Below are 144179 nucleotides of genomic sequence, written 5' to 3'. Positions count from 1 at the left end.
GCTCCACACATCCACCAGACAGTCAGTGACTCACTGGAGAATATAACTAATCCACTACAGGAGCTTTTAGCAGCTAAAAACACAAATATTTCCCACGGGACTTGGAGGAAAGCAAAACAGAACTGAAAGGAGAGTGAATTTGGACTTGCATTTGTGTAAAGTTCAGTGTGAAACTGAACTTTGCTCCAGAATAGACAGACCACATTGTCTTCATCTTCCATCCATCATCATTTTTTCCCCCCTGTTTATAGTGGAGTTGTTGCACTCAGTAATGCGGCCTTTCTCTCTTTTTGTCAATATTGTTGAGGATGAGGTTGTCTTGTTTGAATAAACTTGACTGGAGTTTCTACTGAACAAAACTGACAGGAGGCTCTGTGCTCATGTTTGATGTGAGCACCCACATCCGTACGGTGTGAGTGTAAAAGACACAGGTTCTGGCTGCATAGAAAAGGCTGATGAAAATGTGTAGTGCATAAGTTAACACAACGTAGAAGATTATTAAAAAATCATGGATAATGTTTTTGATTACCAAGCAAGGAAGATAATTTATTAGTACTGTTAAATAATTTCCTTTTGAATAAACACACAATCATATTTCAATAAAGGGTCATTAAAGGTTTGACCGTTTTGCATCAGTATGTTCTCAAATGTTTTCTGATGGAGACTGAAAAATGAAATCTCCAGACCACATTATTTATTCCAAACATGCACAGTACAATCTACATCTGCAGCTGAAATGAATAAAATCGAATGTCTTGGCGAATTCTGGGAAAAGTAGGTAGCCAGTAACTGCAGAGGACAAGACAGATTAAAGAGAAGCAGGTAGAGCATAAATGTTAAATTACACCACTTGTTCACAAAATAACACCTGGAATACATCGAGCATCACGTACCGAGGACATATAATAGTGTAAGACGAACCGAGCCTGGGACTTTCCTCTAGCAGTGATAAAATGTTAAAAGGTTAAAACTTCTGCCAAGCACATCAAAGGCAAAAACGGATACATTAAGCACAACTGAACACGCGGCTCAGGTCAGGTACAGGGCTAAATTATAGGAGCGGTTTTCAATTATACTACAATGACGTGAAAAATAAGGATGACCTTTGGATGGTTCTCATAGTAACCTGGCTTAGTTTTCTTCTCATCTGACATGAACTTTGGAAGTTCAGTCCTACTGCAGATAAACATGAATATCTACTGCCTGTTAAATATGTGGGTCAAAAACTGGGACTGCTTTATAGGCAGAGAGAAACTGTATGTGAGCGGACGGGGTCAATCATCTGATAATCTATACATGTGGCTACATAGGATGATTTGAATTTGGCCCAGTGTTTTTCCGTGAATTCAATTTCACTCTGTAGTGTGTGAAACTATTTGGCAGATTATCATGAAACCCAGTGCCAGTAGACAGAAACAAATGGGAGCGCTACCAAGCTACAGAGAAGAGTCAAAGCACTTGCTGATGCAAAGCAGGTTAAAACCCACACCGCAACAATCCACAACAGCCAGATACACACCCGCGTATTTACGCCACATGGGTCAAAGGCTTATGGAAACAAAGAGAAAGTTTACTATGTGGAAAGATTCAACAGGATAGAATTACAAAACATTCCTTGTATGATGTAAGGTTTTGAATGAAAGTTTGACAGAGCTCATTAATAGTAGAAATTTTAACCCGAGTTCAAGAAGATGTTGATTATATTCTGCTCTAGTTCATATTCATGTAAACAGCAGAAATGGGAAGAGGGAAAGAACCTATCTACACAAACATGACAAATGAAAGGGATGATTGATTTTTTATGAGGAAGGGGAAATACAATACTCAATGAACTCTCATCACTCTCCTGTAGAGTTACAAGATTTCAACATTCTCAGCTCTCTCGTTAAAGGACAAGCTTATTTCTCTGTTCCATAGACCTCCGCTGTTGTCCCAAAACCATCAGGAACACATAATTGAACCACATTGTTGCAGTGGATGACATGTTGCTTCATTATGATGAACACGGTCACTGTTTAGTTTGAGTCAACCCCACATACATCACCCTGGAGTGTTAATACTCACTATAATACAAAACGTGTATTCATCCTCAGCTGAAAACAGCCTTACCTTTTTGAAAATTAAAATACAAAAATAAATTTGTGACCTGCTTTATGATTTATTAAGGATTTATGTCCTCAGAAGGAACTATTATAGGGCCACAAACAAGAAAGTTGGAAAGTATTGAGGAACTACTGTACTGTTGGTTTAGTCCTATCCTAAAATAACAATGGCAGGAGTATTTGGATAAAACATTTTAATGCTGATCGCTTGCCCTCCAAAAGCCTGAATGAAACAGCATGCAGGAATAGCAAATGTCCAAAAAATAAAATAATAAAAGTAAAATCTATTTATCAAAGTCAAGGCAGAATGTTTTACTGCACTTTTTGGTTGGACCACAACAGCGGGGCCAGCCCTATAATCACAAATGTCCGTGACTGACTGACTGAGTGATTATAATTCCACCATTGCTCAGTCGAATACCACATGACTGAGTTGGAGTTTTCCATTGGCTGTTGCTCTTTCAAAAAGAGCGCAGAAAAGCGCAGCAGCAGTTTGTTACCTATTTGTGTTTGTGTGAGAGACAAAATGAGGACGATATTCTGTTGCATGTAACTTTCTCTCGGAGTGATCATTTTACAAGTAAATATAGCCAAAATCACAGCACAGACTTTATCTTTAATTTATGTGTTTGGTGATTTTGTCAGACAACATTGTGGTTACAAAATCTGAATTTTAGCAGTGCAGAGCGGTAGCTTAGAAATGGCTTGGAAGTTAACACAGTTCAGTATTTCAAACATGTTCCACTGTCTGACAACAGAGACAGAAAAACATGTAAATGAGCAGCTTTATTGGAAATTTGGCTGTATTAAAATACTGTATACGTGAGCGCAGAGAGTGGGAGAGAAGCATACATAAACTGCTGAAACTGGCTGGAACTAGGCACAATGTGACTGCTAGATGTCCCCAGTGTTTCCTGTGTTTGTTTTCCCTGTGTGTCATTACCTGTGCCTTGTCCTCATTGTGTGAGTGTATGCATGTGCACACCTGTTACTCATCACTCATCAAGCTATGTATAAGAACCTCAGCTCTTCACTCACTCATTGCCAGATTGTTCTGTTCTCAATGTGGTAACTCTCCAGGCCACCTGTGCTCGAGTGAAAGGAATCTTATTTGATTGCTTGTCATTGTTTTTTGGGAAAATACTCACCAGTGTCTCTCCTCACTTCTGTTACTGCCAGAATCAGCGCAGTGCCTGCTCCTGCTGAAGATCCGCCGCCATTACCTGCCACTATACTCGCCTGCCGTCTCCACGCCGAATACTCACCCTCACTCGCCGGCTTTCCACCTCCACCAGGATCCCTTTCCCCCCTGCACTCCCCACTAAGACTCTCCCTTGCATTTTCTGAGTTTGGCTTATGTCAATAAAGAACTTTTAGTACATCCATCCTGTCGTGTCTGTATCTGAATCTGCCCTGGGGTCCAAACAGAATTTAATTCCAAATTGTAACACAATGCATATAGGAAGCAATGTTGTCAGTAAATACATCAATAGATAAAAACAGAATAGAATAAGCTCAACATACCTAGTAAAATATAAATACAGCTATGTCCTAAATTGTGCACATTGACCATACACAGCCCAGCAATATACAAGGTTTTGACTTAGTCTTGTTTTTTGTGGTATGAGGATGGATTAAGAGTCAGCGACCATGCAAGTGGTGCTGTGAGGCTGAACTGCAGTGAATGCTAACATTAGCATCCTACCATACTCAAATCAACATTTTCTACTTAGGACCAAACACAAAGTACAGCCGAATGTCATTCATTTTGTAGGTATTTGGTCATTAACCAGAGTACTGGACAGATTTTGACCTAATGATGGCGCAAGATGGAAAGTTAAGGAATCACCAAGGGCACCACAATTCATTTTGAGGGGTGTATGGAAATCCATCTAATAGATGTCTAGACATACCACTTAAAACCACAAATTCCAACCTGGTGCTAGAGGTAAAGTTAGGGGATCAGTAAGGGTTAAAGGGTCAACCATAAAAAAAAGTTATTGACTTAATGAATGCAATATCAAAAAGCCCCATAATTTAACTGAGTTGAAATGCACCAGGGTCAAATATGTGAGTAGACATGATTGTTTCAGAGATTTAAAATATGGGAAACCTGTAGTTTTGAATTTCTGAAAACATCTCGCAGGTACCACAGGATAAATGAAGCTGTTTTCCCTGTCATGGTACAATCAAACTACAGGGACCATGACCTCTCAGTATTTGCTCCATAAAACTTGGTTTGTTTGCACTGAACCTGAAGAACCAAGCCGTAAATTCTCACAAGGGATGCCACCTGCTGCACCAGGTTCAAGCCTCACAAAAAAAAAAAGGGGGGTGCGACGCAAAACATCTGAGGGCACCTTGTTTGGACCGAAACAGGAAGACCAAGAGTGAGTATCCAGCCTCAAGTCACCACTTAGCTTTTATTTTTAATCACTTTGACTGATCAAATAAATACAAAAATATATGTTGTGATTACTCCAGCCTTGACCCAAAACAACAAGTGGTTTCTGGCCCAGTTTTTGGGAAATATTCAATAAAGTATGAGACACTGTGACCAGTCCCATCAACTGCACTTGGGAGAACTTGGGAAAACCTAGAAACTGCGCAACAGGGATGACGAAGACAAGAGGCCAAAAGAGGGGACTCCCAGCAACCCACAGAGACTTTGCTTCATGTTAACTCAAAATCCATCAATTTCATGGAACACAGATCACAAGAGAGCTCGGGCTTTTCTGATAAGACGGATCCAACACAAACACTGATGTCATCATAAACACGGCCTGAGCAAGAGTCTGCTAATGACTGATTGCTGATTATTCATTCGACGTCATGGACCGAAACTCAAACGAGATAAATACGCAAGCTTGTTTGACACGCAACACTTTAACCTTCTTTTATGATATCATATTATTCACAAATCAAATGGGAGAAGATGAGAGACTGTTTGAATTCCAGCACTGAAGCTCTTTTAGTACACAGCCATCTGAAATCTCCCTAGACTGTGTGGCTTGATTTCCAGATTTCTGTCATCCTCAAGGCCAAAATCAAGAGAGCAAACAACAACTGTGGGAGAATGGTAGAAACAGAGAGAATCAAAATAAAACTTTTAGCTTTTACTCAGTTTCAGGTCTAATTGTTTGTGGGCCTCATCTTCTTCTGAACTAATACAAAAGATTAGCACAAAGCGCCACACCCAGCAATACTGTATACTGGAAGAAACGTATTTATGTCCATCGCTCTGCACAACATTTTCAAACATGTTGGAGCTGGAAAATGTCCCAGCTAGCTTTGGCATGTGCAATCAACTTACAACATACTCAACAAAATAAAATTTAAGCTTTAGGAACATCTTGCTGAATCTATTCTGCCAAGTCTATAGCGCAGAACTCCACTTTTAAATCTAACCACTGTAACATGAAAGTTTCTCTAACAATGGTGTCTACTTAGATCATGAAAGGAACAACCGAGAGTGTAACAATGGTATTGCCTGTGTTATTGTACTTTGTTGCATGGTTTTCTGGCAGGTAGCTGCTTGAACGGGCCCTAATAGGATCAAGGAAGAAAAGCTGACATAAAAAATAATCCAACATAACAATTTGCATATTCTTTAACGATGAATGGTACAGTTCACCAGATGTCACCGCTGCACTCTGGACACGAATTCTGCAAGTTACAGCGCTCGGCTGTGCTCGGCTGTGCTTCCCAGCCACACAAAAGCTCTTACCAGGTGCCAAGTAAGCAAGGATCAAGCCTTTAGCCACCCACATAGGGAACAGGACTTAAGCTTTTTCTCCACTTTGTGATAATGAACACTTCTTCATGGGTAGTGGTGAAAAATTCAGTCAAATCATAAATCCTGAGTAACGTTATGATTATAGGAAAAACAGATTTTTGCAGCTCATGACTTCAGGATGAAAAGGTATAGGCTTGAAAGTGGACTTCAGCTAGCTAGACAAGAGCTAGTTTATGATGTTTTCATTTTTCTCCACATCAGTTTGAATCATGAAGGATAGTCCAGTGCATGTATTATTTCTGTCCGGCAAATGAGTCCCAGAGGTCTTGCCCTGCCCAAGAGAGTCCCAGCCACAGGGCCTGTGTGCCAGGGCCCAGCTCATTGCTCATCTGCTGTCTAGACCGCCTCCAGGCCTATCTAGCCACAGCCTGAACCAGCCAGCCGGACAGCACGCATGCATCTAACATCTTTTTTGCTCCCAACTGGCCACAGCACGTCACAAGAAATCTGCTTTCATCAGAAGAATCTACTTCCAATTACTTCCAGAAAACAGATTTTACTAGTTTCCATGAATGCTAAACTTGTTCCTGCACTTTACAAGAGCTGACTGCAGGACAAATTGCAGGAATATCTTTATATTTTGGATAATGCACTTTCTTGCTCTCTCGCAAAAGAGTTACACATTATTCTCGTGCGTGTGTGTGTGTGTGTGTCTCTGTGTGTGTTTTCATGTGACCCCGTCCATGCCCCACAGTGACTACATCCTTGCTCCCCTGGCTAGCTTTATATTACACTAATATACGGATATCAGTGATATCAACTCTCTCTGAACTCAATCTTCAATAGTCAGATAGTGTTGGAACCCCCCCCCCCACACACACACACACACACACCTTTCTGTCGTCGCACAGGGGGTGTCTGCTTCGACCATTTTCTGTAACTTTCCAAAAGTGACGAGCCGACGTTCACACCCACTTCAAGTCGTGAGCGGCCAACTGTTTGATTGAACTTGTCTCTCTCAGGTTTTTTCATTTGTTACACAACTATTTGTGGCACTTTTAATGCGAACAAGTGAGCACAACACTATGAATGCCTTCTGGGAGAGACTGTCTGAAGATATGCACCGTTAACCCCTGTTCTTAAACAATACTGAGCCTCCCACCTCTCTATTATGACCCGCTTTTCACTCCGCTATCCAGTGTGGCCTTTCGGAAAGACTATAAACACATTTGATTTGCGATGTGGTCGGACACGACGTCTTAAGAACTAGTTCTTAGAGACCATAAATGGGCCCTCTCGGCAAGAAATCAAATTAGCATATTTCCAAAAAAGGCAAACTATTCTGTTCAGTATTCACGCGTAATGTCAAACTGTAAAATATGTTATTAAAAAAACATAAAAGCATCATGGTAGGAGAGGTTGTGTGACTCAGGTCCAATCTGTTGATGGCACCAGATCATATTCTTCAGTAATAGTGATCTATAATGTTGTCACCTGATTGTCATTACTGTAAATCTACTTTATTGGTCTAATCTGTACACATCATATCTATTGCATGTCTGTCCATCCTGGAAGAGGGCTCCCTCCTCTGTTGCTCTTCATGTGATTTTCCATTTTTTCCCATTAAATGTTTTTTTTTTTGGGTAGTTTTTCCTTGTCCAATTTCAGGGTCTAAAGACAGAGGGTGTCATAATGTACAGAATGTTAAGCCCCTTGAGGTGAATTTATGATTTATGATATTGGGCCACATTAATAAAAAATTAGCTTGATTCTTAACGGAGCAAAAATTGGGCTGCTTGGTTTAAAAATGCTGCATTTGATATCTGCACTAAAAAAATGAGACATTATTTCCTGGCATAAAACAGCATAGCTTTTCAGAAATCTTTATATAGGTTGTTTTGGTTTTGGCAGCTCACTCCTGAGTCCCAGGTGATAGTTTTTGTTACCTGCTGTCATGAAGATACATCATAAAACGTCTCAGCTCTAAGTTTAGGTCCTGCTGGATTTTTCATGTTTGCATGTCTCTCTCAGCTGACATCTGAACCTCTTGAGAAATGTCTGTGTGTGACCACAGCCCGTCTCTGTCCAGTCTTACAAGGCCTGAGCATCAAAGATGGTTGTAAATGTCTTATAGATGGGTGAGAATATCTGGGGGCAAAGGAATGTAACATGTCAAAAATAGATACACAAGCTGAGTGACTTATTCCTGAAGAAAAAATCCCCCTCTAGTAATCTCTCAGGTTTTTCCCACACTCTAAACAGTGTTACGGGAAAAGGGGGGTTTAATTGTGTATGTTCTACCGACATAATGTTTGTTAAGATTGTTTGAAGCACTTTACAGGCCCTTGCATAAAGCTAATGGTGCAGCAACTGGCTAGTTTTTCTATTGTCAATATCGCTAACCTTTTGTCATCTACTTCTAGGAATTATCCACAACATCTGCAACAAAATTGTTCTTCGAATTCTGCTGCATCTGAACCTCAATGGCTCTCACTGTCATTTAGTGTTTACTCTTTATATTGCCTTAATGATTTTTATGGTCTTTTTACTTCCTGTGACCGAGGTTGAGGACAAAGTCACCTTAGACTCCTCTGAGCTGCCAAACAACAGCCAGACTTGTATCTAGACAACAACAGCGGAAAACATCCAGTCTGGAGTAGATTCTCTACAGTCATGTTTGTAGAGGTCGCTATTCAGTAAATACAAGGCTATGTGGCTTTGGGTTATATTGGGTGATCTTTCGGCAATAAGTACTGTAGTTACAGTACCAGCTGGCATTGTAGCCAGCCTCAGCTGGATCCTATGAAAAAAAGGTAACTTTATCAGTGATGTTATATTAGCACCTTGGTATATGTACAGTCTAAACACAGCAGGAATTTAATTTTGAATTAAATTGAAGCTCAGCGAGAGCACTCTTTGATCAGAAGACTGATATTTATTGACTTAATTACTGTGCTTGTTACTCTTTGCAGAAAGGAGGAGTCTCAATCCACTCCTGAACTTCTGACGGGGACACAGGGCTGAAGCTTTCTCACCCACAGGTTTTTTCAGTGTCAACAAGTCTTCACCCTGTTGTAAGCTAGCAGAGTGTGTGAAACATACAGTATTTGCTATGTAACTGTATATTCCACCGATACAATGTTGCTGCTGCGTGCGGAAGAAAGCAGCTTGGACAGCTTGTAGTTAGAGACTGGGCTTCTTACCAATGTAAACCACTCTTGAAATGTCACTATTTCTTTTTGCCCCCTGGCCAACATAAACCAACTCATGACATCACAACTTCCCAGCCCCAAATCTGCCCCAATGAAACTGCCTTTAAGGAAAAAAAACAAAAAACAATATATATTGTAGTATAAAACATATTTTTGTAGGAATAAGTACTCTCTTTTATCAAACTCCTAACTTGCACATTATTTACACTTGCCATGGCAGATTTAAGGAATAGTTTGACAGTTTGTGAAATTAGATTTGCATTCTTGCCAACAGTTAGAAGGTAGATATCATTCTCAGATCCGTACAGTAAATATGAAACTATCACCAGCAGTCGGTCAGTTTAGTTTAGCATGATGAATGGAAATGTCGAAACAGCCAGCAAAACACTGTCCAAATGTATGAAAATCTGCCCAGCAGTTCACTAATCAACATTTTATATGTCATTTGTTTTTTCTGTACAAAAACTCAAGCGTGAAAATGAACATTTTGTGGTTTTCCGGGGGTTAGTGTTAGTTTTTCCCAGAGCTGTATCGTCACTGTGACTCCAGGAAATGACTGTACCTGGCCAAGAAATAGTATGGCACATAACCAAACCAGAAAATCTGGCTACATAGTTTCCCCATGTTTATGGTAAGCTAAGGTAAGCTTAGCTAAGCTTAGCTAAGCTAACCAGCTACTGGCAGTCTAGATTCATATTTACTATACCAAACTCTCATATTTGTACACAAAATATGAAGCTACAGCCAGGAGTTATTTAGCTTAGCTTATCATTAAGACTGGGAGACTGGAGGAAACAGCAAGCTTTGCTCAAAAAGCTTGTAGGCAGATTTTATTTTATTATTTTTATTTTTTTTATTTAATTCTTTTCTGGCTAGCTGTTTCCTCCTCTGCTAAGCTAACTGTCTCCTACAGTAGCTCTAGCTTCTTATCATACAGACATGATAGTGGCATCAATCTTCTCATCTAACTCTTAGCAAGAAATTGAAGTTGTAGTAGGCTATATTTCGCAAAATCTTGAGCTGTTCCTTTAAATCAAATTTATAGAATTACAAAATAAACACTTATCCAAATACGACTCATCACAGAGGCTCTGTGAGCAACTTGATCCATAGCTTACTATCTCATTTTTCATACCGCTCCTAAAAGTTATGCTTTTTGTAGTCACATTAGACTTCTTTTTCATCCATCCATTCACATGCTGCCGATCTCTTAGTGACTTTCCCATGCACAGTGAAGTCTGCCAGCGCAGTAACAATAGCCTTGGGTGGAGTGCACAGCTGAGTTGGAGTCTACAGCATGTGCTTTGATTGCTGGAATAGCAGACAGAGCGAGGAGCCATCCTTAGGAGCTTTTGTTACTTATTGAATTGTCCAAGTCAGTGCTCCAGACCTGGGTCAAAAACTGTCCAATAACATATTTTTTTTAGCTGAAACTTGCATGAAAAACAGAAAAGTGGTTGTTTTGAACATTTATTGCATAACTGTACATGATACTCCATACCTGTCAAAACCATGTAAATTGTATTTACTCAAAATCCTTCTGCTTTGAGTTTTCAATTTGTCTGGCATCTAGAAACATAACCAATGCAACACTTGTTGAGTCTTTCTATGGTCTGTAGGCTATTGCTCTTTCTTACTTTCCCTTTTACTCACTACTGCACCTCATTCTCTCTGCTGCACTGGCATCAACACTGGGCTTTGAGAGGCCTCCGGAGAGGGGGGAAGCATGGGGGAAACTTGGAACAATATATTGTAGGTAAATAAATGCTCTGTCTGAAAAAGAATGCCTTTCCAAAACAGACCCAAGGCCCCTCAGAGCAGCATGTGCCCCAAATAATGCCCTAATTACTCCACTGATAATATGATAATAATGCTTCGACCTCTTTCGAAGTCACTGGGTTCACTGCGCAAACAAGGACCAGCACTCTGAGACTGAGGGAATATCATCTGGGGCCTTGAGGAGACTGCACGTGAAGAAACTGTGTGTGTGTTTGTGTGTGTGGGAGAGAGAGGGGGAGGGGGAGAGAGACATGCTGTAGAAGTACAGTATTCTATTCAATTCCAGCTTTTCCACAATGAAACTCAACTTTTGATTACTCTGTTTGGTTTTGGATCAGGAGCCTGCTGTCAAATAAACACGAAGACGGTGTGAAATGCTGTGAAGCAGGTGTATGTTAATATAATCCGATGATATGGATTATAATATGGGTATAAACCTGGGGAAAGGATCCCAGCACCGTGTCGATCAGAATCTTTGGCTGGCGGGCTGAGCTGGCTTTAGAGTGGCCTGACTATTGATACCAGATGAGAGGATGAGTCAAAATATTGAGCAGATGTGATGGTGTATAGTCATAACAGGAAAAAAGGAAACAAATCACATCATATATTTATATTTATTTAACCCATTCAAATATATTGAAAGGGTTAAATGAATATTTCAGTTGGTGGGTATAATTCTGAGGATATGACTTATAAATATTTGCATAAAAAGGCAAATTTTGGTAAAATGCATGTCCAAATCTCCCTCTGTTTGACTCTTTCACTGTACTTGAGCTTACATGTTGTCCTAGTATGCTATTTCTGCAAAAATCAAATACTGCAAAGCCAACACATGTCCAACCTCCTGTGGAAGTTTTTCCTGGTAAATTCAAGAATCTACAGGAAAAAGACATTTCTGCTTAAAGTCCTGGCCTTAGCAAAGTATTGGATCAGGTCTAGGAAGTAGAAATATTCAACTAATCTGTCATGATTTATCCACTAACTGACAACTTTCCATCCCAGTGAAAACCTTCAGTATACTAAGGCAGGACAGCAGCGGAGAGTGTAGGAGCTGAAAATGCATGGACGGAGTGAACCGGAGGAGAAAATCTTTGCTGTGCACCACTCTTGAGTGATATATCCCTTCCACCAATTCCAGCACCTGAAAAGTCCATCACTTCCAAGAAGATTTTTGGGAAAGCACCAGTTGTCGGCAACAGGAGAGGAGGAGAGAAAAGAGAGCGAAAGAGAAGAAAAAGGGGGAGGAAAATTGTTCCTGCGTCACGTTGCTTTAATTTGTTCACCAGCTGCCAATGAAAATTATGACCTGTAGAAGGTTTTTTTTTTCTCTCTCTCTCTTCTTTGGCTCTGCATCTGCCCCGGCAAACCACACAGCTGGAGCCACACACTGAACAAGTGTAATATTTACAGTATAATGAATACGACAAAGAAGACTGATAGGACACATGGACCCAGCTCTCACATTGATTGTGACTCATAACAGGCTGGCTGGCTTCATGTGGATGTCCTGACCAGTGACCAGAGGAGTATGTGGGAGGTGTACATTTAATCACCTGCACATGCAGCTGATCAGACAGATTGATTGGCTCTATTAAACATTCAACAATCAATTTAATTCAATAAATCATTTTAGGATAGTTTCAAATGAGAAAATGTCAAATATTATCATAAATCACATCCATATTAGAATCAATCTACATCACAGCAACAAAATAGCCTGCATGATAAAGAGCTGTATCATTATCATCTTTTGCTTTTGAGATCCCATAATAGTCATTTAATATGCTCCATCCTCCTTATTAATCAAATGTTGTCCTCTCACGTCCTGCAGCTGCACAAACCTAAAAGCACATGTCTTGGTGAGAGAGAAACCAAACACAACGTTTCCCAATGATGCTGTGTTTCAGGTGGCAAGGAGGGGCTGTGCGTCTACCTCCGAGGCAGGCGCACTTCCTGCATCGTCGCGCTGCAATATATAAACCCGCAAAGACCGGACTTCTCCTGAAGCCCTCACAAAGTTCGCAAAGCGCAAAAACTCCTCACTCGCAGCCAGGCAGCCCTCCCTCTCCCTCCAGTCCACTACCGAAGCTTTAGCGGTGATACAGCCTTGGCCAACCCAGGCACAAGGTACCGCTGCGCAAGAAAAGGTAGGAGCAGATTGTGTGAGGGAATGTCACTGGTATTTCTGTTCCTGTGTTGTAAAGCACGAGATGTTTGAAGCTTGGTTTCACTATGTCTGAACTTACTTCAAGTCCGTCTTGGTTTCTTTTCAGAGTAATCCAGGACGCGGGAAATTCTGTCTGCAGTCTCCTGAAGCCAAAAAAAAAAAAAAAAAAAAAAAAAAAAAAAAATGAAACTTCAGTTATTTGTCATAGATCTAATATTTCTGTGCATATCTTGCGGAGCAAGTGCATTGGCAACGAGTATTCCTTCTGTGTCCACGTCCCTGCCAGCCGCCAATTTCACCGGTCTTGGTGCAGCGCACAGCTATGGAACAGACACCACGACTATTTCTAAAAGCAGGAGGAAGCGTTACATTAGTCAGAATGACATGCTTGCCATTCTTGATTACCATAACAAAGTGAGAGGGAAAGTGTTTCCCCCAGCATCCAATATGGAATACATGGTAAGTGAAAGCTTTCATTCATTTTTATTGAAGTATGTTTTTCCAATCAATGCATGGTTTTACTGCAGCCATATATTGTATGTCCTCTGTTTGCATTGTCATGAATAACCACCATCAAGTAAAAGATAGATCAATGATTTTTCATAGAAACCGATAGAGAATACTCATCTGATTTGTAGTTTTATAAGAAATTAAAGTGACAAATCTCTTTAAATGTTACTTGGCACCTTCAGCTGTTATGTAGATTGCACTGTGGTAGACCACCAAAGTAGCCTGGTCACTTCCAGAGGCAGAGGGGTCATGTATGGTACTAGTAGCCTGCTGGCATTGTAGTATGGAGAGAACAGTAATGATCAGTTGAAGACCCGGTAGACATAATGGGAAATATTTTTATATAGAGTTGCAAGTCCCAAAGCTGCTAAATCAGACTTTTAATTTCACATACAACATGTATTTTATTATTATTTTACATATGCAGCAGTATAATTCTCTTAAGCACTTAGCAATTTCAGCTGACAACATAATAACAACATTTATGTTTAAAATTGGCATCATTTCCACTCTCTGTTGATGTATTAACAGTAAAATACATTAGGGGGAGTCTCATCCCCTGATGAAACATCTGTAGAGTGAAGTCATCAGAGGACTGCATCGGGCTCCAGGCACAACCATGTGTCTGTGCAGCTATTCAACCCGCTTTCATCACAGAAAAGATATATTCGGAGAAAGAGTTACAGTACATGGGACACTAGGCAGCTAACTTTCTTCCTCTTATATAACCGATTTGATGGATGACTTGTGCACGTTGCCATGGTAACACCTGTAACAGTGCTCTGAACTCATAAAGCGCTGACTCTTATCTCGCATCTCGCTGCTGAAAAAGATCTAGCGTTGATCTTTTCTGTCGGTTATGTAACGGCTGTCCGTGTTCATAGCATGTCTCTCTATGTGTGTTTAGGTGTGGGATGACACTCTGGCTAAGACAGCCGAGGACTGGGCTCATGCCTGCCTGTGGGAGCATGGGCCACCTCACCTCCTCAGGTTCCTGGGTCAAAACCTCTCCGTCAGGACAGGACGGTGAGTGACCTTTGACTCCCCTCCCCCTCCCCGACATCTGCTGCTTCTCTCAGGGATGACTCTCTCTCAGCAGTCATGGTCGCTGCCTTAGCAGCCCCCTTCTTCTTTCTCCTTAAAGTTTTTGCACTGTGACCCGGTGACTGCTTGAGGAATGCTCCTGTGACCCTTCAAATAAACAAAAGCTGTGTTTTCAGCCATGACCCATGAGGACAAAGACGCATCCCTTCAGTAGGTCTTGACTTTCCATTTGGAAACACAGAGCACCTTCATGTGTTCCTACACTTTTAGATTTTATTGAGGAACAACATGAGACTCAAGGGAGTACAGCTTATTCTGACTGGTCGTTGTGTCTCTCTGAGATTTCCTTAAAAAACCCCACTAGACCTACGTAGTGAAACCAAAAGGTTTTATTAAATCTAGGAGGGGCCGGAGCCAGCTCTGTCAGACAAACGTCAATCTCAACAAGAAAATGGATAATAATCTGCAAGTCAGCATTCTGCAGTACAGAGCATGCTGGGATAGCTTACAAAAAAATAACTAAACATAGTGCTGGAGAATTTTCAACTGTTAAAATTGCTGTTTGGCAACAAACTCTGACTCTCTGGAGCATCTTCAGAATTACCCTGTTGACATTTGAAAATGCAGCCATGTTTCTATCAGTCTCATGTGCTTGTGACGCTGCGCACAGTTTACATTCTAATGCTGAACTACAGGCTGTTTTTTGTTACTGTGGTGAAACCCATCCATTCCAGCGCAGTCTACACTGTGACAAGATTTTGGAAAAGTTTTAGCATCCTCTCCTCACCTGAGCTGCACGTCCAACAAACGACCTCGAAGAAATAAGAAAGGAAACTTCAATAATTCGATTGAGATCCATAAATAATATGAAAAAAATGATGGGAAGGAAACTGAAGTACCTAGAGGGAATGCACGCACATCTGGAAAAAAAAAAAAAAAAAACTTCACGACCATTGGAAAAAACAGAGGAACAGAGGCCAGATACAAATTCAGGAGTTTCTATTTAATCACTGTTTTCATTTTGCTGTTGCCAAAATTGCTGATGTCAGTCAGTGTCTTCAAGGTTTTGTTCCATCAATCCTGAATACACCTGCACACAACCTTAAACTGTCATCTCAGTACACAGAACAGTAGTACTTTGACCATGAGTCTAGTGACAAGGTCAGTCTGAATTGGTGAGAATTATGTCGCTCACTATCGGTGATATATATACAGCATCAGTTATTGATTATGTCTGTCTTTTGTTCACAGTTATCGATCAATTCTTCAGCTGGTGAAGCCATGGTACGATGAGGTCAAAGACTATTCTTTTCCATATCCCCGTGACTGCAACCCTCGATGCCCTCTCAGATGCTATGGGCCCATGTGTACCCATTATACACAGGTACGCAGACAGCACTCAGTATTAAATGTGATACTGTTAGCTGTTAGCTAATACTGTTGACTGACTGCTGATGTGTGTTTTGCAGATGGTGTGGGCAACGTCCAATAAAGTCGGCTGCGCGGTTCACACGTGCCACAATATGAATGTATGGGGTTCAGTGTGGAAGCGGGCAACATATTTAGTTTGCAACTATTCGCCTAAGTAAGTATACTTCAGTCAGTCTGATATAATGTTGGTTACATGCGGTAAGGAGGCCTGTTAATTCTGGTGAACCTGTTCACCTGATGACGATAGGCCGACGACAAGCTTAATACCAACACAGTCCACTCTGTTCTGTGCCGAGTTGTGAAATGCCACCCATGTTGCTGAGAGATTCAGATAACCCCCCAATACAAGCCTGTGAGCCGGTACTGCATTACCAAAGCTCTGGAGACCCACAAAGCAGAAGACAAATTCTCTCTCTCAAAAAAAAAAATTCCAGGAATCAAAGCCCGTTTGTACTTGTGACTGACTTGTGACCTAGGCTCTTTAATCCCACTGGTTTAAGACATATGTAAGAGTAGCAGGCTCAGGACACTGATGACCTATTTTAGCTTGCTAATGGGAAATGTGGCCTCCCTTCTTTGAGAAACACAGTTGTGGGTTTGGGCACAATAATACTTTCTGACCTGCAGAGGTCACCGTTGTCATCATCTGCAGGTTTTACTCTTGACAAATCAATTCTTACTGCCAGGTTCACTGACTCTACGTGTGTCTTGTCTTTCAGGGGTAACTGGATCGGAGAAGCTCCCTACAAAGTAGGCGTGCCCTGCTCCGCCTGCCCCCCCAGCTACGGGGGCTCCTGCAGCAACAACATGTGCTTCCCTGCTCTCAAGACAAACTACCTGCACTGGTTCAAATAAATACAGGTCTCCTCCTGACATAAGCTGACAACCTACAGTACCACAGAGACATTATTTTAATCCCGTAAGGATTTGCACAACAGTCGTTGACCACACTATTTTGTATATATGGGCTTATTTAAAGACACAAACATACATTTGAAGGCAGCAGACAATTTAGTGTTGATGACTTGTAAATAAACTGTAAATTAATTTGTTACTATTTTAATTGATGAAATATAATTTATATGGAAAATGGGTCCTTAAACACAGTATATACCTTATGTGGTGCTGCATACAGTTTTGTTTCTACTATATTTGTTTACCATTGACAATGTGGTAATTAAGGACATAACACCATCATAGCTGCTCATACCTGCTCACTTTGGTGCTACGGGCATCACACCTTCATGTTGTGTGCTCTGCCTTCACAGGAATGTTGCGATGTAAAGATCAAAGCTTTTGACCTGAGAGGGAAAACCTACGCTGGCGGTGTCAGCTCAGTAGCCGCTGTCGACCCTGCAGTAGGTTACAAACTTCACACTCGTGTCTATTTGCGATTTCCATTTCTATCTTGCAACAAATTGGCAAAAGGTTTGTTGGAAAAAAAGTGCACTTACTGTAACCCAAAAGCATATCACGGCTGTATACAAAAGGAATATACAACAATGACACAGGGATGTCTTTTTTTTTTTTTACCTCCCTCTGTTGTCAAAAGTTTGTTTCTTCAATTTCACGGTGCATTTTAATCTGCACTGATTAGGTTGTGTTTCATTACAGGCATCATCTTCATCTTTTGGGGCATTTCACAGGTTTCATTTATATTTCACATACCATAAGTCTGACCCACATATCTGTTTTATAATCATATTTGGTATAGAGTATATTGGTATACTGTATACCAATGTATATAAATGTCTTGGAATATTGGACAAATGCAGTGTTTGTATGTTGTAATGATCTTTTCACTGATGTTGTAGCTATGGTTTTGGAGTTAGGCACTCAAGTGCACCTTAATTGTTTGTATATTTTCCAAAGTACCAGGAAATTATTATTTTTTGTACATGTAGATAATCATTACACCTTGACTATCCTTAAACTTCAAGTATTCTATAAGTTATTCATTTTTATATGGGAAAATATTTAATTGTTATCGACTTTTTTTATTGTTTTGTAAAAGGATTGTACATATATCTATACAATTTAAAGGTACTGAATATGGTTCATTTGCATGTCAACTTTTATAATGGTGAAGAAAATTTACCCTAATGTAAATCAAGGTGGTAGATTTATACGAATTAAGCACTAGCGCAATATTGGCAAGTAAACGCTTCAACCCTTCAACTTTGGCGAATGGCTCGGAATTCCCCAAATCGGGGACAGTTTCTCAGTACGATCCAACACTGAGAGGGACTTAAGCACATATCTCCAGTGTAATAAAAACATAGTCAAGAAGACATGAAAATGTTGACTTTGATTTAAAAAAAAAAGAAAAACTTTAGTGGGATATAATGCATTACAAAACAGGAAATGAACATTTTCCGCACTGACTGTATTTAAATCAACGTCAACAACAAGCTATTTATGCAGTGAACTGTGTTTTTCTTGTTGTGCTTTGTATTTGTAATAAAACAAGAACACATACAAACAGACTTGTATATGTTTTATTTATTTAAAAACTTGGCTAACAACAGTGTGGTGCTCATTCAGTGCCAGAATTCACTGTTTGGAGTACAGGGGGCAGCAGAGATCAGGAATTAAAAACAACACTGACATAGTATGACAGCACTAAGTTGACACGTGAGCATGAGAGCAAATGAAGAAAGGGGAAAATGTCTTTTGCTTTTAATTGAACAATGTTCCAGCTTTCCATTCAATTAAATTACAATGACTTTTTTTAGACGTGCAAAGGCTGAACCGTGCATCCAAACAGGACTTGAGGCTGCAGGTAGGCGAAACCTACCTGTGGGCCCTGTGTGGCTGTGGGCTGCTCGGTGGGTGAGTGAGTCTTTCAAATCAAATCCGCTATGAAACGTAGGTAAATATTCAGATGATGCCGTTTGAGCCACTGCATCCATACTTCAATTCACTTGATTCATGATATTCAGCGTTCAATTCCGCGACGACTGAATACTACCAGTGCAGTGCCCGTTCAAAATGTTGCCTGTCAGAAGCTTCTTTGTTTGGTACAACTCAACCCATGTTTGCCTCGGGCCAAAACAGTATCATTGTCCATTGTCTGCGCTGTGTTGTCTGAGATGTCCGAGCTCTTCCTCGTGTCTGATATTGATTTGAGGTTTTCATTTTCAATTAAACAGTGCCATTGCAAAGTCCCGCATCCTGCATATTTAAAAGCTGAGAGGGGGAAGAGAAAACATGTCAGGGCTACAACTGAATCCTAATAAGTGAAGGTTGACTTTGGCCCCGTCCATCCATGTCTACACAAATGAACAGACAACTGATAGGGTTTCAGAGGACCCTCTTGTTTGACTTTGGCCAATGAAACCATTGACCTCAATGAGAGGGAGAGATAGGGAGCAGAGTGGAATGCTGGAAGCAGAAAGAAGGGAGAATGTGTCACTTCGAAAGCCCCTGAGAAAGACGTACATTTTCCTGCAATACAGCTCTAACATTAAGTATAGATGACGATGGAGAAAGTACCAGAGGGTTAATAAGAAGTAGAGACAGACAGCGAGGTGGAACTTGGGGATGCAAAGCCATAAATGCTGGGCAGATTCTGCAGTTTTGCAGCATATAGGTCTGGGCCAGCCATCAACAGATTATGAAGCAAACAAATTAACAAACCAAGAAGATTATAACATGTTTTATTTGTTAGATAAACATCTGTGTTCAAGTGCAAACTGGGCTACAGAAAACATCTTTCCCCACTGAAATGCACTTTGGCAGGCTGGAGTTCAATGGCTCACATTTCATGCTAAACATTGCATAGCGTGAGGGTTTCAAACCACTTCCTGCTCTTTATTAAGTAGCTTCATATATGCAGCCAGAACCTAACAGGCCAGAGCAGTCCCTGGAACCAACAAGCAGAGAGTTTTCGAGGAACACATTAGTATGCATGGGAAAAATCCTTTTGTCTGAGCAATTGCCAGAATCAGAGCCAAACGGGTGATTGGTGGATGTTTAAAAGGCACATCAGCGGGATGAGAAGCAGGATGCAATGATGAGTTAGACAACCTGTTGTCGACATTTACCTGGCTTATCCATCAGTGGTAGAGGCAAAGCAAAGGTTAAAGATATGCATTTGGGTTAGGATGAAAGCAGCCTCTGATGGTTCAAGGATAAGGACAGAACACACCTGCAATTGGAGTGTAATTGCAAAGGAATAACATTACACATTACACCATCAGCGATGCACACTCAATATTCTTGTGTTCAGCCGCCTTTGGACTGGTGTCATTTTTTCACCTTTTTTTCCATTGTAATGAATGAACATAATGTTCAATGTTTAAACATTCTGTCCATCTTTGGGACTTTTCAACTTATCTTAAACCTCTTATATACTTTGACCCAGAAAAGTGAAACCAGTCATCACTCTTTGGACATTAGTTTACATATTTTCATACCTGTAGTTGTTCTGTAATTGCAGGTTAGGTTTTATGCTCTTTTCAGAGCTTCTAAGACGTTAAAATTAGTGTGTGTTGTGCATAATGTTCAAATCTGGAGTGGATGACATTGTCACATTCACTGTGGGATTTAGCTCTTCAGCTTCACAGAAGATTCAACTTTCTCAACAACTTAAACTTTAAATAGACAGTTTTCATCTCTCAAACTTTCAATTACCGTCACCCATTAGCCTGTCTGCCAGATGACACTTGAATTTATCTTTATTACAATATGCAAGTTCTGTAAATCAAGCTAGCGCTAGCATGAACTTTGCAAGCAAATCACTTAATGTGGAGCAGCTCTCCACATAAAGATATGTTTTGGGGCGATGTGTCTACACTGACTTTCAGTTGTCCTCTGTGTCTGACAGAACATGCTCTTATTATAATCAACCCAGCTGACTATACAGGCAGTGTAATAGTTAAAGTTTTACTCATGTTACACACCTGTAAACATGTGATGAAGCTTATAATCCACTTTGTCCCAGCTTCTGTGTTGGGTTGAAAATCAACTGACACTTCAACTGCTTTCTCTTCCTTTTCAATCTACAGTTCTGTCATGTCCCGCCCTGATTTAGGTTATGTTTTCTGTTTCTTGTCATTTTTGGTTTTCACTTCCTGTTTTTTATTTTGGTGTGTCTATTAACCCCTCGTTCCAGATTTCCATTTCCTGCCATGATGTGTTTCCCCGCTCCTGTGATTGTCGACCCCGCCCCTAATGTGTTGCACCTGTGTCTCATTGTCTTCCCCTCCCAGCGTATTCAATCTGCGTGCTCCCTGTGTCCTGTGCAAGTTCATCTTCATTTTTGGTATCAAACGTTGCAGCATCCTCTCCGTGTTCAACCTAGTGTGTTTTTGGCCAGTTTAGTTTTTGTGTGAGTCTGGGTGTGAGTTTAGACGTAGCCCATTGGATTTCTCTGCCTGTTCTAATTGATCACCCGTGTACCGAACTTGCCTGAATTAAAGTTCTGTCAAGTTTAACTGCTTTTAACTGTTTTCACCACTTACATGTCAACAGACATTTTGACGACTGCATTCACCTCTGTCTTCAACTGACCTTTCAAGTCCTTTCAATACTTAGACTAACACTTCATTGTGTCTCAGGCATTCATCTTTGACCAACAGAAAACTTGTTCAGTTCATCTAACTCAAACAACTTCAACTCCTTTCACTGCACATACTTCAACCTTCTACAACACTTCCACCTCAACTGACTTGGTTTCAACAACTACTGTGACTCGTATGTGAACTGGTAATTAACTTCCTCTATCTTTTACTGTTCAAATAACATTTCAGCTGTTTCAGTCTCTACAAGTCAGCTGACATTTTGACGGCGTTCACCTCTGTCCTCAACTGACTTTCACATAGACAGCCGCTTCAACCCTTTTCAGGTTTCAACAACCACAAACTTCAGGTCCCCTAATTCATACAACTTCCATTCATATCTATTCATTGTGGGGATTGTTGCTTGACAAGAGCTCAGTTTACAAGACAAGAGGTTATAATACTGTATGACCTCTGACTAGTGCTAATTCTTCAGGGCAGATTGGAGGCCACTTTAAGTGCTGTTTCAGCTTTTTATAATATTTATATTTTGACTGCAACTTCAGCTTTCAAAGATTTCAAATGTTTTAACTGCAACATTCCTGTAGTTTACATGTTACATTTTCCCATTTGTCATAATTTTACTTGGTCTGACAGTAGTTTATGGTTTTATTTGAAGTCTTTACCCAATCCAGAGTACTTAAGAAGAATAAAAGCTTACTTGAAGACCAAGAGGAGCAAGAGAAACACGATCAGAAAGATGGAGAGAAGAAACAGACAGATTTTCAGTTTCCAGTTGCTGCAGCAATAAATCCATTTTAACTGGTTCTTGCTATCAGCCTGCGCCAACACCTACTGAGGCCACGATGACGCATCTGTAAGCTCATCTGAAGGTGCACTGCTTTTCCTAATAACACATGTGAAATACTGGCCTGTCAGATAAACTGTTATTGCTAAAACAGTTTCGTCTCCATGAACTGTGAAGGCGGTGAAACATTCATTTGGACAGGAGATGGAGGCTTCATAGGGACCACAGCAGGGTGATAGATTATTAACAGGGAGTGGTTGAGATTGGGGGAGTCTGTTTCAAAATGGGCAAGCAGCCTTCCAACTTCAATAATGGTGAGAAGTATGAGAGAGAGTTTGAGTTTGAGTTAGTACAATACTGAAAGAAGGGGATAAATCTTTTGTGGAGGGAACTTGGTAATGGCTTAAAGGTTAGAGGTTTGTTGCTGTATGTTGTACAGCTACAGCTTTCCTCTCCTGTCCTTCCTTTATCATCTCTGTACTCTACAACCCCTCTGCCCTCTCTGACTTCAAGCACCAAGCGGTTGAAAACTTGGCTCCTCTGTGACTTGAGGAGGCTTCTTTCTAATTCATTGTATTATTTCTTTTTCTTCTGACTCTCTCGGAAACACAACAACGTTGTTTATTTTGCTCCCCTCTGAGCTCTACCATCGGAAATGCAGCCTGTGCCCGATCCAAACCTCACGGTGTCCTCAAAGCTTTTCCAAAATCCACCACTGACACAGCAACATGAGGACATCAGAATGGAGCTGGAGTTGAAACTCAACTGAGAAAAATAAATATTTGGACACCATCCTTATTGACCTTATTTTCAAGCATTAAGAGATTGGCTGAAAATGAATATTGAAGGACACATGCGGAGGAAGATATGTAGATGAATGTCCATTACTGTACGCAACTCGAGGTCACCTCTGTTACTTGTTCTGGATCAAACTGAGGTAGCCACGGTCAGACTTCTCATTAGTCTGACAAATTTGAGGACTTCATATCCATGTTGGTGTCAAAGTTAAGATTGAGACTTAATTTTTGACATCCGAAACAGCAGTTGACAAAACAACTTCAACTCAAGGTCCTTTTTGGACTGTATCATGTGGTACCACATGGATGAGAACTCGCTCACTTGCCGATGAAGGTGATACAGTTGAAGGCCATGGCACAGTTGAGTTGAGATCTTTTGTCAGCTGATGTTTCCAAGGTCAAGACCGAACTGTCAAGCTCAACGAATATAAGATTTGTCTGAAAGGGGACACTTGTATATCCCATATTTATATATGTATTAGCAGGACATTAAATTGAAGACACTTGTAGGGAATCGACAGGCATACGTGTTACCTGCACTATAATCACCCTCTGAAACATTTTCAAGGCCGCCACAGGTATTTGGAATATAACTAAATCTGGAGGAAACTGGCTGTATTCGTATTTGACTTGTCGTGTATAGGTCAGGTGGGAGCCTCTTGACATATGTGTTTCCCAGAGACTGATGTCAGCTACTTGAAGCATGTTTTGGGATCTCCTAAAATGTTGACATGTACATGTTACAGCCCCCTTGCTACCATAAATCTCTCAGGGCAGCAGAGTTAACTGCAGGGCACGTTTTGCAGTCTTTCTTCTTTTGAGTTGGAGTTGCCCTTACTTCAAACAAGGAGTAAAAAATAAAGCGTTTCAGGTACACAAATCATTTGTGGTGTCTCAGGTGCCTATTTTAGTCCTTCATGCTGTTTATTTAGGGCCGTGTCGCCATAACATGTGGGGGAAGGTTTCATTCCTCCCAGGTTTTCATGGTTGACTTGTACATGTACTCCCTATGCTAGCAACACTCAAGCAAGTGCTGATATTTAAAGCAATCAGCCAGAATGAAACAAGACACCGTTTCACTTGAAGCTCAGTGGCTTATGTTATGGTCACTTTTCTCGTCTAGTGACTTTTCCCTGGCAAAGTAAGCTCCTCACATGGTCTAGTCGAATATAAATAAAGCATATCTGGCATACCTCAGCGTAGATATTCCATTTTATGTCAAAGGACAGAAGCTGGTGTTATGTCATGTAACTGTATAGTCTATATTCACCTCATATGTGACATTAAAAGTAATCACATGTTCTCAACCCAATATGTCAGACCCTGGCACTGTTAAACTCCACCTCGGTGGCTATAAGAATAGCTCTGCAGTATGTCCAACCCTGAGCCAGACTAGGCCTGACCCTTCTGGTTCAGTCTAGGAACACAAACTGGTGCAAAGGTGGCCCGTGTTCTGTGTTTGCCCTCCATATCCTACTGCAGTCTTTGTCTTGGACGGCGCCACATTAGCCTCCTCGCGGGGCCTAGCAGGGACTTCAGACGAGCGACATCCTGCAGCAGAAAGACGTGGGCCAAAATCAATGTCCTCTCAGAAGCACAGTGCTGGGAAAGTGCCGCATAATCAGATGGGCTTCCCTCCTTCGCTCTCAGCTCTCTTTTATACCTGTAGTCAACAAGCTCACTGAGGCTTTGATGCTGATACTGGCTTAAAGTGCACCGACCTCTTTGCTCTCATGCTGTATCGTAGCATTATATAATTCCTCCAAATAGGACATTCTGTTCAAACACAAGAAATTCACAAAAAAAAAACAAAAAAAAAAACAAGCGTTCTTTTATTACCTCAGCTCATAAAAACAACTGTAGGTCAAAGAGACAGTGTTTTGACATCCAAATGTGGCGAACCAGCCCACATTTCAAATCCAACAAAATGCATGATTATTGCATTCTATCTAGAAGATGATATTAGTTGACATAAGACCAGACTGTAATTTGGCATGATTGTGAAATTTCTTGGTTTCTGTTGGTTTGCACCACAAGCAGCAGTCCATAGAAAACTTCAACACAAAGGAGAAAACACACAATTTGACATAAAACAAGGGGGGGTTGGGGTACCCACAATTCCCCCAGCTCCCAGTGCCTCTACATGATCAGTTTACCAAAACTTAGGCCCTTTTGTTTGCTCAAGATCGGACTGAAATATACTGAGGGAATCAATAAAGTGCCTCAGACTTGCAAAAAATTTGCCCACGTTTCCCTTTGCGGTTGAAAAGTGGGGGAGCGGAAACATTTTAGTTCGTCATCATGAGCTAATTTTTGCTTTTTAAAAAAAAATTTTTTAAACTTAATTCCACATAGAGATGCACCTATGTCTGCAAGTCATATCATGCTGTTTGTATGCTGAAGGACACTGACACCTGGTGGTTATGTGAAGAGCTTGCTGTTTCCCTGCATTTCCTTATACCATGTCCACGCATTTCCTGACAAAATTCCTTGAAAGCCTTATGTTACAATAATATCTATCAAAGGTAAAGTCACCATTGCTCAGGAGTAAAAACACAAGAGGAATTCAACTGACTGCTGTGTGTCACATGAGGACATTGTTGTACTCAGTGTGATCATGTTATTAAAACATCAAATGTATACCTTGTTTTAGACGTTTCCACTGCTGCAATGGGAAATAACTGCTATTTCGTACATAGCAGTCCTATGTTTCACTTGGAACCAGCCATTGAAAAACTCATTACAACTCTAAATGCCTGCAGCAGCACCTGTGAATCAAATTACAGTACAAGATTGTGTTCTCTGCTCACACGTGCATTGACATCTATGTACCACCAGGGGGTAGAGGCAGACAAACTAAACCCAGACTGACCTGAAGTGAATATCTGAGGCCGCCTCCTGCTGAACACTGCTGATAATGTCACAAAAAGCAATGATGTAGAACGTCTGCCAAATGACCTTGATGCTCTTTACTCCCGTTCTCACCCCGACACCGTTCCAACGCTCTGACCTCAATTCAGCTCAACCAGAACCATTAGGGAGCAATGTGCCAGATAACGTGGGCCAACAAAAAGTGTTCTTCGAGAGTGTTTGTGCGGTTTGCTGTGACGTCCAGAGGCTGCTGTTGTGTGGATGCGGGGGTCTGGCACAGCTCATGCATTCTGCAAGGTTCATGGGGTTTCTCGCAAGACCATGCGCTGAATGGAGGTAACGCATAGAACATGTGGATGAGCAGTGAATGTGTGGGTGAGATAGTAAGATGAGAAGGGGGCAACAGAGAGAGAAGGAGAGAGAGAGAGAGAGAGAGAGAGGAAGACAAGCAGAGGAATGGAAAGTTAATGTTTGTGTGACAGAGACACAAATAGGGAAAGTGTGTGTGTGTGTGTGTGTGTGTAGACAGAAACAGACAGAGAGTGGGTCAAGTAACAGAAAAGAAAAATATGAAATACGACGATGGACAGAAAACAACAGATGCAATAAAAAAAAGAAGGGATGATAGAGAGAAATCTCATGAAAGGCTGCTAATACCAGAAGCCCAAGCATGAAATCATTTATATTGCTCCTCTGCAGGCACAAATAGTGTATATTTACTGGCAGGCATTGTAATAAACATTAATCAGAGAATGTCTGGTCTGTTACAGATGGCCTGACCTAAATTACCACACTGTAAATCATAGAAATCCCTGAGCAGTTGGTAAATATTTCTTTTATCCACACAATTTCATTTTCCTATTCACGGTCAGAGACATGCTTTAACAGTCAGTCTTTGTATATTTCAGCTGTAACCTTAATGTAATATAAGTCATTTCATATCCAAAGGCCATAAAACTTATTTTGAGTGTTTAAAATAATTACATGTTTTATGTATTGACTCATTTATTTATGTTATGAAGGCATGTGTACCAACACACACACACTCAGTGCTCACTCCTGTCAAACACACAGACATGCACCCTGTCGCTCCTTTGCTGCCTCAACTCTCACTCTCTTACTGTCACACACACACACACAGACACACACACAGACACACACATCTAAATGTAGAGCAGCATTAATTCTGTAGCAGATGAATGAGTGTTTTCGGCGGCGCTTCCCTCCTGGGAGCTGGGAGCAAAGCGAGAGCGTTGCTATTTCAGCTGCGGTGGAAGAGAAGGGGGGAAGCCTGCCGGGTCTGACCGCAGGGAGAGGGCCGCTGCTGGGGCTGTGGCCGAGGCCCCTGCTACTGACCCAGGGAGCAGACAGTAAACCCTGGGTTTATGGAAGTTCAGAATGCGGTGGGTCCCTCATGTGAGAGCCCTTGTATCACATTTGCAGAAGTAGGTTAGACAGCAGAGGTGCCAAAAAAAGAGAGGATTTTATACATGTCTGTAATGTCCAGCACACACTGCATTAGTGCATCTTCAAGGGGCAGTGGTGGAATGTAACTAAGTACATTTACTCAGGTATTGTACTCTTGAGGTACTCATATTTCCATTTAATGCTACTTTATAACATTTCAGGCAGATTTAAAGAACTTTTGTTCTTTCCCTTCTTTAATTTCTCAAATTGTATAATTTAAATAACTATTTAAGGCCCAAAGAGATAAACTCATCCATTATTTCGCAAAAAAGCAAAGATTAGACAGAAGCCCACAGTGTGAATACAAATTTGTGGCATAAAATTTATCTTTTTACTTCTGTCTGTTCCACTTTAATCATCTCACATCCTTTTCTGATTTATCTTGCCACCCTTTGGAGGGGGCCCGACCCTACACTTGACTGGCTTAAACTAACTTTATATAAAGTAGTTAAACCAACTCCACCTCAACCAGCTACAATGGTGACATGCTACCGATGCATCAGTGTTAACAATCCAATGACGATACACAGAAGATAGAGAGGATACATATTCTTGTATGACTGTGTTGTAGACTGTGTTGTTTAGTATTACCTGTATTAGTGTGTTCTATCCTCTCATCCCCACTATCCAATACATATTGTGTTGATTGATGAATCTTACAAATCTTACTGAGAGAGAGAGAGAGAGAGAGAGAGAGAGAGAGAGAGACAGAGAGAGACAGAGAGACAGAGAGACAGAGAGACAGAGAAAGAGAGAGCTGTCTATTTAATACAAGACTCACCTGATGCATAAGGGCTGAGGGCCAAAATAGAAAAAAAAACATCAGGGAGTCATGGAAACAAGGGGATTTACTGAAAAGACATAGAGCAAAATCAATGCCGGCTTGGCCAACGTTTGGTTTATTATGTTTGTCAGGTAAAATACAAGAAAATTGTGTCTCCCCCCCAGTGGAAAGTAAGTCTGTACAGGGGGCCGAGGCCTGGTGATTAGCTACTGTTTCCACATGTGCCACAGCTACCACTGAGAATGACCAGATGACAAAAGACAAAACTTGCCTGTTTCCATTATGGAATTTACACTGTGTTGCAGCCGGGGAGGGGGAAACAGTGACGACAAGTTCAGGGCTTGAAATTAACAGAGAGTTGGTTTGTGTTTTAATCCCCCCAAGGAGTCACCTGTGAACAGTTAGGCTCGGGAGAATGGGGCCACTTTTGCTGCAAGGCCCCACAGACGAGGCAGGTCTGGTTTAAGTTAATATACATATATTGTTGACCAACAGTCACTAACCAGGTAAGAGGAACAGTGAAACAACAACTTTTCTAAGAAAGAGTCATTATGAAATGAATAATGGTAATCCTTGATAAGATAAATATCAAGTATTAGCCAATAATACTTAAGATTTTAAGCAATCAAGAGGGATATTTTTTAAGATTATAGAGGTATATTGACGATCTAGTCTCATAAACAATAACTTAGTAGTAAGGTCAATATAAATTTACTATTGAGAACAGTAAACAATAGAAGTATCTGCAGGAATATTATTAGATTGTCTGTTTTTCTGGGTAATAGAGACGTTACGTGCATTTGTGTGTGAGAAAGGCTCAGGTTTAACTTGCTGAGCACCATGCTGAAGAGAGAGAGAGAGAGAGAGAGAGAAAATGGATTCTGCTTATATTAAACTGTATAGACTACACGCACGAACCCGGACGCGCACTAAAGTCTTGGCATGAACGAAAAGTGGGCCGTTTCCCTCTTTGGAGAGGCGTGGTCAAGGGCGGCACTCTCGAAGCGCAGCCAAGTTGAGGATAAAATGTGGATAAGTGATGCTTTAGCAGCTTTGGTGCAAGAATCCCGAAAGAAGAAAGAGCAACTTTCTCTTTCAAACTGATGAAAAACGGAGTGAAGCGACCACATCACAGCTTTGATTTATATCATATGGCAGCCAGCGACAGTCATCACCGCTCCACCTGAGCTCTGCAACTTTAAAGGCGGATTTTTTTTTCTTCCTTTCTTCTTCTTCTTGCTGCAGAAGTTTTCTCACAGCCAGATCTCTGTCAGGATCAGAAGAAACGGGCTGTATTCCAATTCATTAAAGGTAAATTATTTCCAAAGTCTACATTAGATCACACCACTCCATTTCTATTTCAATATGCATTACTTTTTACATTTTTCCATTAGGTATTGGCTCGTTATATCAGCCTTCGTCAGCATTGCAGCATGCATACCGAAAGCATAAAGTATACATACATAGGCTACAATATTGTGGATACATTAGCTACATAATGAATCACTCTGTGCACTCAACTACATTTGTTACAGCTGTACTCCTTGCTGTGATTTGAAATGCAGCATTTCTTTTTTTTTTTTTAACAGCTCCCAAGCTTTCCCCGCTGCTTCTTGATTTAGGAAAAAAGTTGTAAAATATTCAAGGAAGTTCAACACCAGTAGGGATTTCTTTCATCCACACTTGGACTAGTCATCCGCAGCCTGCCAGCTTACCCTCAGTGAACCCCATGAGCTTACCCGTGGCTCTCCACCAGACCAAGTGTCTGCAAGCCAATGCACTGTCCTCACCAAGTTCAATATTGACCCAAGTTATTCAGCAAATTTGATACAGAACACCAATTCCAGTCCATCCAATAATCCTGTTTTGCTCCCTCCTCTCAGCTCCTTTGCCAGCTGCTGGCACACAACTTTAACCAACCCGTCCCACTTGAATTTGAGAGGATCACCACCGTCGCTATCACCCGCATTTCCAAGGATGAGGCACGCAACACTATGCTGGCTGAAGGGCGTGTCCCTGCTCCTGCTTCTCCAGACAGCCACTTCCATGGTGATGCTTCCTAACTCCACGGGCTGGCAGCAGATTCTGGACAAGTATTTGGATGAAGATGGGGACTGGTGGGAGGCCAAGCAGAGGGGGAAGAGGGCTATCACCGACAGTGACGCACAGCTCATCCTGGACCTTCACAACAAGCTCAGAGGCCAGGTCTACCCTCCTGCTTCCAACATGGAGTATATGGTAGGTGGATAGAGAATGCCGAGAAGTCATCTGTGCATCTTAAAATCAATTCCCATGAAGTACTACATTTATACTTTATGGGGTTTATATGTGTTTAAATGCTTTGACCCCATTCTGAACTCCCCAAGAGTATTGCGCACTTGTGGGCCATATAGCTCAGTGAACTGACCCAGTCACCAGACCACTCTGGCACTTGTCCCACTTGGCTCACTCACAAGCAGCATGCCAGCATCTAAGCACCTTCACACATGAACCCAAACACACACCCATGTGACTTTGGTTGTTTTGCCAGAAGAGAAGAATTCCACCAACTTGCCAATGATCACATTACTACTAGGTTTTTTTAACTCATACTCAACAGATTTGTTTGACTTTATCCTTTGGCCATCACGTGTGTGTACAGCGCCAGATCACTTTTCACAGTGCAATTAGAATCAGAGCACGGCACCAGGGCTTGTTTTACCAGCTGTCTCACCCCCCACTAAACACACACATACTCACACAAGCACACCACACCTTCTAAAAGTTAGTGCTCTACAGATCTGGAAGTTTTCCAAATACACTACATGTGTAGGTGCTGCTTGACCGCAACAGCGCATTGCCACCAACAGCACTTAGGAGGTTAAAAATCAATACAGTGTGCAGAGGATAATGAGGTTTTATCATCCTTTCATCTACACTTAAAGAGCTGCAGAACAAAAGGCAGTATTATTCTATGGTAAAGGCAAATAAACAGTTCGTGCTGGGGGCAATTGCTGGACTGTGTAATTGTATAATTGAGAGGTTGGACTTGGGGACCCTTTATGTGTGTGTGTGTGTGTGTGTGTGTGTGTGTGTGTGTGTGTGTGTGTGTGTGTGTGTGTGTGTGTGTGAAGCTCTGCCTGGCAGGCTTCTGGTTGAGGCACACTCTAGTGGAGAAATGCTGAGCCGGCAGTGTACAGCTCCTTTCTACTGTCTCCTGTTACAGTTGGCCGGTTTTTTTAGCTGCAGGGGCACCCAGGGGTGAAATATGGAGAGGCATGCAACAAGAGGACGTGAGGTGAGAGAAAGAGAGGGAAAGTTAGCAAGGAATACAATAGGTAAATAAAGATAGAGTAGAGGTGTGAAAGAGATTTGCAAATAGAATGGAGAGGCAATGAAAAACAGATGGAGGGAGAGAGAAGAGCAAAACAGGTGTCAAAATAATTGAAAAGAAGATGAGGAGGTTTACTAAAAGTGAGGCAAGAGGAAATACGAAAAGAAAGATTCATTTTGAAGGGATGCACAGTAAGAAGAAACAATGACATGTAGGAATAAGTGCCGAAATCTTATTTGCAGGTCGATGTCAGTATCTTTCAGGTACCACACTGCTCAGGTCAAATTGTAAAGTGAATTTTCTGTGATTTTCTGTGCTTTATTTTGAAAGGGGCTCCATATTTCTCCGATTTTCCCTCTCTCTGTTGAACTGCTGTCACCTTTCAGAAACCTCACAGCTTCACTGTACTGGAAGACTTCATAGACATGCTCCTCTGCTCTCCCTACACACTCATGCATGCAGATGCACACACACACACACACACCCACACACCCACACAAAACCTAGTTCAGATACATTGCCATTTGCCCATCAGCTCTGTTATTGTCTGCCATTGTATGAAACCATAACCCGAGTGACCCTCTGTGGCAATCATCACAGAGACTCAGAGATAACATCAATTCAAATCCCCCTCTTTCCTCCCCCTTCATCTGTTTCCTTTTCTTGCCCTCTCTCTCTCTGCCTCCCTCTCTCTTATCCCTGTGGCTCCGTTCCCATTCTGTCATTATCCAACACAGAGGCCCTAAAAATTCCCCGGATAAGTATTCACACTCTGTAGCGATCCACAAAGCTTCAATGCAGCTTCAGTTGGGGGGGGGGGACAGCAGTTCTGCCTCTCACTCAAATGTTGACCCACAGGTATAAACACAGAAGTGTCAGTGTTTGAAGTGCTGTAAGACAAACAGACGGCATCTTGGGAGAAAGGGCCTCACCTGCCTTGATGTTTAACTTGGCCTTGCTGGGCTGCACTTGGTGGTGGTGATATTTGTGGTCCAGGATAAAGCTGTATTGACATATTTCTGCTCAGGATGATTCAGAGTTGTGCTGCAAACATCTGTCTATCATTGTTGGATAATGTGGTTGTTGTGATTCACAACCTGTCAAGCCCAATGAGACAATAATTAAGGTCTGGACTAATACATTTGTCTTCAATTAACATTATCTAAGACATTTAATTATGTTTTTTAATTATGTTGTAATTAAGTCATGTGGACAAACATCTGAGACAGTATTTAGGCAGCTTCATTGCTGGAAAAAACTGGTTTAGATTATTGAAAGTGCCAAATACATAAATTTACAAAGTCATTATCAGACTCCAGTGGTAAAACAGAGCAGAGCAGTCCAAACATCTTTTGTTCCAGCAACTTTGTACAGCTTCTCCTGCAGGATCCCTTGGTGCTCACAGGCCGGGTGGAGGATGGGTTCTCTCCAGTGTGTTTTGGGTCTACCCTAGGGTCTCCTCTCAGCTGGTTATATCCAGAGAACCTCCAAAGGGAGGCGCCCAGGGAGATCCGAAACAGGTGCTCAAAACACATCCACAGACTTCTCTCGATGTAAAGAGCAGCAGCTGAATACTATGGTATGTGTATCTTCTAAGACTGCTCTATTCCACACCCAAGCTCATGCTCCAGTGAAAAACCAAAAAGACATTATCCCAAATAGCAAAGAGGCCACTTTAATGTCACCAAACTGGACATCTGCGTTGTACCCACGAATATTACAGACAGGGGAACGAGGTGTATCCCAGTGGGAGTCCAAAGCTGACGCTGAACATGCTTAATGTAATGCCAAGAATGTAAACATAGCCCTTGTGCCAAATGCACTTAGAGTGAAAGTCTCTCAGTAGCACCTTCCCTAAATACTTCAGGGAACATGGTCATAAAAGTTTGCAGGGGCACAAAACACATGTAGATCAAATTAGCAAATTCCAGTGATCCCTCAGATACTTGAGCTTAGAGGCTTCGTGCCCATGAAGACTAAACTTATATCCCTTAACTTAAGGCTAAAAACTTTTCCTAATGTCTTCTTTACTTGTCCTTGGCATATCTTCACTCCTGGAAAACACCTCCTGGTTCCCGTTTTTGAAAACGGGGACCAGTACCCCTTTGGCCATAGATCAAATCAGAAACTCAGTTCTGCATCCTGTCCAGATGGCAATGTCTTTTGCATTTAGGAGCTCCTCAAAGTCTTGCCCTCCACTCCTGACTCAACAACTTTCTGTAAAACCTCTGTGGGAGCGCTGATTCTGGAGTTGCATGTGTCAGCAGAGCTGAGAAAGGCCCTCTTCTTCTTCAGCTTCTCACTGCTAGTGTCCAGCACCAGGTTCTTGGATTGTAGCAACAAGCGCCAACCACCATTATTGATTAATGAAATGTGAAAAGGAAAAGTGGAAAACAGACTGCTTTTGTGCAGCTGAACTCTGGAGGTACTTATGTTTTTGTAGCTGATAGGCTTTTTTTTATTGTTATTATTATTTTTATTTCTGAGATATAATAAAGCCAAATATCAGACCAAACCAAAATAGCAGGCTAAACCAACCATTTACTTGTCTGACTCACTTATGGTGCCATTAAGTGAGACAGCTTCCTGTTCACGTTCAGCATACAATAACTGGCTATGCTGTTCTCTGATGTGAGTTGATGTGGGCTGGATTGCACTGCACAAAAATGGCACAGCAAACACATGCAGCACCATACAGTATATACTCTATATCACTGGTGGAAATGATAGTCATAGTTTGGGCAGGCAAAGGACATACAAACTTTTTTTTTTTTAATGTCATGTATAGTATTTCTTACTATTACTTTTCGTACCTCTAAGCTTATTAAATCACCCCTTTACCTCCTTGTCTTCTCCCTCACACCATATCGCCTGTTCTCCTCTATTCTGTCAGACTTTTTTTCTCAGCTTCACTTTCTCCAATTCCCATATCTTTCCCCTTCTTTTCAGTACTTCTCTGCATGCACCATTGATTATGAACAGGAAACCCAAACTTGCAAAGGAACTACCCCTCTGCACCTTTTGGAATGCAACCAGATGACCAAGGAAGAGGAAAAAAGAGAAACGGCCACAAATGAGGTGTTAAGCGAAATAAACAATGCAGCGTGCACAGTGCTGAAAGACTTTAGCAAGGGAGGTGTTTTTCTTTACGGGGCCCCAGCAGAAGTGCGGTTGGGGTAAGTGGGTGGGTGGGGGTGGGGGGTGGGGGGTCTTGGTTGCGAGGCCTCCCCTGCTGGGCTAACTGTACAAACAGCAGCTTGACAAGCCGGCTGCGCTCTGTACCAGGTTCAACAGCCGAAACATGTGTAACGCGGTCGACACTCTCTGAGCCTGCTCTCTCTGCAAGTTGGAAGACGACGGAATGAATTCCTCAGCTGGAAAGGTGCTATTTGTATTTTCATAATTTAAGATATACTTCACGGACATCGCAAATCATGTCTTTGTGATAGAACCCATAATCAGTAACATTCCCAAACAACACGCTGTAGCCAGAATTTGGGTGATTTTTGACTGGAAACCTACCTTAGTTGTGGTCATAGATAAATGTTTTCAGACCCATAACCATTCATTAATGGTCAAAATCATTATTGTGTTGACCCTGCTCCTGTACAGAATGTCCTATGTGCTGTGGTTTACAGATCATTTGGCAGATACCACAGCTCAATACATTGTGTTCCACTCTGCTTATCAGTGTAAACATTGATTATTTTATAGGGCAAGGAGGTCACTTGTTGAGAAAATCGAAAATGATGTGGATAGAAATCAAGGTTCTCTCAGCTACTACTGATGATAGCCAAGCTTAAATCTTTTCAATGTTTGTGTTTCAGCATCATTAGCTTTTTGTAGTAGTTAAAAAAAAGGGATGACTACAAAATAGATATGACGATGCTGACATACTGACACTGATTTGCAGCTCACTGCCAACAGAGGTAATTTCTGAGCAGGGATACAGTTTCAGGTAAACAAATTCTCATTCCTCTTTTAGCCCTGGCCCTGTCAGTCATCATTTATCATTATTGTGCCAGACGGACCACAGGCAGCTACATATGAGGTGGCTATAACACTGATACACTCCCTCTTCGCAGGTGTAGCGATGAATGAAAAATATACTCCACACCTCCAGCTGTTTATTTGTTCTATGTGCCAGTTATGTAACAAGTCTGTAAGGCTTTGTCCTGAAATCTGACATACCTCACTGTGTATGACTCAACCAATATTGCCGGTGTTGTTGATTTAAATAAATACATCCACTCAACAAAGAGTAAAAGAAACTGCTCAGAGGTAAGAGTTAATTTGCAGCACTGCCAGACATCCTGTTGTTAGGTGTGTGTGTGTGTGTGTGTGTGTGTGTGTGTGTGTGCGCGCGTGCGTGCGCGCGTGTGTGTGTGTGTGTGTTTCGGGCATAATGCAGAGACCAGCAGTTGTTTCTGGTGGGACTGTAAGTGGGTGATGGACGATGGAGGAGGAGGCGGAGGTGGTGGTGGTGGTGGTGGTAGCGAGGGAGTTATTTTAGTGTCTGTTATTGGATGAGATTTCAGAGAGGGTAGGCTATGGCTTCCAGGCCCAATGTGTGAAATATGAAAACTTCTGACACCTGCATCGGTATACCAGCGCATGTGCGCACACATTTATACACACACATGCAAACTAATTAACTTCCTCATAGAAAACCTGTTGCAATAGAAATCCCACTCCAAAGGTGAAAGTGAAGGTGTGCAATTAAAGGAACATACAGTGTCCTTCAGAGGAATTACAGCTGGTGTTATTCTAACATTTTTTTTATGGTAGAATTTAGGTCAGCAGAGAGGAAGGACACTCTTTGCATTCCCAGAAAACCCCAGAATGGGAATATGATCCCTTAGTATCCAACCAGAGCCAAACTTGACTGAGAGGGCAATTCAGAGAGAGGTAAAGTGAAACAAAAGCTTGCACCCAGACATCTCACTAGAGACATATGGAAGGTATTACTTAAGGAAAAACAGCTTTTGCATTTTTTGAATAACACCCAATCTTACGGAAAAACCCATCCAGGGAAGTAAGAAAGTCGGAAAGCTCTTTATACAGCAGCATCAAGAGGTTGACATATTGTAGTTCTGCATTTAGTCTAGAAATCAGTGCAGTTACATAGCCACAGCAGCTCCTAGGCTTAACTTAAATGGCAGTGAAGAAGTGAAGAACAGTGAAGCTCTCCAGTTAACCACTAGACTTTCCTGTATCTTATGGCCAATAAGTAGAAATCCAAGTGGCATTGTATTGCACTGTTTATTTCAGTTTATTTCCTCCACTCTCCGCATATAATCCAATAATTACCTCATTTTGTTGTGCTGTCTCATCGTCTGTGCAGGTGTGGGACACAGAGTTGGAGCGTACAGCAGAGGAGTGGGCCGAGACCTGTTTGTGGGAGCATGGTCCTGCTGGTTTACTGCCACAGATTGGACAGAACCTGGGAGCGCACTGGGGAAGGTAAACAATAGTTCAAAATATATAGATTATAGAAAAATATATAGACTTTCATTTAGTAAAAGGTTGAGGGTCTTTAAAGTCAACACCTGTGTGTGACTTGATGACAGACAGTCATACATTTGGCTCAGACCCAGCACATACAGGCATATCTCTCATGACCTGGCAATGTTACACAACAGGAAATGCACTAGCATGAAAATATTTACCTGACTAGGAGCACAAGAAATACACTGGTAAGTCATACAGTAAGCTATCTTCATTGTCTTATTTTAAATAGTTTAAAGCTGACACTGCCCATAAAACCACAACTTGTCATTTTGCATTTCTATTTGTGTATTGATTAAAAAAAACAAGACAATTTAGCCATAGCTAACACGCCAGTGAGTTTTAGTTTAGCACAACTGCTAGCTAGCTTGCGTGCAGCACTGTTTTACTTTTCATGACCAATCTGACCATTGACCACTGTAAAATGCATTAAATCCACTTCTTACGTTTTGTATTAGAATTGCAATAACTGAAAACACCAACAAATGTATACAGAAGGCTAGCTATAGAGCTAACCTACCTTGAGTGTGTCTCTCATGACGACCTGGCAAAGTTAGACTGGTTTTATCGTCCGTAGAATCACACACATTAGAGATACTGTTACATGTTTTCATTTGTTCATTTGTTCATTTGTTCACTCAGCCCCCCCCCAAAAAAAAAAACCCACACACCTCAACCCACCCCTACCCCCCACAGAGCATCTACACACAGCACTGCTTCACACAAGAGACCCTTGTTCCACATCTAATCATATCACTCCACAGTTAAGATGTCCACTTGATCCTAATTAGATTAACTCGCAACACCTGGTGCCAAATCAGTGTCAGTCCTTGCTGCAGTTTATTTAAAGAGCACAAATGCTTGACTTCCAGCTTAATAGTAGTCTTATCTGATATGTTTACATTACTTTGTTGTTACCTTTTATACACATTCTGCATCAAATAAGCACGCCATATTTTGAAGCTAGCTAGCCATGTTTCTCTTTAGCTACCGTCTATATCTCTATACACTTTTATAAACTTTGCAGTTTTGGAAGGGATATGTGTGAATGTTCATTTGCCATTTATATTTGCAAGGGTTGTTTTGTTTTGCACTGGCAGTTATTTAAATATAAGCCCACACATAAAGGTCAGATACTCTGTGGATATCATATATATGCATATAGGTTGTTGAAAGAGGACTTGCAGTAACCAGGAAACAGCTTTGATGTATAATACAAACTCCCACACCAACAGAGATGTAAGACGATAGAAATTTTTGCTCTGAACATTGTTATCATTTGTTACTCATTTCTCCAGATATCGTCCACCCACGTTCCATGTGCAGGCCTGGTATGATGAAGTGAAAGACTTCTCTTTCCCTTACCCTCAGGAGTGTAATCCCTATTGCCCCTTCAGATGCTCTGGCCCAGTTTGTACTCATTACACACAGGTAGCCACCATAGGTCTGGATTATACCATACCATTTTGTATATTTTGAACAAATTCAAGAGATTTATGGTTGTACAATCAGTACTGTAATTTGTGTTTCACTGTCTATCTTGTCGTTCTTTTATAGCTGGTCTGGGCCACCAGCAGTCGCATTGGCTGTGCCATCAACTTGTGTTACAACATGAATGTGTGGGGACAGATTTGGGCCAAAGCTGTCTATCTTGTCTGCAACTACTCACCCAAGTAAGCACATTTGTTTTGATGTACTTTCACAGATACATGACTGAGATACAGGCTGCAAGAGAGCAAGTTGTCCTTGTGTCCTTTTGATGCAGCAGTATCATTTGGTTTGCAAAGCAGTATGGAATAGCAAAGCAGTTTTGTTTAAGTTGTATGTATTCTGTTTAATAAGCCTTGCTTATTATGTGACCTGAACAGGGGAAACTGGTGGGGGCATGCGCCTTACAAACATGGCACCCCATGCTCTGCCTGCCCCCCCAGCTATGGAGGTGGCTGCAGGGACAACGTCTGCTACAAAGGTACGTGTGAGGAAAAGTAGAGAAAGACAGAGTAAGAAAGCCTGTGGAATTTTTTTGTTTGCTTACTATACCTTTTTGTGACTTTACTTGAAGATGACAGTTCCTATCCTCCACAAGAGGAAACAGAAGAAAACAACTTCATCGAGCAGGAGGCCCCCCGTACTCCGCAGAAGCCCTGGTCCCGGCCCTCCAAATCAGAGCCTCCCAGTCTCCCCGCCCCAGCTCCCACCAAGCCCCCCACAGAGGACCTGCAGAAGAATGAAGTGGTCAACACACAGCAGATGTGTAAGCTGCCATTCAACTGTTTATTCTGGATCTAGTTACATCTCAAAATGCGGGGGGGTGTAGGATCTGGTTTTAGGGATGGGAGGCGCAGAGTGGTAAGAATTATAGGACAATATATAGTGTAAAAAAAATAAAAGAAAAAGAAGGGAAAACTGCTTTTCAAAACTGGGTCAAAATCAAAGATTTTATGAATAACTGCCAGCTCAGCGTTGAACAAGCAATAATGGATAACAAGTGCAAAAAAAATCGGTCTTGACCGGAAATATTTTTCTTGCAATTTATCTTAAATTGCCTTGATTTTCTGTACTCTTTATCTGTCATCTCCCTGATTAACCTTGACAGTTTCTGAAGTGTACTTAATATTGCAAGTCACTCTTTGGAGCAGGGAGGGGAGGTCTATTTTAGCTTGATCCCCTGAGTGTGTGTTTGCTTTTGGCTTGGCTGAGAGGGGTTGAGGGGTGAGAGGGGCTCGCTGTGGTTTTTAAATGGCTTCCTCTCCGCAGAGCAAGGGGCCTGCGCTTGAAAGCTGAGACACTTCCTTCACTATGGCTGACCACCCTGAACCTTGCGGCAGGAATTCTTCTCTTTGGTTCCTGAAGCATCACAACAATAGCCCTCGCTGAGTTTCACTCAACTCAGGCTTTTAGATGTTAGTCGTCTATATCGGAGCTGCCAGTTCATGCGTGTTGTTTCCTGTACAAGCGCTGAAAAGGCCTTAATGTTTGTGTTTTTCAGCTCAGCTTGTGACCTGTGACACTAAACTTCGGGATCAGTGTAAAGGAACGCCATGCAATAGGTACAATTAAGATGAACTCTGATAAAATCAACAGCACAAAGTGGCGTATACGGTACATTTCACCTTATTATTCTGTGTTAATGGACAGATATGAGTGTCCTGCTGGGTGCCTAGATGCGACGGGAAAAGTAGTTGGGACGGTATACTATGAAATGGTGAGTACACAAGTTGGTGCAAGTTCAAAAGTTGGTGGTGTCTGATTGGGTGGGTTCAGTTTTATGCCAATTAACAGCTGTCAGCTGTGTTGTGTCAACAGTGTCTTTGCATAAGACATCACATGTCAAATGTCATTAATGTTCTTTATTTTTTTGCAGCAATCCAGTGTGTGCAGAGCTGGTCTACATGCCGGTGTTATAGATAATGATGGAGGGTGGATGGATGTAACACGACAAGGCAGAAAGGATTTTTTCATCAAATCCAACAAGAATGGGGTCCAGTCTTTAGGGTGAGACAATAATATCATCATGGACTATATAAATATAATTCAAACTGATGATATTTGACAGCAAGATTGGTAAAATATACCGACATTAAGTGAAAATAATGTCATTTCATGTCAACGTTGTGTGTTTTCTCTTGACAGAAAATATCAAAGTGCTAATTCCTTCACAGTTTCCAGAGTCGCAGGTTAGTCTGACAATGATGTGACACTGTAATTACAGATATGTTACATTTCATATTAAATCGCTCATTAAAAGCTGTGCTGCAGCTGTGTTTGTTGGCACTGACCATATTTCTTTCCTACAGTCAAAGCCATCACATGTGAGACCACAGTTGCACAGCTGTGTCCATACCAAAAGCCCGCAAAACACTGTCCAAGGTATGAAACTGACTGTGTGTCTGCCTGCATGTCACTGTCTTTCATAAGGTTCCCACATTTATGTAAATTCTAGTCATTACCCATGTGCAATTGTTCTCATTGTAGGGTATACTGCCCGAGAAGCTGTTTAGAAGAGAATCCACACATATCCAGAGTAATTGGCACCGGAATATACTCTGATGTAAGTCCCTCTTTTTGAAGCTGAAATGGTAAAAAACCTCTTCATGTTTTTTTTTTTAATGAATTTACAGACATAAATGAAGCGACAATTCCCGTGTTACCTTTCCTTTGTAGAAGTCCAGTATATGCCGGGCAGCAGTCCACGGCGGAGTCGTCAGGAACGATGTGGGTGGATACATTGATGTGATGCCAGTGGACAAACGAAAACACTACATTGCTTCATACCAAAATGGCATTGTCTCAGAGAGGTATGCGATGACTCACTGCTAATCCGCAATTATTGTTTGGTCTGTGTCGGGCTGGAATGTAGCACATGCTGAGTTCCAGTGCCATTTACAGCTTTGGGTTAACCAGAAGTATTTTTTAAAATCTCAATTTTCATATATAATTCACATTTAAAACCCACCATGCCACTTTATAACAGCACTGAAGATACTGAGTAACACTTTATATTGGGTAACCATTATAAATTCAATATGGTGTAAAAAAAACAACAACATTGAACATCAGAGGGTGTGTGGTATACCACTGTAGGATTAACTGTTTAAAGAGATTAATAGTCCTATGTCAGCATTCTTTCTCAGATCTCGGGAGAAGAGTGAAGGGGTTAATTTGCTGGGGCCCAGAGAGGAGGAATGAGAAATCAATGGCTCTCAGGTAGAAAGAAATTTATCCACTCTGCCCTCCCTTGTGGACTTAATCTTTTCAAGATGCAGGCAGTTCATTACATCTCTTATGCAGTGCACATGGGAGGGTGATTAGCATGCTTCTCGTTTGAGATAATTAATTGCTTGGCAATTAGAGTGGAGAAGATGAGTGCATCTCCATGTTGTTCTGAGAGGTGTTTGGTTTTTGGTAAAAAGCCAAAAAGGGCAAGGACTGGACAAAGGTCTAAAGCTTAATATAGTGGCTCAGATAAGGACAAAAACAAAGAAGCCAAAACATATGCACTGAGAATACAGGATCTCATAAGGGATCAATATCATAATAAATTTTAGACAGGGTTTGTTTGGTCCCAATGACATGGTGGATGAATTTAAACCAGATAAGGTTACGAAAAAGGAATGGATTCTGTGTCACAGAAAACACATATCTCAAATCGGTCTCCAAATGCAGTCTCGCCAGACAGAAGAACATGGCAGTGAAAATCCGAAATCATGCCGAATAGAAACTTATTTTGCATAGACATTAGTCCTAGTGTCTAGAATTTTGTCTGGTTTTACTTAAAATGACTTTGAGTGAATTGTGTGAATGTTATACTACAAATGTTTTATTCTCCAAGACAAAAACTTTTTTTTGATATATCTGAAAGATCGTTTTAGAAATGTGTGATCATTGGAAGCAGGAATACTTTTACAGGCTATTGAGATTGGGACTATCTGATAATTAAGTCCGGAAACAGCCACTTGAAAACTAAATCAAAGTATTAAACACATACCACAAGTAACTTTTAGATGGTATCATATTGGACTTTTTGTCTCACCAAACTCTTGAACTTTGTTAAACTGTATTATCAAATGAAAAGATGGAAAATAGGGAAGGATTTGACACAGGATGACCGCAGACTTTTCCATAGTTGTGTGATGTCTTGTTATTTCATTATTTCCTCACCCATGCACACGTGCAGGGGGCCGGATCACTGAGGCCATAGTGAAGATGTAGGGCACGTGTTATCTACATGCGGCTTAGGAGGTAGAGCGGGTCGTCTGCTAATTAGAAGGTCGATGGTTCGATCCCCGGCTCCTCCAGGCCGCATGGCGAAGTATACTTGGGCGAGATGCTAAACCCCACATTGCCCCTGATGGCTGTTCCATTAGTGTATGAGTGTGATGTATGAATGTGAGTGACTGATTGTAAATTGCTTCTGTAGATTGTTTGATTGTAGATTGCTTTGAGTGGTCAGTAAGACTAGAAAAGCGCTATATAAGTGCAAGTCCATTTACCATTTACATAGTGTGTGAAAAACCTCCATGAAGCACTGAAACATATTCATAGGATCAAACACACCTCACTAGAAAATAACAGGTTTGCAAATAGAGCGCTGCATTGTCGGCATAGAGGTATGTTTTGCTTATATCACCCCACCATTTTTTTTTCACATCAACTCCGAAGAGGAGGGGTGAGAGTAGACAACCTTGTTTGGTGCCATGTGCTAACACAGACTAGGAAACAAGAGACGTAATTGGTTTGTAAAGTGGCTATTGGAATGTTAAGAGGCTTAACCCAAGCAATAAAGTACTCGCCCAATTCAAATCTATGCAGAGTGTAAGTGGTAGTTGTATAGCTCTTTTGCATAAAGAATGAGTGTGTAGCTCTGACTTCTTGAATCAGGAGATGAATTAATAAAGAGGAAGGTATTGTTATTCATTAAACGTTTGTCCAGTTAGGATTTCGTGAAAAGACTCTGCTGATGCTAACGAAGCGAGAGCATGTGTTGAACCCGTGCTGTACCAGTTTACAGCATTAAGGTTACAGGTCCGTACCAGCCTCTGTTCAAAGCATAAAGTGACCCACATACTATATAGTGTGTTCCTTTTTTTTTTTTTTTTCTCACAGATGTTAAATTGCACCAACTTTGGATTGTTCTGTGGTCTGCAGAATGACTATTCTTAACATGACCTACATGACCTGCATAGAGGACAGACACGCACACAAACACACACACACACACACACACACACACACACACACACACACACACACACACACACACACAGTTTTGCTTATTCTATGGCCTCCCCCCTCTCTCTTTCCTCTCCCTCTTTTTCCCTTGTCTCTCTCCACCACATTTATCTTTGTCGCTCTGGTGAGGTGCCTAGCGTCTGTTATTATCTGCCCATCATTTATCTGTCTGCTTTAACTCCACTACATGTCTGTCTTTGTTGGATTAACACGTGAAGCCCCCTGTGTTTGTGTAAAAATGGTTGCTTTATCTGTTTTCTCAGGGAGCTTCAGCCTCTATCTGTTTGTGTCCAATCTGTCATCAGAGTGTCAGACAACACACTGACGCAGGACGTTTCTCAGTAAAAACCTGAAGTCTATCTGTTTGTGTGTGTCTGTCATCTACGTCTCTCTGCAAAAGGCTGGGACGTGTTCTGTATCTGACACATGCCGCACCCAGGCTGACTCTCCCCTCTTGTTTCTCTCTTCCCTGCAGCCTTCAAAACCCTCCTGGAGGGAAGGCGTTCCGGGTGTTCGCTGTGATTTGAGTGGCCCCAGAGGGCGGCTTCGCCAAACAGAAAGTGCACTTGTGCTGTTGAATAGGCGGTAATCAAGCCCTGTTGTCAAACTCAATGAGTGAAATGTTTCTGGCTTTGCTACACACCAGGGGTTAGGGGTCGTCTCCATGACAGTGTAAACCCAGCAACAAAAACTTGACACATACACAATAAGAACCTGTTTCTTCTCCCTTGCATGGAGTTTTAATTTTGTCATCCTTGGCGGTGAAATTTTATAAACTGTAAATATCTCTGAATGGATTGCTACAGTAATATTATGTTGTACATATTTGTTAATAATATTACACATGTTTTGTCTTTGTGCCATTGCCTTTTTAACAAATAGCTCTGTATGAATACTGACTATAGAAATCCTATGATATAACATTATAATGGCACTTAAGGATGAATATCATTTTTATTGTCTGGCACATTTTTACTGGTGCTCTGGAGAGGTGTCTCGTCATGTTTTGTACTTTTTTAATGATTGGAGAACAGATTGTTATACATATATTTTTATATGATTATGCTTTACATCGATATGATTTATAAAGGATGCTGCTATATGTTGTTTTTTTTTTGTATTGTTATTGTAATTACCAGTGTGATGGGGGTTTGTTTGTTTTTTTTTTGTTTTTTTTTTTGCAGATAATGTGGTTTAGTTAAAACTCCCTGCAGGTCGGGAAGTACGCTCATCCTTCAGAGTTGTCATTCTCTAAACAAAACCTATGTGCCTGACTTCACCATGCATTGCGTTTTACCGGACGCCGCTACACCAAAGTTGTTTTCAGGTCATATCTATTCATCTCCCTTTGACATTGATAAACAGAAACAATACTACACGACAGTTTTATTTCATGCGGTATGTTGGGGAATGGTGATTGTAAATCAACAAATATACCTGCTCATATTTTTACCAGCTCTCAGCTTTCTTTCAAGCTGCAATCTTTATAATGGGCAATTCATTGTATTGTTGTCTCTGTTTCTTTGTGCATTATATATATATATATATTTTCCTACCTCAGGTTGTTAGGAAAAGTTCCTTTTGCAATAAAATACTACAATCTCCATCTCTCACACGTTTGCTTGTGGCAGTGAGATATTCCTCAGGTTAAAATGTTTGTGCATTGTACATTTAGTATATATAAGTGATTATATTAGGTTTTTATCATCATAATCAATATGATGGGTTTCAAACATGAATCATCCAGGTACAACGAATAGCATCTGCTTCAAGTATCTGACAAATGTATCTTTCAGACTAATGTTAGTATTGGATTTCCTGCTGTAATTCTGTGGTGGCTGTGGAGGTGGTGCTGCATATTTATTCCTATTCTTGAAGAGTTCTTTTTAACTAACATGAACATAACTCAAAAGCATGTTTACTTGTACTGATTTATCCCAGCCTCGTGCACCACACCACTCAGATTATTTTTCTAAGCGAAGTCTCGAAAACGTAAAGACGTAAATAATATTTTCTAGCTGCAGACTTAGACAGGAAATCTTCTCTTCATGTGTCCACAAATGGAACAGCTACGCACGACGAATTTTAAACATAAGGCCGTTGAGCAGCTCAATACGGGTCATAATACCTTCATGTTATAACCGACAACAATGCACTAAAACCTCAACGGCAATGAATCATTTCACATTTGCTCTCACCCGGCGGATATGCAGGCAGAGCCAAAACACCAAAGATCAAAGTACCTCAGGGAGCCACTGAAGTGGTAGGTTTTGTGGGTTGGATGAAGACTGAACCCAATCCCCCAGACTTCCAGGTCCATAGTGCCATTTGAGAGAAGGAGAAGCCTGCACTACTGATGTGAAAGTCTCTCAGGACAGGATGTGACCCCCACCCCCCCCCCCCACCCCCCGTTTCCTCAATATACCATACCAGCTATTCCGACAAACCATGGAGAGCGGAAGCTTTTGATTTTAAATGTCCCAGCTTTCCTCTTAGGATCCTCACCAGGGAGCGGAGTCGTCACTCCTCATTTGCTTCTGAGCGGCAGTGGAGTGAAATGACCAATCCATAATGGGTTCCACCATATCGATGTCCGACAGTGTTATGATGTCTGGAGGGCTGCGATGGGTTGTGACTCAGGCTGCCAGTCTTTGTTATTCCCCAGACAAGTACTACTTAATCTTGTATATACAGGCACTGGCCCACTGACACCATGTGACACAATATGAATACAGTCTTGTTAAATAAATGTTCTGTGTGTTTTACAGGTGCAGGGATAATAATTACATATCTATTTGCATTAGCAAATGTCATCCCACACGTGGTAAAGTACATGCTACATTCATGCTGATATATGGAACAGCAACTTATTGGTCATGAAGCATCGGAAAAGGGAGATATTCTGTGTGTGCGTGTGTGTGTGTGTGTGCATGCGTGTGTGTCTGTATGAGGCTGACATCTTTTATTACTTCAGTGTGACCATACACTTGCCCAAAAACACAAACACTCTGCATGAAAAAACAACATCATGTTCAAACACATGTGCGTGTGCTTGCTCAGTCACGCACGCACTCATTTTACGCTCTGACACATCATGTTTAGATTAAAAGCGGTCACTTGTGATTGGCTGAGCTCTGCCGGGAGAAGGGGCTGCTGGAGTGATTGATAGGCCATCCATGTGCGTCCAGGTCCTGTGAGAGGAAAGAGAGGCATACATCAGACAGGTGTCAAAACTCACAGCAGGGTGCGGTGATAGGTGGCGTTCAGAGGCTCTGAGGAATGAAAGGCAAGAGGACGAGGAGGAGAGTGAAAAGGAAGAAAATGCAGGAGAGAGAGGTAAAGGGCAGAGAGATAACCTGGAGGCTTGAGAAAAGAGCGTGACGTTTTGATTCTGACACCTTCATGAGCATGACATTGGATTGGAATATCATCTTTTAATATTAGAGTTTATGAAAACAACCCCAAAATCAAGTTTCACAACATAAAGTTTTGTAATGGGGCAGTTTTGGAACATTGTTGGATGATATTAAGTTTAAAAAATGCAGCTGACTTCAAATAATTAAGGCAGAGGTCCAACATATCAGTTAGGAGTAAACTCACAGAGCGACAGCCACGGGCCCATTAGGACCAAGGAGAGTGCCGTGAAGACAGATGGGATGAAAGACAAGCTTGCAGCTAGCGGGGTCTGCATGGTGCCACCGGTGTTTTCACACTGTCGTTTAAAATAAGGAAGGCCATTAATAACCTCCTCACTGTGCTCTGCTCTGCTGCAGTCTGGCGCTCCTCGCAGAGCTAAATGTGGCGCTGCATGGCAGCAGACTGGCAGACTGTGTCAAAGAAACCATATATACCTGAGGAGAAGGAAAGAAAGACAGGAGGCAGACAGAGTTTGTGTGTGTTTCTGCATCTGTTTGTTCTGTATATATACGTGTGTGTGCGTATGTGTGTGTGTGCATGTGCATGTGCCGTATATTTGGGTTTAATTGTATTTTTTCACTTACTCACCTGTTTGTTTATGTGCTGTGCCTGTGCCGCCTGTCCTACCATGGTTGGATGGGAATCAGATAGCAGTGATGCAGTCAGGGAAGCCGTCAGCACCGAGGTGAAAAGTTATGGTTGCCAGTGGTAATGACTGTGTTCCTTCTTGTCAAACCTTTACTTTGGCAGATGAACAAAACATAAAATTTGACAGGGAGTGGGTTTTTTCCCCTCATGATCCAAAAATATTACATGTACATAGCCACACTGTGAATGTGTTTTTGCAAAGATGGAGTGGGTACTTTGGTGGAGAAAAAAATAAGTTTTTCCTGAGTGGCAAGGTGACTCATATAATTATTGAGTTATTTTAGGCCTCTGTGCTTTTAAAACAAACCTTAGACAAATCTTAGACATTTGATTTATAATAACCATTCATTTCCAACTGGCTTCCCTGTGACTATAACCCACCCAACTACAGGAGTGAAATTGAAAATCTTTAAGCATACATTCAAATTGCGGCGTCACTCCATTCAGTGAGTGAATTCTACCAGAATAGCAGATATTCAGGTTGATACCTTAAATGTGTCAATCAGGGGGCAAAAATAGGGACGGTAGAAGATGTATGGAATGTATTTGTTCTTGCCTGTGCTCATGTGAAGCGTGGCTCTTCCTTGAGAAGATGATTACTCCACCTTCAAAGAGCCCACTGAAAAAAAAAAAGAAAAGCTCATCTTCCGACTTGTGTCCAGTATTTCTATCCAAAAAGGCAAAGAGATATGTGACATGGTTTCCTGATTGGAATATTTTACCGAGGTGTGAGCAGGGTGGCCTAAAACTGTCAAACCAACGGTTACCTTCATGTGAGTGGTTATGATATTTTGGTTTTTATCTGTAACGTGAGCATAAGTGGTGCACATTGAATCCTAGTTCAAAATAGCGCTATTTAAGTGTGTTGAAGTCACAGAAGCTACACAATGTCAGCAACTCAGGCTTGGCCAATGTGTTGTAACAGGTTAATTGCAAGTGGCAGGAGGATCAAACAGTCCGTCTGTTCTTCAGTCCAATGCAAATAAAGGAGACTTTCCAAGAGAAAATGTTCCCTTGTTTGACAGAAACTTAAGACACGTGCAAGATGATTTTGTCCATGCATACTCAAGTGAGTAATCCCAATTAGGAACATCTGGCAGAGCTACTCTTTACAGATTATGCTAAACGTGTACATCTGCATATTTACATTGTTGTGCTGTCTCTCACTGTCTCCCTCCCTTCCTTGCACACAGGTATCTTCGTATGCACACAATGTTGAACATACATTCACCTCACTGCCGTCATGACAGAACGCCTCATTACCGAGGAAAGATCAGTCAATTTATTGTCAACAATTTGCACACAAAAGACACTAAGACTGACATTTGTTCCTGTATAAATAGGTGTCAGTGAAGCAGTTTCATGCTCTGGATGCAGATGTGAGCCACATGTAAAAGCCTTTTCCTAAAACAAGCACTGCGGAATAGGGAAAGTTGTGCTTACAGTACCTCTCCAGGAGGGGCTGGCTGCCTCCCAGACTGCTCTGCTGTTAGATCTGCCCCTCAGAATAAATAATGACAAGTCTGAATCAAATCTGGGCATTTAAAGAAACAAATTCAGATATTTCCTTTGGAGGAGTTTAAGGCCGGTTTTCAAGCCTCTCAGTTGTCTCCAGATATTTCAGAGGATCAGAGTTTTAGAGCGGGCGTACTTTTAAAGAGGGACATTTCTATAAGTCAGCTGTCTAACTTAGCAAAGATTTCCCGCTTATCCTCCTGGTGTGGGTCAGCTGAGCTAACATTAACGATAACAATAATAACAAAATTCCAAGGCACAATCAGACGACCTGCGTGTAAAACAAACACTTGTTTGCAAAGGAAAGGAAAATAAATGTTGAGAAAGAACTGGAACAGAGAACGAGATGCCTGGCAAGACAACAAGGAACGGTCTGAAAAGCTACATACAGTACAGCTGAGGGTCATGGACAAACAATAAGGCCATGCATGGCAGCCAGGCACACACACTCCTTTGCAGTCAGTCATAATACAAAGAAAGAGGAAGTGGGAGAGTCTTGGGCCAAGGCCTCGAGGGCCCAGGGGTAGTTGAAGAAGAGCACAGCATGAAAAATGAAAGAAGTCATGAAAAACTACAGTTCATAGTACACTACCTCAAAAGGAATCCCGAAATAAGTTTGTTTTCAAGTTTTTGCGCAAGTCAGCAAGAATGATTCCTTCTGTAGCTGCCTGCAACACGTGGTGCAGCAGATAGACTTATGAGCAGTGGGTGATATACCAAACACACCTCTGTGACAGAAGTGTGTGACTGCATTTATATTGGGATCATGGTCAGGGTGCACAGAGTGCAAAATATAAAGAGGTGCAACGAATCAGGCGCCGATGATGGGCCGCAAAATCACGGAGGAGGCCGTCCCCGGACTCCGACGTCATCACTGACCTTTCGTGTATTTACAGAGGAGGTTTGATTTCCACTCTTTTTCCATGCTCACACATGAGCCGTTGTGAAGTGGGCCCAGGAGGTAAAATAGTAGCTTTGTCCCGACCTGGACGGTTAGCACTGGAGTCATGTGCTTCTGCCAATCCCGATGAAGGGCCCACAAGCCATGACCATTGAGGAAAGCACAAGCATCAGCTGTTTTATATTAAATCAGTCAGATTAAATAAGGAAACCAATAACCTGCAGCTCTCGAGGTGCAGTTTTAGCCAAATGCGACCCTCTGGTACTCTGATCATGCTTGTTAAAACGGTTTTCAAACCGACGCTCAGGACGGATACCCTTTGCAAAGAAATTTATTGAATCTGCACCTGACCATTTGATGCACTGCCATATTAAATGAGATGCACGGTGATAAAGACGCCCTCCTCAGTATTTCAGGACCTAGCAACAACAAACAGCAGAGCATCTTCGTTTTATGCAGCAATATAAACCGTCTGATACACGGCTTATATGGTGCCCATTCATCACCTTATGCAGCGTTTGAACAAGTATCTCATTATCATACAGTTGAAACATGAAGACATTTAAACAGCCCCTTCAAAGTACTCCTCCTTACGCTGCAGACAATATTGCCCTCTACAGGGCATACATATTAGTCACGCTTGTCTGTCGCCCCCCTTTTTTTTTTCTTTTTTTTTTTTCTTTTTCTGGAGGAGAGGCTGTGATGAGTTAAAGAGACACAGCACCACATGCGCTGATGAATGTATAATTACACATTGTTTGGAGAGATGGCGGATCAGGATCTGCAGAGAGGCGGGAGCGTGAGGAGGGAGAGTGTCTTGCGACCTTAAAGACCCCGGTTTACACCCTCTAGACTCCAGCTTCCATCATGCTGGGGTGTCCTTTAGCCTTAATCCCTGCTTTAGTTTAACATGTGGTGCTCTGTAGTTCACCTCACTCTGGAGGGTGCAAGAGAAGAGATGAATAAAAACAGCGAGGAAATTAACAAATTCGCAATAGTTTAAACAAACAAAAAAACAAGGGCATCTATAACAAAAATGATGTGAGTCTAATAATGTTTTAATGATGTGAATTTTGATAAAAAAAAAAAAAAACATTAAGAAGACTGATCAGAATAATACCTCCCTAAAACCTGATATGAATTAATCCTAGCAACATGGGCACTAATTTATCAAATGTCTCCGAGTATGAAGGATGATTAAAATGAATGACATGGTCGCATGAAGGACCTGGTCATTGATCCAAGGCCAGCCACTCCTTCACTTAGAAAGTTGATGAATTCAGCCTCTGGTTTCCAAATTAGCTGTTTTGCACGAAAAAGAAAAAGAAAAAAAAAAAAAGAAGACAAAACAGGCCTCTCATCACTCCTGTGGGAGTGTAGCGAGGCAGCTATTTTGCACCTCTATCTTCCACGAGGAGCCGAGTGTGATGAACGGTGGATTCAGCCTCCCCTCCGGTCATTTTCTATGAGAAATGCCACAGCGGCAGAACAGCTAAGTCTCCAGAGATACACCCAAGGGTCCGGCCTCACTGTGACACAAGACGGACCCCAATTTAGGACACAAAGACTGGGTCAAAACAGCAGGAGGTGTAGCCTCTCCCTGATAGTCATCCATGCCTTTTCTGTTTATCGTGTCCATGTTCTTGCCTCTGTCTCTTCTCCCTTTTTTGTGTTTTCCCCTCTGCTTCACCCTCATCTTTCTGCATCTTCCTCACTCACTTTCCTTACCATCCTCCTCCAATTAGCCTAATGATAATTTGTTTACCTACATAGTTTACCAGAAGTTCATTGTCTGACTCATGCACTCATTTACAATTTTAAATCTTCTCTGAATGCAAATGTTACCTCATTTTAGATGGCTAGAATTTAAAAACGGACAACCATGAAAAAGGTGTATCTCCCAGATTACCTTGCAAATTCATTTTGCACAAGCAGACACGCTGCTGGAAATTAAATCTTATCCTCAGCTCATCTGATAACATTTTTTGGTTAATTTGGTAATGCATGGACCCCTTGTAATAGGCTTATACTCTCCACTCATACACTCGTCTGTGAGTGAAGCAAAGGACCCTCTCAAATCGCCCACTCTCGTGACTCACCTTCTGCAGAAGGACAGAGAGGCCCTCCAACCACTTCTGCTTCTAACTGTTATGGAGTAAATCACAAACATGTCATGGCCAGTTCCTTTGGGACAACACACAACCTTAGCTGTCCTGCAATGTGTGACTAACCAAATGTCCTCCTTGCATGGCCAAGGACCCACTGAGCCCAAATCAGCCCACATCTCTTATTCTGAGAAATGGAGTTTTGTTTTTTTCTTTTTCTGTCCACGCTCTCTTGTTTCCTCCAGGCATTGACATTTAATCAAACCCAAATCCCATTGTGCCTATTAACATATCAGGCTGATACGGGGTTGCTGTAAAAAAAAAAAAAAAGGAACCTGCAGCAGAGCATTACCATAACTCTGCCTGTGAGATCTCTATTTTCTCTCTTCCGCCCATATGTAAAAATGCTTACCTGGCAAACAACTAAGCGTGGAGAGGCATTTCTCTCCTCCTTCCACTCATTCACCCCGTTTATCTTTTTAGAATGTGTTAATTATTTAGCTGTTTGTGCTTGCGAATGTTTGCCAAATAGCACTGAGACAAGCTAAGCATCTAATGCAAAGGCAATTTGAATATTTCACCAGACCATCAAAACAATTTAAAGTTTGCTTTTTTCCTTGGCTGTGACTGAATAAACAGTGTGGGGTGTTTTTTTAGGGAATGTTTAGGGCTTTAATGGATGGCATAGTTTCTCTGTGTGCTGCTCAGTCTTTCCATTATTAATCATCATAGACATGAAGGGACGTGGACACAAGGCTACATCGAAGAAAAATGGTGATGATTATGAGGTCAGTACCTGATAAACTGTTATATTGGACGAGAGCTGTTTCCTCCAGCTCAGCAGATTCTGGCTGCTTTGCTCGTGACCTTGATGAAGGTCTCCCTGCTCTTGAATGACTCTCAACACATCTGACCCTGTTGCAAGCCGTTCAAGTATGTCAGGGCCATATGTTGGTTTGTGTGGCATCCTGCACGCTGAGCATGCAGCCTCTCTACCTGAGACCAGCCGAGGCCAGACTGGTTGTTGGTCTTGCATCACAGCAGGCAATTACTTCTCCGAAAGTAGGACAGTTCTTGGTAATGACAGTCACCAGAGCACAATATTTAGTGCAATGAAAAGGCATTGTTGCTGTCAGCATTGTTTTCTTGGAGAGAGGATGACAAGGCAGTGGGAATGGAACAGGGCCATGTTGTACAAAGAGGATTATGAAGACAAAACAACTTTGACAAGTCGGAAATTTGAGGACACTTCCGGGGAGATATGAAGACTATCAAAGTCAAGCTGTTTGTCGGAGGGGTGGCAGCTTGCTGGTTTGTGTGCCCTTGTGAATGTGACGAACGCGACGGAAAACACAGACGTCGAGTTTTACCTCTGGACTCAAAAGCTGATACTTGACTGAATAGCTCTTCTCAAAGTGGCAGCCATCTCTCTGCCACACTGAACAAAGGCCAACCTCTTTCTCAGCAGAGGATGTTTTCTTTCAGTGCGGCACAACAAATAAATAAATTAGTATGAGCAATAGGATAATTGTGCAGAGCTAGGGTGCGCTGTAATGTTCGTGTCCTCATTTATAAAAGGAAATCTGTTTTCTGATGCTGCAAGATTAATCTACGGTGCTTTGTTTCTGTTATATAGAAATGTTTAAAATAAAGTAATCTGTGAAGATGTACTCTGGAAGTAAGAGACTCTGATCTTCACTAAATCATATAGTTGTTTGCATAACTCACTTACATAAGCCATCTCTCTTCCCCACATTTTAATCAACAAAAGTAATAGCAGCCCCTCATATCAATATACCTGAGCCATCTGCTGTCTAATACCAAGGATCTCACTGTGTACGATTACACAACCCGAGCTACACTTCTCAACTGCGTCCCGATCAGGATTATAGCTTTGGCAGGGATCAAAATTTGTTTCTGTGCCTTTATTTCTGGTGCTTTTTTTATTGCCAATCTGCAGCACTGTATCTATAATATACAAGCTGCAGGCGGTGGTTGAGAGCTTTGTACAGTCTGTTTCACTTACAGTTTATTTGATCCTTTAATTGGGCAGTGGACTATCTTGTTTTATTATTCAACAAATCAACAACATCAATTCAGGGCCACCTAATAATGACAAAACATGGTGCTCACACACTGGCAATCTCAAATTGTATTTCCTTATTAGCGGGCTGTCTGGTGAAAAATATGGAAATTATATTCATACTCAGACAGGTAATAACCAAAAGGCAAGGTACAAAGTGGGTTGCAAATTAGTCTAAATACCAAGCCTCTGTTATATTTGCATATTTTCTTTGAACATATTGTTGGGGGAAAAAAGAGGAGGCCAGAATTTGAATGGTTACTTCACATTTCAAAAGTTACATCAAAATTCACTAAACAAGTAGGCTTATTAATGATCAAGGCAAGCACCTTGATCTTGACATTGAGCATTTGCTCATCATTTTTTAGTGATCAAAAGGATGAATGACATGTGCCCAAACTCAGTATAGTCCAGGCCCCTGTGCCATAGGATATAACATATGATCAAACTTTGCTTTTACACGTTGACTCCAAGTAGGCCTGTTGTGATCTCTCAATCCTACACTACTGTGCAAAATAAAGTTATTGTCCATTCATTGTTGAAATTCACAGTCACAATCCATGGTGTCTAAAAATACTATGGCTGCAATTTACAACTGCGACTAACAATTATTTTCAATCGATCAATTATTCTTCTTATTATATTTTCTCAAGTAATATATTTTCTATTTCCCTAAAGCCAAAGGTGAAGTTTTCAAATTGGTTGTTTTTTTCCAAGCAACTCTCCAAAACCCCAAAATATACAATTTATTATCACATAAGACAAGACAAGCAACAACTCCTCCCATTTTAGATGCTGGAACCAATCAATATTTGGCATTATTGCTTAAAGCTATTAATCAATTATTACCAAAATGGTTTCCTATTAATTTGTTGCTTGATTGTGTCACCAATTCTCTTCTACACCAATCTCCACACAGTAGTCTATTTAGTTATATTATTCTATAGCCTCCAATCCAAAACTAATAGTCCAACCAAATTCTTCAATGACTAATCATAACACTACCTACAGCTATTAGTCCCAAACAGAAAAATGTATGTATATATATTTTTGTATTGAAGCTGTATTAACGTCAAACACACTTAAAATTTAAAGCGAGCCTATGACTCCTGTTAAACAGCAGGCAGCGTGGCCATAAGTGACCATTAAAGGATAATGCTAAACTATTAAGTGTCACAGTAGCACAGGTGGAGAGGATTCATAAAGTCAGCAAACTAACTCATGTAACTGGTTGTTACACAAACTCAATAAAAAAACTGATTCAATTCATGTAGCTAATAACGATTAATAGTGCAATATCCATCTAAAGATAGCTAATGTTTGTAAGCTAACATGAGCCACCATAAGCTAGTGGTCATACTACACCAAGTAAGGCTGTAAAATACAACTTTAAGCTAGAAGGCCTTTTCATTTGCAAGAGGAAGAGTGTGTCATTTCTTCACTAAAAGGTTATACAAGTCATTTTTAAGATCAAAGTATATTTTTAATAGGCTATTATTTCATTCCAGAGATGCGACTATGAAATTATGACTGAGCTCATTTTTCACATAAATGGTGGCCTCCTCCCTTGATTTAAAGATACCCCACTCCCGCCCTCCTCGGCACATATCCCCACCCCTTCACTGTTTCGGGGATGGTGTGGTCCAGGAAGCGCGCCTCTCCTCTGCTCTCCTCTCCGGCTGAAGTGAATCAGCTGACGAATGGTATCTCCCTCCTCTCCCGGATGAATCGCGCCGCTGAAGCCGGGCAGCCTGAGCGCTGACACAGGAGCAGGTTGCCCACAGGCTCGCTCTCCTCCTGCTGGATGTCGGACCGACCGAGCCTCAAGTAAAAAGATTCCGCCACCCAAAATAGAGGTTACTTTATTTCATCTTTCGCCTCGGGCAGGAAGCTACCCGCTTCCCCTCACCATGGCTTCCAACTTCAACGACATAGTCAAACAGGGATACGTGAGGATACGGAGTAAGAAACTGGGGGTGAGTACTGTTGCACTTGCTGTCTTGCGCGGCGGAGGGGAAATTGGAGGAGGGGAATGAGGTGGCGAAGGATGAAGAGGGAGAGGAGTTCCAGTTGTTTGCGGTCTTTTAGCATCAGGGGCGGCTGGATTAAGAAAGAGGCTTTAATTGCTCCATAGGCGGCCGTCCTGCTGGGAGCTCTTCAAGAGGAAAAACAGATTAGAGCAGCACGAGCAGCGGCCAAGTTTCACTCAGTGCTTTGTGCATAAAATACAACTGCTCATACTGAGATGTTGGTAAAGTGTAGATGATTGACAGCTCGTGTCATGTGCGTGTTGGTGGAAACCATATCCCCCTTTTGTTTCCAGTTCTCTGGCTTGTAACTTTATTTTCTTTGAGAAAGTTAGGCTTTATCTAGTGTTCTGACTGTGTTTGGCTGCAACATTTTTAGACGGATAACACTTTTTTCAACCAGAGTAGTAGACTATGAATCTCACTTTTGACTGAGGTATTCAGTAAAACTATGACAGATATTAACCACACCATAACATATTAGAGTCTAATACAGTCACTTGCAATTGAGCGCCACAGGCTATACATCCCTTTATTATAGTGTCAGGAACAAATTAACACTATGTCATATGAGTTCCAGCAACATAATAGGAAAACTGGGAATGCCGCTTATCACCACTCAAATGATCACTGCTCATTCTGTTATCAGTCAGCCCAGCCTTACTATACTTTAACTTTTCTTTCAGCCTGGATGAATTATGCCCAGTAATGAAAAGTGTCATTGAACTCCAGCTGATTCGGCGTGATTGCAGCTCCTCAATGCCATGATAATGGATTTCCATTGAGATACAGCAAGGAGAAAAAGAAAAAAAAAAAGGCTTATCTGCTTATATTGAAATGAATGATATATATTCAATTATGTGTGCCTTATTGTCTGACTCATAAAGCCATCTGCTTTTGTTCATACTTCCAGCTCATTACGCTAACAGAGCGGGCACACTCCCTCTCCTCTGATGAAGTGTGATGATGGAGGCTAATGATGTCTGCCTCCTCACATCATCACCTGGCCTCATCAACACTATTCTACTATTGTTTGCTGCTATTGAAGCTATCTTTGATTACTCTTTGAGAGTAATCGTTGTTGAGTAAGAGAAACCTTTACTGGCTCTAAAGGACTTGCACAACATAATCCTGATAAAGGATAAAGCATGAGACACTTGTAGTTGTTAACATGCAAATTAACTCGCTCCCATACAGTTGGCTCGGTTTATTTATTTCTTGCATAGGCTATTAGCTCGATGCATTCAGAAAAAGAACCCGAGTGCGTTTGGAGAGCCTCTGACTTTGCAAAGCTGGTGAGCATGCACGCTGTGTTGGCTGTGTTCGAGGTATGGATGCCATATCTCTGCCAGTTCCACATCTCATCCTGCTGTTTGTGGAGAAAAACAGTTTGTGTCCTGATCGCCCACTCCCTCAGCCCTCCACCGCTCACTGCTGTTTCATCATAGAAAAGCCATGCTGCGATGGCCTCAGAGGACCCTGGTGGGGGTAGACAGAAAATATTTATCTGTCTCTTAGTTATTCCAGGCCAATTCTCATTCTGAATCAGATACAAAAACAACAAAACGGAACAGGAATAGGTATTTGTACGCCTCATTCAACAGGCGTTGATACATCCCTGTGATTACTCCTCTTGTTTGATTAGTGTTTCTGTGGGGAAAAATTGCTTGTTGGTGCTAAATGGCATAATTTCAACTATTTTTGTGTTGTGTTTTTGAGAGAGATGAAAATCCAAATGTGTGACAGATACACACATGCGTGGGCGGACTGGAGAGATACACATCTGTATAAGAGGGGAATTATATTCAGAGTTGGCTAAAATCCAGAAAGTGTTGTTTTGTAGCCCATTTGCAACATGAACCCAAACGTCATATTTACTTTGTTTTATTTTTGTCTAATTTTTCACATTTATCAACGACTCGACAGCTCAATAATGTTTGTTGGCTAAGGAGAGAGACATGAAGCATCATTATCCTGATATACTGTACAGAGCGTCTGAGCGGAGGGAGAACTGGATACATGCAGACCCAGACTCAGGTTTAGTAACATGGAAACGAATATGCCCTCTTTGCCCTTTCATAATAATACTGCCAAAAGTGCAACACAGATGGTCCATCCTCTCACTAGGGCTTGGTATCATGGTTTCTGTACTGATACCAAAACAATACTTTAAAAAAAAAAAAAAAAAAAGAATTCTTTCAACAAATTTCCATTTTTCATTTGACATAATTATACAAAAAGGTCCGCAACTAACAATTATTTTCATCATGGATTAATCCATCAATTATTTTCTCAAACAATGGACTAATTGTTTTGGTAATTGAAAGAGCTCAAGGTGACGTCTTCACATTGTTTGTTTTATCCCAACAAATGGTTCAGAACTCAAAGATATTCAATTACCATAATAAAAGACAAAGAAAATTCAAAGGACAAATGGAAACCAGGAAATTATCAGTATTTTTGCTTGAAAAAAAGTTGCCGGTAAATGTGCTGTCAATTCACCAATTATTAGTCGAGTAATTGTTTCACCTTTAAAAGCAAAATCTGAAACGTTTAACTTATAAATACAAACAGCCGCTTAAGAATGTTGACTAATTAAAAAGCCTGATTTGGATTTAAACAAGGATCTATCTGTAGAGCTACATCAAAAAGTCATTTTCATTACTAATTAATCCGCAGTTTATTTTCATGATAAATTGATTTATTGTTCCTTTGTAAAATGTCTGAAAATAGTGAGAAATCACTGTTTTGTTTTTGTTTTCTTTTTGTTTTTTTTTCAGTTTCGTCTATCAAATCACTTATTTTCTCTATCAAGAATCTAAAACCCCAAAATATCCTGTTTAATATGACATGAGATAAAGAAAAGCAGCAGATTCTCAGTGTGGAGAACCTGGAATCAAATGTTCGTAATTTTTGCTTGAAAACGATTGATTGATAAGCAAAGTGGTTGCATTCATTTCTTTGACTAACGGCTAATTGTTTCATCTTGAGATTTGACTTTGAGGTTTTTGACAGTTTTTGATGGTCAGTGCTACGGACACATTTCTGTTGGTACCAGTAAAGTACTAAGGTTTGACACCCAGCCCTACCTGTCAGAGCAACTAGATTTATCTTCTCAAATGGAGTATTAGGCCAGAAAGGTCCTGGCTTTTTTACTCCTCATGGGATGGTTATTTAATATTTTTTATAAAGCGTTTAAAGGTCTCTCAAATATCACATATCAAGACTTTGCATCACAGTTGACCTTCTAATGCTCCCATCTTGCTCTCTATTGTAATGCTGTGTCATTTTAAAATGTATTATACATTATTTTTTATTAGAAAGTGGTACAGTCGAATGGTTCTCTTTACGTGATAAGTATTAAAGTGGCCATGCCAACACCAGCAGCTTTGGCTGAATTCATCAGCATCCGTCAATATGATTGGCTCATTTCCAAACCCCATCATGTGTGAAGGTTGAGGCCATGAGGTCAGGTCTGTGTTCTGCAGAGTGATCAAAATTACCGAGCGGGGCACTTTCTCTCCTTTCGCTTTCTCTTTGTTTGTCTTCTGTCTTTCTCCTGGGACATGTGTTTTCTTTTTCCACGGAAATGAATAGGAACGATTTCCTACATTAGCCAACTTCTTTGTCTCTTTGTTGGCTGAGGAGACAACGGTGCAGTGTTCTTGAATGCACAAGTAGTCTCTCTCTCTCTCCTCTCCTTTCTCACATTCCCCTTCTCTTCCTCACCTTACCACCCATTCTCTCACCTCCTGGCCCACAGCATCTCACCTGTACTCCCCACACTTCACAGTGTCTCTCTCATCTCCTCTCCGCTATATTATCTCCCGTCCCTTTCTCTCCTTTTTTTCTTCCCCTTTATCTGGCTATCTCCCTCACCCCATTCCCCTTTCTCTCTCACCTTTCTCTCCTTCACTGGTTTGCAGACAGTTGAGAGACTGAGCACAAAAGCATCCTATTCATCACCCCACACTGCACCCTCCATAACCCCAACAGGCTATTCCCCAGGACACCATGCAAAGGCCCATACACATACACACGCACACGCACACACACACACACACACACACACACACACACACACACACACACACACACACACACACACACACACACACACACACACACATATATACAGCCAATTGGCTTGGTTCAGCATTGAAGAATTGGCACACACATGCACCCGACAAAACAAGTAAACAATCTGCTGCCAGAGAACAGTGTGTGGATTCTCAATTAATTTTAATCCTGTGGCTTTGTACCATACAGTATTTTTTTCACTACATGAAGACAAACTAAATGCTCACAAGAGCAAAAAACAAGTGAAGTGTCTCCGCAAAGAGGCAACCATAAAGTCTGTCAGTGTGTGAGAAACAGCAGCGGTGGTGTTGCCATCATCCGCGTGCTTCTTTCGTTTCGCCTTTCAGTGAAAAACGGCTGATGCTATCTGTGGGATGGACTCCTCTTGCAATGCTGAATAACATGACCTTTGAGCAAGTTGTGTCTCAGTCTCAGTCCAGGTGCATGTTTCCCAGGTTTAGGATCACTGTGGTAAACATAAAAGGTCAGCTGTTTAATATTTTCCCCCCGTCGGTCCAACTTTTCTCAGAGCCTTAACAAAAATGGTCATTTTAAGTTTGCTGCAGGTGAGTCTGTCTGCCATTCAGTTTCTCCATTCACAAACATGTTTTGACACTTCAAAGGAGCTGGAGATCCGATGCTGGCTCAGAGGCAGATATGTAATATTTTAAGAAAACCCAGAGCACTTCGCATGTAGACTACACACACAGATGGGTTCTTGTTGAAATTTTATTTCACACTACAGTAACACCACAGTATTTCCACCAAAATAAATAGCACACACAACAAACTCAACATTGACTTCTTTTGAATACAAACAAATGTGCAGTAGAACCAGAAGAGTATAATTTTACTACTATAGCTTTAGCTGCTATCATTAATATTTGTGCATTAACAGTGAACCAACTGAATATGTGTAATGTGAAGGATGTCGCTTATAATGATGAACCCACAGAGAATGTTGATGTTGATGTGTTGATTTTTCAAAACATCATCAGTGAGCTGGAATACATTTGTGAGATTCTGAGGTGTCATTGGCCATGTTAAAATTCATCATGTTGGATTGAACAGTTGCCTAATCTCCTTTAAATTCTATCTGGAATAGAATTAAAACCAACAAACAAAGATCTTAACAAAATACATTTGTTCTTCATATAATATGCTGCTAATGCAGTTTGTGATAGCAAGAATAAATTTTGAAAGGGCCAAAGTTGTACTTTCCTGCTGTCTTAAGTGCAGCTGTGAGAGCGCGTTGGTCAAACCAGAACATTAAATGTCAAAACAGAAAACACATTAAAAATGCATTACGTCTGGCTAAGAATGAGTAGGAGTGAAAATACAATCAGCCAAAAGTGTGGATGTAAACAAATAATGCATGCTGAAAATTTAAGTTATTCATCATCCTAATACAAGGATATAATTTGCAAAAAGATGGTTCACAGTCCTGTTTATCGATTTACTGAAGTGATTTGGGATCTTAAAATTGCTTTTTTATGAGAGAACCATTTCACAATCTTGGGTGTGCATACAGTTTGTTTTGGGGCAAATAACCGAACTGTAATTTATAGACTGTGTGACAGCTATACTGCAGCACAGGAGTTATTAGAATCCTTGCACCTTTGGCCTTTTAGGAAGGTTTTAGGGAAGTTTAATGCGTGACAGAAGGGGTACTTTTGTTACAGTCTCCCATGCCACGATACAGCAGAATTTGACAGCAAGGAATACATTGTTGTGACTATTTGAAAACATCAAATTTCATGGTGTAATACTCCTACCAGCTATACTGGCTCATGGTATAAACTGATTATGAATGTTTAGTCATGAGGTAAATGTAAATCTATGTAGCTTTGCATCTTTGCTCTATTGGAAAAGAACTGAAGTCTGTAAATACTACAGTCAAAGAACAATCCACTTAGAGCTTAAAGCTGCTATATGTAAGTTTTTCAGTCTAAAACATTCAAAAATGAACTGAAATCATCATCAGAACGTAAAGAAGTAACAGTTTTGATGTTATGTCAAACACGCCTATGTATTTTTTTGAGAAGATATCTACTGAAGTTGGCATGCTAACCAGCTAGTCCAGTCCCCTGTTGCAATACCACTTACCTCAAGAGGTGATAGTAAGTCACTCTATTGTCCAGTCTGCCCACAGTCCAACATGAGACAGAATCACTGTCAGCGACAAAGAAAATAAATGATAGAAATAGAGGAAAAACAAGAGTTAGCTTTGCTTTACTCTGGTAAGTAAATAGCTACTAATGCTAATGTTGGCTATGTAGCGATAGCAAATACTTACATATAACACCTTTAAATGACTAGCTGTTAATCCACAGGAAATCTGCAACTATTGTCATAAATTGTGTAATTTTATTTGAAGCAAATATGCTAAAAGCATCCTCTGGCCCCAGCTTCTCAGAGGTGAAAATGAGCTGATTTTCTGTTTTATATTATCATAAATTGAGTATCTTTGAGTTATGGACAGTTGGTTGGACAAAACAACCACCTTGGGCTCAAAGAAATTGTGATGAGCATTTTCTCACTTTGCTTTGATATTTCATAGACTAAGCAATTTATTGATTTATTGAGAAAATAATTGGCAGATTAGTCAATAAAGAAAACTAATATTAGTTGGAGCTCTACTCTCATTTTAGTTTCAGTTTTTTACTTTTTAAATAGTAGTAGGCTATATTATGTTATATTTCAATATAATTTAATATAATGTTTTAAACAAATACTGCTGTACCTTTAAAACTTGTCCACTTGAAATCAATTTCAAGCAACACAATAAACAACTTCTAAGTCATCCACAGCAATTTAGTCATTAAAGGTAATGCACTGCTGAACAAAAGCCAACTTTTTAGCTTCAATTCCCTTTTCAGTGAGGAAGCCTCAGCTTGGACTCCTACATTTTAGAATCTTATGGGATAAAACACCATACTGTATAGTGACAAGAACAAAAACTATTGTTTCATACATGCTTTTTCCAAAATTGTCATTGAAGAGCAACTAAAAATTGTGAAATGTTAGGTTTTGTAGAGCTTAAAGACCTGATGCTAAGGCTGCCAAAAAAAAAATCATCACAGTGCTTACTGATAGAAGACATTAACAGTCAAATAACGAACTTTTGTACTTTAAGTCATTAGCTATGTGAACAAAAGTACTTTTCTTGACCCACTGGTGCTTTCCTCTCCTCTCTGTCTGCAATAACTCCCTCCATTATCAGTTATTATATCTCTTTTGTCTCTCATTTCTTTTTGACTTACAAGTGGGTATTTGTATTCAGCGCCCAGTGGCCTTTATGTGGACAGTGTGTATTGTATTGGTGTGTGGGTATGTTCCCCCTTGTTGGTGCAAAAGCATCCACCAAAGCAGAGGCAAAAAAAAATGGAGAACAATGTGTCTATTGTCCAAGATGGCACAGCCATTTAAGATAGGATCTTGCCACTTTCATGCACTCACTATTAACAATGACAGGCCGTCTAGAATGGTGGATGTCAGGAGATTTTTCACCCCAGGAATTGTGCTTGTCAGTGGAGTGTAGAAAAGACACAGTCAGCTGTGTTAGACTTGTGGAAGCAATTGAGACTTCCAGACAACATGGATAAATGTGACTTGGGTTGTGCAAAGAAATCAAATTATATCAATTAGGAAATCATTAGATTCTTACATCCAGTGGCCACAATTAGCAGTGTTCTCCACTCCATTCTGATTGCCAAATAGAAATTGAAATGGTTGTAAATGGAGGATTTGTAACATGCCTAGTTTTGTTTATGATTTTATTTGTGCCTTGTGGGTGCATGTAGCCCACTTTCACTTCTTCTTTTACTGATAAATGTTTTCGAACTCAGTGCATTAATTCACAGATATGCAGGGCTATACATTCTGTGGTCATTTCCTTTGGTTTCCATCAGCTTTCTCCATCAGACAAAGACCTGAAGACAAATTACCAGCTCTTATTGGCCCTGATGAATTGCATCTCTAGCAGGATATGGGAACAACAGCCCAATACTCGTTATTCATTGTGAAAAATGTGCCTCTATTATATAGTTGCTTTCATAAATAAATCTCTGCCCGAACCTCTCTTGAACATTTCACATCATTGATTCCCGTTGTTCCTAATTATCAAAAAAGCTTTTTGTCGTGAACAGGGACAAATGTTGTTATTAGTAGTTATATGTCTGAAACCCAGCTGATTAAGGAATACACCATAAAAAGACCAGTGGTTAATAATGCCCTATTGTATCAACACTCTTTTCCTGTCTTCACTCAGTGTTATGCTCTCAAAATACCAGTGAGAAATTTTGTTTCAGTCCCAACCACTTCTCCTCTTTTTCTCTCTCCTGCCGTCTCAGTCTTGCTTTCTGTCCCTTTGCCTGAAATCCGTTCACAGATACGTTACACCAAGCCAGTACCGTCCATAACAGCTTTGTGTTGCCAATGTTTTCTGATGAGCTGCTTTGTAAAGTCCAAAGTTCTATAATCCCATCGGGGGAGAAGTCACAGCTCACTAGAAGAGGTCTCTCTTCATGGCTATTTAATCTTTCCAATCCCAGCGCACCCTGCATCCTGACAACACACAAAACACTTGATTCAACACCATAAATTTGAGCAAAATGGAAGGAACCGCCAATGTCAGTCTGTTGTTGGTCAATTCACCTCTTTGGTCCAGACTGTAATATCTCACAACTGGATAGGCAAATTCTGTAGAGACATTCATGGTCCCCCGAGGATAAAAGCTACTTTGGTGGTCATCTGACTTTTCCTCTAGTGCCACTATTATGTTCATGTTTGTGGTTTTGGGTGAAATATCTCAGATGGGTTGCCATGAACTTTGGTACAGACATTCATGTGTCCCTTGGTATGGATTCTGATTCCCCTGACTTTTCATGTTTGACCATCATCAGGACAAAATTTTTGATTTGTCCAATACTTTGGTTTATGACAAAATACCCATAAAACTAATGGCATTCCCATCAGCCTCAGTTATACTTGGTGTTTAGTGCTAAATAGCAAATGTTAGCATGCTATCATGTTTAACTAAGATGGTGGACATGGTAAATATTGCACTTGCTAAGTCGGTAAAATGAGCCCACTCCTGGACCATGCATACCGCATGATCTCATATGCACCCTGAATGACAGGCACAAAGAGAGTGAATATCAATAGGCAATAAAAATCCATCTAACTTAATATTAGCTAAATCTATCTTTCTCTCTCTCCCTTTGACTGGGTGTTGCCATGTATCTCCACTTTTTCAGTCATTTCACATTAAAAGCTCTCTGCAGAGTTGTGTAGTCACAACTTAATGGCATGCAGCAGTGACAATAGTTTTTATATGGGAAACTCTGGTGAGCCACGTAATGAACAAATATTACAGCCCTTGATTGAACCTGCTTTTTTCTCCACAGATAAAGTTTCTATTTTTGCCCAAATTGCATTTATGCTGTTTTATCACTTTCTTTCAAGTCAGTGAAATGAAAATTCAAAACTATTTCAAAACTATTTCAGAACTATTTCAGTACTATCTGTGAGGTGTCATGTGCTCCACTTGCTTGTGACAATGAACTGAAGACAGACTGTTGGCCAAGAATATGTACTTAAGCTGTTAAATACAAAAAAGTTACATTTCGGCATTGTGCTAACAGACATTGACTGTTCCTGCTTAGTCACTCAGAATGCTCTCACTGTTGTTGGTTAGCCAAGGATGTGTCTCAGTAGTGTTGTACAAGAGAGTCTTTTGTCTTTCCTCTGAAAGATGTTTTCAATAAAGTTAGTAAATGAGTTATATTTTGGAGTTGATTCTCTATCTTGTGGTTGAAAAAAGACTTATAGTATTGCAATGATGTCTATTCACAGTTAAATTAATTCCCTTAATAATGTTAGCTGTGTGATTTTGAAAGGTGAATGTATTTTGCTCCATATTCAAGTCTTTCTGATCCACATATTTCACCTCCCACGCAGGGCTTGAGCTTCACAGTTCTCTGTGGTACTGTATTGCTACATTGTGCAGATACACTGGAGACTCACCTATAAAACACCAGGCCTAGAGGAATCTATCATAGCTCCATTAACACTTCTGCTTCATCCTCTTCTCCTCGCCTTCCGCCCCTCATTAATCAACAGACCAGCCCTCGGGGCTCTACTCTGCAGCTAAGCTCACTTCACTTTGTGTGTCTGTGTGTGTGTGTGTGTGTGTGTGTGCATACAGTATATGGGCACCGTGTTTTTGTGTACTTTCATATGTGTATATGCATAGGTATTTTCATGTGTCTGTGTATGTAGATTTATGATGATGTCCAGTTTCCAGAAGGATTTTCTTTCTGTATGAATCTTTGCCTTTAAATGTAGGACAAAAAACTATCATAGATTACCTCAGATGTTGTCAGTATGTATAGTCTTATGATAACAGTCAGTCATCCCTCTCAAACTGCTTCCGAAGTCAATTTAGTCAGTATGTGATCTGGAGAAATTTGATCAAATCAGATTTTCAGAGATGAGTTGTCAGAGCTGACACGCACGGTTGTACATACAGTATCAAAATTGGACCAAATGAAATTATTCTAAGAACAAGAAAAAGTTCCACCTACCGTTTTATATTTGAATCACGGTCTATAATGAGTTCTGCTCCTGCTGTTACCTTTCATCAGCCTGCTTGCCAAGCACATTCAGTACAGTGTGCAGCCAAAGATAGCCTCAGCTGTGTGTCTATGTGTGTTAAGGGGCTTGTCTTTGTGCCTGTGTTCTTAATTTACTCAGTGTGGTGCATAGGTAAACATTATTATGGTCTTGCTAAAAAAAAAAAAAAAAAAATTTTTAAATATTACACCTGATCTGCTTGAAATGCAAGCAAACAGCCTTGTTGAATAATGTAAATTGCACAAGCTGTAGACTAAACAAGGCTTTTTTTTATGTGCTACTAATTGTTAAGCGCTGTATTATTAATGTGCTGTTGAAAAAACCTCGACCTTGGAGTACTGTGTAAGTGGTGGGGAAAAAAAACAGTCAGTTCATGTCACCGGCCTGTGTGGGAACGATGTTTGTTTCTGTTTGTTTGGAGATGAGTTTGTACTCTCCACTCTCCTTCCCTCCCTCTTTCTTTCTCGTGGGAGTTCTTTTAATAGTAAGGAGGTGACAGTTTACCTCTCGCTGAGCACCGGGGTGACAGTTTGGTACCTGCCCAGTGCGGCATGAAGCGTTACAGCTGACTCACGTTGCATGCAAAAGCGGCCTCCTTTTTAAATTTGCACTCCATTCTAATGAGCCGAATTGACCTCAAGTGCAGGCCAAGGCAATCTGATCCCCTTTCTATTAGACAGCTTTTAATATTTCCACAAGAATTATTGTTCAGGGAATGAATTTTGGATAAGTTCTGCCAAGGGAAATGGAGCACACAATAGTAGCCTTGGCAGTGGCACTTTGAGCGGATCATTTAAAGGTCATAATGGGGGAAAAAAATGGCTCTTTAGAGTCATAAAACAATTGAAAACATGAGGTTACAGGACAAAGTTTTGAAGTGAAATATATGATAGAAGAAAGAGGAGTGAATAAGGCAAACTTTTGACCCATCATGAATCGTAGTGGGGGCCTAATATGCCAACAGATTAGGATTTAACTAATTTAACAAAAGGAAGTTTGAAGTGAGAGCAGACATTGGGGTCAACATTAACTGGTGTTACCCCACTCTCTCTCCACTCACACACACACCTCCCTCCCTCTCGCTCCCCTCTTATGTTCCCAGTTGTTCGTTCTCATTTCAGAGAAATGTCTGTTGGACGAAGTGATAATTGCATTCCTCAATGATTTCATGCTGAGACACACAGTGACACGGAATCACAGCCCACTTAATCCAAGGGAGTGTGTTCTTTGGAAGGAAATGAGACAAAAACAATATGACAAACTCCATCGGACCCGGTTCTTTGACATAAAAGTGCACTTCCACATTTCCCTCCCTTGCACACATGCGTGTTTACACCCCCGGTGTCCTCTTTGATTTGCAGACCAAACGTGGCCGAGCCAAGTTAGTTCCAGCGAGCACAAATCTCTGCTTTCTGGTTGTGAGGGAATAGTTGTTGCAGACACAGAGCCTGCTGCTTTCCCAGCTAACCGTATCAGAGGAGCAGCCCAGACATCAGTGAGCGAGTACCTCTTTAGAATTAATCCTTGGAGGGGAGGGGGGGTAGGGGGTGGGGGTTGACTGTACCAATGTATGAGGATTACTGCTTTTAGGGCTTCTGATGAAATTCAAATAACAAACGCTTGCACAAAGTGTCCTGGAAAACACTCAGCGTTTCGTAATATCCTGCTAAACGTGCATATATTTGCTGGAACACCGCACAGTGCTCTTTGCCTCATTCGATTTCACACTCTTTATTGATATGATAATCAAGTGGTCAGCTAATGGTAATTAAGCTAGTCAACTGGGGGGAGATGCATCATGGCTGTGGGCAAGAGCTCCTTTCATCCACTTACTTTATATTCTCTTCCCACACAGGTTAGTCGGTCACTTCTGAGGCACTGTATTTAGTTTCCGTGTAGCAGCCCCTCACCTGTTGGCCTAGATGCTAATTTTGCTCGTCTAGAAGCCGCTGGCGACGCAAGCACCAAAATACTAAAGTGAAAAATAAGGCTCTGCTTATATTACAGCTGGACCTAGATGGAGGTTTTGGAGTTTTGCGCATTCAGACCGTTTTTTTTTTTTCCTTCTTTTATGGATTTAGTTGAGTTTAACATTCATCCTGGCTAGAACATCCAGAGTGGTGGACAACTCATTCCAGACTCATAAAGAAAATAACACTGGCCTGTATTACTGCTCTCTGTCTACGGTGGTCTCAGTGTGCTTGTTGGCGTGGGTATTCTGCCATAGTCAAATCCCTCTTTGTCTGCGTGTTATTGTCTGTGAACGCTTCAGCCTTGTACATGGATTAAATGGAAATTGCTCTGCGTGTGTGTGTGTGTGTGTGTGTGCAGAGGATTGCTGACTAAAGCTGTAATACATAAAGAGGTTTGGATGAGGGATGGTTTAAAGAGCAGGCAATTGTCATAATGATGACTTAAAGCAAAGTTGTACCACCGTAAAAAATGTTTTACACATGCATGCGAATCCACCGCAGCCTCGTATACTGTAGCAAACAGCGCCTGCCAGCCTCAGTGTCACTAGAATCAATAGTGGCTAAAATATACGATGGAATAACTTCACCACACTGGAGTAAGCAACATTAGAAAAATGCATTGGTAGATTATGGGATTATGATTGCGGTGTAATCCTTTGTCCTCTCCTTTCCTGTAAAAATACTGTTTCCTCTCCTAGACTTTGACTCTGTTCATGCCCAATACTCCCAAAGGGTGGATGTATCTAAGTTGTGACATGAGCAATATGCCACCTTGTTTACGCCATAAAACTCCCCCCTCTCTCTCTTCTTACTCCTCTGCTCCCTCACACCTGAGAGAGAAACTTCAATATTGACCTACATCTCCTTCAGAATAATTTGGCTGCTATTTTTGTGCTGCGCTTAAAAAATTCTCTGCTACAGTAGCTGTGATGGCTGGATCCGCACAGTGTGCTACATTTTTAACTAATGTTTTCCTGCTCAAGGTTGTGCCGCCCAGCATGGGTTAAACATCTCCCTTGTCTCCCCCACAGTAATAAGAAACAACTGTAGAAATACTTCCCCTCTGCTCACCGTTGTTATTTGCATGACAATTGCAAGGAGTTTTGTGAGATTGCTCGAGAAAAGCTCGGTTTGCGGATTTTCCAAACATTTTATTTGATGTTACATTTGAAATTTGGATTAAGAAGATGGATTTCTTTAAAATATACGGCAATGGTAGTCATCGTGATCTATCTTCAATGCTCTGACCACAAGTCCTATTTAAAAGTGTAATTTATCATGAATCTTAATGGAGGGCTGCAGCCAGTTGCCTCCGTGGCTCTGGCCTGTTCAGACACTCTACTTTTTCAGCAGCTGCTCTCACCACCTCATGATCATTTTCACTCCTTGAAACTTTGTCTTAAGTGAACTGCCTTTCCTCCTGCTCTCCACTGGCCTCTTCTCTCTGTCTCTTTCTTTCAAGCTCGCTTTAAATTTTTCTTCTTTGCATTCTCTCAATCCCTCCATTGACCTCTTTTTTATTTCTCTCCGTTACGTAATCATTTTAATACCACCTGCCATCGTGTTCTTTGTCATATTGGATTCGACGGGTCCATTGCTTTCGGCGTGGAATCAGCTGGAACCTGTTGTCCGTCATATTTCATGCCACATTGTGACCAGGATCTAGTTTTCAGCTATTCATACTTTGTGTGTAAAGCCACCCAGTCACAGCCAAGGCCTTAACAAATGAAATAAGGGTTACTAATACTATGATATTACATTTCTGGACCAGTTTGGCTCATGAATGTTTGATGAGAATGTCCAATCATGCATAGACACAAGAAAGAGATGAGGAATGGGAGAAGAGAAATTTAGAAGAGAGAGAAGGGCAAGAGGAGAGACAGAGACAAATCAGGCTTGGAGAGAAAGTGAGGAGGGGGAGTGCGTGTGTGCGCGAGCAAGTGTGTGTGTATGGGATGGAGTTTTTTTTGGGGGGCGCATTGAGAGGGCGAGTTGTTGACGGGCAGTGATTACTTGCTGCTGAGGTAGCACTGCATTACACATGAGGATTTGGAATGGCCCAGATAAAGTAATCTATGATTAACTGGGGCGCGGCTGGCTCACCACCCTGCCAACAGCTGTAGTCAGGGGCGAATTACAAAATTATGGGATGTCCAAACATTTTAGATGCAGCAGGAAATATATTTCGGTGGAAGCAGGGGGGAGAAGGTTGGGTGGGATGAGAGTTATGTACGAAGTCAAAGGTGACAGCCGGCGGCTAGGGAGGAGAGTGACAGAGGGAGCAGAGGTGCAATTAAGACAAACTTTTGTGGCTGTCACATTTGGCAGAGAATTGGGAAAATGGTGGAACAGTCCTTGGAGGATTTGGGGAGGGGAGCCGGAGGCTGGGGTCGTGGTTGGCGGAGTGATCGCTGCAATGATAGCTGTAACAACTGTCCGACGGGATAACAAATCAAATTATAAAGATGGACACAGCAGCACAGACCCCGCCACTGTCTGAAATTGATTGCCAGCACCGGGAGCTGATATTGCCGGGCCTGGTCTGTCATAGTCCATCAGGCGTCATTATCACCAGGGGAACACTAAAGCTTATGCAGAGCTGAATGAGGTGTAAGACTTGATGAGCAGTACTGCAAGGAGTTTAACACAAAAAAGTAACTGAAACATTCTAAATAGGTGTGCATGCTGTATCCGTCTCAGTCGTGTTTTCTTTGTGGTCAGGTTTAAGAGTCTAGAGCCAAGCTAGAGGGTCCGAGAGGCTGCACTCGATGCGATGCTTTAAGCTAATGGCTAACATCAGCTTGCTAACAGGCTCACAATGGTGACAATAATCCCATGTTGAGGTTTAGCAGGTTTAATGTTTACCACGTCCACCATCTTAGTTAGCAAGCTAACATTTGCCAATTAGTAGTGATGGTATGTGTGTCTATGTATATGACGTAACTGATGCGTGAAGCCTCACTTCCCGTCTGTACTGTGTGACTGCTTTTGGTGGCAGTTTGGTGGCAGAAAGAGAAATGTTAGTTTTAGATAGTTTTTGGTTTTTAACACCAATTTTGACATTTTGCGTACGAGTGGCTTGGTTGTATTTGCGATTGATCCACCAAGGAAAAGAAAGACTTCTCCAGTTTGCCAACACCTTGATCTTATTTCTCCCAATAATTGGATGACTAGAGGATCCTCTGTAATAAGGGAAAAGGCAGGTATTAATTTATCCACATCTTTACAAGCTGGCAGTGGGGTTTTGGTGTACACTAGCCTCATCTGTGCCCTGTGAAAGATTGTATTTAAAGGCAGGGGAGATCATTTCAAAGAAATAAAATCATCTTAGTCCCAACACAGCTTAGAAGTTATTTCTCAATAAAAAGGAATAAAGTTTTTCCACAATCATGTTCCATTATACATGCCCACAATGCATATTGACTGCTCAATTTTCACACTTCATGCGTAGAAAATATGTTGATTGCATTTACAGTAATTTCTAAGGTATGCTTAGAATGAAAAATACAATCATGGTTTCCATTATACTCATATTTAATTTGTAACATACAAACAGTTATATATATATATGTATATTTGCCTATTTTACATTCTGGCCAGTAGATGTGTTACTGTACACATGAAGCATCAACAAATGAACCTTTGCTGGAATGGTTCAGTGCTTCATGAAGCCTCATTCCACCATCACGACTAATTAGCGGCAGCCTGCTATAAGAAACAAGAAGTGTTTATAATTTTTTGGGCTATGAGGAAAATGCTAAAGAGTTGGGGCATTATTGGTTCACATGCGTGTCGCTTTTGTTTCATGGAATCCGAACCAACGGTTCACTTGTTTTTGTTCTGTAATGTTGTTTGTGCCTTTTGGAGGGAGCTTCAAAAGATTTGTTCAAATATCAAGAAGAGCTTCCAGCCAAACTTTGTCTCCGTTGTATTAGGTTTTATTATTAATTTCATTATTTTGTCAGGGAAAAGTTTTTATGTTGAAAGCTGAAGGGGTGGATTCCTTTAATATCAATAAAGACTATTTTCCTAAGCGTTTGTTGAAGTTCATTGCAGCAGAGAACTGGTAAGAAGTGTGTATCTGTTATTAATACATTTGTTTCTATTTTATCTATTTTATCCATTGGTGTTAGGCTTGGTAGTAAATGGATGGCATTTATGTCTGAATTGAAGCTAAATCTGCTCTGTTACCATCATGCCTGAGTGTTGTAGGACTACCTTGATTGAAGTGCTCTCATATCCTCTATTGCCAAGTAAGTGCAGCGGCAATCATCTTTAAATCGGAGTTTGCAGGACACATGACTCATCGAGAGGTTACAAACCCTTCCCACATTTGTCCCTCTTTTGTTCTATTTTTTTTTTCATCAAATATCTGAGGAATAATAAATGCATTTGCACCTCTGAGGTATTGCGATAGTGTTTCAAGATTCACTAATGCTCCAGAGAATCTACCAGACGGCTATTTTTATTCTACTGTGTGATTAGTCATTTACCTGAAACAGGCTGTCATTGGAAATCATTTTCATATCTTTAGACAGTTCCTCAGTTCATCCAAATGATGAGTGATTTTGCCTGTGGGGGGAATAGGGCTCATATTTTATTGAGAGGCGAGACAGTTCCTCAATAATGCCCAAAGTTTGATAATGCTCCGTGAAGTGAATGGACTTTGTGTTTGACTGAGACTTCAGAGCTGACTCATTACTGGGGTCCACGAGGTGTCTGACTTCCTAAATTCTCCACCAGACCTCTCAGTCATGACTCCACATTTTTTTTTTTTTTATATATGATATATTCTGACAAAACTGCCTGTCAGTAACCCAAGTTGAACTTAAAAGACATTTATTGTTTAATTTAATGTCACTGCCCCACAAAGCAAGGTTATTTTATATGTAGACAGATGTGTTCTCAGCTTCCTTTTGAACCTTTTGTAACAGCACCATCAAACAGTCTGCTTCCATCTGTCTGTCTGTGATCATACTTTGGCTCTAATCCCTCTTCCGGTCCCCTCGTATGACTGTCTCAGTGTGGTTGTTGTAGTGGGGCTGGTGTTGATGAACTAGCTGCACCTTGCCAAGTGCCTCCTGAAGTGTTTTCCTCACCACAGACAGACCTCCCTAAAAGTGAAGCGATTGCCCTTGAAATGTTCTCTCCAGTTCGTTGCTTTTGCTGCTGCCTATTTTTCACACTGCCTTTCTATGTGTGGTGATGTTCTCATTTTCTTTTTTGATAGCATAGAATCATAGAGATGCACTTCAGAACTGAAGGAAGAGTATCTTATTCAAATCTAGTACAAAGTGCATGTATTCAACCTATTGATTATGACATTTTTTCCTGTTGTAGGTTGAATATAAAGTGGATTTCTTACATTTTGGTAACAATTTACAAAAACTACAATATGATGACAAAATGAAAACATGCTTTTGGAAGTTTTGGTACCTTCTTTCCCCATTCAAATTTACACAATTGCTCAAGGTCGGAGAAACTGAATAGGTAGTGGTAGTGAAAACCAATTTTGGAGCAATTGTATTATACACATTTTCAGTGGAATTCAAATCTTGGCTTATCGTGGGCCACTCCACAGACATTTCAGTGTTGATTTCAGAGGTTGCTGAAAGTCATCCCAGTCAAACATCCTGAACACTCTGAAGCAGGTTCTCATCAACACTTTGTATGATATGACTCCATTCATTCTTTCCTGTATTTTTACAAGAGGTAGGATTTAACTGAGACCTTACATGGGTTAGGAGCTAATGCCTTGCCTTTTGTAGGTGCTTCACCAATTTTATTAAGAAAATTCAAATAGGTCAAGGTCATTATTTTCTGGTTGCTCAGTTTGGTTGCGACAATAGCATTAGGAAAAGACTATTGTTTTATTGTACTATTGTGAACTTGCAACAGTTCCATCTTTAAGCTGATATATATTTGGATACTATCTTTAGATAGTATAGTTCTATTGTAAAACAGAAAAAGATGTATATTGTATAGTATAAGGTGGTTGGCGAAGCTCTCCATAATCTGGTATTGAAAAATGTAGATCTTCGTGTCCTGTCCTGGTTGGCGAAGCTAATACAACTAGTTTTCCTCTGAATTATGTCTGATCAGTTGAACAAATCACAAGTGCAATCACAGAGATCACACAAAGACATTATAAAGTTTCTGGATATGCCTTCACTCTCACCACTGCTAAGAATGATCACTATTATTTGACTACTTCTTGGGTAAATGTTAATGTGTAGCTGTTCGGTATACACCGGCTGGCCAGAATAAGGTGATACATGTATCATAATAATATTTACATTGTATAGCTGCATTGATTCACATACAAACACACATAGACACAAAGATACAGGCAATTTTAACTAAAAAGAAAAGGCCATGGATTGTTGTTTGTTTTCCTCTCATTGATTTCTGGTTTTGGTCTGTTTACTTATTAATGAAGAGGACAGAGACACGCACACGTGCACACAGTCGTCTTGCACAGTCATGGATAACTTATGTTGAAAAAATTATTTTCTTTAATAAATCATTCTAAGATTGTGTTAATGAAGTGTTAAATTTTAATGACCCAATCTCGTTTGGATACCAGCGGCCCTGTGGGCTCATCCCACCTCTCAGAATTTAAATGAATACACAATAAAATGACTGCTTTAAATCTTCATGTAAGGTCTTTTTTTTTTGATAGCAACCTGCTGAATTTTGCTCTCCACAGCAAGTACCATTTCGACCAGTGGATCACATGAATAATTTTGTCTTCAAGGGACTTAAATATTGCAGCTATATTTGACCCGTCACTGAGGAAAAGTGCTGAGATGGTGGTAACTGTGTGTGTGTGTGTGTGTGTGTGTGTGTGTGTGTGTGTGTGTTCCTACACAGGTAAGTGTTGAGTGAGGGGTGTGTGTGTGCAGAAGAGAAACTCCTCTCTAACAGACTTTCAATAACATGCCTGTCTCTCATTAATTGGATGTTAAGACTGGACCTGCCAATCAGGCCTATGGGAAAGGTTCAGACTTAAGTGTTCATATGTAGCCTTTAAGAGGACTCGTGCTGAGAAGCTGCTTAAATTAGATAGACAAGGCATGTGTTGATCAGACCTGCTGCTTACTTTATTACCTATTGTAATCTGTATTGAATAAATCCATTCAGAATTTAGCGTACACTATACTAGTGTAGTATAGTATTCTCAGACTCCTCTGAGGAAATACCTGCAAAATGACTGTCACTCCAGGGTTGTTTAATTTGGTTCATGCCACATTGAGGAGCTTACACCATTCCGCTGCTGCTTTGCTCTTTAAAATAATGTAGATTTCCTCCTATGCACAGGGTTTCTATACGGTGTTCCTCAGGAATCTATTTTGGTACCTGTACTTTTGGAATTTATAGTCTTAACCCCTGATGGAGTTAGTAGGAAATATGGCAAATCTTTTCATATGCTGATGACACACTGCATTATGTGGCTGTGTCACCTGAGGAAACCGGACCAATCAATGCTCTTTTAAGACATATTTTAGTGTCTGGATGTAATATAACATTTACAGCTCAACTACATTTACAGGATAAACTGAGCAATTTGTTATAGGCTCCAAGGATTAAAGAGAAGAACTGGGGAGATACTTTAGTGTTATCGTCGACAAGGAACTAAACTTAAGACTCATGGCGAATGTCAAATTTTTTTTTGAAAATTCTTATTTCTTTGCCATTGTACTTGCCTGGTCTGCCCAAGAAATATTGTCGCTTTACTCTTTTACCACCTCACCACCATCACTGTCTGCAGTTCCCCAGGGGATTCTCCATAGGGCTACTGGTCATACCCCTAAAAGTCAATGTGAACACTAAAGTCTTTTTATTCATCTGCACTATTTTTCACTTGTGGTGTTTCATTGAAATAAAGCTGGATTGATTGATTGTGAGTCATGGTGTGAGAGGACCTGACTTCTAAATAAGAGACAAACAAACAAGATTGTAACTTGATGGAAGTTAAATAAAAGATTCAATGCTCAAAGGACCGGACATTAAAAAATGCATCCAATCACATGATGTTGTTGATGAGTTACAGGGGCCTTTACAATCACACAGCCTGTGGAAACAAAGTTGGGTGGCTGGTGTCTGCTCACTGCAGCAATCAAAGCCAGAGGCATTGTTGCATTTTGGCCACAAGCCTGCCATTTCGCTCATGTAAACATTCCAAATTCAATTTTGTTTGTAGTTTTCTTTATGCATGGAATATTATTTTGTCAAACTTTGTCCAGTGACAGCTTTTCCATACCTAGTTTGTGTAATTGACCACAGGGATACCACAGGTGGGTGGGTGGCGGTGGAACTGCTTTTCACACAGAAGTAATAGAAACAAAAAAGCTCAAAGAAAAAACTAAGATGATTTCATTTCCACCAGAGCTGTCCTGTGTTTTTTCCTGGAACTGGTGAATTTGTTGTGCCAAGCAGTGTATTCGACACTGTTCTGCCATTAAATGAGTCACACCAAACCAGCAGAGAGTCTCATTCATGTCTGTGTAATTACAATCAGTGTAAGAGTGTCTCTGAATAAGACCCAACAGCAGCCCAAGAATAGGACTGCCTTGACAAAACATTGACAACTATGGAACTGGCAAAATTAAGCCCTCTCCATTCATACCCCCTAGTTCTTATTATGCACAAGCTATCTCACTGAGCTTGCTTTTGTGCTGGTATAATTACTTAATCTGAGCACTCCTAGGGTGAATTACTTTGTGTGCGGCAAGCAGGCAGCATTGCTTTGACTCAGGCTCCCAAAGGGGAATTGAGGCTAGCTTTAATTTTAGTGTTTTAAAGACACAAATGTGGTAATGGCCATTGTCAAAGGGGATTCATATCTATTCCTGTGTTTCTGTCAAAACTGCAGTCTTGTTGCATTTTTATAAAGAATATTACAGAAATAAATACACTATGTTCAATCTGGAGAAAGACTTTATCGCCCCCTTGTTTCCTTACTTCTTTAAAGCGTTTTATGGACAGTGTAGAGGATCATCCACAGTGCATTAGTGAGTGTGTAGTGCACTATTCTGTGTTGTTTGCTGTTTATAATGTTCCTGGGCAACACTTAACTAGAATGGGGGCCCATCAAGGCAGACCGATAAGGACCTAGGGATCCACTCTAGTCAATTACTGCAAAGTGCCAAGTTCAACTCAGTGGGCCTTTTATGAAGCACACCAGCTGAGTAAACAAATTAATCGTACATCCATGGTTCCCCAACACAACCATGCGGCCCAGGGCAATCATACATCAGGCAGAGTGATAGCAGCTGTCTCCACCAGGAAATAGAAGGGTCCTACTATTAAAGATAGGCACCCACATAGGACTCATACACTATTGGCCATCACACTTATTCTCCATCTCAATAGCACTGTTCTATCTGTATTGGGTTTTTACACCTTGACACCGGCTGTTTAAAGGGGGAGGGTGCGTTTTGGATTCCTGTCATTTCTAAATACGTCCCAAGTATAAGCCTATAAATAATTGGCACAATGGAGCAAAGAGCCAACAGCTTGTCCAGACATGGAGTAACAATAATAGACTCTGTACAATCGAACAAAAGAAAATTTTAGAGGGAAGGCTTGATTTCTTTTTTTTCTTCTTTTTTTGTGTGTTTATATTATTGTGGGAGTGTGTTTGTATGAGTGCACTTGTGTGTTCCTTTTCTTGATATGACCTTGAAGTAGTCCGATATACAACACCCTGTATTTGTGTCTTTTTCCACTGGCGGATGGGCCAGACTGTGGTCCAGTAATCAATACAATGTACAGTAATTTGCTGCACCAGAGCAAGAGCGAGAGAGGAAGAGAGAGAGTGCGCATATCTGTGTGTCTGCACATTGTGTGGCAAGAGAAACTGAAAGTGTGTGTGCTCCAAAGCCTTTAGTAAATGGAAGCACATTACTCCAGGTTGAATACAAGTCTTGAAGTTGTTAAGCTCATGTACAATTGTTCAAAGCTCTCAGCAACAAGACCTTGGGTGAATTGGTTTTGCTCTAATTTCAATTCTTGAACAGTATTTGCTTGTGTATGCACACATATAATGCTGCTTATTGTTTGCCATTTCAGGCCACATTTCCTTTATTGATAATAGATTAATAAACTAGTCAATGCACAAAGCAGCTGGGAAATAAATGAATAAATAAACAGTTAATAGTTAGAGTTAATAATATACCCAGAATTTGGGATATTAATTAATAAGAACAAAAACTGTAAATAAAATATTTTTATTTTTACTAACGTACATTTTTTCCCTGCAAAATATTTTTACAAATTGAACATCTAATTCCCTTATGTAGTTGATGGTGCTTTGGTGGGCATGGCTTTAAAATGTAAGATTCACAGCTAATTCTAAATAACACAAGAAAAAGCAAATCACTGGTGAGAGGCTTCTTTCTGTTTTGTTTGGATTCGAGCTGGCTTCCCTCTTGCTCTTGTTGCATATTTAAAGTGTATCTCTGTATAATCTTCTGTTCTGTTTAATTTATTTCATTTATTCCAGTGAGCCCATAATACTCCCGCATTACAAATTCCATGCATGCAATCAAAGAGAGGAGTTACTGTTGCCACTGTCCACAATGAAAGCATTTACTCCACGTACTGAAACTCTGGTTGTCACAGTCGTCTCAGTATATTATCTAAATTCACAATCAATGAGATTAAAACATTTGAATTAAATATATTAGAAGTTTTTGATTCATGAGGCACAATAGTTTAATTTCCTGTCTAAAGTTTTCTGTTTGTTGCTTTTATTCTCCCAGAAAATGACATTCTCTAGGAATCATCTTGCTTAAGTACATAACCAGGATAAGAATCAATGTTATCTATTTTATGTCAGTGCTTTCCAATCGTAAACGACAGGAATGAACCCAAAGGCCGATCTATATTTTGAAAAGCGTACACAGCTGCTCTAATGTGGTCACTTGCTTTGATGTTTGGAAATTTTGCTGAGGTGGATTTTAGTGGTTAATAACAAGCTTGAATTTTATATGGTAGCTGGCACTGATTTCCCTCTCTGCTTTGGTGTAGCAGGAGTAGATTTTTCTGTCTTTGTTAATCTGATTTCATCTTGACCTCTCTTGGTCTAGTTTTTTATTTTTATTTTTTATGGTTACGATGAGCAGACTTCTCTGGACAGTGAGTTTGTCTTTCGCTGTAGTTTGTATCTCCAGTTACCATAGTGTATTTCTTTGCTTCAGGGCAGTTGTGTTTCTGTAACGGGGCTGCCATCGTTCTCTGTTGTCAGATCTTCCGGAGGTGTTGGCTGGTGTTCAAGAAAGCCTCCAGTAAAGGACCCCGCCGGTTAGAGAAGTACCCAGATGAGAAGGCAGCCTACTTCAGGAGCTTCCACAAGGTAAACACACGAGACTGAAACACATCCTAAATTTCATTCGGATCACTCATTGTCATTCAGTATGTCTAAATCTATTGTCTTATCTTGTCTGTTTTATGTCAATGTCAATGTCAGAGAATGCCCAACAGGTGGGGTTTTTTTTTAGCATCCCATAAATTACTTCGACAGTTAATTAATAATAAAAATTACCACATTAATTCATCCATAATTGATTAATCAATTAATTAACAAGTATTTCAATTTCTAAATAAATTTTCAAGCCAAAATGCTGTATATTCCCTTGTTTTTCCATTGTGTCAATTGTGGGAAGTTGCTGCTTTTCTTTATTTTCTGTGATCACAAACTAAATATATTTCAAAAAATGTATTTCTTAAAAGGTGCCCTTGGGCTTTAGGAAATTATGATGGGTATTTCTCACTATTTTCTGACATTTTAAATTAATTAAATAATTAATCAAGAAACTAATGCAAGCAGCAAATTAGTTGAGAAATAAATAGTTGGTTTCAGCTCTAAATAATAAAAAGCTGTTCTCTAAAATCAAAGTTTACACAGTGCTTCACAAGAAAAGCAAATACCGTGAAAACACAAAGCACTAAGAGGATGTTGTGTCTGGAGCTTTGTGCATCTTTATGATTTTTTTTATTTTTGTGTGGTATAGAAGTCATGTTTCACTAGGCAAAGGGTTTGAATTTACATTTTTATTGTTCATGGTGAGGCCAAAGGACACTGATCAGTCAATCCCTTCAACGATTAAGGTCATGCAACATGTAGTGACCAGAGTGCCATGAAATTAGGAATCAGTATTCATAATATCCAGAGTATGATTCCCAATGATTTGGTGACACCCTGACCTTTTCTCTAATGCATTTTAAAACCCACGTATACCACTAAAGCTCCAGTGGATCTCCTCATGTTAATTAAAACAACAGAAAACATGTTCCAGTAATGTTGTCATATGACGTGATCAAAGTCATGGGATTCATATAAAATGCAGTACTCATTCTGAGATTAAGTCACTAAAGTTGGGTGCTTTTTACACTGCATTAAACCTATGGAATAAATGCTGTGACTGAGCTCTACACTGTATTACACAGACCTATCAAGCACCTTGTCCATTTTCATATAAAAAGTTATGTCTGTTGGCTACAGATGATGGAGTTAAGGACCTATTAAGATACATTTTGCAACTTCATCTAGTCCTGTGGGGCCTTTTCCCTCCATTTTGAAAGTAATAATCCAGAATAATATCTCTCTCCCTGCCTCTTAAGCCCTTTGAAATACTCTAATTATGGCTCATTATCATGGTGAGGGGAGATGATGTTAAAGGAGCAGCACTGTGAACCGTGTGTTACAGTAATGAAGGGAGATAACGGCAGATGATAGCGGACTTTGACACCAGGTTTCTTATGTGGATGTAGTTTGACAGTTGATTTTGTACTCTGTAACAGTCTTCTACTACTCTGTGATTATGAAGTTTACATTTTCTGTAAACACCTCAATTTCCCAGAATGCAATTGTGCACAGGCTCTTACCTGAGAGATGATATAGGAAGGTGTTTTAATCCACTTTGTTAGAGTCCCTCGCTACTACAGCATCAGCCATGTATCGTGAATGAAGTATCTCCCTGCCTACTAAATCATGCTGTCACACGGGACATCCTGTGTGGCTGTAACCCTCCCCACCAGAGGCATCTCACACTCCCAGCGCTGGACTGAGCGATGAGTGCACACATGCACCAGTGCATCTGGTAATGCATCGCCACAAAGATCAAGAAAGGTCCCGTCTGAGGGCTTCATTCAAAGCTGCAGTGCTTTGGGAGGAAATAGGCTGCACTGGTGGCTGATTTACAGAATCAACACAAAGGGGATTGGTTTTTCTTCCCACTTTTTTTTCTGCCCCCCCCCCCCTGTGCAGCTTTCTCTGTCTGAGGAACGCTGGTCCTTGAATATTTTTAGCAATATTTTTAGCCCTTTGAAAAAGTTGTTTTTCTGTGTGCTACATTTTTCTAGCTCTCCTGAGCCTCTGACAGAAACAGTTAAAGTGGAAAGATGGAGTCTTATTTAAATGTCTAAATACAGACGTGCATATGGAAGTGGAAATAACTAGTAAAGACTGTTTTTAGCTGTTAGTGACGTCAGTTGGTTGATCCACCACTTTGGTCTATATTATAATATCTCAGCAACTATTGCACAGATTAAGTTGAAATTTTGTACAGACATTTGTGGCCCCAAGAGAGAGACAGAGACACGTTTGGCTTTTAGTCTAATTTCTCAACAACTGATGGATGGATTTCCATGAAAATTGATACACACAATAATGTCCCACTAAGGATCAATTGCACTAGTACTTTCATTTATGACTAAGTGCCTGCAAAACTACGGTCATGACATTCTCATCAGCCTTATCTGTAGCTAATGTTAGCATGCTAGCAGGTGCTTAACTAAGACGGGGAACATGGTAAACGTTACACCTGCTAAACATCAGCACTTTAATGTGCTGACATTAGCGTACAACTCTTAGCGCTCCTGTCCCTTGTGGTGCATTCACGTAATATCGGCAGAATGGGAAAAACGAGAATAATGGCAGCTTTTCTGACGTGGGAGTGTTCACGTATTTTTTCAAGGTGGTTAGCCCTCTTGCTAACCGTGTAGTCACACCAGATAAATAACCCAAATTGGCTGCTTTTGTTGTGTTATGAATTAATAGCAGTTTGTTACCAATTGAAACCAGATACAAACATTGTGTATATGTCCTGTAAGATTGTATTAGCATGATATTATAGTCAATATTAGACTTTATGTTGATGTAACTGCCAGTGGTGATGCATTTGGAGCCATTCTGCCAACAGTTTGACATGTTCGCAGTTCTTCTCACAAAGTGGGACATATTACTGTCATAAATTTCTAATATCTCTGACGGTTCCCGCATGGTTGCTTGTAATATGGTTTAAACGATATGATGTGAGCGCGGCGTAAGTACAGCCTGAAAAAGTCGCCAGCCTGGCTGTCGACTGTTGGTCCTCTTAATATGAGATTTATGTTACACCTTTGAATAAAGAAGAAGATGGAGAGGAAAGAAGAGGAAAGGAGATTCACTTTGCTCAGACTCTAGCGCCTTAGGCTGGGAATGCACCCAAATCTCTCCCAGCGCAGCTACACACACACACACACACACACACACACACACACACACACACACACACACACAAACACACACACACACATAAAGGGAGGATAAAAAATGCACAGTTACGCACTAAACACAAACAGAGAAAGAGATGAGAAGCTGGTGGAATTCACGGCTCAGAAAGTCCCACTGTTGATGCTTACTTTGTGTCAGTTATATGTATGAATAGCCTGCCTGAGGACAAATAAATACTGTATCTTCACAGAAAAAAATCACCTCATCTCATATGAAATATTTAAATACTGTCTTTGAAGGGGATACGAAATAACAAATGAAAAATATCTCCAATCATTCAGTATAAATAGCCTCCTCTCCCCTTTCTCGTCATTTTGTGTTTCCTCGCTTTGTTGTTGAAAATACTACACTGAATCTCTGAGCAGGGGATATCTGACAATAGAGGGGAAATTTATTATACATGATGTTATCAAGCAAAGAAATCTGTAGTCCACATATGTTATTAGGTTTGCTCTTTTAACCTCAAACAGTCAAGCTTTACTATACGGGCAGGGAGCCCAGCTAATTCATTCCCAACAGTCTGGCAAAGGGCCCACAGTTAGCACACAATGGACTACAATAATGTAATGGGCCTTATCTCCCAGGCGTAGTGAACACAGAGAAGACTGTTGAACAAAATGGCCTGTAAATGCGGGTTATATTCAATTAAATGTAATCTTCTCTTTTTTTTCATTCGCGATCAATCTCCTGGTAAAGTGATTTAGATGCTTTTGATCGCAGTCCTCCCTATTGTGTGCAAAAGCAGCTTCAAGGAGAGTCTCTTGAACAGTGGGTGCATAGTGTATGTAGTATGAGCCTCAGGTCACATTTACTCATAAAGCGCTTTTAAAATAGATAGCAGTACATTACATATTACATGCTACATTGCAGCAGGCATCCAGCTAACGTCATGTGTGATTTCTTACTTTTTGAAAAGAGCTTTTTGTAATCAGCAGAATAACTACTATTATTTATGAGTCCCTTAAGATCTCCTACATTTCTGTTTTACTTTGCCATCCTTCATATGCTAAGCCTTCAACTACTATTGCACTTTCAGCAAAGCAGTGCAAGATGGCAATTCAGCCTTGCTGCTGCTGGCTGTGTTCATTCATGTAATGTGCTGCTGCCACTCTCCCCTTCCTCCTTAGATCACCGAGCTCCATAACATCAAGAACATTACCCGGATGCCACGGGAGACAAAAAAGCATGCAGTGGCGATTATCTTCTGTGATGACACGTCCAAGACGTTTGCCTGTGAATCAGGTAAGTTCCTTTTCCTCCATTTAAATTTTTTTTGTCTTTTTCAGGAAGGGAGGAAAGAATCCACTATCAGGATTTTTTTTTTTTTTGGCATTCTAAGACCTGTGTTGGATTAGGACTGGAGGGCTGGTTTGTTAAAAGTCTGGCAAGAAGTTGATGAAGAAGCAGAAGCAAAAGGCAAAAAGAGAAAGAAAGAGCTGAAAGAAGCAGGGGAAAATTGGAGTTTGGCCAAGTGATACTCATTTGCCGCTATATTAAGAAGTGGGAGGATCTGTTCCGAAATATTGATCTTGATATTGCAGGTATGAAAAACGATATTGGCCATCGTTTGCGGTGTGTTTCAACCCCATTATGGACTGTAACAACAGAGATTGCTTCTAATACGTGGACAGGAAGCCGGATGATGGGCGCAAGGTTGGCTGAGATGCAGTAGTCCATTCTTAAGGTGCAAATGCTGGATGTGAAGAGGCTAGATGAGGTGGATGTACGTTAATGTGCGACCACTAAACAGACGAGCATGAACATCTCAATCTTCACTCCAGCCTTGTGAGTGTGTGTGCACATGTGTGATGATGAAATACTTTGCCGATGGAGAGATGCATCAATAAACCTCGGGGGGAAGATTATTGAACTTAGAGTGGTGAAGTCTCTTTTACTCTATTACACGTGATTGCTCACTCTTTCTCTTTCTCTCTCTCTCTTGGCTCATTTCCATGTCCAGAGCTTTCCCTCTCACACCACCATATGGATGTCTTTATCAACCCATGTCGACTGACCTCCCATAGTCCTTCACTTCCTACGCCCTCCTTACATTTCACCCCTCACTCCCCGGCATATATATATATATATAAATTTTCTTATTTGAATCAGTTTCTAAATTATGTAAATACATCACAGGAAAATGTAGTAGATTTTATTAGCTCATATTGCCAGGTCCAGCTGGGTCAGGTTACATGAGAGCTTACCTACAGTGGATGCTAATTTGGCATATAGCCTTTCTACTGCAGCGCAATGTCAATGAGAGTTTGGATCTGAAAACTGAACCTGGCAATTGGAAAGCAAACTGCAAGCCTGTTTGAATATCTTTATACAGATATGCCAAAAAAACATCATAAGTGTTGACTGTTTTCTAAAAGAAAAAACAAGGTAATTAGGCCTCATGAAGATCTCTTGATATTTTATTTTTAAAAATAACTTTTTGACGCCTCCACCTGAGCAGTGTCATGATGTTTAGCATGCTGTCAATGAAACAAGGCGCTGAACAAAAGACAATAACGGATCTTACACTTTTTGACAGTTGTGTGCTTTGGATGCATCTGTCAAGTATGAGCCATAAAGAGATACAAGGGTGTGACCTGCAGATCTGAAAGAGATTAGATATGAATAGTACCGAATGAGTCTAAACTTAAATTCCACAGCTGAATCAGATCCGAGAAATTATTAAGACAACTGCATATGTATATCCCATTTGTCTGTCAAACCACAGCCTCTTGTAGAAAGCAGGAAAAATAAGATATCCTGACTCTCATTATTCGATCCTCACATACTCTCTTATTCCAACCTCATTTTCTTTTCTTTTCTCATACGCTCTTCGCTAACATTAAATGCCTCTCTGTCCTCTTCTATCACACACCTACACCTCCTCACAGACAGAGAGACATCCTCCTACCATATTTCGTCATGCGTGGCACATAGACTAGCAAGGCTGCCTCAGTGCTGATGAAGTGTTTGTTTAGCCGATTTTCCACTCAGTGGCCTTAAAAATGTGGGAGTTTAGAGGCACTTAAAGGCCATAGTAACTGACTGAGAGGAGCTGAATCTGGGCAGGCATGAGCAGGAAGCTAAAGTGCAGAGCTGCTGTAGCTGTCTGTGTGTCTGTGTGTGTCTGTGTGTCTGTGTGTGTGGGTGAGTGGGTGGGTGCATCTGTGTTTCTGCATTCTGTTGTGTGTGAATGAAGTGCTTCAGGCTGCAGCAGACCTTTCCTTCACCCTGCAATGTTGTGTAGATCTGTCCCATTGGACACTAGAGTTGATCTGACAAACAGGCTGTCTCTCTACGCCAGCGATTACACAAGCTAGTTTGAAATGAATGAAGTGAGAATACGTCTCCTCACACATAAGCATATGATGATTTTTGATTAATAGACACAGAAACATTCCCACACTCGCCGGCGTGGCATTCCCATACTTCCATGTGTCTCTGTACACATCACTGGCCACATATCCCAGAATTCCACAGGGCCCAGAGTTAAGGAGCTTCACAAAGATAAACAACTCCAGCGTTTGCCTCATTTCATACCTCAGTAACTCTCACCAAAAGCTCACATAAGACAATTGGAAATCTTCTCCATTGTAAACACAATTTTTTTCTGACTTAACAGGAAGGAAAATTGGTATTCACACAGACTTCCAGATTTGATTCATGAAATTTGTCCCTACTTACCGTCCAATTAAAAAAATTCCGTCTCTCAGTAAAAGCCCTCTCTCCTTTTAGTGCCAGCTGTCACGTGTGGTAGATATAACTTTCCACACAAATCCCAGTCTTCAAACCCAGAAGGCTTCTTTAAAAAGTGCCAGTAATCATAATTGTCATGATTTAGTCTAAAATATTACAAAATTACTATTCCTATGAACCCCCAAAGGAACATTTTTAAAAAATGCTTTATTTGCTCTCTTGCCAAGAGTTTAAAGATTGAAATCTCATGCCTCTATGCTAAATTCGTAGCTACTGCCAACAGCCAGTCATCTTAGCTAACCCCCCTGTAAAATGCCAACGTTCTCTGCTTCAGCTTTAGTATTTATTAAACAAACAAGAAATTACATGTCAGTTAGTGAGCTGGTATTTGTTGCTCCTGGAAAGCTCCTAACTGTTTCATCGTTTCCAGTCTTTGTGCTAAGCTAACAGGCTGCTGCTGCTGCTAGCTTCAATAACATGATAGTGGTTATATATTTACCCATCTAACTTTTGACAAGTAAGCAAATAAGCGTACTTATTCCTTTAACCATCTCATTATATTGAAATTTTATTTATCTTGTTTCATATGTACATTTTCTTTTTAAAAGGATAATGCTAAAACCCTTGTTCAAATTGTAACATAGGTTTTTGACTGAACAGATGATCACTAGTTTAAGTTGTGACTTTAGCCATATTGTTACTTATAATTTACAGCCTTGGAACTGAGTATTGGCAAAGGAGGGAGGAGAAACCTAGCGTTCATCTGTCATTGGCTGTTGCTGAACCCAGTGCCTCTTTTAATCTACAGCAAATCGATCAGATTGATTTTTTTCCCCAGTGGTTTCTGTTAGCTGTACTTATGTCCTGTGCATCTATTCTTTTATTTTGAAATTTCTTGGGTGATTTATGTGTATATGTGCACGTGTATGCGCACAACACACTGCAGGCAGCACAGACGTAGCAGTATAATCTGGACAACATGTTTTATTATGTCCACAGTGTTGGATATGGAGTAGGTGTGTGTTTTTGATGGTGGACATGCCTTAACGCTGTGCTGCTGTGTGGCTGTGTGCAGAGCTGGATGCAGAGGAATGGTGTAAGCTGCTGTGCATGGAGTGCCTGGGCAGCCGTCTCAACGACATCAGCCTGGGAGAGCCAGACCTGTTAGCAGCGGGGGTGCAGCGGGAGCAGAACGGTGAGTGCCCAATTAGTCCCTGCTAACACAGACAGCCATTCAGGGTCAATCTCTCTCACTCAGCCCGCCACCATGCAGTTAGTGCTTGCAGTCCGGGCCCGTATGTGTTAATGCAACTGAGCCCTCAGAGGGTTAGGGGAGCAGAACAGACACTGTCCAATTAGGCCTAGCTAATAGGGGCCATTTTTTGTCAATATCTGATCCGAAGTCCCCTGTAACTGTCTTTGGTAACATTAGGACGTTTGTTCAACTTCAGAAGTACATTTGGATGAGTGTGTGTTGAAGGAAACCTGTGTGTGTGTGAGTTAGAGCACAGGTCACAGGCTGTGGTTGGGGCTCTGTTCCAGGCCTAATGAGAAGTGCTGTGCATCACTGGCTTCCCTCATAATGAAGCTTGTCACAGAGATGGATGAGATTATGGCTCCTAAAGCCATGTGAAATAAATGTGCTTCCCCACATATTCCACTCACAGGAAATGGAAATGGAAAAGAGAGGACACAACAGGGCGCAGCTATCACAGTGGAGCTCATTCTCTGTAATTTGTAAACTCGCGGAGGAAATCGAAAAGGCAACAGGCAAAGAAGAGCAGTTTAAAGTTGTAAAAGGGCGAGTAATTGAAAAGAATGTGCCGTCATTTCAACCCATTTCATTTCACTGCAGCAGTAAAGTGAAATTGTATTCTTCAACATAACTTGGCCTCATTTTCTTAAGATATCAATACACACGTTTTTGACTGTGTTGTGGTGAACCAGCTGAACTGTAACAACACAATTTCTCTGTCTCTTCTTGTGGCTGAAGCCCTGCTGTTTGGTGCTCATAGAAAAGTTTCAGCGGTGTGTTATGGAGACAAACTGAGCCAGCAGCTCTCTGCTGCCTGTAATGAATGGAACAAGAGGCTTGGGCCTGCAACCACGTTTCAATTAGTAGCCCTCCCCAAACAGCAGGGGCTGATAATTAGATCAGAGTTCATTTTCACTGTCCCTAAAAATATGCCACACTATGACATTGCCATTTTCTATCCACAGCAGACACATGGCTTATTTTGAATCATTAAGCGTAATTAGTGAGAACTAATTTAGATTATGGAGAACTCTCTTCCTCTCTATCTCTTCCTCTCTCTTTGTCTGCCACAGAGAGTTAGTTTAAAGTGAACGGGGAGATCTGGTTCCTTGATCCCAAGCTCCAGCTCACTGGATGGCTGGTTAGACCCACTGTAGGGGAAGTCAAGTAAAGTACTATTTAAAATACTTTTATTAAAGGAGCCATATGAAGGTTTTGCTATTGCTACATAGCCAATGTTAGCATAAACAGTTGTTTATTTACAAATCTTGCCAAGAGCTTCAGCAATCGTTAGAATACAAGATACGTCTGAGCAGCGCTACTTCATCAGGATTGACTGGACGCTACAGTGACTCGGTATCGGAAAGTGACGAGATGGGCTGACCGGGCAAATTGGCGTGCTAGCTTTAGTAGAAGAAGTAATAGAAATAGAAGCAAAACAAGAGGGTTGTTTTCCACTAATGAAGACAGCTCTTGGTGAGTGAAGGAATGTAGTTCGTTGTTGAACTCACAACATTTCTTCTAGACTGGTGAGTAAACAGCTGTCAGTGCTAATGTTGACTATGTAGCAGCAGCAAAACTTACAAATAGCTCCTTTAAAGGTTGTTTTACTCTGTTATTGTCACATGACATGTAAAAACACAAAGTAAAAAGTAGGTCATGGTAGAAGTCAATTTACTGTGTTGTTAATATGTATTAGTATGCTATGGGCTATAGAATGGGCAGTTACATACAAAACACTTGACTCTATCCAAATTGGTGAGGCAAACCCCAATTGTTTGTTTCTGTATGCACAACGCTGATATCATATGGAAACTAAATATTGTCGCAGTCTTGTAGTAGTCACATCTTTTATTCTACCAGCCTCAGAAACTAAAAAAATCTAACCTTCCCATCCCTCTAATACTCCATATCTTAGATCCACACAGCAGAGAGTGAAGAGTAATCCATCACTTGATAAGAGCTGATCCCTTATCTTAATCTGGCTCTCATGCAACCCTATTTAAGATTTAAACAAAGCTACATCCCAAACTGTTCAATTTAGGCAACTTGATTTGAACTTTCATCCATCTGTGTCCTTACAAATGCAACTTTTTTTCTTTTTCGTTTTTTAACACCAGATGTTTTGCATACTTCTGGTAACCTCTGTGGTTTCAGTGTATAGCATCTGACAAATTGCAGGAAGACTGACTTATATCTTTAAGGGAGGTATATTAATGAATCTAAGGAAGAGTAACCTGTGTTTTCTGTTGCAAACAATAAATACTAAGTAAAGTAAATTCTTCTTCTTTTTCTTCTTCTTCTTCAAATTCCTTCCTGTACTTTGACTTTTTTTATGCATTACTATACTATGACTTTATGACTTACTATACTATGACTTTATGCCTTACTATACTATGACTTTATGCCTTACTATACTATGACTTTATGACTTACTATACTATGACTTTTTATGCCATACTATTCTATGATGTTTTTATGCCTCACTATACTATGACATTTTTATTTATTTATATACTATGACGTTTTTTATGCCTTACTATGGTATGACATTTAATTCCATACTATACTATGATGTTTTTATGGCTTACTACACAATGACTTTTTATTACTTGTTATACTATGATGTTCTTATATCTTACTATACTATGACTTTTCTATCTACCTTTTTTTCTACCTCCATAGTATGCAAATCTTGAAGGCGGCAGCTAGCTTAGCTTAGCTCTGTACAAACATCTAGAAGGAAGAAACAGCTAGCCTCAATACAAAGGTAATAAATAATTACAGGTACCTCCAGAGCTCCATTATAAAAATGAGATGTACTGTAAGTGTTAGAAAGAGAGAGAGAATAAGCTTAGCTCCTAAAATTTCTTTCCTTTCTCACAAATTAATGCAAATAACAAAAATATTTTAGACTCACATGGTCACTTTATAGAAGATAATACCCCTGAGTTTTTTACATGTAATTTTCTAATGCTGCCAGCACCACAAATGAAATAAAAACATTAAAAAAAAAAAACACAAAACAAAAATTCATTCACCTCCATTTTACTGGGATAAAGAGAGAAAGCAAGAGAAAGAAGATTATCTTCAGTTCTCAGTTTTCTTCACTGTTGAACAATTGAGAATCCCACTTACCTTTTTAATAAGTGCAGTGTCAATCTTTCCAGAACGTTTCAATGTGTACCTAATGCCCACCCCTAACCTGGACATCTATGGAGAGTGCACCATGCAGATCACCCATGAAAACATATACCTGTGGGACATTCACAACGCTCGCCTGAAACTCGTCATGTGGCCTCTCAGCTCCCTGCGCAGATACGGTCGAGACTCCACCTGGTTTACTTTTGAGTCTGGAAGGTGTGTACGCATGCAGATTTGTGCTTGTTTTTCTTGTGTTTGTGTCTGTGTGATTGAAATGTTGTCGGTGGGAGGGGGAAAAAATGTAGTTTTGAAAATGTCATAAAAACTTTAACAAAGCAACTTTGGATATCCAGAACATCCCAGGATATCAACATTTGCCGCAGAGCCCTTCAGGCGGTGATTTGACAGGTGCCTCTGTGCGTTTCTTTGTTTGTATACTGTATCTACTCGCTCGTGTGTGTGTGTGTGTGTATGTGTGTGCGTGCTTGACTTCAGAGTGCTATTTAATCTATGTGTCTCTCTGTAACATTCAACCATGCATATTTGTAAATCAGCAATCCAAGAGTGAGCGCGATCAAAGTGTGTGTACTTCTCTCTGTCTCTGTGTGTGTGTTCCTGGCGCAGGATGTGTGACACAGGAGAGGGTTTGTTCACGTTCCAGACGCGGGAGGGGGAGATGATCTACCAGCGGGTCCACTCGGCCACGCTGGCCATTGCCCAGCAGCATGAGAGGATGATGGAAGAGATGGAGAAGAGCTCCCAGGTACATTTTTACATATTCGGTTATTTATCAGATACCCACAGCAGCTCACAATGAGGCCAAAAGTGCTGCCAATATTAGCAACAGCTGACAATGAGTGCAAGTGTCAACATACCACAGCTCTAGGAACAATTATATAATGCGTAGATGTTGTGCGTCACCTTCATACAGCTGCTAAAATATCCTGTTGCACCTGATTCTAGAAGAAAGACTGCAAGATGCATTTGTTCAAGGATGGCATCTGTACACACGCACACACATGCACACACATGCACACACATGCACACGCATGCACACACATGCACATGCATGCACACACATACACACATCGTTTTCATTTTAAAAACTGCCTTGCATCTCTAGTATTTCAATGATTTCTTCACCGTCTTTTGATTTAAGCAGATCAAACAAGCATTTCATTGAGGCTGTTCAAAGAATTATTTTTAGAAACCAATGAACACAAAAGCAATAAATCATGATTTTCACACATGTTCAGACACAAACTCAACAATACGCAATTCTCTGTAGGTATTGATGCCTGGTTTCTCCCCCAAAAGCGCTGCCTTGGTCCAGGAGCCCTCTGACACCCCGTGGTCTTGGCGTCCGCTCCCTCCTTCCATCACAACATCCCCCCCCCCATCCCTTCCTTCCTCCCTCCTTCCTTCCTTCCTTCCTCCCCTGCTCCCCGCTATCATCTTTATTCTTTATTTATGTAGGCCTGCCTAGTGTTTGATGAGCCTTGACCATATGGCCTTGCTCTTGGACCCCACCATTTGGGAACATTTCCAAATGCAGCATTTACCCTCAGCTCTATAAATCACACGGGTAGCTACACAAAACTCACCAGTCGGGGTTGCAGAATGGGTGAAATAACATGTTTACTGCTGAGTAAGTGCAGATTTTTTTTTTCAGTAAAATATTGACATATTTCATATATTTCAAGTTGTTTTTTGACTTTAAGATGAAGCCTCTACTTTCACACTGCAAATGAAAAAAAAAAAAAATCTAAAACACACCATGCAGTGGCACAACATCATCATGATTCCAAATGAATCCTCATCTCACTCGCCAAACAGTCATTCACAGTGGAAACATGCCATTCAGCCAGCAATATACCGTACTATGCGCGGAGCAATTTCCCCTGCTGTGAATGAGTGACTGAGAGTGACAGAAAGTGAGAGTCACTGCAAGCTTCCTCTGTCTGTTTCAGATCCACTCCAGAGAGACACTAACCAAGTCCATCTCCCTGCCACGCAGCGCCTACTGGCAGCACATCACGCGTCAGAACAGCGTGGGAGATCTCTACAGTTACCAAGGTAGAGGCGTGAAGTTACTAATTATCATACGCACAGTGTTGCTATTTCTTTATCTGCTTGTGTCAGTGGTAAAGTGTGGAGCACACTGGATGAGGTAAAGGAAAGACAGGTGGAGAAGCAGGAAGACGCAGAGTGGAAATGTCATATGTTGCATCTGAGGGATTTCAAATTCAAGTTGTCACTTAATACAACCATGTCACCACATTTCTTAACCTCTGCAGTATCTTTGGTTGTGATGGGTGATAGGAATTATGAAAAAAATGAAATTATTTTGTCTTATATCCGTGTTCACTATCATCTAACTAGCTCGCTTCCTCAACCAAAAAAAATTGTTAAATCTTTGAATCATTGAATCTTTGTCAGGCATCAGATTTTATAAGCCACAGGCTGCAACAACAAATCAAAAGGGAACCAAGATTTTCATAACTGATACTCTGATACATGAATGTTTTTTGTTCAGTCTACCTCCACCATACGTAGACCCAATTTGAACTTCGTCTGTTGATAAAATAACAAATTTTTTTTTCTTTTCTATACTCCATTTTTATGATTTTTTTATTTTTTTATTTTACTGCTGATCTTAACATATTATTTGTCTAATTTTGAAGATATTTCTTATCAATTACTAATGTAATTATTCAACATGTTTGTGATTTGGCTCCTCTTTTGATTGGTTGCTGCCGCCTGTGGCGCTAGTGTGATGTTGTTGTTTCATATTGTGAGTCCGATGCCTGATGAAGGTCCATAACCGAAATGTTGTTTTGCTAATTAAGTGTTGACAATGTGCAGAATTTAAAACATTTTTTTATTTACACAGGTCAGTTTTAACACAGTCTTTCCTCTATAAATCAAACCTCCAAACAGGAACTCTTATATATATGTAAAAGTAACCTAAAAACTACTGAATTCCAAGATAAATGTTTTTATCTCTGAGGTCAACCTATCACGGACATAAATGAATCCGCTATCAAACTGTTTTGAACTGATTCAGACTGGTATTATTTCTGTTTTTCACTTCTTCTTTTTTTTTGTATGTGAAATAAACAATGTGTGTTCTTTAAAAATAAATGTATGTGCAAGTGAGGGAGAGATAAATGTCACCCGAAATACATTAATACCACAGGAGGTGCGTTATGGTATCCAGGCTCAGCACAGTATGTGGACTTAATGTACATATACATAAGAAAGAGTGTTAATGTGTGTGTGTATGCCAACATCTAGATGTAGACCAGAGGCAGAAAGGTGCTTAGAGAGCTGATGAGATTACGCTCTGTCCATGGTATTAGTTGATTAGTAGACTTATCTGAGGATTATAGGGCCTTTTGGCTTTCACTGATAGAGCAAAACAGAAAGCCAGGCAAAGATGAAAGTCACTCTGACGTCGTAATTTTCTTTTGAAAAGCGAAGGCTGGATTTTTTTTCATTATCATTTAATTGTGGCCTGATAAGCTTAAAAGCAAAATGTGAGTCTTCCATTCCAAACATCAACATGTTTTTACTCATATACGCTAAACAGAGAAGCTTCCACCTCAGGGTCATTATTTATAGGCCCAGTCTCTGTAAACTCTCCTTTTTAAACTCTTCCTCTCCAAACTCCGGCGAGCAGAGGAGCTCTTCTCTCATCCATCACCCTGGCATCTCCGCTGGTCCTCCCACACTTTCTCTGTGCGTCTGTCCGATTCGGAACAACCCTCCACCTTCTCTTGCTCATACACATTCAGCGCGACCATTATCTCCCCTCCTTCCCCATGAATAAATTGAATGCATCAGTGTGTTTGAGGACGCAGGTCTCGTCAGACAAGGAGGACGACAAGGTGATTCTAGGGAGTGACAGGAGTTTAACTCCTGTTGTGACACTGGGTGTTTGGACTGTGAAAGGCATGTCAGGAGAACCTCACCGACGTCAGGTGCCGGCGCTGCTTTTAAGCCATGCAAGCCATTCTCAGATGAGGACAGCCATGTACAATAATTGCGTTGATTCCTCATTGGCGGAAGGTGTCCTCCTCCCTGGAGCTCTTTTACATCCTATGTGCTGCACTGAGCACCTCAGTGACACCATATTCAAAATGTTCATTTGAACTGATTTTAACAATTGATTTAACTATTAGTTATATAAAAGTGGATATAGTTGCAGTATTTTTTTTTTTTTTTCATACAGCTGTCAGTGTTTGGACACTTTAACGAAGTCGACATTTGTACTACCACCACTTGGAGAGGCAGAAGCTGGACTTTAATCATTTAGTATCCCTTACTCTCAGCTATCGACTTTTAGCTTTCTATTTCAACTGTTTATCCATTACTTTTAGCCATTGTTTTTGTCATTACATTCAACTAACTATTTCAACTGTTTATCCGTAATCTATTTAACTATGCGTCTATTACATCTGCCTAATTAATTCAGATGTTTATTCATTCATTTTAGCTTACTACCTACCATTTATCTGCTCCATTCATCTAAGTATTTCAACTACTTATCCATTACTTTTAGCAATCTGTTTTAATTATTCACCGATTATTTTCAGCTATCTCAACCATTTATCTGTGAATTTGAGCTATCTACCATTTATACATTACTTTTACATCGATTTTTTTTTGTTCACCCATAACATTTACGTTACTGTTTGAACTGTTGATTCATTACTTTGTCCAACCAGTTGTCCATTACCTGTTTAGAACTACTCTGCATGTAGTTTTCATGCACATGTAGTATTCAGGTGTTACAGCTGTCTCAGTTTGTAGATTTAGTTCAATCAATCTTAATGTAATTTTAATTTCTATTTTGTCAAAGTGGCTGAGGGATTCTACAGTATTTCCAAGTACCCCCCTGGCAACCACAGAAATACCCCCTGGGGTACAAGTACACCTGATTGGGAATCACTGTTACTGTTACTGTGAGACACATACAGAGGTCATAGCTGCAGGTCACCTGTTTATAAAATCATTTTTCAATAGTAATGATACTTTTATGATTTGGTGCAAATAGAGGTAAGAAATCAGGAATTTGGACCATGATGGCTGGCTGTGTTTGCTTGGCTGTATCACTGAGTGCATGACGAATATCCAATCAGCACAGTCAATTTGCTGAGTCATGCTCGGGTTGCTTTCAAATACCCTGCGGGTGCGGGGGAATAATTAAGGAACACAGTTTCCTGTCCCGTTGAGGTTTATTCACCTATTTGTTTATTTCTTTGCCTCAGTTAATGGGAGACCTGGCAAGTGAAGTACTGTAACTCCTTTATTTTAATGTATTTCACATCTGCTTTTTATTTAGCTGGAAATGCCTCAAAAGTATATCCCAGAAGCCTTGTTTGTCATAACATAAAGTAATAATTGTCAAATGTGTTTTGTTTAAAAGAAGCAGAGGGATGTGGTGTAGAAAAAAAAAAACTAAACACTCAGCCTTGATCATCTTGCCGTATGAAACAAAATTCAACCTCCAGAGAGTTCACCTTTTTAATAAAACCTAAGATAGATGGTTTAATCTCCAGAAACCATACACTGTACAATGACAATGTACTCTCTACTGCCTTCCACCTCTACTCTCCTAATGTTATTCACTCTTTTGCATTTCAGTGAAACTGTTGTGTTCTCTGAGTTTGCTGATGCATAGAAATAAGTGCACTTTAAAGTTTTCAAGTTGAAAAAGCAAGGTGCCACGCCTGTCGGAAATGGTTCAATTACCAACTCTAATATTGGAATGGAAAAGCTACAAGAATGCTTGTATTTTTTCTTGGGCCCATTTTTATGTTTTTTTTTTTGCCATTTCACACACACACGCACACACACACACTTTCTGTCTCTTTCTCTCTCTCTCTCTCTGTCTCTGCATTTCATTGTGCTCCACAGTTTAGTGGCGTAGTATTAGCAATTCTAATGGAATGAAGCACGGTGCTTAGTTTGATCGGCTGGGAGTGATACGAGGGGATTTTACAGAGAGGGAGCAAGTATCAAAGGCACGGGGACAAGATGATAGGGGAGCGGGATGATAACACTATCTTATCTGCAACAGGCGACATGGAATATAGTAGATGTAGATGCAACAACTGAATCCCATGAAAAATTCATTACAGCCAGGTAAAACTGAGTTCAAGTGTTTTGGTCTCTGTCTGTATGCATGGAAAGTTTTTTTTTTTTATTTATTTTTTATCTCAGTCATCAACAGGCATTTATTTGAATCCAGATTTAAATGAACTGACCCGATCTTTAGGATGCATTGGATTGATCTTTTATTCCCTCAAGCTTATTGTTGTTCCTGTGGCTGGCTTACTACACACACACACAAAAAAAAACAAAACACAAAGCTGCATGTCAGCAGTCTTGCATAATCCAGGGTTTGTGGTGCAGGCACCTTCTCTTTCTCTGGTTACAGCTGTTACAGTGTTATCGCACGGTGAGGAAGGAAGGTGCAGACAGGTGTGTGTGTGTGTGTGTGTGTCAACATGTATGCATGAATAGCTCCTTGTGTGTCCGGGTCCACCATTGTATCTGTCCGTGTGTGTGTGTGTGTGTGTGTGCCCGGCCCAGCAGCTGCCACCCCAGGCCAGATAGGATGACATGACCTTCCCCAGTAATGAAAAGGCACTGACAAATCACTGTCTGCTTCTCATAGGGATAGGAGAGGAGGAGAGATGCTGACACTGTCTTCTCACTCTGTGTTTTTATCTTTTTTTTTTTTTTTTTTTTTTTTTTTTTTTGTGTGTGTGTCTACGTGTCTGTGTGTGTGCGCGCAAGCGTGTCTATATTTGTGTGTCCTGTCCAAAAGCGTGGCTCTCGTCAGGGGTCTGGCACCGCACAACAAACACCGCTGTTTATGACCAAGGAGATGATGAGATCTGCTTCACCCTCTCTGTCTGCACTGGGCTCCCTGCCTCTTTTTTTTTTCCAGCCCAAATTGGCCTTGGTTGAGGAGAGGGATTGTCTTGGCAAAGATGTGAAAAGGATATGCCTGGTTGCGCACCAGTCGTTTCAGCAATCTATTAAGTACAGCGGGGGAGGGGAGAGCAATACCACCCCACCCCACCCCACCCCCTGCTTTTTTTTTTTTTTTTTTTAACCTGTGTTTTTTCTAGAAACTGGACTGAGCTGCATTTAAAACCTAAGGCTGGAGTCTTATCTCATTTTTCTTTATTTCAGGGAGTGGTGGAAAGAAAAGACTAGCAGACAGAGCGGTGTACGTGTGTGTGTGTGTGCGTGTGTGTGCGCGTGTGTGTATATGACTCACCTGTTATGGCTGGGACTGTTTTGGTCTCCTCACACCCACACCGGCCCCTCTGAGCTTCCTCCTGCAAGCTGTTCACACAGGAAAATGCTCTTTTTGTGTTTTTCCTGTCGAGCGTCTTTCTTTACTTGTGCATCATTTCTCTTCACACTTTTTTTTTTTTTTTTTTTTTTTTTTTTTTTTACTAGACTGTGTCTGTTGGTCTGACACACACTCACACAAACCACTTGACATTGATTGGCTGACTGGGTCATGTTTAATATTCTATGTTGTGGTGAGTTGGCAGTGCGTCTCACCGATTCCCTTTGGTGGCATCATGACTGGCGCTGTGGGCTACACGCACGCATGCACACACACACACACGAACAGGAGAGGCTGCCTGTGTGTGAGTGTGAGTGTGAGCGTGAATGTGTGTTCACTATATTATGAATGATTTGCTAATAAGCTTTTCAGCACCAACAGCAGAAGAGAAAATTATCTCTTTGTCAATGTTGTCGGTACGGCCCTGGAAGAAAACAAAGTCAAATTTTAATTTGTTAATCAAATTTCAATTAACCTCTGCGCGTGAATTGATTCGAAATGTATGAAATGTATTGATATGCAGCAACTTCTCCTAGCCAGCTGCATAAGTAGGTACCACATATGCTATAGGTTAGTGTTGATTACAGTGTTGTGTTAGATTTTGCGCCTCCTGAAATATTGATCACTGGCCACTTCCTCCTTGTTCGGTGCATGATCAGCAGCCTGCCAGCCACTTTATTCTCAACCTACCTCAGCGCGCACATCTCCAAACAGCATTCTAATATATTATTAATGCTCTCACAGTTGCACAGAACAGCCCTCCACCCACGAGTATCCATTACTCCCTCTCAGTGCAGTTAACCAATATGCACTGCAGAACAAATTGGTCCAATTAATTTAAATTAAGGTGGAGAGGGAGAGAGCAGGGAACGAGAAGACAGCAGACAGTACCAGAAAATGAAGTTGTGTATCTGAGGTGAAAGGTTGATTTCCCATCACATCTGTTACTGTACAACTGCAGGTTTTATGCTTTTGTATTATCTTTGAACCACCTACAACAAAAGGTTCTGAAAGATCATTTCACCTAAAATGGGAAAGCCAGGAGCATCCAGTAATCGTCATTCCTTTATAAAGATATCAGCATGGACAGTAGCTAAGCAACAGTAATGCCATGAGTATGCTGTAGAAGAAAACAGGACATATTTTTTCAATGCAAGGTCCAGTTAAATGAAACAGATGAACTTAAAAAAAAGAAGTGCTCCATTAACTCTTCCTCCACTTTTTTTTTTTTTTCTCTCCACAGGATCCGGCCTGACAATGACTTTTATCCCCCGAGCACAGACATTTCCCAGCTTTCTGTCTGATGAGCCAGAACAGGAGGAGAGCCAGCACCAGGAAGAGGCACCATCACCCTCTAGTGGCTGTGAATCCAGTTGCAGCCTCAGACCCCTTCAATGACAGAGAATTGCTCGACCAAAACTGGACACTTTACCCACTACTGTAGAGAGGATGTAGAAATATGTATAGTGACGTGTAATATATCATTTCCTGGTGATACTTTAATAATAGTGTCAACTGTAGAGCGAGTGGTACATGAAGAGTTGTCCTAAAAAAAGATGTTTTTTTTTTTTTTTTGTATGTTGTGTGACAGCAGCAGTAGCTTCAAAGATTGCACCAAAAATCCTTTAAGTGTAGCTTTAAGGTGTTTTATGTTGCCATTAATCCAGCATGACCCCCATTTTTTTTTTTTTTTTTTTTTTTTTTTTTTTAAATCACTCCACCTCCACCTCACAAGAAGATACTGAGAAACCAAGGTCTGCTGTAAAACAACGTTAAAAAGGCTTTTGTTCTGAAAATGACAAAATCACATCAGGCTCATTCTAAGAATGTGCAGCCTCAGCAATCGTTTCCCACTTTTTTTTTTTTTTTTTACCATACTCTGTTTTCTCTCAAAAATGTGAAAGTGATCAATGCCTTACACAAAAACCGCTTGACTTTGATGGCAGTGATGAATCAGCGAAATCCCTAAATCGGTTACAACCAGCAAAAGGAAAAAGTCATTCAGAAATGTGCTTCAAGGATATAGGAGTGGACTGCCATGTCAGAAATGATAGAATGCAGCCTTCTCACAGCCATCTCTCCCATTAAACTGCCAACCTTACATTACACTGGCAGTGCAATTTGATTTTAATAGCTTCCTAGCTCTTCCCCAGCCTCATATACGCCATCTGATAACTGGTTCATTATTAAAAGGAGAGAAGTGAAATGTTGGTGACCTGATGGGGCGGGTTGTGCGAGGCAATAAAACATCATGGTAATTTTTAGCCTTTGGTATGTCATGTTCATACAAGATTTAAACTTAGAAAAAAATAGTAACATCAATATATTTCTCTGAGAAAAATGTGAACTCAGTAAAATACAATTAGTTTGATATTATTTGAAAATGCACTTATTTACTGTCTTGACAGAGGTTAGTTGACACTATTGATAGCACTCTCAAGTCAGTATCCTAAACATGTTAGCTTAGCCTACCATAAAGACTGGAAACATGGTCAAGCAGCTAGCATGGCTCTGTCCAAAGCACTGGTAGAACTACAACTTGTCACATTTACAGTTTATTAAAAATAAAAATTAAAAAATTAAAAAGAGGTATAATGTGTTCAGTAGTGAGCTTTAGAGGTACCAGTCTGTGGAGTTTGTTACTGACTGGGCCAAACTAACTGTTTGCTACTGTTTCTCTTTGTGCTAAGCTAACTAAGCTAACCAGCCGCTGGGGGTGGCATAGATCTTCTCATTTAACTCTTGTCAAGAAAACAAGTACACTTCTTTAAAGTCAAACTATCATTACAAGCCTATATTGATAAAAAATAGTAGCCTGAAAACAACCCTTTTTTCCAAAAAAAAGAAGAAAAAAAAACTCTTAGATATCTTGTGCCATCTTCTTTTCCATCCATTAGCAACAGTATTAAGTAAAAGGAAATTATATCAGTAGTCCATGTCACTAAAATAACCAATATCAGCAGAAAACCTATAAAATATTTTCATTACATCCATAGCATGTGAGTGAAATGTATCATTGAATATGTGACCGCTGTGATGATAATGTTCTCCCTCAGTAAGAAGTGCCTTCTGACACAGACCAGAGTGTTAAACCTAACCAAAGCAGCGTCTTTGGGCCTCGAGTTTACCATGGTGGACAAAAATAGTTAGCTCTGTACCTTCAAAACTGTTTTGAAAAGTCTTAAGTTTCTCCTAAACACTGTAGACCCAGCTGTGAAAATGCCATATCACATCTGAAATACAAAACCTAACCGGAGATCTTTTATAAAGTTGAGTGTGACACTTGTTGCCTGTTGGTGGTTGTCAGCAGAGATCGATTCATCTTTTCAGATATATGTGGTAAAGGTGTTTGTGCTTAGCATCAAAGTGTGAATCTTTCAAATCCAGAAATTACAGCCACAATTAACACTTCAATGAAAAAAAAAAAAGGATTCCAGTGACAATCACTTTAAGGCAGCAAAGCGGTCTTTCACTTTCAAACTTATTCACTTTTTTTTGATGATATTGCTTTCTCTTGGGTTTATATCTAGAGATACAGTAGGTACTATATTCCTGGAGAAGTGGATATAAATGGACATGCACTTATTTTGTGTTAAAGTTGAATTTTGCAGTCACTTTATTTTGTATATTGTTTTTAAGAGAACTCGACTTTCATATCAATTTGAGCCTAAAGCGAAGTGCCCATCTTAAAAAAGGTCTCAGTCTGGATCACAGACTCTGTCGTACGAGTACGCAGGAAGACAGTTGACATATCTGGCCACATTTCTGCTCTAGTTGTCTCGAGTCTTACAGTAGCTCAAGTGTGGTTAATAAATGTATGTATAATAGTTCCACTACATCTGGAGCGGTAGAGCTACACTGACTGAAATGTCTGGAGAGAGTTAGTTGACAGTGTTTTATTATTTGCAATTTTTTGTTGTTTATTGTAGCCATTCACTTGTTCGTAGGTATGATGTGTCATATTTTCTGTTATTGTTACTATATGATTGTGTTAGTGTCTGCATTTTATGTTCTGTTACTGTCAGATTATATGTTAAAAGCACTTTGAATACATTGAGTGTAGGACTACAGTTTTCACTAAATGTACATATGTAATGTTTTTGATGATAAAATGGTAATAAATTGAATGTTCTATCATGTATCGGCATTTTTCTTTCAGTCTGCAGGCACGTTGAGTACCAGGTAAGTAAAATTTTAAAGGAATTTGATTTTTAATGACGAGATTGACAACACTCTCACATCTGCACAGTAAATATGAAGCTGCTGCCAGTAGTCACTTCAGTTTTTATATGATTTAATCAAAACATGATACAATGTGTTAACCAGAGAGCTTCAGAGGTGGAAATCCCATTTTACAGTAAATTGTTTGGTTTCCTAGACGTAGTTTTCAATCTACAGTTTCTATTTCTTTCAGTTTAGTTACCCACTGTCACACCCCCACATGACAGGAAACAAGCGAGTGGCTTTATTGGCTTTGACACTATGTTTCATTTATATAATAGCATGTCACTAACAGTCACATGATCAGTTTTAAGTAATGCTGGTCACATACACAGTATCACAAGTATCGCAGTCAAATGTACACTTCCAGGTTCCGCTGTTTTGCCAGGAACAGCAAGATGAGAGAATGAAGGCAAAAACTTGTGATTCCAAAACTATATTGTCCCTTTATGTTCCACATTTCTACCTTGTCCACATTTGTGTTGTTTCCTAGCAGAAAAGCCCGCATATCCATTACTGCCTCTGCCACTGCCTCCATTTCTATGGAGATAAATTAATCACATAACACATAAACAACACAGTTTAATAGTGCTACCGTAAACCTTAAATACTGATTTACAATAGCATATAGGCAAGCTTGAAAATCATAAAAACAATAAATATAACTTGGAAAACTTGTGACAGCTTATCATAAAAAAAAATACGTTTGTTTTTTAATTACATTTCATAAAGCTGAATAAAAAAAAATTAAAAAAAACCTCAAAGATTCTTTAATAAACAAAAGATAGACAAAGTATCAGGAGCTATAAACTGAAGCACAGGATTAGCTAATTAGAGCTTCGCTTTCATAATAAGAGCGTGTTGCAACTAGAATGCAGCCATCCTAAACAGAGAGTCCTTTGGGGAAAGCAACAGTCTCAAGTGATGGTACAGTGCTGAGTGACTGCTTTTCTTTTCCGTTAGATGATTAGACACCATTGTCAAGCTTTGAATGGAAACCAGGAGGGATGAAAATAAAAGGAGAGCAATTACACAAGCTTTTGTCAATCGTTTTACTCAGGGGTTAGGGAAGTGAAAAGAATGATTATACAGACTTTTGTCTGCTCTTTCTGCATGATGGTTACTGTCATATTGTTTTGCCCAAAACAAATATTTTCCCAACAGTAATTATGCAGCACATACTACATTTAATTACGGGCCTGACCCAACAAAACTCGTCAGCGTTCTGAGGCTTACATGAGCACCAGCTTGTTAATGCATTTCAAATTACTGTACGAATATTAATCGGTGTCAGCGAGATCCCTGCGCCTTATTAAAAAAACTCAAATAAATTGTGCTCAGCGCTTGTCAAAATACCTTTATTTTTGTTCATATACATGATTTGTTTGTAAAAAACTCTGGCACGCACTGACATCTGCGTCAGATAAAAAACTACGCGTTCACATTATGCAGTACATCATATTTATGTGTGCTCATTTATCATGACGCTGACGTCTGGTTTTGTGCGATTGCACAGTCTGAAGGTTGGCATACACAGGGCAAGTTCTTATCTGTCTGGACTTCTTTGTAATCCTGGGGCACATTGGGATGTTCTCGTACAAGTTGGGCTGTGAATATGTGGTAAACGTTGTGAGTGTTAGAGGTGTTACACACAAGGACATGTGGCAGGTTATGAGCAGCTTGGCAAAAAGTAATAAACTGTCACGCTAAATGGGCTCAAATCGGAATATGTGAAATATGATAGCATAAAATCACATTGTAACACAGCTGTTATTACATCATTAAAGAGGTGAGAAATTTTATTAAATATTCTCACACTAAAAACATTTATAAATAATGCAGTATATTTTTTATTTAAATAGGAACATAACTGAATTATTTGAACCTTTACATCGTTAATCAGGAATACGATTGCTACACTCATTCACATTCATATTACCAAGTCATTTATAAGATGGAATTACATTTTCAACCAACTCTTGCTATACTTTTGCTACAATTTGACAAGCTGCTGTATTACATTATCCAGATGCTGTTACACTGTCAGTTACTGTAAAGCAGCATTAGTTGCGAGCATACATTGCAATGTATCAGGTTACATGATGATGGGATGTGCTGTATCAAATAAGATTAATGGTAAAGTGTTATGGTATTGTAATTAAGAGCATGTCTGATGAGAAGGTTGGGGAGAGTCTTAAGGGTGTCAAGTGTAAACACAAGAGTAGATATGATGAACGCGGCAACGCTTACCTGTCTCTGAGATGGGTGCAGTTTGACTCTGTATTCCTCTCTCCTGTTCTTCTTCCTGCGGTGATTATGAGGCAAAAGTAACCAATCAGCACTTGAGGTGCTAGGAAATACCAAAAATGTGTTGTTGTTTTTTTTTTTACCATTGTACTTATAATAAAGCAAATTCCCACTGCGCTAATGTTATTTCCTTAACAATACGAAAACACTAATTATCAAAGAATAGTGTAACATTTTGAAGCATATGATGGTGATGTCGGTCGGTCCGCCACTTTGGTCCAAACTAAAATATCTCAACAACAGCTTGATGGATTGCCATGAAATTTTCAACTAACATTCGTGATCCTCCGAGGATGAATCCCACCGACTCTGGTGATCCTCTGACTATTTCTCTTGTGCCACACATGTTCTCCTCTGTGATTACAGAACAAATGTCTCAACAGCTATTGCATGGAATTGAATGTGGTTACAGTAGCTCTAGAGAGGGCCTTTCATGTTTTCATGTTACCTGAAGCCACCGTAGATTCTCCTACACACTTGGAAAGGGAGGGGTGAGGGGAAGGGGTTGGTTGCAATCTGCATCCTGACAGCTAAATGCCACTAATTCCCACACACTGGCCCTTTAATAGGACAGAGATTTTGGCACCTACATAAAGGGCCCGAGGCAGCTGTCAAAGTAAGAGTTGATGCCACGATGATGATGATAATGATGATGATACAGTGTGCAGAATATCAATTTTGCGTAAAGTTTATTATAGATATCAAACCAAATCTATTTCCGTATCATATATAACTCCGAATTCATTCAGATTAATTGACTCTTAATTCTTAAGTCAAAGAAGTGTGATTTCCATCTGTGCTGGAGGCCATTCTATCTGACAGGTCTTGTGTATTTTGTCCATATCTAAGCAAAAAATCTAGCTACAAGAAAATTGGTGAATGCCACAAATTTTCTTAAACTGCTCACATGTTCCACTTAAGAGCGAACCTGCTCGTGCAACTGATTCTTGCATGTGGCTCATTCACGTTCTCTACACAAAGAATTTAAAAAAAATAATTCTGTGGTACCCGACCTTTCTTTATATAAAAACATCCAATTGGTTGGTTTACGACCACATACCCTGCACTTAGCATTTTACTCTAATTAGCAATGATTCTTTACTCTATTAGCATGCTAACATGTTAAACTCAGATGGTGAAGCTTAAAAACAGCATGTTAGCATTGTAATTGTGAGCATGTTAGCCAGCTGATGTTAGCATTTAGATCAAAGCAGAACTTCTACTCACTCAGTTATATCTTATTCAATTATGTCACTCAGCCCTGTGTTTAAAACTGCAAAGATCCAAGCACTTGATGTCAGTAAACAGACAAGACCATTATTTTACAATCAAAATTAGTTTTGATGTTTTTTTTTTGCAAAAGATGCAGAAATAGACAGTGTGAGATCTTACCTTTGCCTTAATGCTACTATGCTGATGACGATGAATAGAACAAGCACAGCAGTTCCAGCCCCGATGTAAATAAACATCATGTACACAGATAGGCTGAATCCACCTGGTTATAAAATGAGAGTAAATAATGAAAAAAAGGAACAAAACAACCTGAAAGCAATGATTTTCTTCTATAAGGTCTTCTTTTTTTTTAATTATCATTCTTGCCTTCATTTGACAGCAGTAGTAAAGATATAGACTGACAAAACATCACAATGAAGCATACATGTAGCACACACTCACACAAACATAGCTTCAAAGTAACAATACTCAGAGACAGACCACAGGATGCTGTGGTTTAAGCAGGTGTGAATTTTTGCAAAGCTAACACTGCTGAAAAGGTAACATTATTGTTTCCATTACGTTTCATCAATCAATGTACTCTGTGAAGTACATTTTCCTCCATAAATCATTTTAAGGATGAGAGACGATCAGTCATACATCTATATGTACATTGGTGTTAACCTTTAACCTCAGCGTGATGTCTGTCTTTGTACCTGGAATTGCCACTGAGAGCAGCACAGTGGTGGTCTGCACCCCAACATCTGTGCTGAAGGTACAGCGGTAGAAACCTCCATCGTCCAGCACCACACCTGTCAGGTGCAGGCTGACATCCAGGCTGTCGGCACAGCTGACCGTTCCCCTGTCGCTGTAGTCCTCGCTCACCAGGCCCATTTCAACCTTCTTACACACACCGATGATGCCCCAGGGCTGGCTGTGCGGCATCCTCTCCAAAATGACCTGGTGAATGGTACCGTTGTGCTTGTGGTTACAGCCGATGGTCAGGTTGCTGTTTTGCTCTGCCTCCAACTCTATGTCTGCTACAGTCACCTCTGGGGTGAGTGGGCTGGGTGCCTCTGTGATATCTTCTTCTTCTTCGGGGGGCTCATCTGTAAAAACAGGAAAGTGGAGAAAACAGCTTGTCAAAGAAAAACAGAAACCTAAACGCGTAGTGGAAATTAAAAAATAGTAATCTGTTAACTTTCATTTCCAACAGTAGGGGGTTGGCTCATAATCTCACTTTCACAAAAAAAGTTAAGTCCAGGTTGAGACTGAGCCACTTGATAAAGCGCAGCCTTTCTTAAATAAATGACAGTCACACTGTCTGTCCGCTGCTTTACCTAAATCCTCCACCTGGACGTTCCTGGTCCAGGGTCCTTGAGGGAAGGTCTGAACAGAGCAGTGATACAGCCCAATATCCTGATGAGTGACGTTCATCATGGAAATACTTCCATCCATAGGTGTGGTCCTCAGGAACTCTACCCTCCTCCTGTAATGATGAGAGAAGGCCACCCCGTACTCTGGATGGAAAACAGCAATTGGATACTTGTCTGGCACTTTAGTCCAGGACACCATGCTGAGGTTGCCATCCCAGGGACACAAACAGTCAAGAACCATCCCTTCCTCCAGTCGAACTGTAACAGCCTCTTTCTGCTGGACAGCAACTGGACAGAGTGCATATTGTCAAAATCATCATATCAATACAGTTACGAATTTATACTCGTTCACAGTCTCATCATATTAAAAAAAAAAAAAAAGAGGTAAATGACACATTGTTTGTATGTTTACAACTGATTATATTTTAACATTTTCATTTATCAGTTCAGAAGCCCTCAACATGTAAGTATTCATGATTACACGTGTGCGATGTGGCATAAAAGGCTTTCCCCCCTAAATTCCTCTACTTGAAGCCAGCCATTCAGAGCTTTGAGGCCATCCGTTGGGTAATGGTAATTAGGCTAATTTGAGCCAGTACACATAAACACGCCTAACAATAGTCGGTGATCAAGCTTCCAAGTTTTCAAAGCCTTTCCCCCCCCCCCAAGCTGAATGACAGCTGATTTCGATCTCGGTGATGCTCTATAGGGAGACTTACGGCAGGTTCGGAATAATAATGTCTCAGAGTATCACAAAACTTACAACAACAAGCATTCCTACAATCTTCCCATCCAATTTAACTAAAAAGAAACTGTGGAATAAAGGATACTTTTAATTACTGATTATGAGTTAAACATAATCACATAAACTCACAGTTTCCTGACTATCTTGGAAGACAACAACGAATATCACTTTTATCAGTGTCAATAAAGGTTCTATCACGGGCCTGTTATAAGAATAATTTATTGAAAACATATAAGTATAAAAAAAACAAAAAAATCAATTCCATACCTTTAAGAAAAGGGAGAAAGATGAGTACCACAAAGTACCAGTGGTCCTTTTGTACAGCTTCCATCTTGCCCCACCGAGGGAGAATGAAAGCTGCATTGATGAGACAAGTGGAGAGGCACCAGAGCTGCACTTCCTGCTAGCTCTCTGCCTACAGAGAAACACTTGAGCTACTGGGGCACACTTCATGGCAGCCCACTGTTAGCTCATTCCACACAGAAGGGGCACTTTATCACCAGGGCTGGGAATGGGAGGCAAGCTTATGGCATAATGCTGCACGGTGGGATACATACTGAAGTTTTCTAGATTTTATTGACATTGTCCACCGCCGCCTAAGATTCAGGTTTGCATCTTGTGTACAACAATTTTTCACACCTCAGTTCGGACTTTTGATGGTTGGTGTGGCATTTTGAAATATAAATTCATGACTAAAGGATGTAAATCTTGAGCCATCCCAGCTGTCTCAACAACAATTTCATGGATAACCATTCAATTTTGTACAGACACTCATGGTCTCCCCAGAAGATGAATCCTATTGATTTGAGTGATCCCCCAAATTTTCCTCTAGCGCCACCATAAGGCTGACATATGTGGCACAGACAGAAATATCTCGACAGCTACTGGATGGATTAAAGGAATTTGCTAAAGATATTAAAAGTCCTATATGGGTAATGTCTAATGGCTTTGGGGATCCCCTGAACTTTCGCGTCAGCATGCGGTTAATGAGGGTTTTTTCACTGAAATTTAATTTTATGACTTTCATGGTCCACATATGATTTACCTTAAGTTTGCTGACCTTTCATTCATTCATTTCAAAAGTGAATTAACAAATATCATTAGCAAAACTTGCTGAAGTGAAATGGTGAACATGGTAATCAATGTACCTGCTAAACATCAAAATTCTGGCATTTTCATTGAGCATGTTAGCATGGTGATGTTAGCAATTACTTCAAAGCACTGCACAGCCTGGCATATTCACATTACCGGTATAAAAGTGACACTGCTCTTGAAAAGTAAAGCATCATTTGTACACTTGTTAGACTGAAATCAGACCATACAAGACTGTGTCTAAAATCTGCCACTTGGCACTTTAATATCAAAATTAATTAATATTTCAGTATAAAACATGATACTAAACAAACAAACCAAAAAATATATAAATACATTCAGTTACTTAACAGCTGGGAAAGGTTTTCAAGGCACTTCAACAGGTAGGCACTTGTAGGCTCCTGCTTGTTCTCTGCATCTGCAGGTTACAGAAAATAAAACACAACTGTAAACAATGGGACATGAAAATATAATGTTCAGATTTAGTGCCAGCACAGCTGCTGACATTCCTTCATCGAAGTGATTAAATTCTTACCTTTCTTAGAGATGGTTTGTGCCTCCTCAATTCTCAATCGCACAGAGGGACACTTCAAAGTGGCCTTGGCCTTTGAGGGGAAATTACAAAGACAAATTAGGAAGAGTTATGCTGATGGGTCTAAAACCAGGAGAGTACATTTTTTTCAGTTTTATAATCGTGAGATAAATGAGGTCGGCCATCTGTACGTGAGAGTAGAATGAAGATTTCAGGCAGATTTATTTATGTCTAACAGGCATAGAAGCAGATAGCATGAAGACACCCCAGGACTTAATTTGACATATATCACCAATAAACCCCAGCCAATAAATGCAGTCACTAAAATAAACTTTAAGAGCTTGGTGGCATGTTTGTGTATGTGTGTATGTGTGTGTGTGTGTGTGTGTGTGTACCCTCTGATTGTTATGGAGCAATGCCCAAAGTGCAGACGCTCCCATACAGCGAGTCTCCAACTCTTTACTTTCCAGACAGCATAACAATGACTTCATGGCTTTGTCTGAAGGACAGATATGCAGATAATCAGAGGCGTTCATCAAATGTGAAATGGCCATCAATTTGCAGGAAAAAAAAAGTAATATATTCCTTAACTTAGAAAGTCGAGAGCAGTACCCTTCAAAAGGATTGTAATTATCAAAATTCATATTATATATTGGCATATACTGTAGAAAACCTTTGACCTGGATAAAACATACTGAACAGAAAAAAATAAATTAAAAACAAAATTTAACAAAGGAAATCTTAATGATCGATTCAACACACACAGGAAACATGATCTTTGCACAGGAAACACAAATAATGTCACAACAGATTACACCCACCAGGACCCACAACTCCCACCTGCAGCTTGCACTGCATGGGGGGGATAGAACGTGTCTTTAAGTCTTCTCTGCAACTTCCTCTCCTTTCTTCATCTACGTGTTTCGGAATCATTCATCTACATACACTGAACACCTGCTGCATCCTTTCTACTTTCCTGAACTTAAATGTGACTCGCTCTAAAAAAAAAATACCCGATACTTAACTTCTTACACTTTACTCAGTATTTCCATCATGAATATTTTTGACAGCTAGTTACTGACGATCAAATGGTTCCTGTTCTGAATCCATTATAGAGACAAAAACTGCCACTTCCCATCATTTTTTTAAACTGTGTTAAGTGACTTTTTTTTTTTTTTTTTAAACACTGGAAGGAAAAAAGACTCCAAAACAAACCTTCAGGTTTGATATGAAGACTGTGTATAAAGACGATTTCTTCGGGTAATCAGAAAAGGTAAAACCAGTTTCGAGATTTAACCATTAAATTAATGTTAAAGCAATAGTTTGACATTTTGGTAAATATGCTTGTTTGCTTTCTTACAGAGAGTCACAGTAGATGAGAACATTGATAGGTCTCACACCTGCGCTTTAAGCAGACAGCTGGAGCCAGGTTAGCTTAGCATAAATGCTGAAAGCAGAGGAAGTCAGGTCCCCTACTTACAGCACACACGAGCGCAGCCATTGATCCTTTCGTGTAACTTATTGCAAAAAAAGCAAATGCATTTCCTAAAACAATTTGTTTAATATCAAATGACTTTCTTCTTCTTCCTTTAATGTGAGTAACCGCAGAGCACCTCATCAATGAGATGGTGTTTTTATCAGATGATGAAAAAACACTGATACGTATCAAAACCAGACTTTCCTTTTGTAATTTGCTGCTTAAACACTTTCATATTTCTGCACGAGATCAATAGATTCAACCGCTGCTTTCCTTTCATACCATTGGCAATGATGTGCGGCTTGTTGGCAGGGCAGAAGCAGAGGTTGTGAAGGGTGAGCAGCGCATGGCGCCGGAGAGGTGCCAGGTCTGCCAGAAGCTCCAGGGCTCCGGTCACCCTAAGGATGCTCTGCTGGATGTCTTCCGCGAACGAGAGACTGACCAGCAGCCTCAGCCACAGGCCCAGTAGGCTGCCACCTCCACCCACAGACGTGGCCTTAACACCACCCGCCCTGGGCATCGGCACCGACGGGAAAGCTTGCAGGAAATTATTCTGAAAATAACAGAAAAGGATGAAGTGAAATTTGATGAGTTCCAGTGTGAAAAGATGATTAAGAACTGCTCCTCAGTTTAGAAAATATTTCCCCAGCCAGCATAGTGTAATTGTGAGTGAAGCTTATGTTATTTATAACATGTGATCCATGCTATATCTCACATAAGTAAACTTTATTTGAATTGTTAATTTGTTTTTAACAGCCATTTAAAAACAAACTTCTGTTGAAATGGCTTATCTGACCAGGTTTATATTTAGGAATAGAAACTGATGCTCATGATTTCTGAATCTTTCATATCTCTCTCTCAGGAAAAACAAATATATTAAAATTTATATTTTCTTTGACTTATCAATTAGACGTTTGTCTTGCCTAATAAATTTATGCCATTATTATATCATGTTCAAAAAATTGTGCGCTGTGAACCTTTTGCAGGAGCCCTCTGCAGTCGCGGGACATGGCGAGGTTAGCCAAGAGAGAGAAGGCTAGCTTCTGGATAGGGCTGTTGTCTGGGGCGACCCCTGCGGCCAGCTTCATGACAGCGTGCATCAGAGAGCTACTGGAGGTGCATTTCAATCCTGGTGGAACACCAGGACCGCTGCCACAAAGAGAACTGCATGCTGGGAGAGAGGAATTACATTTATATAACCTTTACAATCATCAAAACATTTTAGAAATACTGTGGATAGATCTAGATCTATCACACACCAATGGAGACACACAGTCCACAAGCATGCACCCTGTCCCAAAGGCAGCCAATCAGGAGTACTGCTGATTGACATAATTGTGCTGACACCAAAAAAAATAAAAAATAAAAAAAACAGCAGCCATTCCATCCTTTTCCACTAAGGGCTATGGTCAAACACAATGGACTGTGGATTGTGGGTGGAGCTAATGCGAGTAGCTAAAATGTAATGTAATATTCAACCTAAAAATTTAGCATTCTAATGTATGCAATAGGCAAGTGTCACTTATTGACAAATGTGCAAATACAATATTACATGAAGCTTACAATTACAATTACAAAAACAGTGGCTTCAGTCTCGTTATATGGGAAGTGTTAATCAAAACAGTAAACATCCTTACAGTCTTTCTGGTGTGCACTGTATTCCTACTTACTCTTAGCAGCTATGCTAGCCAATTTTAGCATCAAGAAAAGTCAAACACAAACATAATGAAACACTTTTTCTTCTTGTTGATGGAACTGGTTGCTTCTGTTTATCTTAAAGCTAGCTAGGTGGGCAGCCAGCACCAGTGGCTGCAAAAATAAAGACTGACCGGCATGGTTGTCTGCCCACTATACCAAAACATCTCTGCACGGCTGCATGCACAGCTTGTTTTGATGTAGAAGCTGTCTAGCCAAATGACAAAAATGATGAAGAGGAGTGGAACTCCCTTCGTAGTCATCTCAAAACAGTGAGAGTTTAAAGGCAGCGGTTGAATCAGACGGCTTTAAAACACCTCCGAAAGTTTTTTCATCTTTTAACTGGCTTTTAATCTTCATTCACCATGAAAGCACTCTGACTGATGATGACAGCCTTTAGACTCTGGGAGGGAGGGAAATTATTTAGCCCTAGGCTGTTGCTACAATTTATTCTATTACAAGGCCATTCAGAAATGTAAACACAAATAGATAAGGCACAAATAAGTGATGCAAATAAACTATCTCTCTTTTGGCACCTTATTAACACCAGTATAACGGACATGGCTAATTGCTTCAGCAGTAGATTACATGTAAACACAGAGAAATTACATAGTCTGACACTGATTGATGTTTCTTATTGGTGAACATGACAGCTAGTTGGTTATGCTAATCCCTAAAATGGTAACATACAGCAACAGGCATATGCTGATGTTAGCCTGAGGTTATCTCAATACCTGTCAAGAAAGCTGGTGTATCGTGAAACTGACAAGGGAGGTCTGCTTTATAATGGATCTACTTCACCGATGTGATTCAAAGCTGATCCCACTGCCGCCTCAAATCTGATTCATTTTCGAAAACATGCAACATATGGAACTGATCATTCCATGGAAGTGTAGTAAAAGAGATGTGTTTTCTTTTTTTTTTATTACTTTCTGTGTGTCTGTAGCAGTCAGTTTTGAGGCTGCTACAAAAATATCTATGAAAATATGTGATGGAGATGAAAACAACAATCTGACTTGAACTAGCAGTGCAAACAAAGCCTTGGATAAAGGAGGTAGACTGGAGATGAAACATTCAGTAGAAATGTAGCAGTCTCAGGAGATGAAATGGTAGCCTGAGGGTGGATGGTGTAATACTAAGCCTGGCTGCATGCAGCCTGAACAAAACCTGCTGTTCAGTTAACCTTTAGGGAAATACTGTGCCCAACTTCACTGATTTCTGGTGCTTCACAGCTTGAGCTTATGGGGGGTCTAAAGCGAGTGAGTTTAGATCAGAGCACACGCACCTACTCAGGAACCGATGCCAATCAAACAGAGGGACACACACATACACACACACACACACACACAAACGTTGTTGCACATGAAACTTCCTTTCCTTCACTGATGAAACTGATTTCCATTGCACAACTACATCAGTCACACATGCATGCATGCACACACAAAGAAATCAAAGGGCCCACGAGCCGTTTATCAAAGATAAAACTCCCAACTGCTTCCTCCCCATGAATCTCGCCTTTCCCCAATCAAAAAGCTTTTTTTTTTTCTAAGTCTTTTGCTGTTCTGATTTCCACATGCATGGCTCTTACATTTGCATGATGGAATACTAATATCTCTGGCGACACAGAGATGCTCTGTCATTCCCCACATCATCTCTCACTGGTCTGAAACCCGTTGCCATATATACAGTGAGACAGCCATGCAGCTTGGATCCCAAGATCCTGACACTGTGCCCATTGTGACTGGCAGGCAAGCAGGCACTGGTCTTATACAGTGAGACACAATGTTGTTCAGTGGTCACTGGAGAGGACAATGGGCCTCTTAGTGCGAAGTGTGTGTGACTCAGTCAGATTGCTAACCGCAGACAGAGGCGACGGGTTGGCACGGGCCAGGCACAGTGCCTGCACAAACACATAGACATACAGAACGACCAAACAGACGCACACATACAGACCTGTGGCGCAGTTGGCCGTATAGACGCACAGAAGCTCCAGCACTGCCTCCATGGTGGGGTCGTCCAAAAGGAACCAAGGCCAAAGAGCATAGAGGGCCTGTGTTAGGCGAGCATCTGCGGCCACCACCTACACACACAAATCCAAATGGATATATACATTACACCCACACACAGACACATAACACATGTAGAGAAGGCATATACATACAGGCATGTATATGATTACAGATGCACAGCTGGTTAAAGTCATAACATACAACAGAAAACCCTGATTTACACAAGAGCACAAATGCAGATGGCAGTAATCAACATAAATGCCTCAATATTTTTTATAAGTGTACAAGAAAAACGTGGGGAGTAGAATAATGGCTTGGTGGGCACTGCAGTCGAGCCTCCCTGGTTATTTAGTCTGAGGTAACCACCAATGACTCAAAAGCCACTTAGAAAATGAAAACCAGCTAATATGCTTTGTAAGTAATGCCATTACAGGGTCTAAAAAGCTAAACTTGCTGAGATGTTAGCAGGGCCGTGCACATTTAGGCGGATCTCATTTACAGACACAGCATCGGTTCTCCGAGGTTCCATTAAAAAACAATTAGCAGTGGGGAATTAAAAGGCAGACACAGAGGCTCACTTTGCATTCATCGTTGCAGTAAAGAGCACTCCGTAGGATCTCCACAGTCAGCTTGACTTCCTTCAAATAGCCCTCTTCCTGATAATACAGAAAAACACAACACAAAGATCAATATGTTTAATTGTCCCCAAGTTAAAAACACCCTTTACTGCACATTTACTGCTCAAGAAGAGTAAGTCGATGTTCATAACATTTATCCAAAAACTCATTCATGTTGAATTCAGATTGTTATTCTACCCGATGGAAAAAACACTGGCAGCACAGAAAAGCTGAGACTGGAAATTTCCAGCCGGTCTCTGCTCACCTTTTTGCGGTGTGAAGCCTTGCCGGGTCGGACCGACTCCAGGTGGAGCTGGGAGTAAGTCTGCTTCATTTGCTCCACACAGCTGTCAATTAAACCGGCTGGAACACAACAAAGTCAGAGGTTCGGAGTAGGATGAAATGATACAGATTTAACTCAGTTAACAACTAATTATGTCAAGATTGAAAATAAAGATATGCACCATAATCGCATAAAAAAAGCTCTAATTTATGGTGGTAAACTAAGCAATTGGTTGAGAGATGCAATGAAGATAATAGTCATTTTCTAAACTAAATATGTAGCATTTTTGGAAGCTTCCAGGACAGGGTTTGCTAATTTTGGTTAACATAAAGAAACCACTAGGTGGGTCTTATGGGGAACCACGAAAGAAAACAAGCTGGTGACTCATTTTTAATTTAAAGGAGTAAAAGAAAAAGTAGTAAAAAAGAAAAATAGGTGACAGACTAATGCTTGCCTGAGGTTTTGGGATTTACCTTTGGCTGCATGGTTTTGAGCTGTGGGACTGCATGCTAGCAGTGTCGTCAGAGCTCGGGCTGTCAGCTTCTTTAAAGGATCCTGAAGGGTCCTCTTATCAAAACTCTGGCATCAACAGAGGGACACAGTGACCATTGCGCATAAGCGTGAACTATATACAGTAAATACCATTAAAGCTACTGTAACTTTGCCATGAACACATACATATTTGCACATAGAAAAGTAATCAAGTTTAGTTAATTCTAATTTCCACTGTGTACCAAGGTCTGGACAGATTATCACATGCCACCTCTGCGTACCTGCAGTAACAGTTCACACAGCTGGCTGGCTGAGGGACCATTCACAATGTCGGATAAAGCAGCTGCGTACTTAGAGTTCGGGGTTGTGGCCTCTACACCCCGACTCTTTGCTTCCTCTGTGAAGATTGTACAGAGAAACTGCAGAGCCACTGTGTGGAGAAGAGGGTCTGCAAACTTCTCAGTCACACACACTGATAAAGTTCCTGCAGACACAGAAGGGAAAATAAAAATAAAAAATAATAAGAAGACTAAATAACAAGAAGACAAAATGGCAAATACATTGTTTAAATCCCTTGACAGCTGGTTACTTGTCCATGACTGAGGCAGTATGCACTAGTGAAGAAAAACACAACTCATTTGAATGTGTATGCAGACACCCGAATATCATAAACATGTACACACAGACATAAATACATGGACAAAGGCTCAGCATTCATCTTTTACTGGACTCCTCGCATTTCTCCGCTCCACCATTAATCACAGAAGAAGATGAGTGGGAGGAGTGGAGGTGGTATAAGGACAGGATGCAATTATCTTATCCCAGCATCTGTTCAGGGAAGTTAATACACACAGTAATGATGCAACAAATGTGTTATTATGATATAATTTCTTTTGTTTGAACCAGAATTAAGGCTGCACAAAACCTAAAATGCTAATCCTGATGATTTAGTGAGTTGCTGCAATCAGCATAATTACCCTAATCATGATTATCAGCCTTTATGAATTGAGGGAGAAATGATTTTACAGCCCAATTTCATCATGTGTCAAGATCTTGACTCCTTAAGTGCAGTGGGTATTTTAAACTGAATGAAGCACCTAAACGTTACCAAAGTAAACAATAATCTGTTATTTCAAATTGTGAGAAGTAATCTATAATGTATGATTCAAATTAATTCAATGGTACAAATAATTAAATAAATAATGAATAATTAATTTTGTCACTTTTACTCATTCACACACACACACACACACACACACACACACACACACACACACACACAGAACTGAGTATCTGTGTACCTGCAAATGTCCGCCAGCGTCTCCCCAGCGCAGCGGAGACAGATGGGTACACTGCTGAGCTGTCCCTCCTCACCAGAGTAGCCAGGAGCATAAACGCGTCTGCCCAGCATGCACAAACCGTGTCCCGGGTACCTGCATCTGAAGAGGGGAAAGCATGAGTCACAAATTTTATGACACAAGACAGCCACAAAGTCACACACAGATCACTCTGTGGGGCACACTGCAGATAGAGTGGGATAAATGTCTACATTGGACTAGGGATAGGATTGTTGTGACATACAGGGTAGTGTGTATATATGTACATATATGGGACATGGTGAACATTTTGAAATGTTTTTGGGCTATTATTACCAACTTTATTTATTTAAATTTGAATTTAACATAAGATTCGGACCTAATCCTTTGATGTCCAGCATGAGCACTGCAACCAGCGTGGTCAACAGCTGTTTCAGGAAATCCAGTTTAGGAATCAGCTCCTGGCTCACTGTGACACATGACTGCAGCAGCTTAGAGAAGCTGGACAGGAACTGAAGTAGGGTGACAAGCTAGAAACACATACACACGGGCAGAAATTGTTACAGATTCACGAAACATACAATGCAGATTCACATGCACAGCTTTTATCGAGCGGGTAAGGATGGAGGAAAAGGTGAAAATTAATGCATAGCGAGAATGAGTAAAAGTTAATTTTCCTGGCTGGAACAGCAGTGGTATGAGCTTGTTGAGTATTCCACCCACACTGAAATCTGGAGGTACCCTCAGACAGCTTCACACTGCTGCACTGAAACTGACACTGAAACGTACCAGTCCATGTTTTTAGTGGCAAGTCATAATAACAAAAAAAAAAAAAGCTGTCTATCATTGTGTTCCTTACCTGGCTCTTGATGTTTTCTCTCTCTCCTGGTAGGACGTTGAGTGTCTTCAGTTCAGTCAGACATTTCTCAATGGGCCTGACATCCACCAGACTGAGGAAGAAAAGAAACATGATGGAAGAAGTGTGTGTTTGCAATTTTATAAACTAGAGCTGATTAAGGCTACAATTAACATGAATTCTCTGCTGAATAAAATATACACATATTTCATTATTATATATAAAAAAAAAAAATGACTAAAGTATGTTACCAGGGATCAAAGTATTGACTTTATGATCTCTTATTTACACTGAAGAAAACTCCTGCAAGCAGAACAAGTTTGATATGTCTACTGAACTAAAAGAGTTGAAGTGTTTGAAACACTGTGTGTTTGTTGTACAAGAAATCTTTTTGGTTTTATTATATTATGTTTATGTGCACTGAGCATGTGTCCTGTTACCTGGCCAGGGCTTGGAGGAGCCGGTTGTGTCGGATGGCAGTGAGGGTGAAATCTGACAGGATGGCCAGCAGATTAGTCAGCAGGCCACAGTGGGCCGTCAGAAGGTCGGGAGTTACCATGACAACGGGCTCCACGGCCGAGGGCTCGCCCTGTCGGGAGTCTTGGGAGGTAAGTGAGTCGCTGGTGTCTGTGTCACTCTGGCCTATGAGACACATCAATAGACAGCTAATAGAGAAGCCTTCCCGAAGGTACACACACTGTGTGAATCATGTCTCTGTCTGTGACTGGAGATACTCTGACCACATAATCAAAAACATCAAACTGAGGTAAAATATCGGAGAACAGCGCTCTACTTTTCAAATTGTGTATGTAAGATGGAAATATAAACACACAAACGTGGGGAATGGCTTTAGTTTATAATCATCGCCGACCACAATGAGGCTTCACTGCTTCTCAAGGAAAATGTGAAGGTTCATATGGTATGAAGTACTAAACCATGCAGTGTTACTATGACTGTGAATGCACGTGTGCACACACACGTACACACACTCTCTCTGTAGTACCTTGAGCCATCAGCCTGCTGGCAGGGGCGTCTTCCGAGATGCTCAACGAGGAGAGAGCCTTAGGGGTGTGTGGCCCTGAACCTCTCATCTGTAACGGAAAACATTAAGGTGTGAGGATCCACTTGACTTAAACTGAGCTGTTTATTTATTGGTGTTTATATCAGAAGGTACAAGAGCCTCGCTGACCACAGTGCTGGATGTAGACAGGGAGCTGGAGGGTCTGCTGGAGTTGATGGTGGGTGCTGGTGGGTCGCATCTCCAGAACCACAGAGAGTTCTCCGAATCTAGACAAGCAGATTCACACAATGACACCAAGACTAAAAGAGCACTTTATTTATGGGTAGAAAATAAAAGACAAATTTGGAGGAAAATTTCAACAATACAACTATTGATCACAAGTTTTCATATCCATATTATCAAAGCTATAACTGGTTTCTCTTTTTTGTATGTTGTATGTTAATTTAACATAGATACAAGAGGCACAGCCTACCCAGTGAATCACTCTCCTGAGGATCGGTGCCACTGCTGGCTCCAGCACGAGGCTGTAGGTGGAACATGTACCTGCCTCTGTAACAAATGGAGGCAGAGAGAGCCACATGCTGGAAGTATTGACAGTGGTAGAGCAGAGCCTGCAGCGCTGGAAGACCCACCAAAGAGACACCAGACACCTCATCATGGACACACGGGTGCTGGAAGAGGAGAGGGTGAATGTGGGAAAGTTGCACGCAGACATGAGAGCCCAGAAAATTGTTGTATCACTTCCACAGATTTTTTTTCACTAATAGGAACAGAGCAAAAGGAACAGACATGAGAAATAGGACTGAACACAGAGGGGTTAACCTTTTCTGCACTAGATCTATATTTGAAGTGAAATTTACTTTGTTAAGTTTAGTCATGGCAGTGATATGACTGGCATTTCACATCTACTGGATGACGATTTGTGTCCTAGTTTTTTTGTTGTTTTTTCTCCCCTAAAAGTCCCTGCATGGCAAACACCGAATCTAAGAGTTTTATTTTTTTTTCTCCTTCTATGTGGCCTGATTTGTGCTATGAATATCTCTCTTGATAAACATTTTTCTGGCACTTACAACTAGATCAGATTTTGTCAACAGCAAGCCTTGCTTTTAAAAGATAAGAAGATTTTATCACCTCTGACATACAGCTCCCTTTGCGAGTAATGACATCCCAAATTAAGATGCAGTTGGTGTTTGAAACTTAATTATTTTGGATGTGAGAACTGGAAACCTGCGCCCAAGTACTGCTTCAATTCTAGAAACAACCCCTGGTTTGAACCCTGCAGGGCTCAATAAGAGAGGAGTTAGGGATGGGAGGGAAGGGGGGGGGATAGAAACAGAAACAGAAGCAGAGAGAAAACAGTTCATGGTCTATAAAAGCTTTTTAACTGGCTGGCAGAGCTGCTGACCTGCCAGTGGGAGTCCTTGGCCTCCTCTGCGTTGGCAGGCATGGGCATCACCAGCAAGTTCTGCAGGATAAATGCAGCCTGGGTACACAAACCAAAGAAGGAGACGCACACACACTGGGTCAAGTTAGACTGCATCAGCAACACTGCCATCTGCCTGTGTTTGGCTGGTAATACATAAGAGGCCAACCACATTTTCTGACCATTGATTAAGTCAAAGTGAAATATGCCGTGCTTTCACTGTGTCTGATGGTTGTGTGAACGAGAGTTAAAACTGAAAAGTAATTTTAGGACAAAGCAGCAACAGTTTTGACAATTTGCTTTTGTCAATAATCTCTGCAAATATGAAAATTAACAGTCTAGTGCTCTCAATTTTGGCCCGGCATAAAAATGGGTTGTTCAGACAAGACAGAGAGCGCAGTTGCAGCTCTAACATCCTACCTCCCTGCGGACCATGCTGCTCTCCTGCTGATCCAGGAGAATGTTGAGCAATGTGCCCCACAGACCTCCGCTGATGTTCTGACAGCTAGCGCACAGAGCCTGGCACCCGCTGGGCACCGAGGACAGAGCTCCACCCAAACCCAAACTGGGCAAACTCACTGGGGGGGGGGGGGGGGGGCACAGATTGGAGTGGATGTTTGAGGGCAGAGAGAGAAACAGGAAGAGAAGGATATAGGACAATAACCTCAAAACAAGGTGGAAACTGCTAATGTTATGAGAAACCTATCTATAGCAATATTAAATGTGAATTTGGCTAGAAATTGGTATTCATAAGACTAGACAAGGATTTAAATTGATGATGGCAAAGACAGAGTCTACCTTGTCAAGGGAGTCTGTTAGACTGACTTATGTGGGAAGTTATTTTTGGAGACAGAGAATTTGGTATGACTAGCTGTCATGTGCTTCTTTTTGTCTGCGAGTTTTTGCGCAACTCTTTAGGGTTTCATCTTGTCCCAAAAGCCAAGCATCTAGAAACTTCATTTTATGAGAGAAGGAGTTTATACTGAATAAAAATCAGAAGATAGAGATTTTCTGCACCTCTTGATCTCGGTCCACCCATAGTGGGATGAGCCAAGCCAAACCGAGATGAGAGGCACTAGCTTCCTCGGCAGCTGCCTCATTTCCCAAAGACCACTGGGAAATGAAGTCCTGAGGCAGAACAAAAGGGAAGGGAAAAAACAAAGTGTTTGTGTTTAATTCTAAAACGTTTTAATATTGTCTAGTACTGTGCTCATTGTCTGCCGAAAGAGTAGACTCATAAGTACATAAAACTATCTACAGCACATAGTATGGTTGTGGTCGGTTCTGCACCAGCGTCCTCATAGCGCTGTAAGCAGTGACACTTGCCTTGTCCTTGTTTTTTTCGGCCAACATCTCATGGGACAGGTGAAGCAAGCAGATGACAGCATTCTTTGTCACACCTTTGCCCATGAAAGACATGGAGTTGCCTCCCCACTCAACATAAAATGAGGAGATCACCTGCACAAAGGACACAGATTATACTGGGAACAGTGAAATAAAGAGCAATGCAGTGTTATCATGTATTTCATTGTTTCCCATCCAGAATTTCTCATCCTATGAAAACATGGCTGGCAGAACTGCACGTTATTTAGATATGGTAAGTGGTTGTTATCACATGTTGCTCCCAGTTTCTGTCATTTGAACAACAAAGACAAAGTCAGTTGACTGAACAAAGAGCACTTGTTTCTCTGAGTTACTGAGTACTGTATACTTGTCATGCAACTCACTACATCCGAAAAGCTAAATACAACAGAGACTAATTATTTTTGCTTTGATGTGCCATCAGGATGTGGGACTGCACTGAAGAGCAGATGAGCCCAAGGCCTGCGGAGCTTTAGGGCCCTACAGTGCCAGGAGTCCTGGGTGAGAGGTGGGTCAGAGGGCTGAGAAGGCTGAGGTGAAAAAGTTAGATATCCGATTGTTATGAAGCAGCTACTGGAGATGTTGACTGAAAAGGAAATTAACCTTCCCTCTTCATCTAATAAAAGCTGCTCATTGTGTAAACAGAATAGTCTATTCCACTGGGAGCTTCAATCCCAAGAAAAAATAAAAGTTTGGACACCTCTGTGTTGAGGACTGCTGTGCAAGCTGGTCTAAACCGTGTTACACTATTGTTTTATGGACTGTTGAACAACTGAACAGATGGAATAGGCAAGGTTGATTAATCTCATCAGCATCTTCACAGTGTGGCATATCTAATCAATGAGATTTTTTTCCTATTGTGATTCATGTCCCATAACCATATTTTTCTTAATTTTAATTAATTCCTCAGAAAGTACTGTGCTTTTTGTTTTATTCATTTCTGTAGGGCAGTCTCATTTCTGATGAGACAGGCTTGCATATGCCCATGTAACACATGAACATATGCATAATACTGTGCAGACGCAGAGCTGAACACACATGCCATTCACGAGCACATGCTCACGCACAAGCACACACCTCTAATAGCCCGCTGAGATACTTGGAGCAGAGGGAGATCGGCTCCAGGTCAGGGCAGTGGGAGCTCCAGCCAGGCTGGGCAGTCAGGCTGACCATGCCCTGCAGTGTCCTCTCTAGGCTGGGAAGGCCATAGAAACGTGGGGCGTCAGACACCCGCAGGCTGCGAAGCAAACAGACTGCCAGCTGGCTCTTGAAGGGACCTGCTAATGCCAGACATAGCCTGGACAGACAGGAAAGGACAGAGAGAGAAAGAGAAAAATACAAGCACACCAGACAGACAGGAGACAAGACAAGAGGTGGAAAAAAAAAAGAGAAAAAGAGAATGTAGACAATTGGCATACCAATTCCTTATGATAAATGTGTGGCTTTTTATGTGTGTTGGCATTCATTGTCGTGTTCCAAATGAACAAGCTAGTAGCATTTCCATCACAAATTAACTGAAATAAGCACTTCCCCTCCAGTGGAAGAACTCCTCAGTCTCTTTTTTCCTCCGGATATTAATCAATTTACTAACCCCACAGGAAGGCTGAAAAGCATTACCTGAGAGTACATTCCAATACATTCTAATAAACGAACAGAGTAATAATTCATTTATTTCTCATGAAGAAGGAATTGACGTAGGAAATATTCTGGCATATTGCTGGAAGAAGAAGGGTCTTTGAAGGTCAGTTGTGCCTTGGCGGCCCTGAGCGACAGACAATGCAGAATTCAGTACTTTATATTTGATAAGCAAATAAAAAATAAATTCATACCCACTGTAGTATGATGATGTAAGAAGTGAGTTTATCACAGAACTTATGAACTTTCATTTGCAACTTTACAGCTGATATTTAAAGTGTAATAGAAGACGAAATGAAGGACCTTTTCAACTGCCCTCAGTTTGACTTTGTTGTGGAATCCTCTTACCTGTCAGCGGTGTGTGTGAGGCGGAGGAGTAAGGTTTTAAAGAAGCTGGTGAGTTCTCTCTGCAGTCTCTGGCTGATGTGGTTCTTCAGTTCCTCAGGTTCCCCTGGGCTCTGAGTGGAGGTCTGGGTCTCCACAACGAGCAGCAAATTAAGGAGGGACACAGTCTCCTGGATAATCGATAGATGAATGGATAATTGGTTTGTTCGTCGAGTTTATTTAATTATTTTGGATTACATCATTTTAAATGTGAGAGTACATATTTGCTTGCCTTTTTATAAACTTAATTTCACTTTGTTTTACATGCTTAGTTTCGAAAACTTATGAATGTGTTATCAGTTTTTGTTTTCCTTTTGTGCTTTGCGTTACTGCATACACGGAGGATACACATCTTCAGACAGGTTATTCAGTTTAGTGGATTAATAGTACAGAACCAAATGTTCTGGAATTATCTTCTTATCCAGTTCAAACAAACTGACCCATAGAGGGAAGATGTGGAGGAGGCTGACAGGTGTATTCCTTCTCTCCCTTCAAAACTCAGATGCAGAATTTCTTACTGAGCAGCGCACACTGAGCAGATAGTTAATGCAAGTGTAGGGAGCGACAGATGTTCCTGAAACAGCTCAGTAATTACAGGAAAGTTGGAGCAGAGCAGAGCTGCTCACCCCTACCAGGCATTCAATCTGAGTCTGCTTTAGCTGCCAGGGGAGGGCTTATTGTTTACACACACATTAATGAGAAAGCCAAGGTGAGACTGATTAAATCCTAAAAGCAGCTCTCCTCACTAAAACAGTGTGGTGATTCTTCTCCTCGGGCAAAAGTATGAATCCAACTTTGTTTTAAGAGCTCAGGAAATAATCTCTGCCGCAGGTCTGAGGTGGAACGCTGTGATACTGCTTTTCTGTTGTTATGAGAGAGTAATATGTTTGGCTTGTCTGACGGTGTGTGATCTATTAAAGCTTTGATTACAGGTATATAACCCTCTGTGTTGGAGAGGACAGTGTCTAACCAGATTACTAGCGAACAGAGATGCTCACACATATATTGTACAGGCACAATACACACACCAAAGGTAAGGTACAGCAGTACGTATGAATAAGATAAAATAATATGTATTGATAGGGGGCTGCTGGCTACCTGGGAAATCTCCAACCGCAGGATTCAATGTAATGCCAGTGTCGCAAAAAACTCAAATATCCCTTTAAACCTAAACCTTAAAAGGAAATACGGTACTTCTCTGGTAAGGTTTTACTTTCAGACTTGACCAGAGAGTGTAAATTGCCTGTACCTGGTTGAGAAGCAGCTCCAGTATCCAGCGCAGGTCCTTGTCCTCTGGGCCAGATGCAGACTCAGTGTGCATCTGTCTGAAGTAGGCATTCAAAAATGCAACAATGCCCACCAGCAACCTCTCATCCTCGACACAGGCTGGACGCACCTGGAGAAACCTGAAGAGAGGAAGAGACACAGACCGTGTCAACAAGAGGGAGAGAAAGTGGTTAAAAGGAAGATACTGGATAATAACATGTTCTGAAGTACATAGAAAAAGAAGCTGAGGTTTTATCCACCAATCTTTTCCCCATTTTTCGTCTTTGTTTTCTTTCTTATTCCGTTGGAAAACATCATTGCACAGTGGAAATCTTAAATGGACATACCACTGACATGTATACAATATACGCCATTAGATAGGAAAAACCTAGTCTCTGGAAGGTGGTGGTGATAAACTGATGAAATCAAATAATTAACATACTTGAAAACACTTTCATTAAAGGCTTGCTCTTTTTTTCTTCATTATTACATAAGAAATGAGTTAAATCATTTCAATTTTTACGTTAAGCTTTAGGATTAGAGCTGTTTGAGGAAGAAAGATGATAATTGTAATACTTTAATAAAGAACAAATGTATTATTTATTGTTTGATGGTAAAAAAAAAAAAAAAAAACAATCATGGTAACACCAAGCAAAACTAAAGAAAAGAACTAAAGAAATGTACACATCAATCAAGGGTCCAAATTTAAATAATAATAAAGTATCATACTCCCTCAAGGAAGCTTTAATAGTCATTCCAGGCCATGGTAAACAGAAAAGGCATTTAATGCCATTAATACATGTCAATTTTTCAAAATGAGGCAAAAGACAAAGCCATACTGTGCTCACTGAGCAATGGAAAACATTTGGTTCACAGCAAGTACTGTTTAGATCTACAGCAGCAGTGATAATAATAGCAGCCATAAAACCCTTCCATTATTTTCTTAATTCATAAATCTTAACAAGACATATTTACTGACTTGGTTATTAGTGTGTGAAACTACAGCACATGAACCTTTAGATTTGTATGCAAAGTACCTGGTGATTGCTGCCTGCCAACTGAGGGAGTGAAGGGTGCCTCTGCAGCTGTGGGTGGGGATGTGAGGTAGGGCCAATCTGTCAATCAGCAAGTAGAGGCTGAGCCTGGAGAGGGCAGAGGTCACAGAACTGTGTCCTGCCGCTGTGGCGATGGCCTGGATGCAGTCCTGCAGCGCAGCGGGAATGTGCATCGCTTTCAGCGACAGAACCTGTGCTTCTGTCAGTTTCAAGTCAGGATGAAAACTGTAAGGAACAAAATGTAAATGGTTTAAAAAAAATATATTCAAAAATCAGATTACATGACTATTGATGTGCTGACAAGTATGTTGCATAAGCAGCAACCTCAGTAGCATACTAATGACTGCATTAACAAACATATTTGATCATCAATCTGGAGGGATGAGACATTTATGAGTCATCCATAGAGAGATGTTTTCTGAGAATCACTTGCAACTGAAACCAAGCAGAGGCAGCAGTGATCATACCAGCTAAAATCAAGAGGCAGTTCTCAAGAAACTGTCAAAACTATGTCAAAAAAATAAGAAAAAAAAAAAAGATCCTGTGCTTTCTTGAACTTTATAATAAGACACAACAATAACATCAAAGGTAAACTTGAGCACAGAGCTGTACTTTAGACAGAATAGCAAATCCACCTCTCAATTTTCAATGACATCCTAAATATATGCTTTACTCCGAATGACAAAACTGTACAAAATCCAGTTTTGGACAGATTGATCCATCTATGGTGTGCTTTAAACGCCTTTGCTGTAATCAAGCTGGATGAAACCGTGTGAGAGACATTCTCATCTGTTTGAATTAGGTCACATTAGAAGTAAATGAAGACAGATGAAACACAAGATTACCAAGCCTTCTGAAACCAATTCTTCCTTACAGTTGTCCATAAGAGAGAACAATGTGTTAATGTGATATGTAGCAGGCTCTTTCTTTAAATCCTCATATGGAAATGTTGATCTGGTCAGTTCCTCTAAAATCCAACATCTTGTGCCTCAAACAAACAAAAAATATAGAAGAGTCATCTAAACACAGGGCAGGAAATCTTGGGAAAGATTTATTCTCAACAGATAAATGAATATACTGCAAAGTAACAAATAAGCACTATAGCTCATATGCTGCTATTTATGCTTCATATGCTGCTATTTTGTAAGTTTTTGTAAATATCTATTGTATATATTTATTATCTGTTATTGATCTTTCTAAAATTTCTCTCTTACTGGCAATTTGAAGTTTTTCTTATCTTGTATAAGGAAAATCTTATTCGTATTATTAGTACTAGTATTAAAGTATCATATACAGGGACATCAGTCTGCCTTGGTCTCCGATCTATTTTCTGTCGTAGCTGCTACACAACAACACAAAATTACACTCTCCGGTCATGAAAGTAAGAAACATCAAAGCTCTTACTCAGGAACCCCGGCAGAGGTGTCATGCAGCTCCTCAAGGAGGTTATCAATCCCAGAATGCCACGCAGTGTTCCAGGCTACCTGTAGAGCTTGGCGGGCAGGGGCCAGGGTCAGGAGGCCAGAGGATGAAGGCAAGACGCAGCAGTACGGGCTGACAGCGTGATGACTTGCTGCCTGGAATGGGATGTTATACCTGGGAGAAAATTAAGGAGAGGAATAAAATGTTGTGAATATTGATTGTAAGGTGCTGTTGACGAGGGGAAGGGAGCCCTGACACAACTGTAAAGGTTGCCCCTCACAACTTAATGGCTCACCTTACCTGCGTATTATTGTCAGCGGTAGGGAGAACGGTGCGAGAGTCACATCTGCCCTGGATTTGTCCGACCTAATGTAACAGGCAAGAATCTAGTAAAACAAACTGCTGCATGGACGTACACATTGTTATTAGAAGCGTGGAGAAAGCCTGCACAGAGGAGAAGAAACTCACCATATTTCAATGCTAGCAATCTCATCAAGTAGCAGTAAACTCATCAGGACAGCAATCTCATTTCCACTGCTTTTGTTCTCCTTCAATATCAAGGAGGCTAAAATGGAGACACAACATAAGCAATAAACATAATAACCACACCCTAAACTTTATCTCTCTACTTCATGAACACATTTATAAGAATTTCATATTTGAAATTTCATTAGAGACACAAACACTTTTGGGAATCCCCACTCCCCCCCCCACTACTGGCTTTGCGTATGTTATGATATCATGATGACTCTCAAATGAAGCGCCTGAAGTTTTAATACAAGTGAGAGCTTCAAAATGAGCTGTGCAAACATTACTTTTGTAATGTATAAAAACCTGGCAGTCCAAAAGTTTCCCATTGACTTGAATGGGAAAGTGATCTCAGACTTTTAGAACGCTCCAAAAACTATAAAGGTAGTCACAATCAAAACAAGATTTTGTAATTTCAATGTAATGCCTTCTGATTTAAATTGAGGGGCTTACAAGCTGCAGTATTGCAAATAAATGAGCTCCATAGCTACCAGTTGCATCATACTAATCTGCCACTTACTACAGTGTGACAACATGGTTAAAAGCTATGCATCAATGGATGCCTTGTCATCTTTTTTTGAGAATGTGCCCTGGAGCTACACAACACAACGTGTGGAGCTGTTACTTAATGAGCTGTCTTGTGAATGTACCCCTGAGCAATGTGAGGAGCAGGAGGTTGCGTTGTGCCAGGCTGTGCCTCAGAGATGGATCAGCATACACCAGCTTCCTCAGGATACATATACAAGGCTCCAGCAGGCAATCCATGCTCTGGGGAGAACAGCAACATACGCACTCGGTGTTTAATTGCAGGGAAAACATAAACAAACACACACTTTTTCTTTCCGTCTCCTCCTGCTCCGTCTCACACATACAAATGCGCGGGATCTCTTTACTGTCACTTCACATAAGCTAAATCCGAATTTAGTGACTGTGCAGGTTGGCGGCAATGGAGGGTCGGGACAAACACAACCTGCAGGCATCCCTCTTATACACCCTTGTTAGCTGAGACAAGTCATTCTCTGTGGCCCTGTTCCTCCACCTCCATGTAGCCATACATGCTGGACAATTACCCCTGTTAGCAGCGTCTGATTCAAGGCCTGGAAATGATCAGCAGACTGCAGAAACTAGAGGGCAAAAATCCCTGCTGACCAGGGCCTGTCTGACACTATTAATACAGGCCATTTCATCCCTCTATCATGCACGCCTCAGTGGTTTTCCTGCACATCTTCTGGCAGCACATGTACTTACATGAGCACATATAAGAGATGAGATACAGGGCTTGTTTTATGCAGTTTAACAGCAATTATTTATTTAATTATTTATCACTTTGCCAAGCATTTATTTATTTATTTATTCAATAATTTATTTATTCATTACCTTGTTGCCGTAGACACTCGCCATTATGAAAGAAATGACTTTGTCTGTTATTCCAAGATTCTTCAGCACTGGGTGCATCGTTGTGTCTGCAGGGAAGTAAGATAACAATTCAACTAACGATAACATATATAATATAATAATAATAATAATAATAATAATAATAATAATAATAATCTTCAACAATTTGCTTTTACTGCTTTTCTACAACATATGGTGGTGTCACTTATGCATCACAAAAACTTTTTTGTTGCTGTTTTTAATTTTATCAGGTGCATAAAATTGAATCTAGAACACTGATCAGGCATTTTATTTAGTTTTATGTGGTCGACAATTCAATTCAGACATTATACTTCCTTATGGAATATCGAGCTCAATATCATTCTCAATTCAAGTGTTATAGGGATGTGACTTCTTAGCAACTGCACTCTGGCGCACTGCTTGTACACTTTGCAGTGATACAGATTTGCAGGTACAACTATGAAAAATACAGAGGATGCTTAGTGGGATCAAAAGCACAGAAGTTGGAAGGAGTTGCAAAGTGCAACCAGTCACTAGTTGAAATTCTTTTATCTCTTACAGGTAACTCACCTTGCAGCACCACAGACAGCTGTTCTGAAGCTGATCTTCTCAGAGAGATGTCAACAGTGTCTGAGGAGAGGATACAAAAGAGTTTCTCCACAGACTCCACCTGGAGAACATTAAACACACGTTAAGTGAGCATTTATTTCTGTCTATATAACAAGTGTATGCGAGTGCATTCGTCTTACTCTGTGTTTAAATTTATACCTTAAGGACAGATTTGTTGCTTGTATCCAGTGAGATGTCTAATGGGTTTCGGAGACAGTAGAGATCGGGCAGTGCGGAGGTCACCGTCTGATCCATGTCTGGTCTGGCTGTTTGAGCGTCATCAGCGCTGGTTAGGTGTGGAAGGATTTGTTGCACTGCTGCTATTCTCACACTGTTTGGAGTTGAGAATTTCATTGAAAATCACAATGATTTAAAAACAGCATAAAACCACAATTTTAGGTGATAAACCAGTGTTTTATCTTCATCAGAGCACTGATACACAGTTGCAAGTGTTACCAGCCTTTCATGTTTTTTTTTTAATACAGCATCCAAATGACAATTAGTTGTCAAAAAAGTGGCTGGCAGGGCAGACAAATCTATTAGCTGTTGCCAAAATTTTCGAAAGGCTTGTCTCCTGGCCAGTGTCTGGTGTTAATTTCTATCTCCATCAATATTCATAGACTGGGACTGAATCGCTGTTTTACACAGGCCTCACAGAGCATTTAGATGACTTGATGAGCACATCGCCTGACAGTAACAGACAGCGGTAATATGTCCATCCCAAGTGTTTGTAAAGCAAAATATTCAGACACACACAATGACTTCACTCAGAAGAAACATACCATCACAGACACATATTATTATGCGCACACATCCAGGCAGGCACCGAACACCTAAACAAACACAGAGACACATAAATACAAACAATGACAAAAGGAAGACCCAGAGGCCTGACTCACGCGGGCTGTTTAGTGAAAAGGAGTCGGAGCGCTGCTTTTAGCTTGACTGTACTTGGAAACGTCTTGTCTCTTGCCACGTCCGACATGTCACTTATCAGCAGGACACAGTTTCCAAGTGACTCTTCGGTGCCTGCGTAACCCTGCCACAAATACAAACACACACACACACACACACACACGGATACACACAATTCTCAGACTGCCTTGGCAGACAATGGAGCTAACAATGGGGAATTCCAGCTAAGCAGCACAACAGTAAATAAAATATGCATCGCTTTGATTACGGGTGGTTTCATTTCGTCTCTTGTTGACATGGCGGGCCCATCTCTGAATGGCCTCCTTGAATTAAATCACACTTGACAGCCTAGTCAAAATCTCATGTATATTCATGAAGAATTTCCAGGCTTTCTGTTGCCTGAAACTGAACAATTAATAAAAGCTTGTTTTTTTTTTTTTTCCACCCAAAAAGGAAACAATATAACACAGAATATGTAAATGAGAGAATAACTAAATTTTTTCTCACTGGCAGCTCAATATGCAGGCTTTGTGGCCCAAGAGTGCTAAAATTGCACTTTTGATCATAGCTGTTTTGATTGTGGAGAACATAAACCACTCCACCCCCACCCCGCTCCATAAATATAATGGAATAAGTTCCAAACATGAAGCTGCTTTATGAGCTCTGTAGTACAAATACAACGCAGCCTCCGCAGAGAGCACAACACCTGTAATATGGGCATGACCGGGTAAAGTGCCTCATTGAATCTGTCCCAGGTTGATGCTGTCATCATCAATCGTCCCTTGAGCAGGAATAGCAGGATATCCTTGGCAGCAACATTCACCTATAGATCACAAGTAAACTGCTGATTTTACAAAGGCACTGCTGATGAAACATTTACTAGGAGGTACTGTAAATGACAGACTTTTAAACATCTAAATTACATGACACCAGCAAGTCCTGATATTTTAGCATGACCTTAAAGTAATGTACAATAACATTACTTTAAATCTAAATCCACATACAACACACAATAATCCCAGCGCTTTTACTCTCATGAGTACCTGTATTTGACTGGATTTATTCCTTTAAACCCTGACACAGAAGCAGCCAAAATGACCTCACTCCAAAGTGCCAAATAGGTTCTAATTTACAAGTACAAGTGCCAAGAACACCTACCTTTTCTGCAGAGTCCTGGAGTCCGAAAGCGCTTATTTCATAGAGCACCCTGTGGTGGAGAAGGAAGTTGACTCCACCACAGGCTCCTGGTTCCTGACGTGACACATACTGGATGCCAAGGCAGTCCTAGGGGTGTATGTAATCACACCAAAGCACATCATGAAGTGTCGCTATCCTCTCACTTGTGCATGCATACGAGAGCTCCAATTCACTTTAAATGTAGCCATGCACTCTAGACAGTGCTTGGTAAAATGAAAAGGAAGACCGATTTCAAATGTCAAGTGGTATTTTTATAGAGCACTGTCAAAGAGCTGTGATTCATCCATCTTAATCCAACTTATTTACATATGGGTGGCCCTCCCAACAGACCCACATTATTGCTCTGGTACATTATTTATTGCTCTGTACACTTATTTAAACTCTGCCTGTCTATATAAGATGGCTTTCTCTGACCTTGACCAGGCTTAGAGCGCATGTGTATGTTTCCGTCTTGACAGGCAGTAAGGGATGAGACAGCAGCTTGAGGAGAAGTCTCTGACTCTCTGTTTGGAGGAGCGGACTGGGCTCATCAAACTTCCACCTAATGATGGACGAACAAAAGAGTGTAGCATAAAATATTTAATATCTAAAAACAGAATAAGAAGTGACCGACTTTACAACGCAAGAAACTATGATTTTTACAGCATCTTACAGGTAAGAGCAGATGTGAACACATTCCTTGACGATGGGTAAGTGCTGGTGAAACGGGAGTCCGTCTATGGCTTGGTCTGCCAGCTCCAGTAACTCCAACCAGTTCTTTTCTCCCTTGATGAAGAAATAAATCAAGGAATGTAATATATAATGCATATATGAATCACAGGCCAAACAGGTTTCACTACAACCTGACTTATATTTATGTTATGTGTGTTTTTTTTTGTTTTTTTTTTACTTAAAGAAGTGAATGTTGTATGTCTATAAAAGATAGCTCATACCTCAGCTTGTGCTTCTTTGAGAAAGCTGCAAGCGGACTCCATCCAGAGGGCAGCACGGGTCACCTGCCTGTAGAGGTCATGGCTATCAGAGTTCACCTGCTCCAAGTAGGCGACTGCTGTCTCTTGCATGCTGGGTAATAAAGTTCCCAATGAAGTGTCCAAGCATAGGTGGAACATAGCTGTTGCAGTGCTTTCTGGGAGATTGTCACAAGCCTGTGTGAGAAAAAGGACTCTGATTTTTATGAAGTCACACAAAGTAATAACAGATTTGGTCAAAAACACACACACACACACACACACCTTCTCAGGAGGGAGGACAGTCTGCAGGAGTTTGATGGTGAATATGGCAGTGCCTGTGTAGGCCATTCTGTGGTGAACCTGAGAACTGTGGGTAACGTCTGCTGCGTAGCTCTGATGGTAGCTCAGGATATCCCCCAATAGTTCCAAGAAGGCTTGCAGCTTCTCCTTCTATAAACACACACAGACAGAAATGTAACCAAAAGAACACATACCAATCAAACACGCCAACACACACACACACACACACACACACGTGCTCACATCACGTGCATGTTCACATTCATAGACACACACTGACGCACAGCCACTGGCTGGGAGCCAAGAGAAAAATTGTTCGTTCCAGGGGTTAGGAATTGAATGTAATCAGATTTCAGGGTTATTTTGGGACGAGATACAGATCCACCCTATCTCAGTATGAATAAATTGGGACAATCTATTCTCAGCCACTTTGTTCTGGGAGCAGAAATTGAACAATAGAAGATAAATACCAGGAGGGGGCAGTAGATGCCCTGTGCATTGCTGTGGCTGGCATAAACAGTTCTGCCCATTCCCATAGGAAAAACCTAGAGGTCTGGCACGGAAAAGCTGCTCTCCACATAAAGATGACAAAACAGTTCTCAGGCTGCAAGGCTCTGGGCATGTATTAAACAGCAGAGGGCCAGAGGGGCCTGGGCTTGACAAGTGTATAAGTCCCCCTGCAGAGGAACATACTCTTTAAACAGTCAGGGAGGATAACAAATGATTCTGCATGGTAAAAAAACACACACAGAAGTTTAACACAATCCATTGTGTGGACTTCATACACATAATAAATGAAGACATTTACTAACCCAACAATTTTGTGCTTAGATAAACCCATGGGTACCAACGAGAAGTATATGTGAGAGGCTCTTTGTAACCAGCAGAAAGCCTTTGTAACCTTATATAATTCATTCAGCTCAATCACATGCCTTCAGTTCTCCTTGACAGTTGAGTACGGTATGCCTGTGTGTCTGTAGCAAATTGTCTGGTGGCCAACCCAGTTCCCCTTTTCAGTGTAGTGTATCCATTCATCTACATAAGAGGCTGTCATGAGCTGTGTTTTGACTTGCCAGCTCCATCCCCACCAGGCTGCGATCGTCCCAGACCAGCTCACAAACACTGTCCCCAAGCAGGAGGACGGCGTCGCAAAGCAGCTCCAGAACACGGTGGAACACATGCGAACCCTCTGAGAAACGAGAGAGAAAGAGAACAAGAGCAGGGGAAGAGAATTTGTTTGACAAGAGCTGGTAGTATACCATCATGTATGGAAACAGGTGAGGGAGTATTTGCAGTATTTCAAACAAAAAAAAAAAAAAAAAAAAGGAGGAGAAAGAGAGTGATCACTGATTTATATATTTTAGAAAAATATTTTCTCCCTCCCCACCTTTATTTTAAAAAATACTACAAAAGGTTCTTACCTGTCTTAAGAAGTGGTATAGCATGCTCCATGATGGCAACAGTGAACTGGGCCAAAGTGAGCTGCTGTAACTGCAGCTCCAGGACATCTTCAACTCCCAGGTCAGGAAGCTCCAAATGGGCCACATCTGCAGGTGACTGAGGCGTCTGCCTGGGGGCTTGGACTGCTGCTCCACCTCTGTGCGAGCTGCCACTGCATGAATCACAGACAAGAGAGGCAGACAACTGTAAATTCATGATCTGTGCTTGGACCACTCAAATACAAGGAATGACGTATGAGCTGTATAGGGATGGATCATAAAAACTGAATATGCCATCACGGGAATCAGAAGTGATTTTTCAACACTACTGACTAGCCGCTAGAGGGCTCCTGGTGTTATTCATATTTATGAAGAAGAATAAAATCCCCCCAGTCTTCCTCACATAGTTTTATCTTCTTGTGTGGGTTCCTGGTGTCAATAGCAATTTTGTCATTATCAAAGCCACAAAAAATCCTACTGTGCACAAATCTCCAAAAAAAAAACACCCCCCTTAAGGTCTGCTGAACAGAATAGACTACAATGACGAATTATATCAAAAAGTTATTTGTACAAGCAAGGGAGACATACAGTTCTGACACAATACGACTAATGCCTCAGAGGTGAGACAGAAGCCAAACTGAGTGAATCTCTGCCCTCACTCAACATGATTACTCAAGACATGCAGAGAAAGTGATGCAGTTTTTTTTCTTTTTCGGAGTTGCTCATACGGACACACCTGTCGGAAGCTGCATCTCCATCTTGGCCATCGCCGCGTGCTCTCTGACCAGTGCGTCCCACTACAGAGGGCCGGGGAGAGCACTCTCCCCCCGGGGAGGAGGCCTGGGAACGCTGGGTTCCCCGCACATCCTGGGAGTGGGAGAAGGAGGAGTTCTGGGACACTGGATCTGACGGCCACAAAAAGAACAAAAAGCACATAGTTGTATGATAAAGCAGAGAGAAGATTAAATAAGGTCATGTTAAAATTTCCCCCTTATGAGAAATTAGTCAGTACTGAATAGCAATAATATAAAATCAACTTTAATTTCTTACAACTATTTGAATTAGAAGAAAAATATAGCTAGGAAATGTATTAACTCTATATAATATATATAACGTTTCTTTAGAGGTTTATACTTGAAAAATGTAAAACACTTGAAAATGAAAGTGCAACTTGGTGATTGTAACTTTACAAGAATATACAGTATGTACACAAACAGGATAAACAAACAAAAATAACTACTGAAACCCATTGCTATCGGCAATAGAAAAAAAAAAATCTGTACATCTGCCTAACTCATGAAGCATGCTACCTTGCTTTGTAGAGTAGAAGCTTGGATCTTGATAAAAGCGCAGTCTCCTCCGTAGCCCTGCACAAAGCTGCCGCAGGCACGAAAGAGCCTGCAAGTGGAGGTAGCTTGCCTCACCTTTACCTGAACCCACCCTTAATAGGGACAGAAGGCTCTGAAAGCAGAAGAGGATATCAGAGGTGTTATATTACTGAGAATGAGGGAAATGGAAAAGTTTTAAATGGAAATTAACAACCAGTAATCATTGGGCAAATATATTGGCTTATTTACGTAGAGAAAAAACAGAGCACGAACTGAAACAAACAATGTACAAAATCTGTGTGTAAACAGTACCGAAACCTCAGACAGTGATAGAAAAGTTGTAATAAAGTTCACTAAATAAAAAGGGCAAGTGGAATTGAATTATTGAAACGGCAATTTGTTCCAAGTTCAGATTTCCTACCCTCTGTAGCTAATGATGTCTTGTCTCTAAATCCAAGTCTTTTAATTTAGCTTAATAGCTCTAGTAACTCAAAGGAGGGGCAAGTAAAGCCACAAGAAGAAAAGTACTTTCCCATAATGATTTGTTTTTGATGATGAGACTGCTGGGTGACAGTATGCTAATACTGCCCTGAGACCAATGTAATGTAATGCACCACTTTATTAACAGTTGTAATGTTCCTGGTGGCTCATGGGGCAAAATAATGTCTCCTCCAACACTCTTTCTATGCCAACGAAATGAAGACTCCGACAACAGACGCACTTTGTTTGCCGACATGATACTGGTAAATACATCAGAAAGAGCGCACCGCGTTTTACACAGATGGAGAGAGAGTGTATCAGAGTTCAGTTACAGGACACACCAACTTGACACTTCACATTTGCGATATAAGACATTTGAGATTCCTCCAAAGCCAACAAGACCACGATGAGGACAGTTCAAACGCCTCCATTTTTTTTTTTTTTTTTTTTTTTTTTACAGAATCTGATACTTCTCCACCAAGGACTTTCACACCATGCAAGAGGTATATCAGGATCAAACTACCCTCACAGCAATCTAGTGCCTGCTCAAGCAGAGTAAGTCCCCAGAGGCCTCCACAACCTCCTACAAGATCAGGGACACAGAATTATAAATTGGTGTTTTGTTCAAGGGCACTATTTGACAGGATATTATGTTGACAATGGCTAGAGTGACCATCTCATAAATCCATTATGAGGTGTTCACACTAGTCCCTCAAAACAATACACTTCATCTAATTGATGTGAATAAAAAAAGAATATAAAGTATTATGAACAACAGTTGGGATAGTAGAAAACCAAAATCTTCAATGACAGCTTTAATTTTGTCTCTTTGGACATCCATACTGAATGAGAGATTTTCGGGCAGCATTGTTAAGTTTAGAGTTTAGGTGGTGGAGATTTTCCATCAAATGAAGGGATTTGTCTTGAACATGGACACTGCACCTGAGAGTTGCCAGAATTTAGACTGACAAATATAGTAGAGCCTTTAAAATTTAAAATGACAGCAGTGAGAGCGATTCTAATGCGTTGCAACAAGTTAATGAAATGATTAAAAACTCAACTCCAGTTTTTAATGACATACACTCACGAGCACTTTATTAAGAATGACATAATAATACTGGGTAGGGCTTCCCTTTGCTCTAAAAACAGCCTCAATTCTTTGTGATGTGAACTCCACAAAGGTTGGAAACATTTCTTTGAGATTCTGGTCCATGTTGATATGATTGCATCACTAACCCTGCTCCCGCTGCAGCCTCACATTTCTGTTCTTGGCTGACAGGAGTGGAACCTGACGTGGTCTTCGGCTGTTGTAGCTCATCCACCTCAAGGTTCGATGTGTGCTGCATTCTAAGATTGCTTTTTTTGCTCACCGCAATTGTAAAGAGTGGTTACCTGAAGTATGGTAACCTTTACGTCAACTAAAACCAGTATGGCCGTTTTCCTTTCTCTCCTCGACGAGGTGTTTCCATCTGCTGAACTCCCGCTAACTGGATGTTTTTTGGTTTTCGCACCATTCTGAGTAAAAACCCCAGAGACTTTTGTGTGAGAAAATCCCAGGAGATCAGCAGTTTCAGAGACAGTCAAACCTGCCCATATGGTACCAACTATCATGCCACAATCAAAGTCACTGAGATCACATCACAGTTTTTTTTCCCCAATTCTGATGTTTGATGCGAACATTAATTGAAGCTCCTGACTTGTATCCGCCTGATTTTATACACTGCACTGCTGCTATATGATTTGCTGATTGGATGATTACATGAATAAACAGGTGTAGAATTTCCTAATAGAGTGCTCTGTGAGCGTATCTGAAATCAGTGTAACATTAGAGTCGACGCTAAGAAAACCCACTTTAACTTGAAGGTGATATAAATAGCAATCATTCAGACATGACCTGTTATAGCATGGGATCAAACCTGTGACTGTTAATGAAGGGAAGTGCAACCATTGCAGCGCAGTATCTGTCTGGTAGTGCTTTAGGTTTGTTCTTTTCATTCATATTTTTCATATTATTCATGTTTTAACCAAGATGATGGTAATGTTGCGATGGTACCTTTGCAATACTTGGCCTCTGCAGGAAGATCTCAGCAGGAAAGTCTTGCATAATGACATCACACAGAAGATCACATGTGGTCCGCACCAGGTTTGAGTTGTTGCTCCTCAGAGAACTGTTTCAAAATAATTAAAGCAGATATATTCAATATTCAGTCATTTAACAAGACTGCAGACTTGTGAAGTTGATTAATGAAATCATTATTTTGTTAATTTTACACTGCATTTTAATTAGGCACATATTAGAATATTAGTTATAGACATGTACTATCTCTCACCTCTCATTTGATGAAAGTATGTGTCTGTCTGTGTTTGTCAAAGTCAGCCAAGGAAACACGGAAAACCTCAGACATCTCACAGACTCATGCACTGTAAAACAAAATGATTTACAGACACTTTACTTTGGGACAAAAATAAGAAGCAAATTTCAAGATGAAACCAAGCACATTACAAAATTTTGGGATTATATTTTCAAAATACTGCTACCTGCTATCTTGTGAGGTGGTACATCTGTATGGGCTGGCAAACTCTTGTGGAAATAGCCCATTTTAGGAAAATCCTCTTCAGGTAGAAATACTGTAGGGGCTAAAGCAGAGACACCTGATTTGTTAAAATAACATTTCACAAATGTTTGATGAAACGTGTGCCAAGTAAAATTACAATCTGTATCATCCTCACCCACATAACATTATGAGCATTTAGTAATTTGTAGATGACAGACTCTAAACACAAACATGTTTTTGGCTGAACATGCAACACCTGTTGGAGCTGTATTACGCGGTCCAAGTGAGTAAACTACTGTTTTACTGGGGAGTAGATCAGGTAGCTGGAACAGCTGGTCCAGGGTTCCACTGATGACAGCTCGCAGTCTGGGCTCCACATTAGGAGACAGTTGGGTGAGGAAGTCCACCGCCCCAACGTCTCTTAGCATCTGGGCTGCACTTGGATGCTTGGAAGACATAATGACAAAGCAAATAGTCATGAAATGGAAAATATAGTGTTCAGTGTAATGTTAGATGGAGCACAATAATAGCACTTTGCATGTGTATTGGCATCAAAATGTCACTGGGCAGACATCACTGTGTCATCATTACGTCATTATGCCCCTGTTAGTATTTCTTGCAAGGTAAATTATGATTGTGGTTTGAGCAGAGTCAAAAGTGGCATAAAACCTGCTATAGATTGGAAAAGGCAAAGAATAATCCTCTTTTGATTGACCTAAGTCTGGTTAGCTTTGTTACAGATATAGGCTCAAACCAAGACCAAATATATTGTACAGTTTATCAGTCTACTTTCCTCTGCTACACATTCATAGGATCAGCTGCTGAATAGATCTAGAACTGTTCCCCTGAGGCCACTGTCCTTTCAGAATTATCTTCTTGTAAGACATTTACTTATTTACCTTTGATAAAGTTGTGAGCAACTCAAGGACCTCCTCCTGCATTGGCACCTCGGGGAAATTAAACCACTCCAGAAGATACACAAACAGCATCTTTTCTTGGACAATGTCAGAGACGGAAATCAGGGAATGGTCCAGCTTACATATGATGCTCTTCAATGCTCGCACTCTTATCTCCACCAAAGAGTGGCCTAAGGTTTGTAGAAAACAAAGTGGTAAGTTGTGAGGAAACATTGTTGCAGAATTGCCGAAGTTTTGTTTTTAACTAGCAAGTTAGCTAGCGTTGAGTGAAGTGGAAGGTACTTGGGGTCCTGAGCTAACGTTAGCGTCATCAATTAGCTACAACTCTACATTATTTGGTAACAATATACATAACGAAAACAGCCATCTACCAGATAAAAATTAAAAAGATGAATTTGGAAAGAGCTGCTATTGTTAGCAAGCATGCAAGCGGCGAATACATTTTGTTAATTAGTTCAGGTAAAGTCAGCACCCTAATCTTAAGCTACATTTGCTTAGCTACTAAGTTAGCCTACCTATTTTCTTTATAAGGGGAGATAACTCCATATCCGGTGTATATTGCGTTTCCCTTTGTAAAAAACAGATGAAAAAGCTTCATCAGCTATTAAGGCTTGTCAGTTCAGTTGGTGGTTGCCTGCCAGTGTCATGTCAACAACGTCTGCCCGGGTTTGTTTTCAACAACCGCGCCAGCGTCACTCCACTTCCGGTAGTGGACCAGGGTGCGTTCAAGAGGTACAACTGCAGACCATAGACTGTATATAAAAAGCTGGAGACACAGAGTTACTAATCCGCTTCCAAAAGTCATTCACATGGTAGATGTAGCTACAATAATACAAGCACCTAAAGGAAAATGACTCTTTAACGTAATTATATTTATAAACTTTATTGCAACAATAAAGGTCCTAATAGACCACAAGTCACCTGTGCCCAAATTTCAGCTGCATATAGGTAAAAAAACAAAGAAACATTTGAAAAGGACCCCCCCCCAAATACAGTATTAGCAGTAGATCACAAATGATCAGATGATGTCTCTAGTTGGCCTTTCTTTCAACTGTGTTTGTCACGTGACTCATATGATTTGCCACATACTAGCACCACTCTCATCTGATCTTTTGAAATGTTCTGTAAACATGCTTGAGCGATTTTTCTTGCCAGGATCATTAGTGTTGCAAGGCATGTTTCAAATCATTGAAGGCTTTTGCATTGCTGACATATTGAGTGAAGTTTTGACAGCATCCACATTATCCTGTCATTAAACTAATCTTCTCAAACATTGATGCTCACAAAAATCAAAGGTGATGTGCCTTGCCTCTTAACACAAGTGCAGATATAAATTCTTTTCATACTGTGTGTAAGTTAATCTAATTGCATCGGCTCTCACACTTGAGATGTGATGTGAATATGATCATCCGACAGGGTGATAATTAACTAACTTAGCAAATGATAATTTGATATGACAATAATATGATCACACAGCTTTTGAGAATTCAGGAGGGATTTCAGCCCATAATTAATTTGGCCATGTACTATACTATCACCTAGATTCTTTGGAGTTTGAGGAGGTAGAAGGGAAATGATCATTTGTACTTTCATAATCCATGTTGGTACATTTTACCAATATCCCACTCCACTTTATCCTTAAGTTATTTCAAATTTAGATACAACACTTTCCTCGCAGTCTTTGCCAACATCACATATAGCCTTTCTACCCTTGCTCTTGCATCATATAGCGTAATTCATTTAAAATTGAGAAAGAGCTTTTTATGCTGCACCATTATACTAAATGGAAAATCATTTTACTCGCACATCCCTTCAGTTTTGTATGACATGCAGTATTTGTTGTCTGGCCCAGAATTTAAAATGAAGTTTTGTGGGTTGGAACAGAGGTTGTCCGCACAACATGAGTCATATTGATGGAGCTGCCAAAGGGTCCATTGACCAGTGGAGGTTAAAAAATTTATTCCGGTTCCCCCAGCCTCTCATACAGTATATAGGACTGAGTTTTATGGATGTTTTCTACATTCTACAGATGTACATTGAAAGTTACATCCAAACAGCTGAGTAGGCCTTCTTTACCTGGAGGAAAAATACATCGCTCTAGGCCAGGCTACGAGTTCTCAATAGTGTTTCAGTCTGCTCCAAACAGTACATCATATCATTTTTATTTGACAACCACTGTGTGTCTTGGATCATTTGTTAGTATCAACTGCAGACAAGAAGCAAAACGTCACTTTTAATGAATGAAAACATGGGGTAAGGTGTTTGTCATTTAGCCTTGCACATTTGTTCATCAGGGATAAGATATGCTTTTCCCACAGACGTCTTTTCAGATGTTTTTGTTAATTTTCCCTCATTTCATAAAAACTCCCTTCATTCATATTTCTTGCAAACATTTTTGTGGCACATTGTAAATCATATGCAAAATCTGTCAGTTGTTTAACATCAGTCTAAATTACTCATATGCCAGAAACCACCTCAGGCTTTTCATGAATGTAAGCCTGATCACTGAGTGGAAATCATGCCAGTTTAAATACTTTGAAGGCAGATTTACAAGCGAAGCATCTCGGTGTCTGGACTCTCACCACAGTCAAAAC

At 40.6% G+C, this 144179-nt stretch overlaps 5 protein-coding genes across 8 annotated transcripts; 3 read left to right on the top strand and 2 right to left on the bottom strand.

The window, feature by feature from the left end:
* Positions 1-12848: 12848 nt before the first annotated feature.
* Positions 12849-18454, top strand: pi15 (peptidase inhibitor 15). Of its 2 annotated transcripts, XR_002665075.1 has the most exons (7): positions 12849-12976; positions 13103-13455; positions 14414-14532; positions 15802-15934; positions 16020-16135; positions 16701-16900; positions 17250-18454. XR_002665075.1 is itself a non-coding variant. In XM_022744279.1 (6 exons), exons 2-6 carry the CDS (start codon positions 13180-13182, stop codon positions 16834-16836), a joined length of 780 nt encoding a protein of 259 aa, XP_022600000.1. In that variant the 5' UTR covers positions 12849-12976; positions 13103-13179; the 3' UTR covers positions 16837-18454. The 2 variants fall into 2 exon arrangements, 1 of the variants encoding a protein (XP_022600000.1); XM_022744279.1 differs by having other exon boundaries at positions 16701-18454.
* Positions 18455-29441: 10987 nt separating this feature from the next.
* On the top strand, positions 29442-44843 carry crispld1 (cysteine rich secretory protein LCCL domain containing 1). The gene is made up of 15 exons (XM_022744310.1): positions 29442-29520; positions 30093-30447; positions 36867-36985; positions 38329-38461; positions 38588-38703; positions 38899-38999; positions 39093-39284; positions 40020-40080; positions 40169-40235; positions 40395-40525; positions 40664-40707; positions 40828-40900; positions 41006-41081; positions 41195-41328; positions 44238-44843. The coding sequence occupies exons 2-15, from the start codon at positions 30187-30189 to the stop codon at positions 44287-44289; spliced, it is 1560 nt and encodes a 519-aa protein (XP_022600031.1). The 5' UTR covers positions 29442-29520; positions 30093-30186; the 3' UTR covers positions 44290-44843.
* An 11498-nt stretch (positions 44844-56341) lies between these two features.
* Positions 56342-100612, top strand: dok6 (docking protein 6). The gene is made up of 8 exons (XM_022744342.1): positions 56342-56407; positions 80399-80506; positions 84835-84949; positions 88476-88595; positions 91826-92015; positions 92424-92562; positions 93770-93875; positions 100418-100612. The coding sequence occupies exons 1-8, from the start codon at positions 56342-56344 to the stop codon at positions 100570-100572; spliced, it is 999 nt and encodes a 332-aa protein (XP_022600063.1). The 3' UTR covers positions 100573-100612.
* Positions 100613-103549: 2937 nt separating this feature from the next.
* Positions 103550-109375, bottom strand: cd226 (CD226 molecule). 3 transcript variants are annotated; one of them, XM_022744307.1, is made up of 6 exons: positions 109303-109375; positions 108255-108578; positions 107631-108023; positions 107095-107197; positions 105646-105700; positions 103550-103935 (listed from the first exon to the last, which is right to left on the bottom strand). In XM_022744307.1, the coding sequence occupies exons 1-6, from the start codon at positions 109364-109366 to the stop codon at positions 103909-103911; spliced, it is 966 nt and encodes a 321-aa protein (XP_022600028.1). In that variant the 5' UTR covers positions 109367-109375; the 3' UTR covers positions 103550-103908. The 3 variants fall into 3 exon arrangements, with proteins under 3 accessions (XP_022600028.1, XP_022600027.1, XP_022600029.1); XM_022744306.1 differs by lacking the exon at positions 103550-103935 and adding an exon at positions 103969-105002; XM_022744308.1 differs by lacking the exon at positions 103550-103935 and adding an exon at positions 106930-106975.
* Positions 109376-110457: 1082 nt separating this feature from the next.
* rttn (rotatin) lies at positions 110458-142231 on the bottom strand. The gene is made up of 49 exons (XM_022744244.1): positions 142101-142231; positions 141568-141755; positions 140925-141114; positions 140652-140726; positions 140444-140534; positions 140167-140281; positions 137616-137766; positions 137042-137210; positions 136288-136478; positions 135940-136055; positions 134849-135016; positions 134549-134761; positions 134269-134381; positions 134031-134157; positions 133578-133703; positions 133126-133242; positions 132404-132543; positions 131664-131835; positions 131466-131565; positions 130878-130963; positions 130151-130268; positions 129441-129537; positions 129273-129338; positions 128955-129146; positions 127533-127775; positions 126479-126635; positions 125194-125360; positions 124288-124507; positions 123175-123306; positions 122862-122976; positions 122269-122423; positions 121831-121908; positions 120898-121096; positions 120594-120691; positions 120408-120495; positions 119845-120046; positions 119408-119498; positions 118928-119078; positions 118534-118671; positions 117514-117716; positions 117214-117319; positions 116723-116820; positions 116419-116496; positions 115785-115911; positions 113114-113307; positions 112419-112689; positions 111055-111158; positions 110663-110732; positions 110458-110545 (listed from the first exon to the last, which is right to left on the bottom strand). Exons 1-49 carry the CDS (start codon positions 142129-142131, stop codon positions 110466-110468), a joined length of 6717 nt encoding a protein of 2238 aa, XP_022599965.1. The 5' UTR covers positions 142132-142231; the 3' UTR covers positions 110458-110465.
* Positions 142232-144179: the final 1948 nt, after the last annotated feature.

The sequence above is a fragment of the Seriola dumerili genome, unplaced genomic scaffold (genome assembly GCF_002260705.1).
Source record: "Seriola dumerili isolate Sdu_G_001 unplaced genomic scaffold, Sdu_1.0 BDQW01000079.1, whole genome shotgun sequence".
NCBI lineage: Eukaryota > Metazoa > Chordata > Actinopteri > Carangiformes > Carangidae > Seriola > Seriola dumerili.
This window is presented reverse-complemented; position numbering and strand designations above follow the sequence as displayed.

Excerpts from the sequence above, each read along its gene's own strand:
- pi15 (XM_022744279.1), top strand. The coding sequence starts at position 13,180 with ATGAAACTTCAGTTATTTGTCATAGATCTAATATTTCTGTGCATATCT. Across the intron at positions 13,456-14,413 it reads CATCCAATATGGAATACATG|GTGTGGGATGACACTCTGGC; the intron begins GTAAGTGAAAGC and ends ATGTGTGTTTAG. Across the intron at positions 16,136-16,700 it reads GTTTGCAACTATTCGCCTAA|GGGTAACTGGATCGGAGAAG; the intron begins GTAAGTATACTT and ends CTTGTCTTTCAG.
- crispld1 (XM_022744310.1), top strand. The coding sequence starts at position 30,187 with ATGAGGCACGCAACACTATGCTGGCTGAAGGGCGTGTCCCTGCTCCTG. Across the intron at positions 40,081-40,168 it reads AAAGGAACGCCATGCAATAG|ATATGAGTGTCCTGCTGGGT; the intron begins GTACAATTAAGA and ends GTTAATGGACAG. Across the intron at positions 40,236-40,394 it reads GGACGGTATACTATGAAATG|CAATCCAGTGTGTGCAGAGC; the intron begins GTGAGTACACAA and ends ATTTTTTTGCAG.
- dok6 (XM_022744342.1), top strand. The coding sequence starts at position 56,342 with ATGGCTTCCAACTTCAACGACATAGTCAAACAGGGATACGTGAGGATA. Across the intron at positions 92,016-92,423 it reads TTTACTTTTGAGTCTGGAAG|GATGTGTGACACAGGAGAGG; the intron begins GTGTGTACGCAT and ends TTCCTGGCGCAG. Across the intron at positions 92,563-93,769 it reads AGATGGAGAAGAGCTCCCAG|ATCCACTCCAGAGAGACACT; the intron begins GTACATTTTTAC and ends TGTCTGTTTCAG.
- cd226 (XM_022744306.1), bottom strand. The coding sequence starts at position 109,366 with ATGGAAGCTGTACAAAAGGACCACTGGTACTTTGTGGTACTCATCTTT. Across the intron at positions 105,701-107,094 it reads ATAGTAGCATTAAGGCAAAG|GAAGAAGAACAGGAGAGAGG; the intron begins GTAAGATCTCAC and ends TAATCACCGCAG. Across the intron at positions 105,003-105,645 it reads TGCACCCATCTCAGAGACAG|CCCAACTTGTACGAGAACAT; the intron begins GTAAGCGTTGCC and ends ACATATTCACAG.
- rttn (XM_022744244.1), bottom strand. The coding sequence starts at position 142,131 with ATGGAGTTATCTCCCCTTATAAAGAAAATAG. Across the intron at positions 122,977-123,174 it reads CCGAAAAAAACAAGGACAAG|GACTTCATTTCCCAGTGGTC; the intron begins GCAAGTGTCACT and ends GTTCTGCCTCAG. Across the intron at positions 110,733-111,054 it reads TGCTCCATAACAATCAGAGG|GCCAAGGCCACTTTGAAGTG; the intron begins GTACACACACAC and ends TTCCCCTCAAAG.